The 142,969-nt window shown below is 43.7% G+C and overlaps 5 protein-coding genes and 2 non-coding genes across 15 annotated transcripts; 6 read left to right on the top strand and 1 right to left on the bottom strand.

The window, feature by feature from the left end:
- The first annotated feature begins 31,279 nt into the window (after positions 1 to 31,279).
- On the top strand, positions 31,280 to 56,762 carry LOC147246819 (fibronectin type III domain-containing protein 5b-like). 2 transcript variants are annotated; one of them, XR_015109720.1, is made up of 6 exons: positions 31,280 to 31,737; positions 47,157 to 47,272; positions 48,463 to 48,661; positions 54,997 to 55,086; positions 55,182 to 55,372; positions 55,787 to 56,762. XR_015109720.1 is itself a non-coding variant. In XM_086182240.1 (6 exons), exons 1-6 carry the CDS (start codon positions 31,680 to 31,682, stop codon positions 55,838 to 55,840), a joined length of 651 nt encoding a protein of 216 aa, XP_086038366.1. In that variant the 5' UTR covers positions 31,280 to 31,679; the 3' UTR covers positions 55,841 to 56,762. The 2 variants fall into 2 exon arrangements, 1 of the variants encoding a protein (XP_086038366.1); XM_086182240.1 differs by having other exon boundaries at positions 55,182 to 55,315.
- A 5,519-nt stretch (positions 56,763 to 62,281) lies between these two features.
- Positions 62,282 to 67,269, bottom strand: LOC147246818 (uncharacterized). 6 transcript variants are annotated; one of them, XM_086182470.1, is made up of 9 exons: positions 67,155 to 67,224; positions 66,543 to 66,821; positions 65,803 to 66,057; positions 65,273 to 65,412; positions 64,848 to 65,067; positions 64,631 to 64,658; positions 64,378 to 64,404; positions 63,568 to 63,688; positions 62,282 to 63,430 (listed from the first exon to the last, which is right to left on the bottom strand). In XM_086182470.1, the coding sequence occupies exons 5-9, from the start codon at positions 64,977 to 64,979 to the stop codon at positions 63,358 to 63,360; spliced, it is 381 nt and encodes a 126-aa protein (XP_086038596.1). In that variant the 5' UTR covers positions 64,980 to 65,067; positions 65,273 to 65,412; positions 65,803 to 66,057; positions 66,543 to 66,821; positions 67,155 to 67,224; the 3' UTR covers positions 62,282 to 63,357. The 6 variants fall into 6 exon arrangements, with proteins under 6 accessions (XP_086038596.1, XP_086038597.1, XP_086038598.1 ...); XM_086182471.1 differs by lacking the exon at positions 65,803 to 66,057 and having other exon boundaries at positions 66,710 to 66,821; XM_086182473.1 differs by lacking the exon at positions 63,568 to 63,688 and having other exon boundaries at positions 62,285 to 63,430; positions 64,946 to 65,067; positions 65,803 to 66,189.
- Positions 67,270 to 67,333: 64 nt separating this feature from the next.
- On the top strand, positions 67,334 to 69,427 carry cln8 (CLN8 transmembrane ER and ERGIC protein). Of its 2 annotated transcripts, none has more exons than XM_086182445.1 (3): positions 67,334 to 67,440; positions 67,832 to 68,471; positions 69,015 to 69,427. In XM_086182445.1, the coding sequence occupies exons 1-3, from the start codon at positions 67,337 to 67,339 to the stop codon at positions 69,333 to 69,335; spliced, it is 1,065 nt and encodes a 354-aa protein (XP_086038571.1). In that variant the 5' UTR covers positions 67,334 to 67,336; the 3' UTR covers positions 69,336 to 69,427. The 2 variants fall into 2 exon arrangements, with proteins under 2 accessions (XP_086038571.1, XP_086038572.1); XM_086182446.1 differs by having other exon boundaries at positions 67,392 to 67,500.
- A 2,950-nt stretch (positions 69,428 to 72,377) lies between these two features.
- arhgef10 (Rho guanine nucleotide exchange factor (GEF) 10) lies at positions 72,378 to 120,097 on the top strand. 2 transcript variants are annotated; one of them, XM_086181824.1, is made up of 30 exons: positions 72,378 to 72,529; positions 80,268 to 80,360; positions 85,889 to 86,260; positions 87,568 to 87,912; positions 88,983 to 89,019; positions 89,261 to 89,340; positions 89,613 to 89,669; positions 90,144 to 90,331; positions 91,781 to 91,897; positions 92,565 to 92,676; positions 93,632 to 93,744; positions 93,840 to 93,917; positions 93,997 to 94,176; positions 94,719 to 94,835; positions 94,985 to 95,077; positions 95,515 to 95,685; positions 96,362 to 96,507; positions 96,785 to 96,966; positions 100,876 to 100,991; positions 102,322 to 102,449; positions 103,732 to 103,832; positions 103,977 to 104,098; positions 104,519 to 104,605; positions 105,360 to 105,586; positions 105,986 to 106,143; positions 109,137 to 109,279; positions 110,683 to 110,857; positions 116,642 to 116,764; positions 117,442 to 117,956; positions 118,030 to 120,097. In XM_086181824.1, the coding sequence occupies exons 2-29, from the start codon at positions 80,324 to 80,326 to the stop codon at positions 117,939 to 117,941; spliced, it is 4,305 nt and encodes a 1,434-aa protein (XP_086037950.1). In that variant the 5' UTR covers positions 72,378 to 72,529; positions 80,268 to 80,323; the 3' UTR covers positions 117,942 to 117,956; positions 118,030 to 120,097. The 2 variants fall into 2 exon arrangements, with proteins under 2 accessions (XP_086037950.1, XP_086037951.1); XM_086181825.1 differs by lacking the exon at positions 91,781 to 91,897.
- On the top strand, positions 80,468 to 80,541 carry trnai-aau (transfer RNA isoleucine (anticodon AAU)). The gene has a single exon. It is a non-coding gene; the product is annotated as a tRNA-Ile (tRNA).
- trnai-aau (transfer RNA isoleucine (anticodon AAU)) lies at positions 82,721 to 82,794 on the top strand. The gene has a single exon. It is a non-coding gene; the product is annotated as a tRNA-Ile (tRNA).
- Positions 120,098 to 120,198: 101 nt separating the features above from the next.
- kbtbd11 (kelch repeat and BTB (POZ) domain containing 11) lies at positions 120,199 to 124,772 on the top strand. The gene is made up of 2 exons (XM_086181826.1): positions 120,199 to 120,634; positions 121,150 to 124,772. The coding sequence occupies exon 2, from the start codon at positions 121,235 to 121,237 to the stop codon at positions 123,122 to 123,124; it is 1,890 nt and encodes a 629-aa protein (XP_086037952.1). The 5' UTR covers positions 120,199 to 120,634; positions 121,150 to 121,234; the 3' UTR covers positions 123,125 to 124,772.
- The last annotated feature ends 18,197 nt before the right edge of the window (positions 124,773 to 142,969 follow it).

The following is a 142,969-nucleotide window of genomic DNA, read 5'->3' as shown; positions in this document are numbered from 1 at the left end:
AGCCTGCATGTCCAGCAGTGGGAGATATTGGCCCCCACAAACTCATAGAATACCTGCAGCAGAGATGGAACTTCCAAAGCCTCCTCAAGAGGATACTGTCACTTGACCATCATTACAGGTCTGATGCAGTAGGACCTTCGGGCTCAGTGGGGCAATATAAAACCTTAATTTGCAACAGGACGGATAAGATGTTCCCATACGAGGGTCTGTGCCCTCTGAGCCAGCTAAAACAACATTGTAAAGGTTAGGTTAGGAAGGCTAACAGCTCCTTTGGGAGGAGCGTGTAGCCTCGCTGCTAACGTGTCCCAGATGTTAGTTGTTTGAATCTGTCAGGTTGTGCAGCACATTTGATGTATCGAAGCAGAGCGTCGAGGAGATGAAGCAGCTGGTGATGGAAGATTATTGGGGATTACTGGGAAAAGTCCTACAATACTGAGACTGTGTGTGTGTGTGTGTGTGTGTGTGTGTGTGTGTGTGTGTAATCATGTTGTTGCTCTTTGCAGGTTGAAGGGAAGATGGTAGGAGTGGGATTTGAGCTTCCTTGCGGAATCTCTGAGCTCTTCGGTTCAAATAGGAGTCGAGGCGTTTCTGACATGAAAGCCCACCTCTTTAATAATACATGACACACATTGCTGCTTTAATAGAGATCCGTAATGGTATTAATGTGGGAAAACTTATAAAGATATAAGCATAGGAATAGAGGAGTAGGAGGAGATGAGAGCCCCTGTGGAGAAATCCTGACATATAAACAGCACAATGTCACGCCAGAGATTAGCTTAATTGAACAAATCAGGTCGGCAGGCGTGCTGCCGACTACGATAACAGACCTTGAAGATTTCTTTCTGCAAGGGAATCAATCCCAACCAAACTTTACAGAAGAGATCTGAACATTATAAGAGGAAATGTTGTCTTTTATTTCTTTCTCTCTTTTTTTTCACAAAAAAGAGGAAAACTAACCACAGAGGGTATAGCATAGCAATATTTGACGGATAATAAAGTAAAATCTGACATTAGGCAATAGAAGCAAACTGTTTGATCCTTTGCCAATCAAAAATTGTGCTAATTCATTGGTTATTTGTAAGAGGACTTTATTTGATTTCAAATGAAGTACATCATGGCTGGAGAGCAAACACGGGACCCATTCAAGTGTTTATCAGTGCTGGAGCTTGAAGGAATGTGAGGCAGCTAAATGATTCTATTAGGGCAGATGATAATGCCGTGTTAATGGCTGAATCGTGCTAACGGACTAATGTCTGCTGGGAGCAGACAGTTGGCTGCGTCTCCACGGTGATGAGAGGGAGAGTTGAGGTATCCATGGGAGATAGTGGGCGTAATGGGATCCCCAGGGAGAGCTGTGGAGGAGGTGAAGGAGTCTTGAGTGTGAGAGATTCTGAGACCCACCAGAGAAAAAGAAACATACATGTGGAGTATTCTCATCAATGCTGAACAGGCGAAAGGGGTGTGGGGGGGTGGGGGGCAAACTATCGCACCACCACCATATTTGCTTGGTCCAGTGATGGGAGAAACAGCTTGGCGTACATTTTCCGATTCATTTGTTGTTCTGCAGACACGGCATTCTGCTGCACTGAGCAGGGCTGATCTGGACATTTGCTGGTTGTCTCACAATTCCTCCGGAACAACAACTTCATTGATAAACTGCTGCTAGCAAAGACAAGGTCAGTGACACTCTGATGAATTAGCACTAAAGTGAGTGAGTCTGACCAACAGTAGAATTGCAAACAGTTGCTAAAAGAAGCAGGGTTGCATGACGATTTGTTGCAAGAGTCCTTAACATAAAACTGATTCTCTTAAAACGCTTGATGATTATCGCAGCTTTAAATGAACGTGGACAACTTTGCCGTGTGCTCCCCACCTCCATCGTGTTGGCTGTCTAACTCCCCATTTTCCTCCCCAGTCTTCAATTCTCCACCTAACCTTATCTCCTCTCTAACTCACAACAGTGCCGTCCCTCCCCGTAGCACACACACTCACCAGAGACTCCGCCGCTGCTCCCTTGTAATCTCTGTGTGCTTCTATTGTGTCCGGTCTCTAATTGGCTGCTGTTCATGTGAAGCTGCTGGCGCTGCACGGAGCCCAGACAGGTCAGCTAAGTCGGGGTTCATTAGTGTAGCGCAGGAGTCACCACCATATTCCCCCAGAGATCTGTAGCTTCTTCTTCATCTGCAGTTCTCTTCATCTCTCCATGCAGGAGCAGCTACTCACAGGACACGTGAGCAGAGTATGACACGCCCATCAGTGTTGGAGGCAGGAGTAGATTACTTTTAGGTAGTCGAGCATAATGAGTTTCTCATAAGAGTTAGGTAATATTAACTCAGTTACTGTCTCATCTCGTAGGTTACCATCAGAATTTAACTACTTTTGTCATCAGATACAGTTTTGTTTTGGAATGGAATAAACTGCCGTACAGTAAAGGCCGACTGGAGCAATTATCTCTGTCTCAGAGGCTTTATAATCCAGCTGAAATCTCTACTGGCTCTTAGGATTTTTGAATTGTACAATATTGAATGTTTTTTGGCAGTTTTGTCTTTTTAATATATGACATTTTGGATGTAACTTGCCCAACGCTGACATTCATTCATTCATGATACTGTAACTCATCTACTGTAAAAGGAAAAACATGCCTGATGGGATGCTGAAAAATGCAGGATGCCTGTCGTAGGCTAGTTAAAGTTACTGTTGTGTTTGGAGTCTGACCTTTGACCCACATGTGATCTCTCAACTACACACAAACACACACACACACACACACACACACACACACACACACTCAGCAATGTCCTATTCTTAGTTCTCTCATTTTCAGAGCCGGAGGTAGAGGGAGGCCCAGAAGCTCCCTGCTCCATCTCTCTGATGGGCTGGGAGTGATGGATGAGCCGAGACCCTCCTGAGGCAGACAAAATGCTGCTTTCATTAGACAACATAAGTCCTGAGTCCCTCTCCCTGCATGGAGACGCATTACCTGCACCCAAACAACAGCACAGCTCAGCTTTGTTCTCTTCTGCTCTAGTAAACACTGAAGCTCTGGTCAATTTCCAGGAAGGAGGTGCTCACTGCTCTCTACTGTGAGTGAAGGAACTGGATCTATTGCAAATTATTGATCCATGGGAAGGGGGAGGATGTTCCTCTGGGATTATGATCAATAGCAATTGAAAGGAGAGGAGGTGTTTACATACAGAGCAAACATCACCACCTGTAAAAGTGTGGTGGATAAAGGGCTCAGCTCTCCGTGGCTGAGATTCTCTGCAGGGATTAGCATTCACAAGTGATGTAACCCACTTGGAGCTGTTCACATGGAGCTCAGACTGGGAATTTTTGTTCCGTCCTCAGTCCCCAGAGCTGTGTTTGTAGCTTGGTTTTAGAGATGCAAGGTTCCTCCCTCTCTGTCTCTGCACAGTTGGGGTTTTGCTTTACTGCAGCGTAACACTCTGAATTAAATTTGAAGGAGATGATAGGAGGAGAGGAAACGTAGAAATATATTCTCTCAATGTGTCTGGTTTAACATCTTTGAAATTCCCTGGTTTGCCCTCTCTGGTTGTCTCAAGTGTTTTTTTTCTCTGGAGCCACATTAACGCAGCAGAGCGGTTTTCCAGCTCAAATGATATATTTGAAAAATAAACTTAATCTATGTCTTCTCTCTCTCGGTTTATTTTTGTTTGTTTTTCGAGTTATACAACTTCATTGCAAGCGGGCTAGTAATTTCATGGCCCCTGTGGCCTCTCCATTTAGACTTACGCCCTCAAAAATCTAAAGCCGCGCGGCCACCGTGACCTTGATGACCTCCTGCTCAGCCACAGCTGACTTTGCCCTTTTCCTCCACTGCCTGTTCACTATTAATAGAAAACAGTCTTTCGTTGACAAAAATAATCAGGCTTTTAATGTTTGTTTTTTTCTCTTCTAAATGCAGCACCTGCCAACTAGGAAAGGTGGTTTAACTGATCTTGACGTGCCTGTGCTGCAGAGATGTGAACGTGCCTTATTGTGAAGCAAAGTCACCAAAACTTAGAAGGCTTTGATCAGGTACAGTTTTACCATCCCGGTGACCATGAAAAGATTATCTACGGAAATCCTGAGGCACCTGGACGGTCTGAAGAGAACTGTGATTAAATCATCCACCAGGCAGAGATCGAAGCATTTTATCATCCAAATTGATTTAAAAAACAAAAAACAAATAATTAACGAATCCACGAGGAAATTCTTCCGTCGGTCAAACAAACGGGACGTTCACGTAAGACAAACTAGCGTCCATCTCATCTTCTACAAGGTCAGCTGAGAAACACGCGGTCGCCTGATCATCTGCTCGGGGTTCACGTGTGGGACGAATTTCTGGACGCTCATAAATCCACCTCAACCACCCGACATGATGTTCTTCAGTGTCTCTGTGTAGACCTGGTTTGAAACAAAGTAAACGATGGCTCAGTTGATCTGCCTCCTGTCTGTCAGCAGCAGCAGCAGCTGATATGAATTCACTCTGCACTCATAAAAAGGACCTCTTACTGTTATCAGATCCTCCAGGCAAACTGAAAGACCTTTTCCATCTTTCAGTCTCAGGCAGCTGCAAGCTGTCAGGGGCGACACGACCGATTTGTTGTCTTATTAGTGGGTGGAATAACGTGACCAGATCAGAGAAAAGCAGAATAAGGTTGAAATTATTTAAGCAAACATTTTGCGCAATTCTAATCCTGGTTCTCCAAACGTGGGTCGGCTGGATGGACCCAGGATCCTCCTCATCTGGAGAGAATCAGCGGAATCTCCTCAGACTGAGCTCATGAGGCTGATTTTCACCAAACTTGGTGGACATGTGCAGTTAGGTTTGGTTTAGTTCAACATCTCAAAGAACTGCATTTATATTTTCACTCTGGTTTTGTTTGAGGTTGTCTTGGTGGAGGTATGTGCTCTCCAAGTGCCCTAGAGTCATTATTAGCTCTGCCAAGGTGGTAATGTTTTAGTGGTGCTTGTCTGTTTCTCACTCTACACAACACCCTCACACTCTCTCGTGCACAGAGGTGCGAGGGACCGCTCATCTACAGTAGATTATGGCTCTTTTATTGCTTTCATGGCTTGGATTCTTTTATGTGATGTCTTTTTTACTGCTATAATTGTATTGATCCACATTGAAACATTGTAATGTGAGCTCTTTTGTGATTGTTACAGTTTTACCTTGAGTTTTTTCTTATTTTCCCCATACATAGAATATGAACGTATATGGAGCTTGAACATAACTTCTAGTAGATCATCCGCATTGAATTGCATGCGAAAGAAAAGCTTTGGATACATGAAATGTCGCGTGGTTACTCGTGTCACCTCAGAGGTCATGAGGGACGCGCGCACATGTCGAGGGCAACGTCTTAAAATATGGTGGTCGTTAAAGAAGCGATGAAGCTATTTATGAGTCGAACCCATCTCCGGGGACGCCATTTCAATCAGACCCATTTAATCAGCAACATATTCCCGAGCAGGAACTCTGTGTGTCAGCGAAGGGCTGTGGCTAAAGACCGGATCATAGTCAGGACACCTCAGTAACACGTGACCAGCAGGCGTGAGTGTCTCTGCATCCACAGTCATAAACAACGCCTCGTAAACTTGTAAGAAACACGCACTGCCATGATGAAAGTGTAGTAAAAAAGAGAGCTCTTTCAGTTGCTACAATGGAGAGCAACGCATGGCTGCCGTTTGATAGGATGAGTAACACTTTACAATATCGTGTGCTCATGTTGTATAACAGTTTTATGAATACATGTCACCACTGTGCACGCACGCGCCTGTAGAGGAGGTGCACCTAGCTCTTAATTGCTTGAGAAAAGATAGAAAGGGAGAAAAGAACATGCTTGTTTTCATAAAATGCTGGAGATCAATAAACACCTGCACCCGCAGCACTTGGGGCAGCAACCCTTGTTCTCCTGCTGTCTTGCCTCTGTTCAGCCAAATCGGAAACATTTCACCAAGTTGCAAACAAGCTAGCATAGCACGTGGCTTGACTGGTTGATTTGAGTGAAAGTGAGTACATGCAAGGGTCAAAAGGTCCTAATTTAGGAGTGATCTAAACTTTCAGTTTTCCCGATGTTGCACGGTTCCCTAGCTCGTGTTTGTTAGAGGTGAGCAGCTGGTGGAGAGTTTGACTGATGAAAGACGAATGACAAAATGGATGGAGAGATGGAGGAAAAGAGGGGACTGGGGAGATGGGGGTGGGTGGGGTTCAAACGCTAGTCTAATGAGCCATCTGTAGTGGCAGCGCTGTAGATGCCAATTTGACCTGCTCACTTTCAAAAACTGTCAGCCACCATGTGCCTCCTTAAAAGGGAATTTCCATTTTTATCAACCTGGATCCTATTTTCTGAAACTGTTTTTCTAAAACTGTTATTTCTGATATCGCTCCAGTATGGAGGAGGGGCAGATCTGCCTGAAGCCCCAGAACAGGGTATAATATAATCCAAGGGGCAACTGGCCACTGTCAAATTTTGCCCACTAACAGGCTGAGACCGTTATTATTGAAGTCCGACAGCATAACGGAGAGGAGAAATGAACATAAGCTGAATAAGTTCCTTTTATTCCTCAAGCTGCTTCTCATAACTTTTCTGGCGTCAAAATGTCAGATTGGATTAAAGTTAAGTTTTCTTTTAATGCCTTTGAGGGGATTCAGGTTGCAGGTCATAGCAGGTAACATTAGAATCTTTCTGATATCACTGTTTCTATATATAAACACAGATAAAACTGTGACAAAATTACTTCCTGTCGCATGAAGAGGAAAGTACCATGCCGGTGTGGCAGGTCCACTGCTGAGTGGCACTTTTCTGAAATTGGATGTTTTTAACGGCAGATCGACCCCGTCTGGATTGACGATGCATCGTTGTCATTTCAGAGCTCGTTTCCACTCCCTCACGCAAGACGGCTACAAACACTACATCCATCAAGAGAGCCAAAACAACCCACAGCCAAACAAATCATCCCTCCATTAAGGTCTTAATAATCACTCTCTGGAGCATTGAACCGTCGAGCTGACAGAATACGATACAGGCGGACAGACAATTGGTTCTCAACGCACCTGTGGGGAGTTGTTCCTCGTCAATCATGGAAATGTGAGCACACCTTCAGGGACTCACTGCCTCGGTCGCTGAGTCCGTGAGGATAGAGGCGGCGTTTTCTTTACATGATTAGAATTGGAAACAAGTGGAGGAATTATTTGATCTCTAATATGTGAGATGTTCTATTCTCTTTTTGTTTAAAAAAACAAATGCAAATCCTCCACCACAGGTGTATTTTTGAAACAAAAGCATGTCACGATGTGTGGTGTTGGGGAAGAATATTGCAGGTTATTTTGTTGTTTGTTGATATTGAGGAAGGGAAGATGTGAAGGAATGAGGTCATGGAGAGAAGAATCAGCTCGAGATAATCAGCGGGAACAAAGCAGTTTTATTAAATAGCATCAGCTTGTCCTTTAATGAGGACTGTGTGGTACGTTTTGTTGGGCAGAGTCTGTGTATGACCTTATATCGAATGAGAATATCAGAGTTGTGCTACGTGGAAAATGTGTTATATTCTGATGAGTGACGTCAGTGTATATGAAAATAAGTACCGCCTGAGGTACCACTGGGAACTTAAATGTACTTTATTGCCATCAGAAACGCCTAAATAGGTATTTCCTAACCAGGAGACTAATAAATATCTTAGCTCATCTCATCTCATCTTATCAGTGTTGCTACAGTCAAGAAAACAAGGTCGGAATGGAACTAGGGATGAGTGAACTTATGGAAGCCGTGGAGTTCCTAGTGAAGTAACTGTGTGCTTGGTTGAGAAGGTCAAAGGTCATGAGAGGTGTAAAACCGGGCTAGATATTCCTCTGCATTTCCATGCTGGGAAGTTGAATGTTCCGCATGAGTTAGAGGACTTGTTGCTCGCAGCAGTACAACGTGTTTTTCTAAAATTCCCCGTCATCACGTCCTTGTTCTGCGGTGCTGATATTCAACACCAGCGGTAGCCAGTAAGTGTTCCATGTCTCCTGCTTCATACCAGAAAATTACCAGAAAATTACAGGAAACTGTTTTGATAAAGAAAGAAAGAAGTGCAGAGAATGTTACTCGAATGCCGTCATGCATTGCTTCAACACTGAAGTTGTTTTGTAATGGAACGGTGAATCGCACCACTGATGCGTCAACTCCACTTCCACGGAAACGTAATTATCAGCCATCCACCATGTGCATGTGCACAGAGGCAGAAGTAAGTCAGCGGGAGGCGCAGTGAATAGAAGCAAACCAACGCTGAGGAAGCAGACGTCGGCCTCTCTGCTGATGCAGAGCTAAACACTTAATGGAATTATTGTGCCCTCCAAGAGCAGCCAACATTATCAATGCTTAGCATGAACAACCCAGTGCTATTTTCCATCCAAAGGCTGAATACCCCAAAGCTTAGGAAATGGGGGGGATTACACACAATGTGGCACAAAGAGATCGGAAGTCTTTTCTACTTTCATCTCAAGCCAGAGGAAAGAGCGGGTGAGCTGGAGGCTAAGGAGTCAATTTGTCAATTGGACCACTGAATGGACGCCTCATCGATCGAGGAATTATGATGATTGCAGGGTTTGCTGCTGTGTGGTAATGCAATAGGCAAAGCTGTCACAGCCTGTGCCATTATCAGGCCCCGTGATTTAGAGCCTGCCTGGTTAACGACGGCCTTCCCTTCGCTTCTAACGGCCGGGAGTTAGGCTAACATGCCTCTGTCATGTGAGAATAAACACAGGTGTGAGAGAAAACGACAGGGAATGTACTCTGCCCTGCGAGCGGTGACTATTTACAGCAGCCTGCCGGTCACTGTGGATGTTTTTATTCATCTCCAGCGCCATAGAGGAGCCTCTCTGCCTCTGGCAACATATCATCAGGGTTAGCAGCTCCAGGATAAGATTAAGATGAATTTCAGAGCATCCAAACCTCTCACACTTCCACAAAAGCTTCATGATGAAACCCACATCCATTTAAAAAAAAAAAAAAAAAACAGCCACCTGACAAATTAATCAACTCAACCATCCAGCAAGCACAAGCATTCCCCAATGAAAGATGAGGGAGGGAGCCGTGTGGAGGGCTCTCAAAAAAATGACAAATTTCCCACATTGATATTCATGGTTTTGGTCCCGTCCGTTAATTAAGAGTTCTCATGTGGAGAGCTTCTTCCTGTTCCACCAGAAATGAGCACTGAATCACCACGGTCCACAACACAATTAATGCCCAGACATTAATAACTGTGGCAAGAAGCAGAAATTAAATGGAACACAGGGAGGATTTATTTTCTCATTCCAACTTATACTGTGACTCTTATTTAAACTCCTTTTTATAATTGTATTGCGTTCCCTTTCACACATTCGCGCACGGAGGATTTTCAGATCTCCTTCTAAAAATGCGGGAGACAACAGGCATAACAAAAGATTTCACCTGATTTTTTTTTAATTTTTTTTTTTACATTTGATAAATGCATGTATTCGACAATTCAGTCAAAACGCAGGACCGCACACTTGGTGTTCACCCAAACGAGACCAGAGATCTGGGATCTCACAGAAATGTCAGGTTCAGTTCTGTGCCCCTGGATAAAAACGTGTATGATTCCCTTGCGTTTCCTCGGCTGTGGCTGGTTGATTTCACCTCCGGGAGCAAGGATCTTTATCTGAGGCTGCAACACGCTAACACTCGTGCTTGGTGCACTGAAATGAAGACCTCGCCTCAATGGTGTTTTGATACTTCAGCTGAATCACCTGAATGACCCCTGGCGTAATAAGTGTTTATTAGCGCCAGTGGCCACCGAGCTCCCAGAGAACATGCAAGGAGGTTATTATTATTTTTGGGAGCCGTCAGCTTCTCATCTCGGGGTACAATTAGACTTCCTGTGCTGATGTTGGCAGCGATTAGAGGAGGGGTGAGAGTGGAGACTCCGGAGGGTAATGGGTGCTGAATTACAGCCAATGATGAAGACTTGACAACATCAGCTAACAGAAGGTCTGGGACACGGGCCAGCTTGATCCGATCAGGTACACACACATTTGGCTTTTCCATCAACACGGAGGGAGTGCAGGTGACATCTTTATGGGCTAATCTCTTAGATCCTCCAAAATAGAGAATGGTTGTTCACTCCTGCATCTCGCCGGCACGCTTTTACAATGTAGTTCGCAAGGCAGCTGAAGCCAAATATCAACATTGTACGGTTTTGCGATCGGAGATTCATGTCATATTAAATCGGTCTATTTTTCATAGATAGAGACAGGGAGGGGGAATTAACAGTTCCAGTGCTGTAATGGTACACACATCATGGGGCGTAATTGTTTGGCTGCATCGAACACTCGGATTCTTGTGTATTTTTAGAAGATTTACAACGTGTTCCGCCCAATTGTCACCCTCCACACACATCTGTGAGGGGTTTAAATTAATACATCGTCGCTCATAATCCCTTTCCACACCTCGCAAAAAAAAAAAAAAAAAACGTGTCGTGAGGATAAACAGCAATTCAACTTGAAGCTCATTTTCAAAATCCTCCCTTTGAGCCCAGGCGAGATCCTTCTTCTGCATTTGTGTCTTTTAAGCTCGCCGGCAGCAACTCAGCTACTGTGGTAAGAAGGGAAATGATCCGGATGCTTCATGTGGCGTGTGAAGAGAGGGAAGATGGAATTTCTCCGACAACATGAACGTTTCAACTCCATTAAAAGTATTTTATGGGATTTATATAGTGAGTGTGTGCTCTTTACATTAGACCACACTGCCTGCTCCTGTAGAGATGCAGGTGTCTCTGGGACACACACACACACACACACACACACACACACACACACACACACACACACACACACACACACACACAGTGGATTAAAGGTAGGAAAGGATACTAAAACCCTCCAGACATGAATGCAGATTATGCTGCCCTTGACTGTGCCTTTGTGACCACCATTAAATGAAACTTTCCATCAATCAAACACAAAGTATAGTCGGTGAACAGATGCTCACTCCGACACCGCTATAATTTACTGAAGCAACATGGTTAAAGGCACACTCCATTACTGGGTCGTAATACACACAACACTTTATTGTAACACACACATTATTTATCCACAGACGCGCTTCATTTCATCTCATTTGTCCACTGGTTCATAAAATTGCTCCAATGATGACAGGAAGGAAAGAATCCGATGAGGCGCCATCTGATGCATCTTTAATACATATAACGGGCAAACACACACTATAAGAGTGATACATTATAAGAGGGGTGACATTCTGATGTTTTCATTCATGTCGTCACAACATGAAACAGTCAAGAGGACAAATTCAACACCCACTGTTTAGAAATTATCGTTCAGTGGTGAACCTATCTCAAAAACCAAATACTTGTGGACTTTGTTGTGGTCTTCACTATTATTTCTCATTTTTACAAAATGACAAAACAATATTTCTCTAAGTTACATACAAAAAGACAGCGACTGAATCACAGCTGTCAGGCTCATATCTAATTAGGGATGTCACTTTTTAAAATTTTTTGATTTGCCTGACAGCCGCTATACTCCAACTAACCGGTTATTTGGAGTCACATGGCATTCCACAGCTACCAATCTGGTGGAGGCTTGCTGGAGAGAGCGAGCGGACGCCGTTTTTATGGTGTTATCACAGACAGAGCGCACAAATGTAGCTGCATTTCCCTTGAAACATGCCAGCACCTCTGCGTGCTCCTTCCATCAGCAGCAGCATTTTCCTTGTGGCTGTGTCCTTATTGGCGTTGTGTCAAAGCAGCACAACCTTCCACTGGACAGCAATTAAATCAAGCTGGCCAGAGCCCGATGAAATCATTAAAGCAACTCCTGTCTAGTCACTAATATGTCATTTAAAGGCTTTGGGTGTCAGCGCAGGTGAGTGTGCAGAGGTGCAGGCCTCGAAACACGTGGAAGGCTTGAAGTGACCTCAGAGCAGCGTGGCACCTGTTATATATTCAGGTAGCAAACCAGCTCTGTGGATGCCACCAATCCTTATTACCTGTACATCCATCCATCCATCCACTGGTCAATAAGCAGCCACCCACCAGGCCTCCATTTGGGCTGGTGGTCCTTTGACATCATGAGGAGAGGCTCGTCCATCAATGACAGATACCTCACTGAACCCCCGGCCACTCTGGGTTCCTCCACCACCGAAAGGCGTGGATGTTAGGGAGTTGAGGCTGGTGGAAACACCTTATGGCTGCCTGGGCGCAAAGATGCCTTAAATTCAGCAAAGGTTGCGATCCGTTTGATGACAATAAATACTTTCTTTTCTTCCTGTCCAAAGATTGATCCGTTATGTTTCCATTTATTAAAAGGACCTGTAACTTTAAATTGTAACTAGAAAAGGAGAATGCTCGCCGGTTAGGAACGTAAAAGTTAAATATTCCATATTCCCTTTTAGTCCTGTTTATGTGTCCAGAAAGTGCAGAGGGTTTCAGTGTTACAGGTGCCTCACCAGGGGCCTTGTGCGTTCCATTTCATGGAACAAAATGTCAAAGACTCTCCAAGCCACGGTGAACTTCTTTCTTTATTTTAGGCATTTGACCGAACATTCATTCAAAACTATCAATGACTTTTGGACGAGGAAACCGGATGTTCAACAGCGCTGCCTCATTTCCAGTCTTTATTCTCAACTTTGAGAGCTCAGACTCTTGACACGCCTGCTTCAGAGAATCTCTGCCTCTCTGAGTCTGCTTCTGTACGGCTGACCACCCCGAAGAGAGCAGCGACTCCAACCTTTAGATCCTAAAAAAAACTGCAAAGCTGAAAACATTAGCAGGATTTTTTTTGTGTGCGGATTCATCAGAATGTCCGAGCTTTGCCCCCATACGAGAATTCATGTGATCCATCATTGTTTTTAGAAAATTGATTAATGTGGCTTTACGTTTAAATATTGTAGAAAGAAATCTATTTTTTCAGGAATACGCATGAGCTGCGCTGTACCTTACGGAGCTCATTTGTTCATCTCACACGCTTGTCAGTCAAACCAGCCTCATTTCCAAGTTCTTTCTCATTCCCAAGACACACTTCCACGTGCCATCTCCACCGAAACACACACACACACACACACACACACACACACTGCAATTCAGCCTTTTCCATCCCATAAAACATTTTAAGTGTGTGAAAGTCTCATTTGCACAGCAGACAGATATAGTCTGTGCCGCCCCCTCCGTGTAATCCCTCCAGTGAATGTAAAAGCTCTAATCCTGCCATTGTGCTGCCTGAACTGCACGGGGAATTGTCCACGCTGTCACATGTTCAGCCCTGTTCCTTGTCTTACACTCGCTCAGGGTGAAAGCATGTCATGTCAGTTGTGACAATATATATTTCCACAAAATGCAGTAAAAGCTGGTGCTGTTTGTCGCTTCAGTGGAGCTGAGCAAATACAAGCGCCTGATTGATCTTTATCAGATGCATTAGGTGATTCGATTTCTTCGAGAGGGAACTGGGTTTAAAGGGGGAATCATATTTTCGTAGATCAGCGCATCCCCCAGGAAATACCACAGCATCCTGCAGATATTCGTCTCCCTCCGGAGAGATGTGTGATCCATTCACATGATAGATGAGTGCACGAGAATGATAAACAGCCTGGACTGATGTGCTGAGATGTTGGTTATAAAGCGAGGATGTCTAGAGAGCTTGACCAAGGCTAGCAGACAATCATATTTCTTAATATCGGATCTCTCCCAACTGAAAAACACTTAGGGAGGAAAGTTTTTCCCCCTGAATAGTCTGTCATGAACTGGCAGTGTCAGTCTAATGATACATTCTTTATGGATTCTTCAGTTTCATACACTAAGCTGTAATGCGATTTTAAACCTTGCAGGGAATGAATCACAGATAATATGAGCTCACTTTGCATCGGCACTGATGTTTTGACAAAGGCGATGTCAGAATACTGCTGTTGTATGCGCATCATGCATTAAAATGTAAGATTGTGGTTGCTTTTGATTTCCGGAAGCTGCCTTCATATCTGCCAAGTGGGAGTTTTAGGGTTTTTTTGACAGGCTCACTAAAAGCTGCTTTCACAGATGCTCCTAGTTTTACAACACAGAGTTTTTCAAAAGCTTTTATTAATGCCAAACAATTTCAGCGAGCAGAACGTTTTCCTCCGGCCTGAAGGGAATTCAGATGAACAGAAATCTTCAAGGGACAGTTTTGGAGATTTTGGAAAGGAATGGGCTCTCTTTCCTGCTGAGTTTGTGACGTCAATCTCATGTTTGTGTGATGAACACGATACTACAGCCGGCACACGCGTGGCTGGAATGTCTGAAAACCTGGTTACATTAAAGTTGCGCCATCATCAAGACCCGAGGGGTACAGTTTGTTCGTGCCAAAACCGGTTCTTGTGGCAGATTCCTCATGCTTGAATCATCTTGCAACTTATAAAACTCAAATACATAAATAAGTAAACAATAAATAAAAGATAAGTTATTGCTTTGTATATTGAAAACAAATCAACACAAGAACATGCCAGAAAGGTGTGGACTGCAGTCTCAGCTCATTAAACTAATAAAAACTCAGTATACGTACATTGAATACTGTCCACTCAAAAATCCTCCACACTGGGGTTCATACTTGAGGTTTATATTTGTTAATCAATTCATTTTTGAATACACTTTTTGAAATCCATTATGTCTATTACACTTATTCATCTCTGTTTTGAAGCCCCTCCCACTAATTTACCGAAACACATCTTCGGCTGACGTTTGTTCTGGATTCTTCTCACTTCATTCCCTCCTTCTCTGATGGGTCACAGCCTCTGAATGCAGTGTGGAGACATGTTGTGATATACTTTGTACGTTAGTAACGCCGTTTTAAAATCCAAGACTTCTCTACATTTCTGAGCCAGTAAATGCATTGATAGTATTGAAGAGAATCAGATTTCCCACAAGTTCTCCGAGGTCACCCTGCAACCCTGACAACCCTCCGGGTTGTCGTATTTACTGTATGAGAGAAGACGGTGCGTCATCTACATACAGCTGAATATGGATCTCACATGACTGCCAAGGTGGGATATGTTCTCTCCCATGTGAAGCATGTTCTGCACAATTGTGTATTTTGTATGAGTTCTTCGTCGTTCTCAATGTGGGTCCTGCTTGGGGCTACCAGATGGAGAAAGTCCTGTACCAGCCTGTCTGCTAATGAGTGCAGCGACGCCAGAAGACATCAGCATATGCTCCCAAAACAACTACTTTTTTTTGGGACATGTTACTCATGACTGGCAAACGCTGGATTTGTTCACTTGACAAAAAAATATCTGCAGGTTAATTTGGCACAACTGTCAGATTTAGAAGATGAACGTTCAGGATTGCAGCAAAGCAAAAAAAAAAACAACAAAAAAAAACAACCCAAAAAACTCACCATGACTCTGTGAGACATCGTCTAATATTCGGTCGCAAAACCTTTCTCTCATCACATTACAATCTGTTCTCATCTCCTCGTTCTATCTGAGATCTGCCCTCTTACCTCATGGAAGCGAGTGGAAGCAGGGTTCTCCCTCCCGGTGCGAGATTAGACCCAGCTTGGCATGTCACTCCTGCTCATAAATCATTCGTTTTATCATTTCTTCAGCCTCGATAAAAACTCTTTTTTTTTTTTTTTTTAAAGGAAATGCGTTCATTTCACTGGGGTGCTTACTTTATGAGAAGAACCATAGATATTAAGAGTGTTTAAAAGGGGGCCTCGTAACCACTGCAGATTACAGTATCAGGAACTCACACACACACACAAACACAAACACACACTGTGTGTAGGAATTAGAATGTACTATAGAAAGTACAAGCTATATTTAGAGCATGAGGTGGGGCAGGATGATGGGGGATGGGGGTGTACATGAATGATTAATATGCTCGATAATAACATCGAAAGTGTTCTGTAAGTAACGTTCCTCAAGGCCACTTCTACCTCGTTTAGATGGAGTCAGCTAATTACTGTTTCTGAGTAACTCGCCATTTAATTCTATTAACTTTATGAGGACATTGCTGGATTGAAAATAATGAACAACGCCGCACTGATGTAAAACCCTCCTGCGATCCAGGAGTCTCGTACAGAACCCAAAACCTGAGGTGCAAGAACCTCCAAGTATGAAAGAACCGATCATGTACCATGACATCTTAATTGCAGGTGTATAAAACCAAAATCTTGTGAAAGAGAGAAACAATTCACCACTTAAACGTGTGTCAGGCGGCTGAGAGTGGTCCCGTCTCCCCGGCTGCTTCACCGTCCTCTGAGTGTGCTCAACACGGGCTGAAGCATGGCCTGGTCCAAACTGGACTCAACCAGAGGGGCTGGTGCTATCAGAAGCAGATTGGGCCCATGTGGTGGTGCTGGTGGCAGCGGAGGCGGTAGGGGTGGTCTCTCTGATGACAGCTGTCCTGGTAGCAGGTGATGGAGCAGCTGAGTGATGGACATCAGGGCGTTTCAGGAGGCAAGAGGAGCACCTGTTTCCTTGCTGTTTTTTTGTCATGATGACAACACAAAGGTACTTGAGCGTCATCAGAACTGCTGTGCGTCTGATTTCGAAGCCGTTCGGATGCATGTGTGAAGCTGAGCCTCTTCAGATCAAATAACCTCAAAAACCGAATGCATCTTTGATATCGCTGTCACAAGAGAAGACGACATCAAAAAGGAAAGTCCTCTGTGTTGACAGGCATGTTCATTAAACTGTGTTTGAAAGACAAGAAGGAAAAACATGCGAGCTGCAGTTGAAAACACTATCAGGGTGGGTTGGGACCTTGCATGGAAGCCTCCATCTTGTGTGTGTGTGTGTGTGTGTGTGTGTGTGTGTGTGTGTGTGTGTGTGTGTGTGTGTGAATGAAACAACATTTTAAACTGCGGTGAGTCCCATGAGTCCAACCCAAAGTCATGGATGTGTATAAAACCACAAGAAAAATGACCACACCGCATTTCATGGTAGCGGTGTGATGTCTGTCTATCTATTTGACTTCAGAAAACTTCAGTTCATCATTATTTGTCTGCGCTCAAAGGTCTGTTTGCGTAAAGTTACAAAAAAAAAACCCACAGTAAAACAGAAAACATCTGTTAAACATGGTGTCATGAACGAGACTTGAACTGTACCTGAACTCATCGCAGCCCGACCTGCCCCCCTGATTCAGAGTTCCTCGTTTTTAAACAACCGGAACCAGAGAATTTTTGTTCCCACCATTAAAAAAAAAAAAAGCATCCCAATTACTTGACATTGGCATCGGTAATTTTAACACTTCTCTAATGCATGCAGTCGATCATTTTTGGTTTTAAATCAGCCGTCCTCTTTCCCGGTCCAAGAGAGAGCAACGAGAGCTTTTTGGATGCCGCCTCCACTTGGTTCAATCGCAGTCGCGGTGCTCGCACAGCCAGCAGCGCTCTCTTCACCTCGGCGCTCTTACGAGCCAGGAAAAGGAGGTCAGGCAGGGCTAACCTCATTTGACGGCCAAATTCCACTTTGTGATTGTGTTCCTCATCATTCAAGCAGCAGTCAGGGTGCAGTACAATATATTTCAGCTGTGGCGTTGACAGGTTGAGAGCCCTGCACATTTCAGCGTTGCTTTTTATTCATCGAGAGTGTGTTAAAACCAAAGAAGGATTGATTGCCTGCCTGACTGATGTCATATTCCAGCATATTAGAAGGAGATTCTGATGGTTAGAACAGCTCTTGTTATCCATCACCTGCTAATGAGTGCTTTATTGAGCTCAGGCACATTGAATAAGAAGTACTTCATCTCTGATCAACCAGATCAAACTGACATTTCTTAACTTCTTCAGCACTCATTTATATTTCTGAAGGGCATTCCTTCATCCAGCGGAGAAGTCATGCAGAGATCTTTATTTATGGTTCCAACAGGGTGTAAAGTATATTGGTGCTGTAGGTCAAAAGATTAAAGGCCCGTTGCCAAATTCCAATCAGTGAAAAACATTTTAGGTGAACTGCATTCGATCATTCTGATGTCAGGTTTTCATTTTATGTCTGAGAAAGAAATGAGGGCATTTTCTTCTTTCTCCTCTGAGAGGCTTCATGTGACGAGGAGCAGCTGCTGCTGGACTCAAATAAAGCAGCATGCGTCACACCGCTCGGCCTGTGAATAATTGTGTGTGTGTGTGTGTGTGTGTGTGTGTGTGTGTGTGTGTGTGTGTGTCACAGGTTGTGCTAAAGATGGCTGCTCACCAGCCCTTTGCAGCAACTCTTGTCCTTCTGCCTTGTGTTTTTATTCCATTTTTAGTTGGACAAACTCAGACGTTAAAAGGACAGTTGGGTCATTTTCACGTGGGGTTGTTTGAGGCACTGACACCCGGCCTGCTCTAGGTTGTGGTCAGCTCATCCTCTGTGCGGACAGCTCGTGCCATGCAGAGGCAAAGCAGAGGAAGTTGCTGCTGTGGCGTGAGTAGCAGAACAAACACGTCTTTTAGCCACTAACAAGTTCACCCATCTAAAGGATGTAGATGCCCCTTTACCTCCCTGCAACACTCTCTAAGATTTCAGACATGTTCTTTGGGGACTATAGTCTCCTGCCTATCGCACCTTCCTCTGCTTCCTGCTGCTGCTCCAGACAGAGGAGGACCATTACCTACAGCAGGTGAGACACTGGCCAGGTATCAGCGCCTCGTACGACCACATCAAAATAAACGAGCTACCTCCTTAAGCTGTGTGAGAGCGTATGGTGTCCCAGTTCTCTGCTTTTATTCTCAAGGTTCCTTCACAAGACCAGAATTACCCAGAATCCTTGTGATGTCTCATCCAACGAACCAACTGTGAGGCAGATGGATCACCAGCCAGAAGGAGAGCAGCATTGTGAACTTCGGAAGAGATGATTCAAGAGTGATTTATTTTTGAGAAGAACCATGACCTCGTGCTCAATGTAAATGCTTTATCTGGAAGAATTACAGTCAAATGAGATTACAATGAACACACGTCATTACATTTCCCCCTTACAGAACAACATGATGCATTTGATCACTGGAGATGCAGAAAGCACCATCCCTTGTATCGAGCGTGCTGCACACAGAAGCGAGGTATTCCAGCCTGTCACCATTCTGCTCTGATTACTTGGGTCCCTTGAGGGCTCGCGCCCCTGAAGTCCTCATCTCGTCCACGTCGCTGAAGTGTGCACTTGGAGGAGGATCTAAAGAACTATTGAGAGATTTAGAACAGAAATAAACACACAAAAATCTGCCGTAGCATACGCACACACACTTCTCATGTATGTGGATAATGACATTTTAAAACTTAAGTGGGAGTGGCAGCACATTTTGCTGCCTCTATAATTAATCTCCAGCCGTTAACTGGGTCGGCACATCCGTGGTTCCCGGAGGATGAACCATAATGACGTTAATGATCCCCTGACTTTACTTTGTTGTACATCTGTAGCTTTGATGAAAAGTTTCAGGTGCTTCATTCCTAGCACCCACCCACCACGTTGGTAGAGCCAGGAAACTACAGGCTACTCAGCAAATGTTAACATAACAACTCAGGCATGTTGGCTGTTGCATTATTAGCATGTTAGCCTGCCTTTCAGTTGTGGTAGTAATTTATTTCGGTTCTAAAGTGCCTTCCTTTTTTTTTTAACATCACATATTCATACACAGTAACGAGTATCGCAAAAGGTGAATGAATCAAAACAATCAGAATTTTCTTAACATTCATGAATCACATTATAATATAGACGATATAGACGGTAATATATATATATATATATATATATATATATATATATATATACTGAAACTTTTTTCAATTTGCAGATTTTACAGTTCTTTTTTTTATTTCACTGACACACTATTCCAACTGCAATAGAGATAAATTGACTTCTTACGTTTGTCCTTGAAATGCTTTTTTTTACAAACACATATTCCCCCAAGACCATGACGGACTATGCGGTCTTACGTCCATAACCACAGCAGATTAAAGAGTCACTCAATTGAAAAGAAGTTAAATGAAAAGTTCATTTGTTGGTTAACAACCGCAGACTCGTGTTTCAGCATTTGATTTTTACAAATATCGATGAAAAAGGTGACAAATAAAGACCAGTGGGACAAAAAGATCAAGATGAACTCGCGCGTGCACATCTGGCATGATTGTGTTACACTTTTCAGCTGGGAGTTACATCACCTCTTTCAGACGCCAACTGAAAAAAAAAAAATCTGAAATCTGTCTAAGCTGGTTTGGACCGATAAATCTGGTTCTGACTCCTCAGCATTGCCTTCGTTCCCCTTCTGTCCATCCGCTCTGTGTCATCCTTTCCTCATCCACACGTCTGTAATTGTGCAGCCGTCCCCTTGATGTGTCAGTGTTTTAAGTGCAGAGACACTGATCAAGCTTGAAAAGGTGTATATCTCACACATATGGAGAGGCGGTGCATCCACTGACCCTCACTGCTCGGGTTCATCTCGTGCATCTCTCTCGAACCCATCTTTCCTTTCATCCCTCGCTCCGTGGCTGCCGTCATCAGTATTCGTCACCTCAAGAACAATTTCCATGCTCTCATTTTTCACTGTCGCCCACCGTCTGTGTGCATCCATCACTGTCTCTGGCCCCTTCATCTGTCTCACAACCTCCTTTTGGGCAAATCAGAAAGTGTGAGTTTGCTCCATCACCACGGAAACTCCATCACTTCTTTGTTTTCCGACTCTGGAAAGAAAATGATGTAGATGTTAATACTGCAGTTCTGACTCTCACATTCTACACACACCCTACAGTTCTAAATATAAAGGGAATTTACAGGGTGCCAGTGTGTGTTTGCGTGCATAGCAGGAGGCTTGAACGGAGCTCTGAGGCTTTATATCAGCATGCTGCAGGCAGGTCTTTGTCAGCCCCATGCTGAATAATGTCTAATAGGAATAACCTGGGAAACACAGAGACAATGAGGGAGACAGAAGGATTGAGAGGGATAAACAGAGGGACAGATATACACAACCGAAGAGGGATTTTGTTTATCGGGCAGCAGGAGAGTGTATTTCTGACCGTCCTCAACTAAATGTGTGATGTATTCTGGAAAAATAACCCAATCAAAGCTCACCAAAATGTGCAGTTGCTAGGTGTCAAATACAGAGAATTATGTTTCCACTGCTGCAGCGAGGAAGCTGTGATTGACTGAGCTGAAACCAACAGTCACGTGACAAAAACGGACACGTTCTTTACTTAGTCCTTCATTCTTTCCTTTTTTTTTTTTCTTACTGATGTTTACTTCTTGTCTAACAGAATTCACTCGACTCACTGATTTGTTTTCTGAATGTACGGTTGTTTTTTGTTGTTTTCCTCTGAATTCGTCTTTGGTTCGAAAGGATTTTCATCAGCTACTTGAAATATTATCAAGAATTCAGTATTTGCAGGACAACCAAACTGTACTGTGGTTGTTGCTGTTATTTTGTCCACCACCTACATTTGGTAAAACACACACACACACACACACACACACACACACACACACACACACACACACACACACACACACACACAGGCACACAGTTGGAGGATTTCTAAATGAAATGCATGTTCCAACACTCCAACACTCTGCTGTCATCTGTATGTGCAGCTTGCATTACTACAACTGGTGCTACTGTGTGATTGTGACCAGTTCTGAGTGTCAAGTGTGTAGGTGTGTGAAAGTCACCTGTTATATCAGAGTCTGGACTGAGGGGGCCAACGGTGGGAAAGAGGCCAAGGTTCAGCTCACACTTTGAAGTGAACATCGTTGCTTTACTCTCTGCCGCTTCCCAGAAGGGTGGACTTCCTTGAATACCTAAATATATGACACGCATACACACTCACTCACTCACACACACACACACACACACACACACACACACACACGCTACACTACAAATACGTCAGTTAATTTAAATGGAAGCAACAGGAAGGAGGAGAGAGGAGCAGATGAAGCCATCCTAGACGTGTCATCTAGCATTTTCAATGTGAAACAGCGAGCCGCAGCTCAGCTGTTCATTTGATTTCACACAAACTCAAAGCCCCGGTGTTGAAGTCATTGTTAGAATCTTATTTCAAACAGGGTGAGAACACGTTGGATCTGATGCGTCCTTGGTGAGACAGCTGTGAAAGGAGAAACACCACTACCGCTGCTGCCATGTGAGTGTGGACAAACACAAAACACTCCAAGCGGCTCAACACACGCGAACATGCAGAATGTGTCTCTCTAGTTCTGGGAATCCATAGCACCTCGCCTGGAAGAAAATCTCCTCCTTGGATGTGGACAGTGGTGCTTAGTGGTCCATTTAATTGAGAGTGGCACTGAGTGACAGATGGGGCGGCTGCTGCGAGGCGAGAGTGAGGTGGATGTGCGGGGATCCTGCTCTGCCTAGATGCACTCAATTTACTGACCTGCCACAGCCGCAACACACAGAGAGAAGGAGCTGAGGAAGAGATTGCAAACAAATAGTTGGAGGCTGCTCTGCCAGCTTGTGAAGGGAACATTTGTTACATGCAAAAATGTGAAGAACTAGTGCTCAGATAGTGTGTGTGTGTGTGTGTGTGTGTGTGTGTGTGTGTGTGTGTGTGTGTGAACATGTGTGTATGTATCTGAGACTGTTTTTTAGCAAGAAGACAACAGCAGCATGCAGGCAGGATGAAATCACTGCATGGTGATTTGAATATTGTGTTTTTGTGTGTGTGTGTGTGTGTGTGTGTGTGTGTGTGTGTGTGTGTGTGTGTGTGTTTTGGGGGTGAACAATAATGTCTGACATGAGAAAGAGGAACTGAAGTGAAAAGGCCAGCAGACTGGAAAGGGCAAGACAGCTGTAGCAGAACAACGATCAGACACAGAGAGCAGGACACACACACACACACACACACACACACACACACACACACACACACACACACACACATACAAAGGGCAGTGTGGCTTTGACTGATTTTGGCTAGCACATCAGCTCAGCAGGAACACAGGTGTGACTTGGAGAGAGGAACTATAGAGCAGAGCAGCGGATGCGCTGGCAAATGAGCGTAGCGGCGCGTCAGTAATTGCACGCCTGAAGCAAACGAGGCCGCCCACACAAGCGCAGCGGGATGGCTTACAGTGCAACATGGGGAGTGAGCTTCTACTCTTCTGCTGTTATAATGTCTTTTAATTCCTCCAGCTCACTTTTCCTTTTTGCTAATCTTCACTTTCTAGACCTGGTTTTGACAGTTTATTGTCATAATTGGGGGCGTAATTCCCCTCAGGAATGATAACTCACCAAGATAATCACTCCCATCTTCAAAGGTGGATTTGGCCAGTCTTTAGATTGACAGTTCTTGAGCATGTGCATGTTCAAAGTCATCACTTGGCATCATATTTCTTATGAAATATTTCTGAGCCTTAAACTAAGTTGTGGCAGCAAAGTTATATCTTGTAGTCATAAATTAGTTCAATACAGAGACCAATTTACATACAATAACCAAATTGTGACAAGTTTTATCTCATGGATGTGAATTGAGTCAATTGAGGGAGCGAGTTGTTTGAAATCAAATTTGGGACGTCTTATTTTCTGGCCTTTAAATAACTAAACTGAGTGAACATGTAATATCTTGTGGCATCAGACAATTTTTTTTCATATCTATGCCCCGTAACTTTTTTTTTAACCATAGTCCAGGCTGCAACAAGGTCGAAAAAAAAATGGAGCCAAGGTCAAAACTCTAATAAGAAGTGAACAGAAAAAAAAAAAGGCTGGAATGCTCCTTTAGCCTCGTAGAAGTTTTGTCGTGTGGGGAAGACACACTTTCCCCGTGCAAATCAATTTGTTTTTCATAACTTTTTGACACGACGGTGCAGACGGTTCATGCCAGATCCGTGTGCATGCGCATCAAGGTCGCCTTGCAACTTTAGAAGACGTGTGTTCTAATTGCCCAGAAAGAGGTTGGAGTGACAAAACATATTTGCGTGTGTGTGTGTGTGCGTGTGTGTGTGTGTGTGTGTGTGTGTGTGTGTGTGGGAGGAGGACATCAGTAAATGTGACAGTCCCATCAGCGCCAAAGTGGTTGGCATAACTTCTATCCTGTCACAAACTGCTGAGACGCTTGTCAAATGTGCACTTTCATTGTGTCTTCTATTTGTTTTTTGTGAACACACACACACACACACACACACACACACACACACACACACACACACATGCCAACAAACAACACCTCCGCTGGCAGCCTTGTCCGCCCAGTTCCTGATGCCATCATCACTACTCCTCCTGCTTCATGAATATTCATCACACCAGAGGATGGTGATGTCTGGTTTTGTTATTCAAGACTCACAGTAGTTTTTTTTCCCAGAGTATCAGCGCTGGGTCTTCAGTGGCACTGCGTGAGTGACAGAAACCAATTTCTGCCGTTTCATCTCAGATGATGCAGCAAGCTTTCAAATTAGACCAGGAAGTGTGAGGGCTTTACTTGCTGGACGACAAACTGGACAGTTTTCCTTTTGTTGTTTTTTCCCAGCTCTGCCGATGATCCTTGTTGGAATCTATCACAGTCCACCTTCAAGACGCTGCTGCCGTAGAAACATCAATGAAACTTGAATAAAAGTGGTACAGGTTTCAGAAAGAAATCTTGTAAGAGCGAGGAAAGGTTCAGACCACATTTGCAGCACATAATGGCTTTCTTTTCCGCTTCTTCAATCGGGTCATTTCCTCCACTTCACAAGGTAAACACTCTCTTCCCCATTAAAGAAAAGATTGCAATCTTGATTGATCAGAGCTGCACCACCGCTGTCCCCGTGAGGCCTGCTGCATATTCTCATATTAAAAAAAAAAAACCAAAACAGCAATGCAATTGTGGCAGTTAAATTGACTCCTCCATGAAGTGAGGAAATGTGACTATTCCACCAAATCCAATCATTCAGCTCAGACGAACCTGAGAGAAGGCGCCTGTGACACTCGTTTCAACTCACACAGCCTCCACTATAGTTTTATGGTCCTCTTAACAGAAACGCTCACACCGGTGAGGTTAGTTAAAGGCAGAAGTGCTGACCGCAGTGCTGGATGTAACGGCTGTCTCATTCCTGGGTTGATTCATGGCCGTCGTTATTTGGGTGGACGGCCTGATTGCCTGCATGAACAGAGTGAAGAGCCCTGACCTGAAGACCTACTCTAAATCTGACTGTCTCCTAATGGCGAGGCAGCAAGATCGTATGAGAAAGCCATTTTAAAAAGATTACCAAACAAAAAGGGGAGCGTCGGGTGTTTATTAATAGATGAAACTGTGCCAGAAGTAAAAATGTGTTGAAGGAAGGGATGAAGAGAGGAAATTTTGAAAGAAGAGATGAGTTTGTGGTCAATGAGTGAGAGAGGAGGGGGAGAGCAAATGTCATTAATGAGCCTTTAATTTACAGATTCAGACAAACGGGCCAAGACAAGAGGGAAGGTGGAGGAAGAGATGGCGGCAGGGGTAGAGGATGGAGGACGCAGATGACTTTAATTGCTTCTTTTATCTGTCCCGGCTGGATATCTCTGAAGGAGAGCTGACATTCAGCAGCTGGTGAAGAAAGTCTCACACAAACAATGCACTCAAACGGTGCAGTGGTCACACCGCAGAAGCAAATATGACCCAGACATCAAGTTATTGCAACAAATACACATTTACATTTCACACCTGTGTTTTTGGAGGTGGCACGGTGCTGCTGTGGTCAGCACTGTCACCTCACAGCAAGACGGTTGTGGGTTCAAGTCCCAGCTGGAGCACGGGGTCTTTCTGTGTGAGTCTCCATGTTCTCCCTGTTCCTGCTGGGTTCTCTCTGGTACTCCAGCTTCCCCCCATAGTCCAAAGACATCAAGAGGGGACCAGGTTAATCCAGACTCTAAATTGACCGTAGGTGTGGCTGGGAGAGCCAATGGTTGTCTGTCTGTATGTGTTGGCCCTCTGATGGACTGGTGACCCGTCCAGGGTGAACCCCGCCTCTCACCTGAAGGAGCTGCACCTAATTAAAATACAGAATGCCATCTGAAAAATTGTCGTCAAAATATGCTGAAATTTGAGAAACTGACCCAGTTTTCTGGATCCACAATACACTCAGGATGATTCCTGGAAGCTGAAACGTTCTTCTTTCCGCCCTTTCAAGCATGTCCAATAAATATTACAGCTAATAATAACTATGACCTGCCACTGGCCAAAAACAATCTTCAGAATCCAGGATCTCCAATTAGACCCAGATCGCCTCCCAAAGGTCACCACTTGCTCCTTGTAATATTGCCGTCAAATTGAATCAGGCTGGCACACACGGGTGAGCACACCATGTCCTTGGCAGAGGTAAAAATGGATATGTCAGGCTCTGATCACTCTGGCCTTTGACTGCCGCTGTGTCAGGCCTCTTGCTGTCAAACAGCACACATGCAGTTTTAACAGTCAGTTACCTCTCAGAGTTGTCAGTCATTTCAGGGAACTGAAGAACTAAAGACAAAGAATAAAGCAGGGGTCTAATTTCCAGCTTTCTAACTTCACATGATTGCATGTTTTCGAATTTGTCCCATCCAATTTTTCCTCTTTTTTGGTGAAAGCAAAATGAGCGGCTCTTATACACTGTACATCGCCCTGCATGTCGCTCTCACTGCGCGCACGCCGTGTTTGTCACCCCGTTCCTGACGAGTCGGCCGTTCTCAGATAAGGTTGCTAAGCTAAGACTGAGCAGTTGGTCAGGGGAGGGCTTGAACAACGTAATGAAAGCAATGAACCGAGACATACAGTCAAAGAATGAGGGTTTGCCCTCACAGCCACTTGACCAGAATGCAAGAAAAAAACAGCACTGGAATGTCATAACTGCTGCCGCTGATTACGTCAAATCTATCGTTCGTGTTTCCCTTCATAAGATCAAGAGAATTACAACGGGAGGCTGAGACAAGCCCACGGCACGCCACACCCCCTGCTTTCCTCTACACTGAAACTCATTGTATGTCAGCGTCATCTTCCACAAGAAGCCTTGAGTCAGTGAGCTGCTGCCGTTTCAGGTTTCCTCCATTATCAGACATGTCTTCGCTCAAAGTTAAAAATGATTTACACTGAACTGTAATGGGATTAAGAACAGGAAGTCAGTCATCCAACGCGCAAACAGCCGCTCCTCCTCCTGTGTCAGATGTGTGCGCCAATCAAAAATGTTCAAACTGGGATGAAAGAGGGGAGAAAAATGTTCCCTCCAGTTAATCTCAGCTTCCACAGCTGAGGATGTGTTGTATCTCCTCTCCCTGGGCCCAGTCCCAATCCTATCAAGCTGAAACAGGAACAAAGACCACTGTCCCTGCTTCATAGGCACCCCTCCAACCCCCCCCCCCCCCCCCCCAACCCCAGCATCTCCACTCCAATCCCATCTCTGAAAAATCCTTCTTGGTCTGGCTCCTCACCTCTGAGTGACTTCTCAGACCTCGTAATCCAAACTCACAAAAGAAAAACTCCCAGTAAGCTCCGATGTGGCATCGGGAAATATTGGCATGTGTCAAATATTCATGCCATATTCGTACTTGCTATTTCATAAAATTGCTAAATAGCATTTCGAGGTCATCACTGTTCTCCTTTTTTTTTTAATAATCCCTCTCGTCTCGTGGTGCTTACTTGGTCAGATTGTCCTTCTTTGTGACTAAAACTGATAATGGCTGAGCTTCATGCCTCAGAAATTCCAAATTGAATGAATAACAAAATGTGTCAGACCACCATGGATTAATGCAGCCAGGCTGTATGGATTTGGTATTTTGTATTTGCTTATGACCAAGGACAGTCCTCTGGCTCACTTACACAGAGTAGGAATGTTTGATTAAAATCCTTTATTTCACAGGCCTTTCACTTTCTGTAATTAACAACGGGCAGTTTTAAATAAATTAACAGGCCTGTGAAATTAGACTTTTAAACAAACTCCCTGCTGTGCATCAGTGCTGTGTTTTGTCTGGTCTATTTTCTGTTTTGTATGAAATCCTCTATTTTGGAGTTTACTGTCTCTGCACGACTATCCGACTCCAGCAGGTCTGTCAGCTCAAATATACGAAGAGCAAATGCTTAACACCAGAATTCCTGACCGTCAGAGGTTTACTTAACCTGATCTGCAGGTGCTCTCCAGAGCAGAATGAGACACTGCCACAAAGGAATTAAGTGTTTGTGTGGTAGTTAATGAGATGCACTTCTGCTTAAAACTGATTTTTACGGACAAAACTGAGGAGGAAACAAAACGACCCAGGCTAGCTGTTAGCTAGAAAGCTCATTGGCTTGGTTGCTGAATTGCCCTCAATCGTTGCAAGCCAAACAGTTAAAACTGAATTGAAATAAATCACTTTTTTTTTTCCTCTGCATTTTAAATTGTTATGTGGACGTGACATACTCGGGCGACTTGGACTCATGTCCTCGTGATGCTTCATACATTCCCCCTGGTTTTGATCACTGGTGTGATCGTTACTATTAAATGAATTGTGAATGCTGATATTAAAAAGAATTGTTCGTTAATGTACTGCTTTATCCGGATCCCCAACGTTCATCAATCATCCAATCAGCATGGAAACGTTACACATCAGTCACATCAGTCCACTCCTTTCCCCTCAGCGCACAGCTGACCTGTCAGGGTGACCCAGGCCTGAGCCGGCAGTGAATCTCTCAGTCAGAGTGTCCTTAACTCGGCGTTAGCAGGAGGGACGCTTCAAAGAGCTGCATAAGCTGAGCGTAACCTCTATAACTTCAGACTAATGTTCCACCTCATGGTTCCCCGGCTACCCCGTTTGAAAAATGATTGCAGGGTCCATACCGATCCTTTTCCTTTGCCAAAGTCAAAACTACACACACACGCACGCACGCACACACACATGCTGATAAATACAGCCACCCTCCACTGGGTTTCAGCGCATAGGTACACAGATGAACTAGAATGTCCATAAAGATGTCCGATTTATTGCTGATTTTCTGCTTGATGCGCGTGTAATGTTGACGACTGTAAGGTATCAGTGAGACCAATTTCCAGAGACAAATTACTCGCTTTGGCTGAGTCCTTTATGTGTTTGCTGAGTGCTGAATTTAAAGAGCATTAACATTCTATCGCCCCGGAGATTCCTGAAAGTTTCCCCTCATGTTGACAATTCAGCAGGCTGTTGTTGTGCTGCCTGGGCTTAAAATGAATTAAATGCATTTGCTGTGTTTGCTCCTCTGTTGATTAACAACTTTTAATGATGATTATGACGGTATGGTTTTTGTTTATGCTTCTTAGGGGTGTGGATCTCATTCTTGGAAATCAGTTCGTCCCTGCGTCCCTCAAGGCATTACTGGAATATCACGTTGGTTTGAGATGAGAGGGACCTTTGGCCTTTGAAATCACTTCACTTCATCCTGATGTCCCATTGGACGTTTGTGCCACATTTGGAGACATTCCACTGAGATGTTACTGAGATGTCGAGTTTACAAGACAGAGAAAGATACCATGAATGTATGAGGTGATACTGATCTTGACTTTTCTCAAATAAAATCTTCTCAGTGGACAGTCCCAGTGGACCTTTGTGCCAAATTTGACAACATTCTGCCTGGGAGTTCCAGAAATATTGCATTAATAAAAAAAAAAAGGGGGGGGGGAGATATCACATACGCGATAACAATCATGACGTTTTTAAAGCTAAAATAATTTAGGTCATCCTTGAATCCCAGTGGAAGTTTGTGCCAAATTCCAAGACATTCACTCCCTGCATTCCTGAGATTTTGCATTTGTGTGTGATGACAGTGACCTGGAATGTCACGTGTTCTGAAGATGTCCTGTTCATGTGATAATGACTTTGACCACCAAATTCCTCTCAGTTCATCCGTGAATCCCAGCGGAGTTTTGCGCCAAAATTGAAGAAATTCTCTGATGGCATTCCCTGAGGTGTTGCGTTAATGGGAAGGGTTGGGACGGACAACCCGAAAATATCATGACACACACTTATAAATCGCTGAAATAATGTCGATGTGTTTGATCACCGCGTCACCGCGTAAGCAAATCCATGATTGGCTGCAACAAAATTTGAATCAGTAGTTTGTTGTTATCATGCATGAAGGACTCACAACACGGGATGGAACTAATTGTTTCTGCTTGGCTTTTAAAATTTGTTTCCCACATTCCTTTTTTTTTAAATCTCTTATCACTTTGGCTCTTGTCAGATGTAAATCTATACTTCCTCTCTCTTTTATTGTTCTCTGAAGAACTCAGCCTTGGGTTTGAAATGAGCTTAACAAATAAAGCAGCCTTGCCTATGGTGGTGGTGATAGAGTTCTTTAATACAGTACATCCTAGTCTGTGTTCTGATAAAATGCTCTCACTCCACTCTCACTCTCTCTCACACACACACACACACACACACACACACACACACACACACACACACACACACACAAACACACACGCACACACACTCAGATGGAGGGAGAGAGCAGTGGTCTAACAGGAGAATGAAGCCTACAAAAAAAAAAAACCAAACCAAGCACAATAACCCCCCACCAGCATCAACAGTGCTCCTCTGAAGCACGTCACAGGCAGCGGGCTATGAATCGATGTGCACAGCGGCGTGAGGAATACACTTCTTGGGGACACTGCTGGGGGACACTGTCAGTGTCCTGACTTGGGAATGACCCCCCCCCCCACATACACACACACACACACACACACACTCCACTCCACAACAACCCCCAAACACGCTGGAAAGCTGCCACTGCGAGTCCACAGCGTGCTGCATGGAAAGAAGCTGAAGTTCAGGTACAGTATGCAGACTAATTTCTACCCGCCGTGGTGCTTGTGGAGCAATGAGAGCTGGTGGAATTGGCCTGGAGGGGTCAGCTCGCTGAAGTCAAGAGGCACGTGTTGGATTTAAGTGGGGGAGAAAAAAAAGCAGTTCAAAGCAGCGCCACAGAGACTCTCTCTGCACAGGCGACTGTTTGCGTGGGCCACTGTATGCATATTTAATCGGTGAGTGGGCAGCAATATACTGGCTCATCAAGTGGGCTACAGAGCAGCAGGCATCTTCCATCAGAGGACGGCTTTGGTTACAAGTTTGCTCACTGTTGTTCCTCCTGAAATTACAAGCTGCTCAGGCCTTTAAAAGTGGTGTTTTTGTGGATGGACAGGATGGAACGCTTGTCATGAATACAGACCAATAAAACAGGATTAAAGGCCTTGGGAAGTTTATTTTATTATTTTCATTTGAAGTGATTTATACAGAGTGAAGTGGCAGTTGTTCTGAGTCTTGCAGCCTCCCTCCCTTCTTCCAGGGCTCAGTGGCAGGCAGGGACAGCACAGGCGCTCATATACAAAGACAGCACGTTTCACTCTGTCTGCAGCAAAGCGAGCGGTGCTCATCAGCACCTCCAGCCTCCAGCAGCAGCACCACGTCCAGCATCAGTACCACATCCAGCAGCAGCAGCAGCCGCAGCAGAAGCAGCAGCGGATCGGGCAGGGTTTTGGAACCCCGCTGGACGTCGCATCAAGCGGAGGAGCGCTCGATAACAATGCTGCGGCTGCTCTGACAGGTCCTGCATGGTGTTCTGGCCGTGCCTCAGAGACAGCTGAGGCTGTTGAATGAGCTGGAAAGCGGCTGCCGGACCATCCAGCACCCCCCACCCCCCACCCCCCAGTCCAGACGATACGCATGAACTGTCATGAATGCCGAGCAGCACACCGCGGCGCAGCAGCTCGGCGGTTAACGCAGTAAAAACCCGGCCGGAGTAGATGGGAGCGCACGTCGTCCGAGCGGTAGAAAGATGGAGAGATTTTTCCTGCTCGTCCTCAGCTCTCTCGGTGTCTCCCGAGTCACAGCGGGTAAGTTTATGATTGTGTGCGATGTATTAGATGTTAGGGATGTTGTTTTTTGGGTTTGTTTTTTCTTTTTGCTGCATCCCCGCCAGCCAGAGTGGCATATTTGACGGTGTGATTCAACGATGCACGGAGGGATTGCAGCGGCATGTGGCTGAAATGTGCTGCTTCACAAATACCGTGCAGCATGTCTGTTGAATGTGTGGACAGACTGTCCGTGTTGGTGTCTAATGAATTACAAAGGAATTCGTTGCCTTGAAACAATCCCCAGTTTGACTCCTGGATGACAAAGGGATGTTAACGGCTTCAGTCACTTATCACCTGGATTATTTGAGATTAGGAGGCTAAATTGGCTCCTATTATTGCCTGTCACATTTGATGTGAGCCAAACTGACCTTTTTGGATCTCATTTCAGCAGGTAGGCCTGTTATAAACACAGAGGAGGAGAGGGCATCAGGCTGTCAGCTCTGAAATCTAAAGGAGTGTTGATGTGAGTTTGGACTGTTTGTCATTGTAAAAATATATAAAACCTATGAGATGATGTTGATGGGAGCCTAGACTCTACGTGGCCGTATTAAAGAAGCTCCACTAGACTCTCATGATTGGATGCAGTATCTTGTAGATCCATGGAAACGCCACTGATGCATGCTGTGTGTTTGAGTGCTGATACACAGTATGTGTGCATCTATATGGCATGCTTTTAGAGCTCCTGCACACAAACACACAAACACACACACACACACACACACACACACACACACACACACACACACACTTGCGCTTTCTTCAACCGAGTGACACAAATCGCTCCTGACACAGTCCTACCTTGGAAATGTACTCTGGTTTGCTCCGCAGTATCCCACTCCTCTACCCTTCCACTGAGCTGATCTTCTCTTTTACACACACTCAAACACACACACACACACACACACACACACACACACACACACACACACCAAGCCTCATGCTGTTTACTGTAAACACATTTAACGTGCACACTCTTAGCCTCACGAACATAAGCAGTGTTTACTGTTAAAAGCCAATACAGAGTTTTCAACACATCTCCATGACGACACTGTTCCGGCCCCTACTATGATTTTACCAGGTCTGTAATATGACGAAGCACTTAAGCTGAAAAATATCTTAAAGATACCTAAGGCTGACCTCAATTTTTTCATTTTTTTTAATAGATTTTTCACCCATTTTTGTTCAACAATGAACATTTTTCACATTTAACACGTGTTAAGATTTAAAAAAAAAAACTACTCAATAGCTCTTATTACACTCTCTTCAGTCTCATGGAGTTCCACAACAGCTTTCCATAAGTCACACCCCTCCCCCCCCAAAAAAAACACAAAAATAGAAGAAAATATCAAAAATAAAGTGATGTTTATGTCATTATTTGATATGTTGCAAATGACACGTTTCAGAGAGCCATGTGCTGTTTGCTGAAGATCCTCCCTAGAAACAATGGCTGCAACGTCTTCATCCAACATCCAAAACCCTGACTGCTCCATGCAGACATAAACACTGAAAGCATTTAGCAGCCAAAGGGTGAGCTGTTTGTTTGCTGTGAGGTCCTACGTGAGCAGCACCATGCTCACATCCTCACACGGTGCGGCAACTCAGGGTTCAGCGCAAAGTTGGCTGTGTCAGCAATCAACAGGAGTGGGCTAAGTTCCTATAGATTCTGATGTATAACACTTGTGGCACACTAAAATAATCTTCAAGCAATCATGATAATAATTCACGTTTACGTAGAGCTTTTTTTTTTTTTTTTTGGCGTGTTACAAAACATGTACTTTAACCCTGCCTGTGCAGGGCTGCCGTGAACAAGCTGGGAACGGGAAGGTTACAGTTCCATTAGTGAGCACGCAGCACGACGTGACTTCTACCTGACGATGTGCTTGACAGTTTGTTAACTGACCTTTTTGGACAGCGTTGCTGTTGTTTTGATGCTGCAGCTGTTGTCCCTTTGTATTTGACATTTCCACTCTTTTCTTGGAGTTTGTTATGAAAAAAAAAATATCCGCGAGTTTCTTTGTTCTTTAAATTTGGTCTTTTCTTCGCAAACTTCAAAATGGGGAAAGAAATCCTCCACCTCTCTCTTTTCTCCTCCTCATCCCTGCCCCTCATACGTCGTGCTACACCCTTCAGCTTTTTAGGTATTTTTTTAATTTTATGCTTGCAGGTGACAATGGCAGACCTTTTCTCAATTCATGCCCTTTGAAAGTGGTGAATCATTTTCCCTGCCATTGTTTTCAGGACCGAAATGCATCTCTGTGGATGTATACTGGGGGTTTATGACTGGTGGCAAATGTGAAAAATGTCCACATAGCTGCTTATAATGGCGTTATGGTGTTCTAAACCATTAATCAAGTGTGTTTAAGGCTCATAAATGCTGCGCAGCAGGAACTCAGGTGAAGGTGAGTGTTTAGCCTGTTCTTTTTTAACCCAAATTCGAAAGACACCTGCATCAGGAAATCCAGGCCAAACTGCTGTTAAGTCAGGGAGGTGCACTGGTCGGAGTGAGTGGAAGTGCGCCACAGCACCATAAAATTCACACTATGGTGACGTCTTTACAGCTTCTGTTTTTATAGTGACTCATAAACAGTTGGTTGAACCTGGAAAAGGAAAGGTAATGTTTCCATTTAAAATGTAAATTGACTCTCTTACACATTCATCCAAATGAGTCCATAAATCCTCACAGGCAATTTTCCCTCGTTCCCTAACAGTTCTGAATTTGCAGAGGGGGAGGAAAAAAACAGGAAAATCAATTAATCAATCAACAAATTGAACACTGGTTCAGGCTGTGGAAAGGCTCCAGGCTTTTCCTTTTGTATGAGAGATGCTTATAGTAAAGAAAGCTGAGTCTTTCAGGAGCTTAGGGGCTATTTTTTTATGCTGTACATAAAAAAAAAAATTGGCAACCAGCTGCTAGGTGATAAATTCTCAGTGAGTACAGTATATTACGTGTCAAGTGCTAAGCGATCCACCATTCATAGAGCAGATTTATGGGCCTCAGCTGTGACAGCCAAAGTTTGTAAAAGCTACCCATCTTCCCTCCCCGCAAATTACCATTAAACAAGTAGCAGACTTGTCAATATGTCGGCGAGGACACTCAATCAGAGAAATGTAGAAATGGAGGCGAGTTAATAGGGTTTCACACACGTGTCCGATATGTGTTGCATGATCCAAGCATCAGACTGCATTACATACCAAAAAAAACACAAAAAAAACAAAACCCAACTGGCCCGGCGTTATTCTCTCCTGACAGCAGCAGGTGATGACCCGTCACTGCACACGGACAGTGAAGACTGCAGCTCGTGTCCACGGACCAGCTTCTTTGAAAGAGCAAACAAATGTGTTGTGTCGTACATTCAGGTCGCTAAATGTAACTCGAGTGCTGAATCCTTATTGTTTCCTGGTTGTGTTCTCTTTCACATGGGCGGCATGGCTCAGGGGTAAGGGTCGCTGGTTCGATCCCCGACCCCGGTGACCATGTCAAAGTGTCCTTGAGCAAGATACTGAACCCATAATTGCTCCTGAGGAGAAGGTTGGCGCCTTGCATGGCAGCCTCCACCATCACTGTATGTGAGTGTGTGTGTGAATGGGTGAATGAGACGACACTGTAAAGCACTTTGAGTGCCGCTAAGGTAGAAAAGCGCTATATAAAATTGAGTCCATTTACCATTTTAACGGAGGAGAGGTGTTTGCCTGTGTGTGTGTGTGTGTGTGTGTGTGTGTGTGCGCGCGCGTGCGTGCGAGTGTGTCTCGTGGGTACAGAATCGTGTGTACTTGTGATTATCTGTTCATTAGTTTCCTCTATTCAACTGTGAGAACACAATTAGCTGTAATTATTAGTTGTTTGTATTAATCTAGTTTGTGAGAGGTTACTGTACGTTTTCATTTTACACTCACTGCACTGCACTTGCTTCCCTTAAAGATGTTGCAGCGCATCTGAGGTTGTTGGGGGGGCGTGTTGTAATTCAGTGTAACGGCACTGGAACAATGCTCTGAGACGCTGGGCCCTATTTAAGCTGTCCAAAATGCCTCTGGGGCGTGTCCAATCCATTCACATTAGTTAAACCATGAATAATCTGAGTGCAAAGTCCAGCACGTGGCACAAAGGGGTTGTCATTAGTCTCTAAATGAATCACAGGTTTGTAACAATTACCAATCACAGTCATCTCTCATTCTCTTTAAGAGAAGCTTGGCGTATGGAGCTGGTCTATCCAGCTAGTTTCAGGACGACTTCTACTTTCCCACTGCTGATGAAACAACTTGTGCTAAAACACTGAAAGCGCAAAATAATTAACTCCTTTCCCCGTGGAGAATTTCCTCTGATGAAGGTCTTTCCGTCCTGTCAAGTTCATGCGTTGTGCTGGTGAAGTGTCCCTTGTTATTTGCTGCATTAAGAAAGGGTAACGACCGCTGAAAGCGGCCTCTCTAATCTATAACAACATCAATGCAAAATAAAATAAAGAAAATCGCTTGAAAGCTCCTGAAACGTTGATCCTGTCAGAAATAGAGACTGAAGTGATCTCCCGGTGCTTCGTGTGGAAATGAGCACGGCAGGAGGCTTCCCGATGAAGACGTTCGGGATGGTATCCGTTCTCCTCGGAATGGTTCAGCTGTGTGAGGATTTCATTGGTTGGTGCTGCAAACCATTTGTTGCTCTGTGCGCCGCTTTGTGCCGTGCATGCTTACGACAGAGTGGGCTGTTTTACCGTATTCTACCATATAGAATTATTTGCCGCTGAGCATTTGCGGCACAAAGACAATTAGGCTGATTTGTATAAAACTTGGTGAGAATGTGCAGCGCAGGCCAAGACACAACCTATTAAATTTAGTGCCAGATCCTTTTAACGTAGCACACAATGGCACCGTCCTTGGCAGAGGTCCGCACTCGCCGAGGCTCCTTCTAGTTATTGTATTTTTATAGCATCATAACAATGCTCCTCACAACATATAAATCAAATTTACTCTGTCTTTTTTTCCCTCCATGGGAAAACATTATTGTGTTACAATAAGAGGTGGATCTGCTAGTCCTGCTCCAAAAAAAAAAAAAAGAAGAAGAAGAAGCTTATTCAGCAGATAAACAACCTCTCGGTTTCCTAGAGGCTCTGACTCAGATGGGTTTTTCTGACACCTGGTAAACCCTTCTGTCGCGGCGCAGGTGTAAATAACAGTGAATGATGACTGGGTTCTGTTTCGCTGCTCCAGGTTCAGGGTTCTGGTTTGTGCAGGCTGCTGGCTCACTGGCACGCTGTCAAGGCTAACTGGGACACAGTGACTGAGCCATTCTTAAAGTTCTTAGTAACAGCATTTCTCTTCCTCTCTGAGGTTAAAACGTATTGTCTTTACAAGTATTTCACTCTAGATTTATACTCATCTCTTTGAGCAGGGCTAACATGGATTTTCCAGTTTACATTTTATGTATAAAATGTGGTTTGTGCGATATTCTGTTTCAGAAACTAACCACAGTGTAGCACACAGATGAATCTGTGTGTCAGTACGGCCCAGAGGATCATGCCTCATCCTTCTCACACCCCGTCACATTTTAATTATCAGCCGACAAGCTGATTTAAAAGGAACTAAGATGAGAGACCATTGTGTCCTTTCAAAGTCCTCTTACACCTCCAGTCCTCCGCTGGAGAGCGTTTGTATCTGCATAGCTGCTCTCTCAGCACCTCATCACCCACTTCATCCTTTCAAAAAGCCTCTTGAAGTTCTTTGAGAGCCCACCATGAAAAGAGCGATGGCCTTCTGTTTGGTGGCGACACCATGAAGATTTTAACCTTCAGAGATTATTGTGTTGACTTGTGATTAATGGACGCAGCTTTGCTTTTACCAGATTTGTGCAGGGATGGCAGTTCAGCTCCTCTTTGATCAAAATGAAATAGGACAGGCATCAGAGGACAGAGTGGTACAATCATCTGGACACCGGGCCTGTGGGAGAAGGAGACGGCGTCGCTTTGAGACTGACGCAGTCCACCGTCTGTCCTGTGTCACGTCTGAATGTGTGTAAGCAGAGGAGGCTCTTTTGAGAGTTCTTTGATTTTTCTCAAATGTCCTTGTTAGTTTTCATTATATCCATCCATTGTCTTCCGCTTATTCCTATTAAGGGTCGCGGGGGGGGGGGGGTGGGAGTCTATCCCAGCGGCTACGGGTGAGAGGTGGGGTTCACCCTGGACAGGTCACCAGGCCATCACAGGGCCGACACATAGAGACAGACAACCATTCACACTCACATTCATACCTACGGTCAATTTAGAGTATCAATCAGCCTCGTCCCCAATTGCATGTCTTTGGACTGTGGGAGGAAGCTGGAGTACCAGAGAGAACCCACGCAGGCACGGGGAGAACATGGAGACTCCACACTGAAAGACCCCATGCCCAAGCCTGGACTCGAACCCGGATCCTGATCAGGATCAGAATCAGAATCAACTTTTATTGTCGCTGTACTGGGGGGTAGCCTACAGTGAAAATGGTTAAAAAAGAGTGCTCTCCCAGAGCCACCGTGCACCACAAATTACAGGTACATGAAAAGATACAATGAATAACAAAAACAATGTAAAGAACAGTAAAATAGAACAATAGAAATGTACAAGATGTAAATAAAAAAATGTGAAAGGTGCAAAAAGGAAATTTCAAAGTGCAGAGAACAAATTAAGGTGCAGTACGGGATGAGGTAGTTTGATGTTGTTGATTGGGGGGGGGGGGGGGGCAAGAGAGTTGTGTGTGTGCATTTAACTGTGTTTGTAGGTGTTGGCAGTCCTGATGGCCCAGGGGAAAAATCTGTTTGGGAGTCTGCTGGTGCGGGACTTAATTGACCTGAAGCGCCTGCCCGAGGGCATCAGGTCAAACAGGGGGTGGGCGGGGTGGGTGGGGTCAGCTTTGATGGCCTTGGTTCTCCTGAGGCAGTTAGAGGCCTGAGTTATGACCTCAGACAAGAGGACAGAACGTTTGTTGATGACGCTAGTCTGCCCATCCACTACCATCCATTGTGCTAAGCTAACTAGCACTCAGCCAGTCTGTTGCCAGCACAGAAGAGGGAAGGGTGTCAATCCTCTTGTCCCCCTCTGGGGAGGATGAATCTTGAGGTGCAGTTGTTTTACAGACTTCCTTGACTTCTCTACTGTGCCCACCTCGAATCTGTTACCTGTGGTGTTACCACAATAACAATGATAATTATTTGAGACTAGCTCTAGTTTTCATTGATGAAGGCTTTCGCTTTGGTCAGCCTGTTGCGTCCCTTCAGGTTATTTTGAGCAGCTGATTCTGATTTAGCTATCATTTTTGGACAAAAAAAGCATTAGATTATATAACTGTTTGATGTTTCAGTCTACAGATATTTTTAATCCAGTTTAAGTCAGCTGAATTCACACCAGTTTGAGCTGCTATTTGTGGAGAACCAGTGCAGTGGATGTCGAGATTTGTTCGGGGCAGTTAAACCCTGCATACCTGCACCTCCTCTATCTTTCCACGCACTGTGCTTCTTTTTCCAAAAGGTTTTTTTTTTGTCCTGACACAGATAATTCAGGTCTTTTCTTTTACAGCTGCTGTTTCAAATTGTCAGCCTTGCTTACATATATCATGGTGTAAATGTAGGGGTGTTACCTCGTCACCTGTCAATCAGTTTCGCTTGATCAACCACTCTTGAGTCAGGGGCCAGTAGTCAGTCATGGGGTTTCCACCGGGGAATAGACAGACATAGAGATGAAGGGAGGGATGGTAGAGTAAATGACTGTACGCAAGAGTCAGAGCAAGTTGAACCCGGAGCGACAGAGAATCCCTCTGACAGAAGGAGGAGAGTGAGGAACCGAGGGATGGAAACAATCAGAGAGAGAGACCAGAATTCATATTCTCTCCCTCAGCCTGCCTGTGACACCGATCCTTCCAGGCAGCTCCTGTAGGTGCTACTTTACCAGCTGTGCTCAGCAGGCCCGAAAAAAAGGCTCCTCAGGGAGCGACGCTACAGTTCGTGTGGGAACTGAAAGGCAGGGAAAAGTGTATGATTATGTGCTAATATCATATTCATAACATTATGTCAGGCTGCAAGCTCCTTAAGCGTTATCAGCCCCATCTCATATTAGTGCCGTCTCCAAGCCTTTTGGGGGGGGGGGGGGTCGTTTCTCCTGATTCACGCGCAGATTTCATTAGCAGCGAGCTCGTCAAATAATCAGCCTCACGCTACTGTTTGAAGTCGCTGGCTTGCATTCTCTTTGCACGGTGCTGCATTGATTTTCATACCCTGCCTTTTGACATTTAATTAGAGAGAATTGTGTGTGTGTGTGTGTGTGTGTGTGTGTGTGTGTGTGTGTGTGTGTCCATCTGATGAAAACAGGGAGAGAGATGCAGTTTTGCAACCCTGCTCCCTCCACTTCAGTAATGTTGTGGCCAGTGGGGTTGGAAAATTCATTTTTTCCTATGAGTAAATAACTCATTTCTCTACAAAGGGACAAAAAGACCCTTAGGTGTGATTACTTGACAGAGGTAGAATGGACTACAGAGAATGAAAAGGCTCACACACACACACACACACACACACACACACACACACACACACACACACACACACACACACACACACACACACACACAAACAAGCCCTCTGTGACTGCTAAAGGAAGATATCCTTAATAAAATCATAATTAAAATCTATAAGCAACCTTTATAAGCTGTACCTCTGCCAGTTTTATAAACCAGCTGATCACCAGTGAATGTAATCAGTAGTAGAATGAGTCACAGCGACTGTTCGTCTCCTGTTTCACCCACCATCTCTCTCTCTCTCTCTCTCTCTCTCTCTCTCTCTCTCTCCCTGCTCTCTCTGTTTCCCATTGAAGTGCCATTTAGAAGCGGGGGGAGCTTTACACACCGGGCGATGGAGGAGCTGCCAAAAAAGCCTCGGTGTAGAAGCTGAAACAAAATACAGTGAGGAGACAAATAGATGAAGAAACAGGTAGAGGGAGTGTGTGAGGGGGAGGTTTTAGCGCTAAGTGTCCATTACAGTGAGGAGAAATAGGCAGTGAAAGCAAAAGTGAATAGAAGAGCACAGATTTTTGGTGGCTGTCAAGGAGGTGGTGGATACAGATCCAAAAGTTTAGTCATAGAGGACCTACGTTTGAATATGAGCTAGAGAAACTGTTGGCAGTCTGATGAAAAAGAAAAATATGAGTAATCTATTTTACAAACATGGCGAGGCGCTACAGTGTGTTTGACACACAGCACCACTAAATTATTCACTAGATGCTTTACGTTTTAATTGAAACCCATTAACACCCCATGTTTGTGTCCGCTCCGCACGCTCACACTGCGATCCTCCTAACTTTAGTGCTTGAGTGTGTGGCGGTGTGCATCCACAAGGACGAGCCCACGTGCCAAGGTCTCCTCTGACACATGCAAAGGCAAACTCTAGATCAGCATAAAATCCTGATGGCTCTATCATGGCACATTAGGTATGAATGAGGGGAGCCGGCCTCCCTGCCTGCTCAGTAACCCCCGAGAGTCCAGCACAACCGTTGCCCACGCGGCTCCGACACTCAGTAATATGTCAACCATGGAAACAAGCAGCAAGAATACAGAATTTGCCCTGCACTGTTATTAGCTTCCGCGCAAGACACCACCACATTAATCAACATGCTAATTTAGAGCTGTTAATTCCCCCGGGGTTCCCGCTTTGTAGCCGTTACAGCAGAAGCACTAAGTTCTTTTTTGCCTCTTTTTCAAAATGTCCCCTCAAAGGCTTTGATATTTACCTTCACCGGCAGGTTATTACACCTTCCCTATGAACCATTTACTCACTAGCTGAAGCGGTCTTGTCGCTAACTGAATTAGCTGCAGAACAGTGATCCACAGCATGATTCAAAGGAGCAAACATGAGGAAACAACCTCCGGAGACCCGTGCCTGCTTCTGAATCGCTGGATGACATGAAATATGGCTAACAGGCAGTTTTCATGTTAGTATGCAAACCTACAGTCGAACTCAAGAGCATCCTCGGGAATCTGCACCAGCCCAGGGGCATGATTGTGAAAAATGCATTTCCAAGGATTGCAGAGCTGTAATAAGATGGTACAAATCAGTAATATCGTCTCACAGGGGAGGGTGGAAAGCATTGCTTGCTTTCATGTTCTTTCTGCCTCACAACCCCTGCTGTCCTCCCGAGTGTTACACTGGAGCTCTTTCTGCTGGATAGGTTGCACTTGTACATTCAAAAATGGCCGCATGTCAAACAGTGACAGCTAAGATGTTTACAAGTAACACAAGCAAACCTGAGGAAAAAAATGCACTGCATTATTACCACATTATCTCTGATTGTTTTCTTGTATTGCAAGCAGTAATTTCTTGGTTTTTAGAGCTTCTTAATGCAGTTTTTGAGTATGCATAATGTTTTTTGCATGAAGGAGCAGATTAATGTGTGCACTGCTGTGCAAATATCACCCCATTTGTCCTCCGTTATGTTGCTGTGCATCACGTGAATTTTGTCGTAAGGCTTAAGGCTTACTTCCTGTAACCACTAGAGAGTGCTATGACTTAAATTCAGCTTAAAGATATCTTCAGGCAACATGACATTTGGAAAATGTCTGACAATGAGGAGAAGTTGGCCGCATCCCCATGGTAACACTGTTTAATGAATTACCTTCACAGTAAACCATCAAGTTCCTTCCAGGCATCATTTCCTGCTGCCACCTGTCGTTATGCCCAAAACGCCCCAAAATGTAATGATTCCTCTGTGGCACAAACTAAAAGCCTCCACCAAGTTTGATGAAAATAAGCCTGAAAGTTTTTATGTAATCCTGCAGACAAACACCACTGAAAAATTACCTCCAGCGACCGTAGGGATCGTGTACAGACTGCAAAGGGTCCAGAGGGGAGTTAGGTGAGAGGGGCGTTTGCAGGCCTGGAGGAGGTGTAGGAGTGAACGCTCCTGTCTGTCTGAGGTCAACGGAAGGATGAGGAGGATGTTCAATCAATACTCAGAGACTTTGGTGGTTCAGTGTACTTGAGTGTGTGTTCACAACTTCCTCTCCTCGACTGTCAACGGTTCCTGTAAGTTCCAAATTAGCGTCACTGTTCACACCGCTCACCATGGGATGAACAATTAACTGTCTCTCTGTTCACCATGGGGCTAAGCACACACAGACACACACACACACACACACACACATGCAGGACATGCAACATGACTCAGAGTCACACCTTCTTTCACAGGGAGGCAGATTGTGCCTCTGCAATGAGATTATGAAGACATCTGTCTGGTGTTTCATTAGAGCCGGTTCTCGTGTCATGTGGGTATTTAGGGCCTGCGGTCACTGCCATCGCTCACTGTCCCTCAGCGTAACACAGTGAGACAGAACAGAGGAGGACAAAAGACAAAACGTGACCAGAGGCGCCGGGGGGGGGGGGGGGGGGTTGGCGTACATCTAACCTGATCCATTCAAGGGAGATCAGGATCTGTTTATTGGGAGCGATGAAAATCTCAGACTTATTCCGACGTGTACAAATGAAATACTGATTACAGCATCAATGAGATTTTTCAAAAAAAATTTAAAAGGCTCAAAAAGTAAACTCACATCCAGACTAGAAAATTAAAAGCTTCATTAAAACCGAATCTGCTTTCTGACAAATTACCAGGTGTAAGACCCACGCTTCAGAAGCGGCGCCTTATACATCAGCGCTATCTGGAGATAATCGAGGAGACAGGAGCCCAGTATCTGTTGGAGAGGAAGCTTTCTGCTCAGCTCACCACAGGCACGTTCCAGGTCCAAATCACCTCTCCCTCCATTCCTGCTCTTTCTTCTCTGCCGGCAGGGTCAGCAAGTAATAAGGTGTTAAAATGGGTGTGTTCGTTCAGCGTGGGCCTGGCTAGATGACACAGGATTTTGCGTATCATCAAGTCAGAGGCATTTACCCAAGAGCTTGAAATAACCACTTTGTTAAATGTAAAGATTACCCAACCTACTTATATCACTTCAAAATCAATGCGCTCTAAGTTTATTAATCCTGCGTTCACTAGTTACTGTATGTTGTTTTTAGCTTTTGCAAAGGCGTCCTGTGACAACGTCCCTTGAGACGTGTTCATTGCTTGGTGTTGATTGAGCAGAAAGTTGATCCTCCTGGACCCCCCCACCGCCCGTTGGGAGCTACAGTAAATAACTGCAGCTGCCCTTTACTGTTTAATCGGTTAGAGTCGCAGATTGAAGAACTTTTTCTTTTTTTTACCGTGTAAACAAAGACATGCTGTGCGTCTGAGTCACAGAGATGACGGCCTACTCCGAGGAGCGTCAGTGTCTGAAAAGCTAACTTCGATCAAGAAGAGGGGACGAGATAAGGAGTTTGATTTGTAGCATCTCAAGTCCCAGCAGGCCTCTTCACCCAAGACACCTGTCCTTCAGGCTTCCAGAGAAACCACGAACAAATACCAGACGGTAAATAAAAGGGAAGCCACTGACCGCATCAGTCGGCCCTAATGAAGAGGCAGCAGGTCTCCTTCTTGTTTTCATTTCAGCAGATGCTGTGTAAACTTGGAGAGTGGATTTACAGTATGTGTGTACAAGTACTACATCAGAGGGTCCGTTAATTACCTTTTGCGTGATTTACAGCCGTCCACGGTTAACATGTTCAATAACTCATTGACGCCGTTTAACAGGCTGAAGGAGATTTATACCTTAATAAAGACAGCTGAGTAGCATCACCGACACCGACCACTTGTCCTCGTCCCTATTCGTCTCTCTCAGACCTGAATTACTGGCATCCATCGTTCCCAACAGGCCACAGCGATGCACACATCTGTCTGCGGCAACATGATGATACAGCCCGCTGATGGTTGGGTATCGTTTCACCTCTATGAGATGTGATGCCATGATGAGAGCCTGACTGATGCTGGATTATTGTAACGTTTCAGCGTTGCCATGGGGCTCTACCACCAAACCCCTGCCCCGTTAGTCCAGCCACAGTTTTTCTTGCTTATGAAAACACGTCATCTTTAGCAATAAAACACTTTTAATTTATAACAATCATAAACGATAACTCATGTTTCACTGCTGCCAAGAACAGCGCCTACCACTGCCAAAAATTCAGAGGAAGCCTAACTTATCCTCTGTAAAATCAGGCTTGTGTAAATGAACTGACATCAAATCTGAACTGATGGTGTGAATATAAATTGTCGTCCGTCTCGTCTGTGTAGCCCTTTTTCCACTGGCCGAAAAATCTGCAAACTAACAACCAGCAAGAAACGGTTTAATTGGCGTTCACTCCTGGGTCAGATTACCCTGCATGACATGTGGGTATTTATTGGTGCTGATGTGAACACAAAACCCAGATGAAGGCTTTAATGTGCACCCTGTATCCAGCACAATGTTGTGATGTGCACTCCAGTTTCTCATTCAGCCGATGTTGCGTGAACACACTGCGTGTGTGCGGGTTTGTGCAGCATACGTCAGGCCAGCTGGGACCTGGTGGGCCCGGGAACAGATGAACGTGAGGGATTTACTGACAACTAAATAATGTATCATCATTTCTTAGAGTCATCATGCTCAAACCAGTTAGCTTAATTGAATATATGCTACCTTTTATTTCTGTGTGGGTCAGTTAAGTAGATATATTGCGATTAGAAGATGTAATTTCGTTCACTAAGAGCTTTTATTGTTGTATATCTTGAAGTTCCAGAATGGAGCCCAGACCTCACTGATGGATGATTGACTGATAAGTAAGAGACAGGCCCTCTAATCTAAAATCAATGCTTCTTTATTGAGAATGGTGGTGAGTGCAGCAGCGAGGGGCCACTTCAATGAACACATTCAGAAACGTAAAGGTGCTCTGCTGCAGTTTCCTCGTGAACAAAGTGTCTGTTTACTCGTGTTGCTACAAACCAAAACACCCTGTAAGCATCCTTGAGGCATCACAAACATGATGAATGGATTCCCCTCCTCAAAAATCATTTGCAGTGGATGTGTACAGAGAATCCTGCACTAGAACAAACAAAATACCCCAAATCACCACAAGAAGGGTACCTTTCTCCGTCTAATAAATATGAATTAAGATAAGATAAGATAAACCTTTATTTGTGCCACAGTGGGGAAATTGGCACTGTTACAGCAGCAGAAAAAGAGAAGTAGCAGCATGAAGAGGTGTGTGTGTGTGTGTGTATATGTATATATGTTTTCTTGTCTAATTCAAATACGTCTTATTTTTGATCAAATTAAATAAAATGTCGATGTAGGTTCAAATAAACGTAAGTAATGATCATCATTTTCCACATAACCTCTTTCCATACAAATGACAAATAGAAAGTGTAGTTTGTGTGCATTTACTCATTTTTTAAAAAGGTAAACCAGCTTTTGTAAGCACAGAAACTTGTTTTGCAATATTGAAAGACTTGGTTTTTTTTTTAACCTAATGCAGTACTTATTACAACTTATACAACTACAAATTTAGCTGATAAAAAATACAACTACCGGGAAGTGCTCTTTAAAATGCAAGCATCTCTTCAAGCATCAACAAACCCCAACCTTTATTATACATAATCTTTGTATCAATCGATTTTACTGAGGAAAAGATTATTTTTTCATTGAACTGAGCTTCTTTAGAAAAGCAGCGTGTCAACTTTTTCAGGCAGCGCCACAAACATCTGACAGTTCACAGTGCTATTAAAATTTAATTGCACCTCTAGGCATTTAATGGATCCAAATGAAAACAAAGATTACGTTTGAAATCAATTTTTTTTTTTAGCTCCATGGTGCACATTACTTCATCTCTATTACAAAACAGTAAACCAAGACATTTTATCACACCTGTACAGCCGTGACTGGAGCTGAGTTCAAAAATGTTTAGTGCTGATGCTGATCCCATGAAGTGAGTCAAAAGAGGCCAAATTGGCTATAAATGATAATCTTATCTTCACACATACTCAAAGAGCGTGTGTGTGTGTGTGTGTGTGTGTGTGTGTGTGTGTGTGTGTGTGCGCGTGTTCGCACACACTGACTAGAACACTACATGCAGTAGTTAATGAGGCTTATTCTGCAGCAGCTGAAGCCACCAAAGTACACATTCCCACACTCACAGACACACACACACACACACACACACACACACACAGAATATCTCACGCTTAATTTCATAATGAACCAGATCATTATTTTCAAATCTTGTAGCCTGTGACCCTAATTTCACTGAGGGTGTATTTCGAACACAAAGCATGACATGGAGCTGAAACACACACTTCATTTGCATATTTGTGCTTTACACTCTCCTCTCACTGAAGAATGTTTGTGCTTCTTCTGTCATTGATTCCAGCTTAGATAATAGATTCAGCTGAGACTCCTCCACACCACTGAGTTTGCCTACCTGCCAACCTGACGGCCGTTCCAGTAGAGATATAATGGAGCTGAAAAAGATTGTGTCTCTCTGCCTCTGTTTGCAGATAGCTTGTCACCTCCCGTCAATGTGACGATCAAAGCGGTGAAAGCAAACTCTGCTGTGGTGACATGGGACATCCCCGAGGGAGACCCCGTCATTGGCTTTGCCATCACACAGCAGGTGATGGACACACGCAATCACACACGCTACGCAACATGTATGTAACCGTATAAACAGGGGTGCTGTTTGCTGCCACGTCTCTTTATTATGTTGTTTTCTTTGCTGATGCATTATGGGAGTTATCGTGGGATCTTATTGGACCGCCTGTCTGCTCTCTAACAACAGAGGACAGCCTCATATTAACCCGTTCACACATTAATCACATTACTTCACTCGTCACCACTTTACAGATACACACATGCCCGCTCATGTGCGGCAGCTGACAGTGACATGATTGAGGAGGACAGTCGTTGGCGTCTTACATCAGCGGTGAGGCGTGAGTGGAGGAAATTAAAATGATGAAGAACTGGGATTTTTGAAGCGACAAATAACACACTTGACATTTTATTCATCGACTCAGTTAAGTAACTAAAGCGTAAAAAATTCTTACATTGCGATTGCTTTTGCAGCGTTTTATTAATTACAATATTTTGAGAAATAATAATCACCTTGTTAATTTCTTTTCCGTAATATAAAAATGAGGCATCTGACTGACTTGTAAATACAAATCTACAGGAGACGGTTAGCTTAGCTTGTGCTTTAAAGCTATGCTAGTCACTTCTTTCTGCTTTCGAAGCCAGTCTGATCCTTTTCTGTCGCAGCATTCAGATACAAAGGACTGCAAAGTGTTATGCAATGCCACAAAAATACATTATTATAAGATATGCATATAAATACATTTACATATGCATGTAAATACATTTAGTCTTCATACTAAGCTAAGTTAGCCTCGTGTTGGGCTTGAAATTTAAGGTCAAGTTCCATCATTCGTAAATGCTTCAAAGAGGCTCTATTATATTTCCTTCCTACCTCAGTGGCTCTCAAGTGCTCTTCAAGTTCACCTCATTCACCCATACACACACACACACACACACACACACACACACACACACACACACACACACACACACACAAACACACACACTCAAGGTGGAGGCCAATGGAAATCTTTTTTCCTCGTGATATTGAATCCATTTCAATTTCTCCAGTATTCTGTTTTATGATTGAAGCACATTTTGTCATCAGAATGAAATGAGTCAACAGAGCTCAACAGTTCCAAGAGCAGAACCAGTTCAATGTTGGGACATTGCTTTTGCATATTCACTAATATCTCACAACAGGCAATATATTATTTCTCTGTCACTCAACAGAAGAAAGACGTGCGTATGCTACGATTCATCCAGGAAGTAAACACCACCACGCGCTCCTGTGCATTATGGGACTTGGAGGAGGAGACAGACTACATTGTGCATGTCCAGTCCATCAGCATGTCTGGGACGAGCCCGCTGAGCGAACCTCTCCGCTTCCGAACGCCGAAGGAGGCCGAGACTCAGGCCTCTAAGAGTAAAGGTAGAGTGACACAAACGCAAACGTCAGCGATGTCATCACCTCACACATTACGCATGACGGAAAAAAAAGTCATCCTTAAGACAGAGTGAAGAGAGTCCTTTTGATGATATCTTGACTCCAATAAAAATCAATAGACACACAAAGCGTGAAATGAAATTTTACAACAGAGTGCTCCTACAGTTCACCCCGACTGACCAGCACTCAGGAATCACACAGCCCAGGGTGGGGGGGGGCTTCAGTGTGTATTGACATGCCTCTGCAGGCCTCACCCTATGTGCACCCAGCACAAACACACATAATCCAAACAAGGAGATGCATTTATCAGATGCAGAGAGCAGGTAGTCGATGCACATTTGGCTGAAGTCCTGCTTCCATCGTCCCTCGCGTAAAAGTAGAGCTTCTGTCACATTGGGCAGTGGGCTGGCAGAGACATGTAGAATATAAATACAGACACACGAAGGCATGCTCTTTTCACCACTGAGGCCTAATTAGGAGGAAGCGTTGCCTTTTGCTGTATTTTTTAAATTTTTTTTAGGGAATCTACTGGAATCAATAACTGCAGAGGCTTCAGATAAACAACAGATTCTTGTCCTCCAGGTTTTATGTAGTTCTGGTTTTCCTGAAATGACGTCTCTCCTGCAGTTTTCACATGAACATGCAGAGATTTATAGAGAGTGAGGATTTTTGAGGAGGTGTGACAATCAGCCTCAAACACTCACATATTCTCCCATATGTAGACGGATCCATCTAGGCAGCCTCCCACCAGGTGATACCTCTATGAATGTTTGTCTGGCTCGTCCTGCCTCGTTTCACTTCTCTACTCTCATAAAAATTTAAGATTTCCACAGAGCAACAAAGATTTGCCTTTTTCTTACCGCTGGGAGATAAGTTGATATCGTTACAGTAGCACATTTGTATTTAAGGTTTAAGAAAATGTTAAGTTATTAAAAGTTGGAGGAAAAGCCACCACTCTCCTGGTGGATCATGGTAACACCTTGAGACATGGAGAAGGTGGAGAAAAGCTGTCATTCAATCAACACCTTTCCTGTGAGCCCTAAAACAGTAGCTAAAAGCAGACAGAATCCATCCAGCCATCCGTTTTCTACCTCTTATCCTGTTAAGGGTCGCAGGGGTGGAGCCTAGCCCAGCAGGCTTCAGGTGAGAGGCAGGGTTCCCCCTGGACAGGTCACCAGTCCATGGCAGGGCCAACACAGAGAGACAGACAACCATTGGCTCTCCCAGCCACACCTACGGTCAATTTAGAGTCTGGATTAACCTGGTCCCCTCTTGATGTCTTTGGACTGTGGAGGAAGCTGGAGTACCAGAGAGAACCCAGCAGGAACAGGGAGAACATGGAGACTCACACAGAAAGACCCCGTGCTCCAGCCGGGACTCGAACCCGGAACCTTCTTGCTGTGAGGCAACAGTGCTGACCACTGCACCACTGAGCTGCCCGCGGGCAGAATCCTTTTCTCATATAATATCCCAGTAGAAAGACACTGCGAATGAACTCATGTTTTACATCAGCAAAGATATAGCGCCCATAATTTCTCCGTCTTGTTTGATATAAGAATATTTGTTTTTTTTCTAGAGTGTGTCCCCACACACGTTTCTCACTGTTCGCTCGTACTCACCTTCACATCTTCAACAAACGTCCCTCCCCATCTTGTTTGCACTGCCTGCTCAAGGATGAAGCTTTAATTAGCGTAGCTACGATGAAACAATGAAACCTTCGGATGACAGACGAGCAGATGTTCTTGAAGTCAACATTGTGCAATTCAGTGGAAAAGAAACTGCAGTTAAGAAGTCATTTAAGTTTATTTTCTGTGAGTTAGAGAGTGATTTGTTTAAATCCACAGGGATATGTTGGACTTTTATACTGAAGCGCTTCATTTTGCAAATTTCCTTCCCAGGTAGACAAATAACTGAAGCCGCACAGGTAATCCCTTTTCATTGTCTCCTCTCCTCTATTCCGGGATGTTTTAGGAGATTAAATGATTTTTTTCAATGTGACATTGTAAAGTCATCATGCAGCAAACTTCCCATCAACGGAAACTGTCACGATGGGGGTTTGTGGGATGATTGAGACCCAAATGCAGACAGTAGGGATGGTGCAAAAAGAGGCTTATTAGGAGCGCTGGAGGCTTGAGACGGGGAGAGCTGGAGGCTTGAGACTGGCAACTTGAGACGATGACAGCAAAAAACGTTAGTGAACTGTGACAACTATAATACTGACAACAAGGACGACGACTACCATAACAGCAAAAAAAAAAATGACCCACAAGTAACTGAGGAGACACACAGGTTAAATACAAGAGGGGAAACAAGACACAGGTGGTGCAATCACCCAGGTGAGACACATGAGGTAATCACAGGAGGGAGGTCAGGAAGACAGGACATGACTACAAAATTAAACAGGAAACATGAGACCGGATCGTGACAGGAAACAACACAAATAGTTAAAAAGGAGGTGATTTCATCTGGATGACGCTGTCACTTGTGCTAATCAATTCTGAGGCTGCCTTCCACTGAAGGAACACAACAGCCCAAAAGTCTGCTTCGCCTTTCAAGCGCTCACAAGTCGGTGTCTCGACCTCCCAGAGATTTTTTTTTTCCTTATTACATCTTTGTGACCCCAGACTGTTTTTTTGGGGGGGGGAGGGGTTTAGCCGTCAGTCGCCGTTAGCTTTGAGCTAAATACACATGGCTGGCTCTTTCTGGATTTTTGAGTCACTAAGAGGGAGGTAATCTAAGAGTAACACAAACACATAACTGTGACACAGAGACAACTTATTCCAGAGCGCTTAAAAGGCAAAATTCCTTTCTTTTGTTTTTTGGATGAATTATTCACTTCAAGGTCAAAACGTGTGAACAGTGGTTTCTATTGGGTACGTCTAAAGTGCCGTTGGAAAAAATGAGCCAAAAAGAGAAAAATGCTGCAGACAATTGCACATCGCCAAGTGTGGGAGAGAGTGTCAGTGCAGCTGTCATTCCTTTGTCTAGATATGACAGGAGAATGTCCTGAAGAAAAGAGAGATTTTCACCATCGGCACTCAGCTGCTCAGCCCTTCTGTTCTGCCATATCCTGTTGATCTCAGTGGCAAGAGCAAAAGATGAGCCAGAAATGCTCCATTATTCTCTCTTTTCATGATGGGTTTGAGTCTAAGGAAGATCAAACCAGGCGAATGTGATGGAGAAAAAAACACCACTACAATCTTTGTATCTGAGAGTGAGAGGAGTGATGAAAAAGTCAGAAAGGTTGCAACCTAATAGGAACATAAGATACCCTGAAAATGAAATACGGCTGCTGCTGACCCACGTATATTACTGTAACCAGACTCAGAGCAAAATGAATGGAGGTTCATTCAGGCTCCAAAGATATGAAGCAAACCCACAGGAAAACTCTCAAGAACTAGGTTGGAACAAAGTTTTCCCTTAACTTCTATCACCTCAAAGTTTTATATGTATGTCAACACATGGCTGTGCCGCAAAATACTTCGATACCTCCCCAGACAGCATCCCTCAGCTCGACTACATCAAAAGGATGAGCAAAGCTACCTCTAGATTGTCTTTAACAGCGTCTGGCCACTGAAGTATAAGCACACACATGAAAGACAAAGTCCTATGTGTGGCTATGGGGACTTAAAAGAAGCCTTCCGCTTTTGGGAAGTATCCGCTTTTGTTCTGAGAGTGAGATTAGAAGATGAGTCTCATGTCTGTGGGTGACGTATGAAGCTGAGTCAGGATGTTAGCCTAGGACCTAAAACTTCAAAACGAGGGATGCACCCTTTGTACAGTAAACCTCACGGATGATACCACTGTTCACATTTTTTCTAAAAAAGGCAGAAAGCCGATGGCCACACATTTTTCTTGTTCATGTCGGCATATTTTTTTCTTTTTATTAATTTCCTTAATGCCACAGATACAGAATCCCTCGCCAGTAACTCACCTTTGAATAATGATCTGCCTGTAATTAACAAGTAACTTGAAATCATACAAGCAATCGCTCTTAATGCACCCCCTGAGTCCTGGCCTCATACGTCCCCTTGAAGAGCCTCATTTTGTGTGGAACCTAAAAATCAGGCTATTTAAAAAAGAACATGAGGCAAGCAAACCTGAGCCTCTTCAGGAGACAAGGTGACGCGCATCAGAGGTGTTGCGCCTGACCAGTTCGGCCCTGTACAGTCGACTGGCACCAGTTTCATCCCCTTGGGCTGTTGTGCTTTGATTAGTTAATACTGGGCAACAGAGGCCAATCGATCAGCAGAATTGCTTTTTTTCTAAAAGCTGCTGGAGCGTGGGGTTCCTGCCGCGCTCAGCCCTCCAAATGTCATCCGCTGCTTCCAATGAAAGGATAGGAGTTCTCTCAACACTGCAATGAACTTTACATCCTGTGGTATTCAGCAGCGCGAGAAAAAGTCACACGTCTTGCTTTGTACACTAGAAAGCTGTGCAACCGACGAGAAAATGGCTTTACGCTGACGTGTGTCCAAAGATGCTCCTGACTGCTGCAGATTTTTTTTATTGCATCATCTCTCCATCACACTTTATGAAGGATCTTAAATGGTCCAGATGCAGATTTAATTATTCACCCCATGTTCTGCCTCTTTATGATCAGCGTGCCCTCCCTGCTAGTAGTTCGCTTCTAGTTTAAGATGTTTCGGGGACGGAGCGCAGGTAGAGAGGCGTAAAAGCTCTCAGGGCGCCGAACATTAAGACGGCAGTGAAAGAAGAAGGAGATTGTTAAACAACTGCTTGAAATAAGCACAAAAAGTGCATCAAATGGATAAGAGTGAGCTGTCAGGGTCACTCAGGTCTTCTGTTGCGCATAAACATAGAAAGAAAAGACAGTGGTGATGTTGGCTGGAATGTTTTGACATGAAGTGTTGACTCTCTGATCTCGAGTTGTTGAATCATGCTCAGGATGTGTATGAACCTTTCGTGATGGAGCAACGCTGCAATTCTCAGCTCAAGAGAGCTCCTCTGATAAAATACTTGCTGATTTTTGTTGCCTCCGAGCTTAACAGCCTCGGCTTGAAGTGTCAGTCATTAGTAGTAAAACTGGAAGCTACAGCAAAACATGTTGTGTGTTAAGTTTGCCTCCAATTAATTCCTACTTGTTTGAGGGAGTCCGCAGGAACGCTTCCTCCTTGTCAGTGATGGGGTTAACAAACTGTGACGATGCAAAACCCTGGTGAGTGCAAACTGTAGACCAGGGAGGGTTCATCTGGAGCAGAGGAAAAATATATAGCCGCAAGCAGCAATTTGCAGGATCAGACCCTGTTTGCGCTGTGTGAACAAGCTCAATCAGCTAAGAAGTCAATGTTTTCTGCATCTGTGATGCCCCCTACTGGTTAAAATGCTTTCACAGACCGACGCTTCCATTAAGTGTGTTTATCTCAGTCCTGCGATGCTGGGGTGCAATTTGGTGTTGATAAAGAAACAAAAATCACACCACTATACATTTTATACTAATTAGCATAACGCTATAACTAGATAGCAGGTTTCCTCATCTTGAAGTCAACAGCCTTTTGGAGAAATGTCAAGTGGAGTCAAGTCAGTTTTATTTATGTAGCGCCAAATCACTACAAAAGTTCTCTCATGACCCTTTCCAAGTAGAGCAGTTCCAGCACCACACTCCTTCAATGAATCTACACCCAGCAGTTCTCCATCAGCAAGCACATCAGGCAACAGCGGCGATGAAAACCTTCCTTTGAGCAGGCAGGAATGTCAAGCAGATCCAGGATCAGTGGGGACGGATGTCTGCTTTGACTGGTTGGGGGGAAAGAGAGCAGGAGAGCAGGGCAGAGACAAAGACAGGTAATGGAGAGAGACAGATATGCAGAAGGAAAGAGAGGGACAGAGATAAAGAGGGAGAGAAGGAGGAGAGAATGAAATGCCTGAACAAAGTTTGTGGTGCAACTTGTTCAGATTATTTAAAGACAGTTGAGCGTTTACAATATATGAGTAAACACCAAACTCGTGAATTTTAAACTGAGAGGAGTGAAGCTTGTGATGATGATGATGGTGATGATGATGAGGGCGTGTCCAAGGTAATATTCATTTGTGGCCTTGTTAGCTTTTTGCTGCTAGCAATTGTATTTGCCCTTCCAAAAATCATAAACCTTTTTTTTTTAATTTGAGGAGATTATCTGACGAAAAGATTTTAGTCTCTGCCATAATTCTAAACCCGTTATGAAAACCACATTGGTTTTTCGTTGGAGGGAACCCACGAGGATGCTAACATCTGTGTGGGCCTAAAAAAATATGTAACGCTTTGTACGGACTTCTGTGGATCAAGAGATAATCAGGCGTTGCCTTTTTTACTCCCACAGACGAAGTGACGATGGAGGAAGTGGGTCAGACCACCCAGCTGAGGGCAGGGGAGCTCATCATCATCGTCGTGGTGCTTATCATGTGGGCAGGTGAGGATGAAAATGTTGAACGCCGTTAAATAGCGGCCGTGTTCCTGTGTGCTTGGACGAGACCGACCGCGATAATGTTCTCCTCTTCCTCTCAGGTGTGATCGCTCTCTTCTGTCGCCAGTATGACATCATCAAAGACAACGAGCCCAACAACAACAAGGACAAAGCCAAAAACTCCTCAGAGTGCAGCACTCCCGAACACCCAACAGGGGGGCTGTTGCGCAGTAAGGTATAACCCACTCCCCCTCCTCCCCCTGGGTGCCTTCCCCTCAACGGCGCCGGGCAGGTGAATGGTCCCGGCCGCTTCCAGACCTTTTCCACTGACACTTCATGTGCATATAGTCCCATCCGAGCATCAGCTTCAGGCTAAATTCTCTAACACCTATAATAACGCTTCAACATGGCACCATTCTGAGCATCTTCTAGCAGAAACACTCGAGTCAGGACTTGTAACCAGCTCTCTCTCGATCAGCGCAGAGGTCCATGCCATATTCATTCCTTATGTTCTGACAAACGTCAGAGACAAACAAACGAGAAAACCTTCCGCTGCCTTGCTATGAACATCAATAAAGTCCAGATGCATCCTCATACTCATTGAAGAAGCTCATTAAATGATTCCTGAGAGCCCCCCTCTCCTTCCTTCCTTCCTTCCTTCCCCACCACCTTCTCATACCTGTCATCTTCTTCTTTGCTTCAACAGTTTCCCAAGAACAACAACAATAGGATGCCATCTGTCAACATCATTGAGGTGTGACTGCCAAGACGTCGTCTCTTTATTCAAAAGACTTTGTGTTCTCACAAATGAGCGGGCCCCTTTCAAGCCATTCTTCTGCTTGTCAGGATGAGGCCGGGACTCTGATTCCCCCGGTGGTGCCTCCTCTCCGTTGGCATGGGGCCTGGCGGTGAAGCCAAGCTGCAGGACTCTGGGGGCAGAGAACGACGTGGCTGGCGCTGTTCTAAAAGCGGGGTCCTCAGTGGAGAGATGGCAGTGGGGGCTCGGTGGCTCCCCTGTGCTCGATAACTACTGTACCGTGGGGCAGTCAGAGACTTGGGGCCAAATGTCCAGGAAGTCACCACCAGACTGCAGAGCAGCCCCCCAGGACCAAAGCTGATAAACAGAGACAGAGGCCTTTTCATTCTTCCTCTCCTGTCAAACCCTTCTTTTCACTGTCCGTCAGTGTGTTATCAACGACCACAAACCTGGACTCTCATCTCTTGCTTGCACTGAGGTACATCCACCTTTTTGCGCCCCACCCCCCACCCCGTGCTGTACTTTAACCTCATCTTCTAGATGCTGTTTTCCTTGTTACATCTTCTTGTGAGTTCTGCACCTTCTTCAACAATTATCACCATAACAGTTTTGTTGTTCTGGTATGTTGTTTTTTTTTAACTACCCCTCAGGCAGAAACTTTTTGCTGCTCTATGGGAAATGTTTTCACTATAGCAAGTTTGCCCTGCCCCCCTCAGGAAATCCAGACTCTACCTGGCTAATTAAGGACCCATTTGTTAGATCAGCTGTAATGAAGCCAGAGCAGCTGTAGAGGATCAAAACAACGACCACCAGAGCTGAAGTTTGGTGTCTCTTTTCCTTTTGGAGAGCATCATCTGACATCACCACATTTTTACATTCCACATCCAGAATGAGCCCTTTAGTATTCCTTGTGTCTTTCTCTTTGGATGTGAATTTAACAGATTTTTTTTTGGGGGGGGGGGGGGGACGGGACTGAACTGGAGTGCATCATCTAATTAATAAACTTTAAAATGAGCTGGACTTGTCCACCATGAGGTAGAGACAACAATGGAAGAGATCCCTCAAATCAGCAATAACAGCCCTCAGTGACGCTCGGAAGCAAGGACTGGGTTCACTCTCTGTAGCCTCTTTATTCAAAACCCAAACTCCCAGCATGCAATGTTTGGACAAACAAACAAGCTGCACATTGTGATAAAGCAAGCGATGGGCATCATTTGCAGATGATCTTTCTGCGCTGTTGTAAAAACTTTGGTTTCTGACAGACAAGCATTGAAAACTTTTTACAGCCCAAAGCTTCAACCCTGCGACTCCCTTATGACATCCTGAACCAGTGTCACAAGACAGAAGGGCTTCTATCAAGAGTTTTTCTTCATTCATTTGTCCATTTGTCCATGTTGCAGAAGATAAACCTATGATAAGAGAACCATTGTTGCCACACAGCTCTGTGCATTGTATATTGAATGGGAAATTTTACTCTGCAGCCTCTCAGGGGGCCAGACCGGTGAGTAGGCTGCGGTGTTAAAGGGGACGTATTATGCTCATTTCCAGATCTATATTTTTATTCTGAAACTCCACCAGAGTAGCTTTGTATGAGTCACAGTTTTACAAAAAAGTCCCTCAGTTCATCTTCCGTCTGAAACTAGATGTTTTAGCTCCCGGCTGTTTAAGAACCCCATCCTAAAAGCCCACCATCTTCCGACTGGAGAAGTTCCAGAAGTCTGCCGAGGGGCATTGATGCTGTTCTTCATGGATGTGCTGCGCCTGGCAAGTAGATCCACCTGTGAATACACACTACAACATGACACACGAGTTACGAGGATAAGTGTCTGTTGAGGTTAAGACACGAAGAAGTGCGTTTGGGTTAAAATACACACTTCTGTTTGTTAGTTTTGATTTGAGGTTAGTGCTGCCCCCTAGTGGTCAAGTAAATGTTACTTATTGAGAGGAGCAGATACCTTTTTGAACTGCGCTTAGCCACATACATGTGGGGTATGTAAACCTGCAGATAAAAGCCAGTTGAACTTTTTCTCATTGAGCGTTAACTACCTGACTTTCTGCTGCCGTGTTGTTCCTGGCACATCACGTTCAAGGTCACAAACTCGCTGGAAACCTGAGTAAACAAAGAGTTTGGAAAAAAACAGCATGGATGGGGATGATGGTGTTTTGGTGGCTACTATTTTTAATTTTTGGCTCAGATCTGTTAGTCAAATTCAACATTAACTGAACGATGTTGTACTCCTTTTCCCACTGCACACACAAGTAATTAAACTAAAAAAACAAACAAATCCTGTCCCTATTGCTAGTAGATAAACCTGTCTTAAACCTGTCTTGGGTTTCTTATTCTGCTCCCCCCCCCCCCCCCCCCCCCCCCATTCTACGTTACGAACATAGTCCCAACACAAGTAAATAGTGAAAGTTGTCAAAACAGCAGTGTATTGGGCTTGTATACAATCTCTGGTAGCTAAAAAAGCAGCATGAAGGGGCATTTGACCAGGGAGGGAACGCTGATGTTAGCAGATTCTTTCACCAGAGGACACAAGTTTTAGTCTGACAAGTTTTGATTGGTTGTTTGGTGGCAGAACCCCCCCAAAAAAAACAAAAAAACAAAAAACAAAAAAAACCAACAACTCCCAGCAGCAAAGGCAACATTGAGTCAGTCACAGAGACTGGAGGATGTAAACTCTCACTGGTAACAGCCTCCAGCAGGTGGGACTGGATTTTTGCATGCAGAGCATTACAAGAAAGATTTTTAAACTGTGGATGCTGTTCTGTGTGTTGGTATCAGGATTGTGTGTGTGTGTGTGTGTGTGTGTGTGTGTGTGTGTGTGTGTGTGTGTGTGCGTGCGTGCGTGCGTTTTACTATCAGCCTTATCACAGAGGCTAATGAGAACTGTATTGTAGCTCATCATGTATTCACGCCCACAAGCGACCAGCCGGAAGCAGTGGAGCTGAAACGCCAGTTGTCCACATGTTTGATCTTGAGATTGTACAAGAGGCTGCACGGATCAATGGACTGCAGCTCTACGATGACATTAGATTTCACTTATATTACATTGTGAAAAAAATAAATAAATAAAAGCAAAACCAATATGTGTCGGTCTGTGTAGCTGCTGCCACCAATATGTCAAGGTATGGCGAGAGAAAATGCGGGGAATACACACAAAACGTCATGTTGTGTTGAGATAAATTCAGAAAATGATCAACCGTTCTGCCTTCTCAGAAACATCACCACTTTTTAATGGCGTCATTAACGGGCAGTTCATGCACTTGTAAAATCAGAACTTTAATGGCTGTTTATTACGGTTTTGAATTTCTCTATAATGCGGCACCATTTTTAACAGTGCCACTTAAAACAGTTTTTTCTTTTCTTTCTGCAGCCTTGCTACTATTTGAATGCCCCCACATTCCATATTTAAACAAGAGCAAACTTGGAGGGCATTTACCTCCGCCAAGACCAACTCAGCCAAACTCTAAATTAAAATTTGGCAGGTTTTGAATAATATGCATCATGATTTGATTGGTTCTTCCTCTTCCTTCAAAGTTTGGTGAAAACCTGTATCAAAAACGTTTAGAATTGTCCTAAGCAAACATAACTGAAGTGACTAATTCCTCGAGGTTTTTCGTTTGTAGTTGTCACGGTTGTGAGAAAACTAAGAGACAAAAGTATCAGGTTGTGTGTTGCGAAGTGGGCGTGTCATGATGTAAAGTAGGTTTTATCGAGTGTTAAGAGTAATCTGAAGCCTGAGCTTGTTTATTGTTATTACCTGACCATTTACCTGAAGTTGTGAATTTATATTTATGGCAGAAAGTGACTAAAAGCATAATAGGTCCCCTTTAGGAAAGCTGTGTATGTGAGAGCTGATTCAAACTCAATAGTACTGCCTTAAAAATAACTGTATATTTGATTTGATTGCAGGTACAGTCCTGTATCTCACATTTATGCTGTATTCTTTCACCAAATATTCAAAAGTGTGTGCACAGTGAAAGAAAGCGTTAGTGAACGATGACATGCAGTGGCAGGATGTGGGTGGCTGAGTCACGAAGCTCAAACATTTCATGTGTAAATACATTTTATAATTCATTCTTGTTTGGTGATGTCAATTAAGAAAGCCTGTAATGAAATATAACAGTTAAATATGGAGAATATTTAAGGTGATTTCTTTCTCTCTCTCTCTCTCTCTCTCTCTCTCTTTTTTTTTTTGGTTTATACCCCACTGTTCAAGTCCTGCTATTTATGAGCTTTTCATAGCACTTATCTGATGTTATGTATTTCTTATTACATTATGTCATTGTGCTGTTTATGCGCAAAAAAGAAAAGACTCTTTTTGAGAAGAAAATTTAGGAATTGAGGTAATGATCCAAACCTAACGTTATGAGCCATTCAGTTGCTGGATATCTGTGTTGACAGGCAGAGAAACATCAGCTCCTCCAACTCATTCTGCAATACTCTGGATAATTTCTTGTGTGCACAGAAAAAGACAAACACAACCAGGAGCCTTCTGACGCTCTCACGCTCAGACCTTAAAAGGTGTGTTGAAAATAGACTGTATAATAGATGTGGACATGGTCTTTGAATTGTGAAGTCGTGTTTTGGTTGTGGTTTGTGATGGAAGGGGGGGGGGGGGCGGTTGAAAAGAGCAGTGAGGGTCACATCTGAGCGGCGTGGGTAGAGCGATGACTACGGCAGGCTTTTATCACTCCATCTACTTCTACTCTTAAGAGTAAAAAAGCTCAGTTTGCTCTACAACAAACACTGATTCATGTCAGAGGCAACAGGGAGGTTTGTTCAAAGCTGTTGCTGGGGCAGACTAGCCTGAAAGCAACCTAACCCTCTTCATTACCCAGAGTGATCAGCACTCCAGCCAAAATCTCTGCAGCTGAAGGTTGAATCCATTTTTCCCCAGTAACACTGCACCAGCGCCGGGCTCGCCAATCGATCGGCATTCATCCTCACAGTAACACATAATGATGATCGTCTCCCCGGATGATTTTTTTGAACAAGGGCCACGTTTGAAATTTGCCAGCAATATGTTTCACAACAGCAGTCACCCTTGGTGTTTTTACGTTCTTTCTTCATCCTCAGCTGCTCCAGTGCGCTTCAGCTAACACATAAGGTTTACTTTTACAGCAGCAACAAGGATTTTTTCTCACAGGCGTTTCTAAATTGAGATTATTAGCTCCAGATAACGGTAAAACCTTCTACGCTGTGTTGCAAGGTTCAATGTTGTATGACTTACGACTGCTTTAAAAGCAAGGACTACCGGATTGTAAGACAAGCCATATTTGAACCATTGTAGCAGGTAGCCACCTGAAGAGCTACAGCATTCCAGTTCTTCTAGACTTTCAAAAATGTTATCAAATCCAATGGATCAAATCCTGATAACCCTTCTGCAGGGGTGAGTCACATCAAGAACAACTCATCCACCCTTTACAGCTGCAACAGTGACAGCAGCGTAGGCTAACTGCAGAGTTAGCTAAGCCCAGTTAGCCCCCTGCTGGCTCAGAGGTGAATAAAAAAATCAGTTTTTCCAGTTCTATTTTCCAAATGTCATCTGACTAAATGGATCAAATTCTGATAGTGAAATAAGTCAATTCAAGGGAATTTTGTTACACTAAATACAATTTTCCAACCATTTACTACCTGAAAAGTAACAACGTAGTAGGCTAACTGCAGAGCCAGCTACATACAGTTGGCCTTTTGCTAACTTGTGTATGGATGAACAATTTCATTGTGCCTCCTCGACACTTTCCAAATGTTATCGGATCCAGAGGATCAAATACTACTAGTGAAATAAATAGTTCTGAGCAGATTACGTCACATTTAAAACAATGTATTTAGCATTTTCAAAGCTACAATAGTAACACCAGATTAGGCTAACTGCAGAGGTGGCTACATCCACTTAGCCCTCTGCTAACTTGTATTAATAATTTAGTGGCATGGCTCTTCTGGACATTCCAAATGCTGTCAGACCAAATGGCTGGAATCCAGACGGTGATATCACTTTTTTTTGCAGCTGTTGGGTCCCGCTGTTTCTCAACCAGAACAGAAACCACCCAGTAGACTAAGGAGCTTGTTGCCAGAGGATCGAGACGAAAGTTCCACATTACAACTTTATCCAGTGAGGCGGTGTGTTTTAAATGAGCTCTAGCACCCTGACAATACTCTATTTTGTCATTTTTAATTAACAGCAGTAGCCTAAGTAGTTTTTACAAGTTTTTGGAAGTTTAATGGTACAAGGGTCCACAAATGTCATCACCTTGTGTTGTCATACAGTAACATTTGCACAGTCGGCCAAACAACAAGCACCTGCAGGTCCACCTGTTAACCACAGTTGAGAGCCATTTCAATTTCCATTGGAGTCCTGTGGAGACAAACCACTCTTATCAAGACAATGAGGTCATATAACATTTTCTTATGATACTGTTTTTGCCATACAGTGCTTGAAAAATGTTAAAATTACAATATGTTCAAAAACATAGCTGACACTGCAAAACATGGGTGCCACATGGTTTCTCATGTGATCGTATGGCTCCCCCTGATGGTAACAAATGGGTACAGCAGGTCCTTTAACTCCCGGTGCTGGTACGCAACTTCTGGCTTCTTTGGCTCCTCCAAACCTGATTTTACTTTGTGTGAGTTTAAACATACATCCGTAGCTCAAACTGAGACCGGCTGCTTGCACTTGGAGGTGGTCACTACTTCAATATCAAAGTTAACTGGTAGCAGTACTGAGCTTTTCAGCAACGTGTTAGTGAAGACAGCTTACACAGGTATTTTGTATCAAACTGGACTGGACGTTATACACAACACAGATATTAGTTGTAGAAGTTTGGGAGGAATGTGGACTAAGAGGTACTATTTGGGAGAAAACAACTGCTTTCTTAGTGCTAAAATGTTTATATTCATTGTCTGATGTGTACAGCAGCAGTCATTGCATAGTGAGGGCTAGCATGGTTTAATTATTTATGCACAAGGTAACACAACTTCTATTGTGAAGAATCTGGTGTATGCTGACTTGTGTATGCTTAAACAAAATAAAAAAAAAACATTGAATATTTTCCACAAAAGTGTGTGTTTTCTCTTAAAGGAGGGGTAGGCGCCACCCGTTTTGGGCTTTTTAAAAAAAACCATATTCTTTATTTCCCTTTTTTAGCTTTACAAAAAAGACATGATATACAACAATATGGCATAAATCTGTCAAAATGTCTTTTTTCAGTCATTCTCTTATCATGAACCCTCCCTCCTTGCCCTCCCCCTAAAACCTTCAAGTGAACCAGGATAGGAAGCCATGGCATTGCTCCAGATACGACCTAAACTGACAATAAATTACAGCAAAGAAAGCCTCTATAGCTGGCTAGAAAGGTGCAAAATGAAACTTGGGTATTCTAGTCTTATCTTCTCTCCCGCGTGCCTTAACTGCTGCCGTTTCATCAAACAGGCGGCCTGGCTGTCTCTCTATATCCTGTGGCAGCGCAGAGCACAGGCACACAGAATTCAGCTCCAATTATGGCAGAGGGAGTCACTCTGTTCCGGGTTCCGGGTCACTCAGATGCTGGAGATGGACTTTTAGTTCCCCTGGTTCTTCGTTCTGCCTGTTGATGTGGTTTAAGTCACAAAACAAGACAAACGACGTTAGAATACAATGAAGCTTACATCAGGTGAGAGCAAGGCTTTAAAAATATATATATATATATATATATATATATATATATATATGATTAAAACATACCTTCTGGTTTTAGATCTGCACCAGAAACGCAGGAAACCAAGAATCCCAACCACCACCACCACCACCACCAGTAAGACGACAACTATACCAATAACAATAGGACTGGAGAGGTGGGGGTTCACTGCCATGAGGAGAGAGAGAATTTATTCATCTACAGACAAGGTTTCGTTGACACTTGACAGCCTGAGCATCCCTTCAGTTCACATGACGAGGTTAGATAATAACAATCTTAACAATGGAGAGCACAGTTTAAAGATCAGCGGTGCCAGCTGCACCTCCCAAGCAATGCTCCAGCCACTCTACAACCGCCGGGGGTGACGCACGCGTCACTTGGTTCGATAAAAAGTTGCCAGGTTAGCCCACGTGCAACAGGAAACGTTGTTTAAAAAATATTTTTAATTATTCACATACTAATGAAGAAAGCACTGACATGTCACCCATGTCTGGTTTGAACAACTACAAATAACATGACCATAACCTTAAAAGCTGATGAGTCCAGCACCATTCAAGACGACAGTAACAAGTCTTTGAATTAGTTTCCTTCAGTTCTCGCAAAATCTCAATGGAAATGAGCATAAAAATGGAGTCCAGTAGAGGCATGTTTGATTTAACCTGTACCGCGATGTGAGTGATGCTTGGTTTATTTATGGAAAATAAAAACACGCTGATGTTCAAGCTCACAACCTCAACTACTGGGCTCGTTCTCAGTCCCAGTACAACTCCAGTAAACTCACGCGGACTCTCAAATACGTCTGACACACAAACATGAGCCATGACGTGATTTATGATTTGTGTTGTGTTGCCACCTACCTGGCAGGACGTGGACGCTGCAGTTGGCTGTCAAAAAAAGAAAAAACAAACAAAGGAAGATATTCTTCAGAAGACTGGATGGATAGAGGATGTTTTCACGCTTCAAAATAAATGAAACACTAAAAAGTCAGAATTTCCATCAGACGGTAGGTGGGATCCTGATCCACGCTCCACAGGAGCAGCATGTTCATAACGACCATGGAGTAGAAACACACCTGCCACGCTCAACAGTCTGAGAGGAGATGATACTCACTTCTACAGGTGGCGCTCTTCTCAGCCCCCTGTGGAGATGGAACAGAAAGTTCATTATTATTGTTTGGTTATTAAAAAAAAACAAAAAACTAATTTATAAAGTTGCAAGTTGTTGTTCCTGCTTTTTTGTTGTAGAAACTCTTTAAATCTTCGTCTTGCATTTACATTTTTTGGGGCAGAAACAGATAAAATCACATATTTCAGAGACTCTTACTCACTTCAGTGAATAAATCCCATAGACTTTTGTTAGAAAGAACTTCTTTCATGAGTTGGTCAGAGTGCAGCAATGCTTTCTCACATGCTGACCGTGTAATACCTCTGATGACAGCTTCTTTCGAGTAGAGCCTCATCGTAGCATTTGTGTGTAACCAGAGTGTTGATGCTACAGGAATCCACCAGCTGCTCCTCCCCTCCTTCTTGATTTGCAATTACAAATCGCTGCAATCAAAACACAACATTTTTCACATTTCAGCCAGAAACATGTCTGGGATAGCTTTTAGTTTTTCCATTTTAATTTGGCGAATACTTATGTTGTAGATCACACCTGTGCTTCAGTGGGAAAAACACATTAGGTATGAGACAGGCAGATAACCTGCCATGTCAGAAGGGTTGGAAATCCCTGAGTGGAGGCCGTCTAACTTACGCTTGCATCGGTCCATGAGTAGATACAGTCACCTTGCTCGACGTTGTGGAGCTGGGACTCTTCTGCAATGCTGTACACCGTTAGGGATCCGTTCTGAGTGACGGAGCAGCTCATGGCCTGAACACTGGCAAAGAAGCCCACTGGAGAAGCAACATCAGCATAGAGATAATATGTCACACTCAGAAAGATTTGTGGATAGTTGATTAAAGAAAAGTTTTTCAAATACTTTTGCTATGCTATTGATAATTGGTGGCGTTTCACAAGTAGCGACAGAAATTAAATAAGTCAGCAGGTGAAAATGACAAAACACGAGAGGCAAGTTTAAAGAACTGGCTGTCCAGACCACCTGCACCAGCGCTACATCCAGAGCTTGGACTGCCAATAACTCTCTGAACATCGGTTGGGGATACACTTCTGGAACAGAAGGGGCTGCCACATCTACTGAGTCGAGATAGGAGCAGAATGAAAGGGGGGGGGGGTATATGGACCCAAATGCAAGACACTAGAAACAGGCGTGGCTTGGAAATGACCTTTATTCTGGCCACAGAGGTATGGGGAAGGCTCCAGGGCAACAAACGGGAAAAACCAAAAACACTCTGCACTGAAGGCAGGCAGGAATAAAACGGGGCAACAAACAAACTCTCCCTACTTCGGGATGGCGGGCAAAAATGGGGCAAACAGAAACAGTCCTCGCTGCTGGCGGGTAGACAAAAACAGGGTGAACAAACGAAAACTCTCCTCGCTTCGGGCATGCGGGCAAAAGCAGGGCAAAGGCTGAAACAGTCCTGGGGAAGACAAAGCAGACGTGGTCACTGAGGGCGGAGGCAAGAGGGGAGTCAAAGAAATCAGGCAGGGTCGAGGCCGGGGAGTCTGTCCGAGAGACGTCGCTGGAGAGTTGGGCATGAATGCTTCACAATCTGGCATGGAACACAGGAAGAGGGAGAGTTATATAATGTGGGAACAGGTGCAGGTGATTGGGCTTGATTGGCAGAGGAGGTTGGCTGAGTGAGTGAGAGGTGATACATTCAGGGGGAAACGGAAACCAGAGATGAGAGCTGCAAACCGTGACACAGAGTGAGAAGAACCAGAAAGAGAGCTGCCAGTTGTAGAAAGGTGCTGGCTGAAGACCTCTGCAATTAATAAAGGCTCACTGTGATTGCTTATTTTAATTTGTGTTGTAGGGCGTTTTACGGATTTATCGGTTATACTATTGATTTCCTCAGCCGGAAAAGGGTGGTTTGCCCACTCCGGGTCGGGGGGGAGGTCTTACCTCAGGTGGAGGAGTTTAAGTATCTCGGGGTCTTGTTCACGAGTGAGGGTAAGATGGAGCGGGAGATTGACAGGCGGATTGGGGCGGCATCCGCAGTCTTGCGGGTGCTAAACCAGTCTGTTGTGGTGAAGAGGGAGTTTAGCCAAAAGGCGAGGCTCTCGATTTACCGGTCAATCCACGGTGTTCTCGTGGCGTGTGTGTGCAGGTGTTATGACGTCAGCGTCTCAGAATGCCTCTGGTTCCCCTGTCCCCGTTGACCCGATGAGAAACGTATTACACCTGCATTGCCCCCAGGGAGAAACCTTTCTGAGTCTGAATATCTGTCTGTGGTTTCAGCTCTTTTCTATACTGTGGAGGCTCTTTGATTGAGGGACTCCTTGATAAGTTTTGAAACAGTGTAAGATTTGAAAACACAATGATGCAGTTGGTTTTTTAGCAAAAAAAAAAAAATCTTTTAGCCATTGTAGCATATAGCAAGTTATAATTTTAAATAATGTCCACAAAGCTTGAGCTGGCATTATTTAGAAAACGGTAAATGTAAATGATATTCGACTAATTTAACAATGCAGCTTACATACTCACTTCTTTCAGGGGCGAAAACTTGAGACTCACCTGTGAGAACACACCAGAGTGAACCCATCGTCTTCTAATGGGGCTCAAAGCAGACTGCATCTAATTCGTGTCTTCTAAAAACACAAGGAACTAAATATACCAGCCGCAAGAATCAGACCAAGCAAACATTGGCGTTGACCAATGAAATGTCCGGAAAACAAAGTAGGCGTGACTTCCTGTTTATGAGTCGCATCAGCAAATTGAAGTCGTATGATGCGAAAGCCTTCCTGCTAATTGCAGCTTCTCTCCGGAGGAACGCCGTGTTCTGTTGGAATGTCTCAGTGAGGTAAAAAGTCACCGGAGCGTTTCCGAATTGTTGGCTGTTCCGGGTTCCTGCTACGGTCTGGTTAGTTTCAGTCGGCCCCGTGTTTCGCCGTTGTGTTTTTTTTCGGTGCAATGTTTATGCTACAGCTAGCTAATCAAACCGGACTCAGGATCTCTGAAGGTTTTAAAGTCCGGTTTTATTTGAGCTACGATCTTAATTATGAGCTACGATCTTAATTATGAGCTATTTGTTAAACGTAGCTAACTTATTGAGGCGGTGTTATGGACCCTTAAAGCTTAGAAGCTAACTTTGCTTTGAGAAATGTAGCAGTGTGAATTATCGACCTACACAGGTGGAGGTTTTTGTGTGACGTGTGTCCAGTCCGTGGTGGCTGATTCTACTGTGTTAGCAGGAGACCGACGCATCATGTATGTACCGGGCAACCTGGCTACCCCTCAGCTGGACCTCCATTAGCCCCACCCACCCCTGTTATCATGGATCCAGGGCAGCAGACCAGCCATCTGCCTCCTCCCGATGCCCTCTCCCATCCCAGTGGAGAATACTTCACATGGCATCATCGCCTTCAAATCATTGGCCTGGGCTTTGGCTTCTACACAGCAATATTCCTCCTCTCCCACCTCCTGTCCTCAGCGCTCTCCCGCACCTACAACTCCTTGCTGACTAAAGAGAAGGTTTTCTGGAACCTTGCAGCCACACGTGCGGCGTTTGGCATCCAGAGCTCAGTAGCTGGTCTGCGGGCACTGACTGAGGACTCGGCGCTAACCAGAGACAGAGTGAGGGGACAGGAGGACTGGTCATGGTTTAATGTCCTCACAGCTACTGGTTTCTTTGTGTTCGAGAATGTGGCATTTCATGCCTCCAGTTTGGTATTCAGGTCATTTGACCTCCCTCTGGCAACGCACCATTTCTTCGCCTTGTCAGGATACGCAGGGGCAGTGGTCTGGGACTCTCTGGGCCACTACCTGCCCATGGTGACTCTGCTGCTGGAGATGAGCACACCATTCACCTGCATGTCCTGGATGTTACTGAAGGTGGGCACCATTCAGTTTCTTTGTCTTGAATTGAAGCAGTTGTTTTATGTTCAGATTTCAGTTCCTCTTTGGGCTTCTGTGCTTTGCGAGTGTCAGGAGATCACGTTTTGTGTTTTGTGGGAGCAGAAGTTGCTTCCACGCTTTGGCGGGTACCTAATCCTTTCTGTTACTTCTTGCCTGTCACAAGAAAATGAACGTTTTTATTTGTTCCTCTTCATATGACAGGTTCTTATACTGTATATCAGTAAATCAGTGTTGTCAATGTGTTGGTTTTTTTTTTTGGTGTATTTCCACACATCTTCAGCATCATACAAATGACCGTAGTGTCGTTCGTATAATATAAATATATGTGAGCTTAACTTCTAAAATTTTAGGAAGGTAAAAACTCCTACAAAGTTTTTTTTTTAATGTCCCATCCAGATATCTTGCAGTTCCAGCTGAAATGTAATAATAAAAGAAATGTTATAATGTTAAAATATTGCAATATTGATTCAAATTTGGAACATTCTCTGCAACTGTTTTCTGTTTTCTCCTCCGTGATAGGCTGGCTGGGCCCGCAGCTTGTTCTGGCGGGCCAACCAGTGGGTGATGATCCACATGTTCCACTGTCGTATGGTGCTCACCTACTACATGTGGTGGGTAACTCTGACCCACTGGGACGGGGTCAGCGCCCATGTGGCCCTGCCTCAACGCCTGCTCTTCTTCACTGGTCTGGCTCTGCTCACGTTTATCATCAACCCTGTCTGGACGCACAAGAAGACCATGCAGCTGCTCAACCCTGTGGATTGGAACTTTGGGAACAAGCCTGTGAACGGTTCCACGGGGAGTCAGTCTGAGGTTTCCGCCAAACCTCATGACAGCTGAGGGGTCCAAGGGAGTTCAATACTTATCTGAATGCTTAAAGGTTTTTTTTTTCCTCCTTGCACTTTAGATGGGCTTGTTTAGGGGGGGGGTGAAGGCTGAGTTGTGATAGTTTTCGCTACTGACAAATTAGTGGGGGGGGGGGCAGATGGATGCTTGTATTATGATTAGATACAAGACTGAAAAGGCCTTACTTGTTACTGAAGATAAAAATAGTACTACTTTTATTGAATTTTAATTCTTTTTTTTCTTTTCTTTTCTTTTTTTTTACTTCTACATAATTTAAAATCCATTTAAGCATAGCTGTGTTCCTAATTTGTGTGTGTGTGCGCGTGCAATGTTTGTCTGCTTCAACCGTTACCAGTTTGGGGCTGAAGATATCTGGCACTGCTAATTTGGGTGTCCTAACCTGAGGTTTGGGAACCCCTGAGCCAAAGGTAGCAAGAACGTTTTCATCCGGATTTTCTTTTATTTGTATTTAACTGTACTGATGAAAGGACACAAATTGTACACGTGGATGGATTTTAATAAGTGCGGGGGGTTGTATATGGCTGTGAAATGCAGAGCTGCTGAATCATCTTGAGGACGGGTTGTGAAATGTCAACCTCAGCAGTCATATGATTGGTTATTAATTCACAATATGGAAGCTTTATGTGACAGCAGGTGTTGCAAGAGGCACAAACATATTAATTGAAACCGTGGCAAATTGGCAAGCGGATGGGACTTCTTGGATTTTAATTTACTACGTGAAGTATTCCAAGGCTACAGTATTTTTTTTTTTTTTTTTTACATCCTATCATGCTTGAACAATTGCGGCTTTGTATCCCTCTGCCTTCCGCGGCTGCTACTATTAACGTGGAATTCCATTTACACCAAATCTGTTCCTTTTATGCCCGAGAAAACAAAACCAACATTTAGTTTTGTGTGAGATGTAAGTTGAGTGGGACGGGTGTGAGGTTAGCCTTCATGAACGAGATGCTTTAGCCTAGCGAATGACGCTGTTTAACAGAAGTGGGAAGTGACATTGTTCAAATTAGGAGTCACACTGATGCTTTTTTTGAGTACCCACCTCCTAAGCAGGATAGCTTTTTATCCCCAAATGAAGCTGGATAGCAAAAGCATGAAACATTGGGATCGTGATTAGTTTGGTGTGTTCAGTCAGGTGGTTTTCATAAGTAGATGTTGCATTAAAACTTCAGTAAGTTTGTTTTCACACAGAGGCCTTATTCTTCTGGAAATGAAGGCCGGGTTTGGTGGCTGTCATGCATCTGGTGTTAGTTTTCTTATTTCTCACAAGTGTGGGGTTTAACAGTGTTTCTACTGTTTGGATGTTTCTGTTTGACAGTAATTAACTTTGATCAAGCTATTGTAACTCTTTGAGCCTGCCCTGTGAGCCCGAGGCGAACTGTGAGTCAGCCTGCTACAGTGGTGGTTAACATGACTTCCGCTTTCCTCTCAGACTAAAGTAGCACCTGTACTCCTGCATCACGAAACAGACGTGGAGACGAAGTTCACGATTGGTTTCGTAGTTTTGTTTACATTTTTGCAACCAAATGTAAAAGAAATGCATTAACTCTGACAGGTTGCATCCTCAATTTACTAACTTGTACTATAATTAATATCAGTGTCTTCCTGTTTTATATTTTATTCATTTTTAGCATAGAAATAATAGGATGTGTGTTAGATTTATCATTAGTTTCTTATGACAAAATAATAGGCGTGATGCTTGTGTTGGTTAAAGCTGTTTATTTTTTCGGATTTGTGTTGCATAAATAAAATGTTTGTTCTCATATTGTTTGTTTATTTGTTCATGGTTATGTATGGTTAAGAGATATATCTGTCAGGAAGGAATTTTTCTGTTTTTCCCTTCTTTCTAAGAGTCATGGACTGATAAATTACTCAAGACAGACCGTAGTTACAAATTTGGTGTACTCTGAAGTTGTCAAAATCCCCGCTGCACAGCTTTCACCAGTAGGGGGCAGAGCAGTAATATTTATCTGTACAGGAAAGCTTCCACAGTTTTACTTCCTCCAAATATACAGTAAATCTGTGACATACTTTTTATTTCCAAACATGATTATTTTATAAAATGTGTGTTCCTATTGATTAGACTACACATTTAAGTTATTTATGATTTGATATACCTGAGCTACTGTATATTGTTAAATCGGGAGTCGTCCTGTCAAAGTTTTCCAGCTTGTGTATTGGAGCTTTGCTGAATTAAACAACGAGTGTGCGCAGTTTGACTCTAAAGGTTTGATTTCACATCAAGTGATGAAAGTGTGCGTTCCCTGAAAATAAGATTTTATAAGGCATCCACTATTCAGCAAACATTTCTAATATGGAAGCTATAAAGCTTCCAGTGCACTTACAGTGAGAATAGGCTTCATAATGAGACAGGAGTCATCTAGTGTCCAGCAGTTACAATAGTGGCATGATAAATATTTGCAAAGTCGTATATTCTTTGCTCTGCTCCTCAGAACTTTCTCCAAACTGTGGTGGAGTTGATAAATCGTTTTTCAGCCTTTATCACAGCTACTTGGGGGAGATACATATTTTCCTTGTTGTCTTAAACGTCCCTGCTTTTGCTTAAACACAAATCAGTAGAAACAATCAGTTTCAAGCATCTATATGTTGACTTGATTCACTTTAGTTTAGGATGTGTTGTTGTTTCACAATGTTAAAGAGGCAGCAGCTTAGCTTAGTTTAGACAGACGTCCTATACAACTGTTTTATCTGTACGTAACGATGTTTATTTATCCAATAAACAGAAGCAATAAGTGTATGGAATTTGTAAAATGGTAAATGTGGCCGTTTGTTTACTAGCAACATGCTGTAACATCACATCTGGACAGCTGCGTCGAAGGCAGCCACCTCACACGTCACGTGGTCAGACCGGAGCTCCTCATTCCGATCCTCCCAGAGAAGAAGACGTTTGATGCTTGACTGACGTAAGGGCTCAGCCAATGAGAGCAGCGCAAAGCCCTGCCCTCAGCCAATCAGATGCTGGCAGAAGGTAAAAAGGGTTTTTCCATGGATGGAGTCAGCCCGCACCGAGAGGAATGAAGTAAAATTAACCGACAGCGGGCAAAAGTTGGATGTTTTGATGTGTCTTAAGTTGTTATGAACTCAGTAATGAATTCTTTTTAACACCTGCACAACATTTATGTGGCACGTCTAACAAGAGTCGTAAAATGGTGAGTTGAAGCACTTTTTTCCCACTGTTTCTTACAGAGTTTTAAATGCCCCAAACTGTTTTGCTAAGTGTGGGTTTTAGTGAGTTAATTGGTGACATTAGCTTACCTTTCTGGTCGTTCCATACATTTCTCTGGTTCTGTTGTCACTTGAGTGTGTGTTTTTGTTTTTAAAACAGTGGTTTTGGAGAGGGCTATAACGTGGCGTCTCAGAGAACTGCCAAGTTCCCAACACTGTCCACCAAAGTTAGCAAAAAAAAAGATTAGCAAGTTTGCTAATTATTTTTTTCTACGCAGTGACGTCAATTAATGAACTCAGATAAGAAGGTGAGTCGGGAATCCCGATTCTGCGTCATATACTATGAACATTTTCAGCGTCCAGCTGAGTCTTTCCTTCTTTACTTACATTCCCGCAGGTGCCAAATAGACTTTTACCTCAATTAAACTGGTTAAGAAGCACATCAGTTTGTTTTTGTTTGTTTTTTTTTTTAGTGGCGGTGATCCATATCTTCATTCACACGACGCATAAAAATAGAAACAAAGCAACTTTTCATACTCCTAAAATGAGCGTGGAAGTGTGGTAGTCCGAGCTGGGGCAGTCACCCCCAGCTACAAATTCAAGTAGTCATGCATAGCATTCCTCAGTGAGAGGGCAGCTTAGCGCCAGTCAACTGGAACATCAGTCTAAACAGGTAGCAGAATCACGATTTAATTACTTCAATCATTTTCATTTGTAGTTGCCATCCCGCACTACCAAAGGCAAGTACATTCAGGAATCTGTAAAATTAATCTAAGCCTTTCAAAGAAGTTTGAAATACCACTTTTAATGATGTTCTCCTTCTCTGCTTTGTATAGTGCCATGCATGCCCAGTTCATTTAGCCAGAACAGGCTTTTAGTGCTGACACATACACACACACACACACACACACACACACACACACACACACACGTCCACAAAACTGGTCATTTGTTAAGCAAATCACCACACTTCAGTCCTGTCCTGCCTGTAAAAAAAAAAAAAAACCTAGACGACTGTCAAGGAAGTCCAGTCTTTCCTCAAATTATAATGAGTCATGTAATCAGGCTCCTCTCTGTGTCACAACAATTTTTATCAGCATAGATACAAGAGGAGCAGATATTCAATATTAGTGTTTCACTTCCTCGGAAATTAATAGTAGTCCACTCACTTGTGTGTGCAGTGCTGACTTGGTTTGAGTCTGAAATGTATTATTGTTCCACAGTTAACAGAAATGTTAACGTTGCTTTATTTTAGTTGTATGAATGTTATTTTACTTGTATAAAATGTATATTAATGCAGCCATGTCTTGCATGCTTGTCCGTGTGTGTATGGGCTCCTTCCTATGTGACTACAACCAAACCACCACTGTCAGAGCTGATGATTGACTGCCAACATCAGCGTTCCGAAGATTTGGCATGTTGAGTTGGTCTGTCCAGGGACAGTATTATCATAAGCTTGAAAACATTGATGACCAAAAAGGCAATTTCTCGTTTTGTGGCAAGATCTCACAAATCAAAAACTAATTGCTTTGAGGCATTTGAGGCAAACGCCTGGTGTTTACCATGACAAAGCTCGAGGCTGCGTGGGAACACTGTAGCCGAGCCCAGGAGCATACCATTCAGTTCTAGAAAAGCAGTTATGGACTCACTGTCCACTGAGAAACCCACAAAGAATCCAGAGAGATTGTTTTGTAAGAGCTTTGGAAGGAAAACCATATATCTGCGGGATGATTTGTGACATTGCTCACATGCCAAAAACTTTTGTGAAGCGACTGGGAACATTTGTCAGTTGTAGTTAGTGCAAAATAGATATTCCTTTTCTGACCATAGTCAAGTTAGTGTGAGACTCATGATATGTTACAGAATACAGACAGAGGAAAGCAGGAAAATGGTTTGCATGTTTATCCAATGCTGTGTGCATTGAACCCTGCAGAGCTCGTCCTCAGCGAAGGATGGATGAAGTCCAGGGTCTCTTGCAATCTTGGTTTTAGAAACTGCTTCAACTCTTTGATGCTGCCAGGATCCTAATGATCAAGAATTTAGCTGTCCCCTGAAGACATGCACTGTGACTGCGTTGCTCCATTCATATTAAAATGCCTTCACTGTTTATATCCAACTGGTTAACAAAAGCTCCATAGAGCAGACGCTTCCACTGCTCACCACTCACTAAATAATGTGCATCTGGTGACATGTTGGGCTCTCAAAGCTTTTGGTGTGGCTCGCTGGGTGGGCGGGGACCAGTTAGGAGTGACAGGCAGCGCTGCAGCTGCCTGTGTTTTCAAATGGACACCACATGTTAAAAAAAAAAAAAAAAAAAAGACACGCTTGTCCTTTATACTCTTTAATTTTGTTCAATGACTCTCATACTGATTATCAGGCATGCCAGTGTTTTATTGCTTATTCCTTCCCGAGTTACAAGTCACTGTTACAAGTAAAACTAACGGCTGTAAAGTCAAGATGTCATATTGTACTTGTGGGAATATTAGTAGTAATATAGTGTATAATTTTAGTTTTTGGCTTCTGAGCATCATACTTTGTTTGATTGATAACCCAGTGGAGCAATGAGTCTCTAAGATAGTTTAGCTTTTACCAGATTGATTTTTTTTAGGCTGTTTTTTTTTTTTAATACTATAATGATTTTCAGCCCCTGGTATCAATATTGTAATGCAATATAATGTGATGAAGTTCTGTCATGAGCCCTGTATGTTCTGGCGGCCGTATTTCAGTGTTTTACTCTTAAGTGAATGATGCAAAAATCTTATTCAGTACATCCTTTTTTTTCAGTATGATGTTGTTCAATAACAGGGGTTTACACAATTAATCAAAATTTAATAAAATTGCAATATGTGTTGTAACATTTCTGTCCAATATTGTGGCTTTGCAGAGATGTCCTGTCTGCAACATTGTATCCTATAAAACGTTTTCCTTTTTTTTTTCATACAAATCCGCTCAAAAAAATCTCACCTTTATTGTTGTTTTTCAGTAAGGATGAGAATAACAATGCAAAAAAAAAAAATCTCATTCCCTTAAACAAATACTATTTACTTGTATAAACTATTGGTGCCATATATCATATCGCAGTAATAATTGTCAAAATAATCACAGTTAGATTTTTTTTTTTTCAAAATCTTGCAGCTCAAGTGTTTTTGTAATTTTGCAGATATCATCCTAATATATTGAATTATCGCTGTTTCGCTCAGTTGGTTTGAGTTCATTGTTGGAGCACTAACAAATGATTCACTATTGTTTTATCAGAGCCAGTTTTGCCAGTTATTTCCTCAGTCAATTGTTTCTCTGAACTGAAAACAGGAGAGTTATGCATCATTGCTTCGACAATTAACTGAATATTTACAGTGTATATATTGTGCAAATACACTTACTTCTCGAGCATATGAACAATTCTTACCACTGTCCTGTCTTTCCCGAACCTTCCTTTCCTAGAATTACTTAAGCTTCTTTTTCACTGGCCAAAAAAAAACAAAAACTCTACCAATATCTGGCTTTTGTCAATAGTGTAAAAGGGGCTAATCAGCATTCAATTCTGGGTCAAATGACCCTGCATTAGACTCTGTATTTATTTGCTCCAGTCGGGTGAAATGGGAATTTGGGGCCTAATTCTGGTGTAAAGTGTTCTGTGACATTGTTCCGTTGCTGCTGTGTTTAAATAACACACTCCAGTAAAAGGTATAAATTGGTAACCGCAGACACAGTGTCCCAGCGTTCCATGCTGTGTGCTACGATACTCTTTTGTTTAAGTTAAAACAGAAAAGAAACACGGGTGTACTCGCAATGAGATCTGGGCGAATCAGCCTTTTCTATTTTAAAGAACCTGCATGTACATTTAGCCTGTCCTGTTTTTGTTTGATGCCTGATTATTGTAATCCTGGCAAAAGAAAAAGATTGGGGCACACTCAGAGTTCCACACCAAAGACTGCAAGTCGCTCCCTCCCTCCACCCTAGGCTTTTGTTTATGGCTCTCACCCCATCATGTGTGGAATGCCACTTGTCAGTAAGTGTACTCCTGGAAACGTTACACAAGAATGAAAGTATCATCAAATGATCTCTGTTTGGAATTAATGACAGATCAGGGGTTATGTGCTGATCAAAGACAATTGACAAATTTAATTCTTGATTAGAATCTGTTCGGAAATACTCTGAAATGTGGTCAAAATGGTTGTACTTTCGCCAGAAAAGAGAAAAAGTAACGATTTGGTTGACATATAATGTTTAAGTTTGGAAATTGTGGGATATTTGCTTTAAGAGTGGAGCGTTAATACAAAGCAGTCCAGCACCATTGATTTAAAAAAAAAAAAAGTTACTAAAAACTGAATACATAAATGAACCATAAAAAGTAACTGACGGTGTTGATGTTCTGCATTCATCCTCCACATTATGAATCAGGCAGACATGTTGTTTTTGATCCTTGTCATTGTCTCTTCAGTAACATACCATAGGTTGTCAGGAACATACAGGTGAACAAATTTTCTATATCACAGCAACAGGCCCAAATGACTGTTTTCCTGACTGCCAAAGAAACTTCTTCTTCCTGACGTGTAATAACTTGCTCAGCTGAAGCTGTCATCAACCAAAGGGCTGATTTTTACCTCCCTGTTTTCCTCTCGGTCTTCAGTCACTGCTCTAACGTTAGACTGCAGACAATGAGAAGATTAACCAAGTTATTGTAGCTAAGTCAGGAGAGATGTTTGCTGTACTCCTCTTGCTCCTCACGTGCCTGCTGTTGTTCCACAGAGCAAACTTGCTGTTGACAGTGTTGCAGCACTGACATTGAAGTTCCTCTGTGGAGTTGGTCATCTCTGCGTGGTCATCCAGGTGGACAGCACATTTAAAGTCACACTGTACCATGCAGATTGTGCAGGATGTGATTTGTGGAAAGGTGTGTTTAGTTTTCCTCAAGAAGCAAGTCGAACATAAACCGGAGTAATTACAGGACTGAATAGTTATGGTGGAATCGGCAGACTGGTTTTTGTTTTTTTTGGTTTTTTTTAAGCTCAAGCGTGAAATTCTGTCTCGGTTTCTTTATTTAGCACTTCTGGCACTGAACAAAACCCACCTGCTCAGAACCGCTGCTAATTTGTAGCCACTGTTATGTTTTGTTTAAATGTTTTTACTGTTGTTTTAGTGATAACTGTGTCTATTAAAACCATTACATTTATCTTATGGGTGTTTCACAACTACACTCTGTCCAGTCTGAGTCACATCGGTGGATTTGTTTTCTTTTTTTCATTTAGACCAAATTTTTTGGGGGGGGGGGGTGAATTTGTGGAGGGGTGCATAGAATGAAATGTCGTCACAGAAGTCTTTCTAATTTGTCAAAAAGGTAGCACTGGAAACTGTCAACTCTTCCACCCTGGTGTCAAGGAAACATCTGGGACAGTCCACTCCCTATGAAGGTCAAAGAAGTGCAAGCACAATGCAAAGAAAGGAGTTTACCTTAATTGCGCTCAGATACAGACAAGCAAAAAGTGTTTCGGCTGTCTGTCCAAGCTCTCGCTGACCTGTTACCTGTCATTTGGTGGACATCTGAACAAATGCCGTGCACAGATAGCCCGCGATCCTCTGCCTTTCAGTTCACTTCCTCAACTGTGTTGGATTGCGCTCTCACTACAGCAATCAAAGACTGAGGCTGCTCTTCGTAATGTTGGCAGAGTTGAGCGTTTTGGCTTATTGTATACTGGAGATGCACAAGGAAAGAAAAGGAAAATGATTGAAACAAAATAGACATTAAAAACTTTACTGGACAGTGTAACGTCACCCTCCACCTGAAAATTTGATGTACCCTCCCCTCCCTTCCTTTTCCTTCTGTCCTAGACCTTGAACCCTGCAGATGAGTCACGCTTTGGAGATTTAGGGCTGGGTTGTCTGTTCTCGCACTAAAATTTGCCAACCATTTCACAGTTAATACTCTTGTACACTGGACTGGGCAGTATGTACAGTGTGTGTACAACAGAAGGCCTCATCCCCAGCAAATGTAACATCATAGCTCCTTCTGTCCCCCTCTTTAGTCCCTCTCCATTGTCCGGACTGTTTTTCCTCAGGCTATGCATTCTCTACCTGCCAGTGTTAGCACTAGCATTATCTGTCAGCTGCACTGTATTCAGCAGACACTGGGCCTGTGTGTTCACATCCACTGGTCTGGCCTTGAGCCCTGTGAATAGCGTGGACTGAGAGGCAGAGGATTTCTCATTACTTGTAGACAAAACAAGCTTTGTGGCTCACAATGACTTATCTTGGTTGCTGCATCACTGCAGTGTAGGTTTTTGAGACAGAAGCGGACGGTTGTCAACTTCTGTTGTGGTTTGTTTTGAAGATTTCATGAATAGAATTTACAGCATACGTCCCACACAACAATGGTTGCTTTATGGTGTAACATGATGTCACAGCGCTGCTCTTGAGTGTACTAGGAAGCTGCAGAAGTGTACTTCTTTTTCTAGACGAGGCCTTTGACAGAAACTGTCACCTCTGGATACGAATTGTACATCAGCAAACAAAGACTGTGCTGGTGAGGAATGCAGTGTCTCATGCCTATGCAGGTCCAAAGGTCTCTCCTGCCGCAGCATGCTAATGACATTTTTCTGTGCCAAAATGTTGGGTGACGCGAAAAATGTCACTTTGACCCTTGTCCCCCAACTGTTCATAGATTGTTAAAGACGTGATAATCAGCTTGACTTTTGCTTTACATTTACATACGTTTTAGTTGCCCGTGCACTGGCTTTGTTTATGATTAAGTGGTTCTGCTATTTCTATTTGAAATCAGTGGAAAAAGTAGCCTGTAGTCGTAGAATGGTCTAATCTTGACGATTATGTACACTTACTTGGTTGTAAATTTGCTTTCTTTGATGAGACCCCAGGCTGCACGGTGGTGCAGTGGTTAGTACTTTGGCCTCACAGCAAGAAGGTTCCGGGTTCAAGGAAGCGGGATCTTTCTGTGTGGAGTTTGCATGTTCTCCCTGTTCCTGCCTGGGTTCTCTCTGCTACTCCGGCTTCCTCCCACTGTCCAAAGACATGCAATTTGGGTACTAGGCTGATTGGATTCTCTAAGTTGACCGTAGGTATGAATGTGAGTGTGAATGGTTGTTCGTCTCTGTATGTTGGCCCTGTGATGGACTGGCGACCTGTCCAGGGTGAACCCCCCCCCTCGCCCGTAGACGCTGGGATAGGCTCCAGCCCCCCTGCGACCCTTACTAGTAAGGAATAAGCGGAAGACGACGATGGATAAGACCCCAGCTGAGTAAAGTGAAGAGGGGGGGGGTATGTTTACACTTCAATTAGAGCTTGAATCGCCAAAATAAACAAGTGTAACAATGTGAACATGAACCTAATTTGAATATCTTTGTTTGTTTTGTTTACTACTCAGGCTATTTTCCCGTCCACTGTAATGCTTCTCAACTTGTTTATGCTCATGACACGACCACGATAAGCTTGTGAGATTCCTGTTTTCACAACATCTGAAGAGCTTCTTTTGTTTTCATTCATCCTTTTGTTCATTTGAATAAAACCTGGTTTGAATCTGATGTTAACGCCAAAGGATTTGACTGAGACGACATCCCCTGCTGACAGAGAGCTTCTGGGATTGAGTAATATAAAATAATATTTAGTAATGTTTTAATTATGATTTATGGAAACATTCTTAAGTCTGAAATAAATTTGGAAATGTGTGGATCAACCAGTCTGATCCATGTCCTTTTTTTTTTTTTCTTTTAGGAATGTGTGTCAGCATAGTCGATCTCCTGTGTGCTGCCGTCTGAAGAGCACTGAGCATGGACATGGAAGACTTTCCTCCCCCGCCTCCTGAAAGTAAAGTCAACAAAGCTCCCTCTCACATGACCTCTGACCTTTACTGGAACTTTTATTTCCACCCTTAAACAAGTAGATGATTATTGAAGCCTAGCTAGGTGTTGGTAGGCCGGTTAGCTCAGTTGGTTAGAGCGTGGTGCTAATAACGCCAAGGTCGCGGGTTCGATCCCCGTACGGGCCAATCTTTTGACCAGAAGCTCAAAGTGACGCCATTACAGTCGTGATGGTTTAATTCTGTCATAAATTGTTCCTTCTTCCCAACCGATGACAATGAAACCTTGTACCTCCATGTATGTTATCATGATCACACTTGTTTGAGGTAGTTGTTACAGTCTTGCAGTAAGACATAAAAGACATAGGTCAGTGTTTCACAGCAAAAATTGATTCTCAATGACTTTAAAATTTAAAAAAGGTTTTAATCTTATTTAATTCTGGAGATGTGTGCAACACACGGATTTGCCCATCCCCAATTTCTGCATGCAGAGAGCACAGATATTATGCAGCGTTTTAGGGGAGCTAAGAGTTGGAAAAAAAGGAGGCTACTTGCTCTGGTCACAGTGTTGCCAGGGTAACACCCTTTGACTCCGTATGTGTCTCGGCTTGAGAGGAACAAGCAAATTTACGATTCAGTCTGTTCTATGGAATGTCACAAATTGCTGCGTTATAAGTGCGTTATATGTTTTTGACTCGCCAGGATGTGAAATCACCCACATGTTGCATGTGGGAGGTGTTTGGTTCCAACCGTGAACTCCTGACAACTTCTTGTTGACAGTGGCATTCGTGTCCCACATACAGTGTCTTTGTGTTGTCTGTTTATAGAGAGAGACGATAGCGCTTAATCACCTGGAACAGTACCTTCTCCAGGTCATCTGGTGGTGGGATAACTTCCTATTGGGCTGGCAAAAATAGGCAGTAACAATAAACAACTTGGATTCTTTCTCTCCATTGCTGTGGAGTGTGTGGGCTGAAGAACGAAGGAGTAAGGAGTGTAAAATGTGCTGTGCTGCTGTGAATACTAGACAATGTCCCTCAGTATTAGCTTGAATTCTGTTGCAGTAGTACACACACACACACACACACACACAAACACACACAAACATAGCCTTCATGGGTAGATACTGGCCTGAGAAATGCTTAATCTCCAGCTGGCCAGTCTCTTGCCTTGTTGCCAGGGCGATGCTGGAGCGGATTGTAACCCGGTGACTCATTTGAGCAGACCATTATGTAGCAGATCAGAGATGGCCCCACGGAACAGAATCCATATTGTGATTATGAATTAACAATGGGCACCTCAGCTCTGCGACGTGTCGGTGTCAGTGTGCAGGCATTTCTGTGCATGCCAGGGTGGGGAAATTTGATTGATTTAATTCATAAATCTTTAATGCAAAACACATAATGTTTGATTATACAGGCACTTTTTTCCACATACATGAAACATTGCCAAAAAAACAAAACAAAACTAGGCTGAGTCTCTTCACCAAGAGCTGGCTCCTGCAGCTCCTGCATCTACACATGACCTCTGACCTTTACCTCAACGTTTATGTTTCCGCTTAAAGAAGTGCTTCAGAGGAGTCAGAAAGGTGTTTGGTTAAAAAATGGAAATGAAACGATGATTGATTCCGTGGGCCGGTTAGCTCAATTGGTTAGAGTGTGGTGCTAATAACAGCAAGGTCATGGTCTGAATCTCTGTACAGGCCAGAAAACTATTACAACATTTAGGGAAGAAAATGCATAAATGGTGGTATTTGTTGCTTATGGATCTCACATTTCTCTGAGATTAATAGAAGTAACTCAAGAACATGCTAATTATCTCCAGTAAGGCCTGTCGCAGCATCTCTTGGTGAAGTTTCAGAGATGGTTTCTTTCAGGCAGCTTATTTCACTCACACATGGTATGTGACCTTCGTGTAATTTTTATTCATGTGCTTGAAGACATGTTTCAAAATAGCCAGAAAGGCATTGCTTCTCAGGCCAAAATTATTAAAAATAGTCCATTTAGATAGCTCATTGACCTGTTAGCTCAGTTGGTTAGCTAATAACACCAAGGTCGCGGGTTCGATCCCTGTGTGGGCCACAGTTTTGACTTGACATATAGGGAACAAAACAAAGCCAACTTTGCATTATCAGTAGCTTATTGGCCTCCCTATTCCCCATCATATGTGGAATCAATAGAGCAGGTTTCGTCTCTTCTGCATTGCCAGATTTCTGTGTCTCAGTTTCAATGACGGCTCCACTTACAATGTTTCTAAACTCACACTTGACCTATGACCTCTACTTTAAACTTAAGAGACATTTAAAAGCAGTGGTTTCCACTCAACCTTCACTGCATAATTTGTATAGATAGACCAGCTATTTCATCATGGCCGGTTAGCTCAGTTGGTTAGAGCGTGGTGCTAATAACGCCAAGGTCGCGGGTTCGATCCCCGTACGGGCCATGGTTTTGAGTGGACCAAACTCTTGATTTGAGTTCTGATGTCTCAGGCATTGTAGAATATCTGCTCAGCAGCAAGTGGTCACACATTTGTCATGAACGCAAGGATATTGGGTTATGAAAAGAAAAGGTCGTTGTTGAAATGTGGCTGCAAAGGTTGAGAAAATTCTCATTTGTGTTTGTGTGAATGCACTGTAACGTTAAGGTCAGCATCTAGCACAGTGTCTATCACAAAGCTGCAGGCATGCAAACCCACATGGCCGGCTGTCAATGGTCTCATCCACGCCTACTAGCACATGTGCTATTGAATGGCCGATTGCCACATCATCTGGCTAAATCCAATGAGATCAAGTCCTACTTCATTTCATGATGGATTTCACATGGAAACCACAGAGTGGATGAGATTATTATTCACCAGTCCTGGAGTAAAACAGACTCTTTGCTAGCTGCACGTTCCCCACCATTATTACTAAGTAGATGGAAAAAGATAGATAGCATCTCTGTTTCCAAGTTTGATCTTTGCACCTCTCTTCCCGTGCGCCTTTAGTCACTGGTGCAGATAGACACGGGGTCACGGCGCTGACCTGCAGCATTAGTCACAGGCCGTACTTTAACACACTGACTACTGGGTTGAACAACTACCTGTCACAGCATGAGGGAATTGTCCCGGTGATTTAGAGCTTCATACATACTGCGAGGGACTTCAAAGTTAGCAGGTTTTCTAAACAGAGTTTCTTTGAGTAAAGATTTACCTGGTCACTATCAGTGGGCGGCTCAGGCCTGCAGGCTCAGCAAGTTGTAACACTGAATGTGGTTCATAACTGCATCAATCAGGTTGAGTCTGGAAGACTGTGCATTTGAAATCAGGCATGGAAGATTCTCTAGTAATTAGTGTCAAAAGTAAAAGGTGTGTTCATGGTGTTAAAGGAGAGTTTTAGGTAAGACTGTCAGAAAGGAGGAGGCTGGATATCAAAAATGCAGAGACCTGGGAGTTTTAGATCATGAACTGTCCCCCAACTGCAAAAAAAAGTGCACAGAAAGTGCACTTATTTTAAACCACAACAAAAAAAAAAAAACACTAAATGTCAACAGGTAACTAAGTAAATGAAACTTTGCCTAAGACAAGATGCATAAATATTTCCCTCTCCCTGGTTCAGTAAAATAGTGTAAACTTAATTTTATTAACAATATTATATGGTTGTAGAGCTTTTTTCCCAAAATAATAACAAGCAACTACAGGTAGAAGAAATTACTTTTCCTTTAGCTCTCCTGACTAACATTTTGGGGTAACATCTCTTGTGGTCGTAGTAGGTGAAGGTGGTCAGGTGGTTTATGTCGACCTCCTTAAAGATGGTTAGCTGCACAACCTTGCCTTTGGCCAAAAATTTGATTCCTATCTATTAGACTTGTAAAATGAGAGACTATCAAGACATGCTGCCCTCTAACACAGTCCGACAAATATGGTCTCAGTGAGGTGGATTGGCTCCAGATCTGGGAAGATATTCAAACCCAGGACACAACTCTTCAATTTTCTCTGAAATCAGAAGTGAAAACCAGCTTCTGTTTGGTTACCAAAAGCGACCTGTCTGCAGGCTGTCTGTCATGATGGCAACCATTGTAGACCCACTGGTCCATATTGAACTGGTCCAGGTCTGTCTTCAGGCTCACAATAGTGCTTGTTTGCTGGTGGGTCATTTCACCTCACTTCACATTTTCATATCACTTCATTTAGAGTTCTGGGACTCGTGACTTCCAGGGGAAGATCCAGATCGTTGAGAGGGAAATGAACACCCCGTTCAAACTTGGAATTCTATGTTTTCTTTTGGAACTCATTCAGGATATGAGAGTAAGATTGTAAACTAATACAATCAAGCTGTGAATACAGATGAAGGTGCTCCTAAAGAATCTGCGGTATGCTCGCTAGCAAAACTGATAAAGTGTCATTTCAGGATTGGGGAGTGGACATCCCGAATGATGGCTGCAGGAATCTCAATGTTTGGGGGATAGGGAAAGGGTTAAATTGAGGGAGTTCCCTCCCTTCTATCTCTGTGGTTTTGGCTCAGTTAATTCTTCTGTGAGGCTGTTATAGATGAACGTTTTCCACAACACTGAACCCAGGTTACATTTTTTAACTGTTTGCTCTACTTAAGTCTTTTCTCTCTCTCGCTCTCTCTCTCTCTCTCAATGAAGCCTAAAACACCGTCATCGCCAGTTTTTACACATGCAGCGTTTAGGGCCAAGACATGAAGCCAGCTGGTGAAAACTGAGCCTCTTAATCCAGTTCTACTCTCTTACCCTGGTTTGAGATTCACTAATTTCACTCAGTTCACTGGATCAGAAGTCATGCAGAAACTGAAGCTGTTATACTCACTGGAGGGAGTAGCAGCTCTCTTTCCTACTGGCCTAATTGCAGTGTGGAAATGGAAAGACATTTGCTGTTCCCTTCCTGTCTGCTGCCAAGTGAGAGCTCCATGTGAGCCTTTGAACATTAACTATATCTTGCTGCTCTGCCCCAGTTTGTTTTTTCACTGCAAAGTTGCAGCGCCGATGTGCCATTTTAGTGGCGAACCTGGATATAAAACATTTTTTGTTGAAAAAAGATACTGCTCTGGTAGACCCCACCCTTGATTATAAGTCTGGATTTAGCTCACTTCTTGAACTTTAACAGGACTAGAGCTGCCACCCATGGTGTAGAAAAAAAAAAACTCTGAAAGTTGATTTTGGGTTTAATAATATGATTGTTGACTTAAAGCCCCCCTATTTATATGAAAAATGTTCCAAATCCACAAATGTATACTCTGTGGTAATCCAGAGGATTTTGTTCGTAACTGAGAAAACTTCCCAGATGGTTTTGAAACATGGGTGATGGGGAAGGAAGATATGGATTTTTATTGTTTTTAAACAGATTTGGCTGAAAACATCAGTATTATCAGTATACATCCAACTTTGTATGATGGTCACAGAGCAAAACTGGACTGATATGAAACTTGGTATGCTGATGTTATCACACATTCTTAATTAACTGACATTTCTCTAAGATTTCACAGCACGGAACACTTGTACCCAGTATTCCTGACATGTCCTATCTCTGCTTCCAGTCTTGGCCGACAGCGTTCCTTTTGTTGATGAAGATGAGGGGGAGGCCTTCGACTTTGATGACAGCGGTGACGACATCCCTGAGGCCGACCGTCCACCCCCTGCTCCTCCGTCTCCCCTAGTCCCCAGCAGCAAGGACCAGGACATCCCTGTGTCCAGTCAACCTGAGGGTCATTCCTCTGACCCGGCCCCCGCAGCACCTTCCACCATATCAGCACCATTGTCAGCAAACACAAACACGAACAGATCCTCGCCAGCAGGTGAAGCAACAACAGAAGGAGACCGAACATCTGCTGCAGAGAGGACTGATGACAAGGAGACAGATTTACTTCCACCCCCACCCCCTCCTCTCGAGGGGGATTCTGGAAGAACAGGTTTGTTGTTCAAAGGTGTTAACACCTTATTTTTGGCTCAAGAGAGTAAGAGCGTTCAAGCTAAATCTCCAAATCCTCCTGCACAACAGTCTGTGGATAATAGTTGATCTCAAATCATGGCTTACATATGTGTGTTATTTTGTGGCAGTGATCTGAAATGCTCCTCATTCCCCTGCATGCTGTGTGTTAATTACCCTTCACGGCTGTAGATAAGTCCTTCACCTCAGGCTAAAGTCAGGCAGGAAAGTGGAGTAGTCTTTCTCTCCGTCTGATGACACCTTGTATCTCCGGCTGCCTGGTGCAGGAGGTTGTCTGGTCTTTATCACTGACAGCTGTGACAGCAGGAGGATTCCAGGCTGCACTCCGCTTACTCCTTCTTATCCTCTCATTACTGTATGTAGCGCTGTATTGAAGGAATGCTCGTGATATTTCAGCTTATTGAAGCATTCGCAGTTGAAACACACACACACACATTCCACATTTCTACCATCTCGGGGTCGATTCATGACACGTTCCTTAGTTCTCGCTCCTCAGAGTAAAATAACAACATGTTTATTCCTTCAGGAAAATGAATTGGTGTATAATTAATCAAATTGATCAAAGACGACCCTAGATGGTACAATACAGAGTGCAGCTCAAAGTGCAGTAAGTGAACAATACTCTTGGGAATGAGAACAAATTAAGTGTACAAATCAAAACTGGCATCACTTTTTGCACATTTCTGTTCTTACTTGGACAAAAATACTGGCAGCTTTCAGAATTTTTTTTTTTGTTGTTTTTTTTTATTCAGCACATAAAAGAGCAGTTTTTGAAGTAGGACTTGGAGTGAACAACTATGTACACATGCTGTCGAAGGGTTGACCTCTTGTCCCGGCTGATTATCAGATCCAATCTAAATCATTTCTTATGAATTTTGGAAACGGTTACATTTCTTTTATCTGGCTGTAGATAAAATTAATTTTGAAGGTGCTGCTTTGGCTCTGCTGCAATCACTTCTCTGTTTTTTGCCGACATTCTGTGGTCTCGAGCAAAAGTACCTAAGATGAGTTCTGTTATGATCAAACGAATGCTTCAAAAAAATCAGGGAGGGTGTTATTCTGAGTTTTGACGCCTAGATTTTCATTTGTAACTGCAGTTCCATGTAGTTCCAAATATTGGTTGACCCCGAATGGTTTTTATATCAAATGTGTGTCTATGATTGCTAATGTTGTGTAATTGGTAAATCAATAGTCAAATGATCATGCAGTTACAACACACTGCTCATGTACTTTCATGTGTGAATATCATTGTGCTCTGTGACTTGCTAGGGAGTGACGACCAGGATGTGTCCAACAATGGCCCGCACTCTCCAGAGACCACTCCTAGGACCTCCTCCCAGGGCAAAGTCAACCCCTACTCTGTGATTGACATCACTCCCCTGCAGCTGCAGCAGCTGGAGCCGCAGCATGGACCCGCCGCTTCCTCTTCGTCATCAGGGGAGCCCAAGGAGCGAGAGGGAGGGGCCCAGGATATCCACCCAAGTTCTGGAGGCATCACCTCAGGCTACTCGATACCGGTGCCCTGCGGCTATGCAACCCCATCTGGTGTACCCCTCATCACGCCAGCCTACACAACACCTGTCATCATTCGACACCTTTCCATGGAGGAGGACGGTAAAGTCGAACTTGCAGCAGTGTTGAGTCACAACAAAACAAAACAAAAACACTTCTTAGATTTGATTGCCATAATAAAGTTTTCATATTAGGATCAATAGCTGTTTTTTTTTAAAACCTTCCTCCCAAGTGGCCAAGGATCTGGATGTGCTGGCTGTCATTCCCGCCCTCTTTCCCCCTCATTTCCTGTCATTTCTCTGTCAGGGCACTTTCACATGTCTTCATAAATGGTTTTTCTCTTCTGTCTCCTTTTGTCTTTCCCTTTTTTTTCCTTAAGCCTTGCCACGAGGAAGCCGGCACTAAAATTAGCCTTCCCTAAAGATCTGTGTTTGGCTGTGAAGATTTTCTGGTTTCCCTCAAATCTTGTTGTAGTTCAGTCCAAGTCTGTGGCCGAGTCTGATTACACTGCAATTATCTTTCCAAGGTCACACCATGTTGAAATACTCAGATATTTTAGTCAAAACATTTTTTTGATGATGTACAAAATTCTGAATACTCTTGCCATGTTTCTGTGTTTAGGCCATGTTTTGCTCATCTCGGACATTTTGCAGGTGCTCACTTTCACCATGACGTGTTCGAAGGAAAACGAAGAGTTTACCTTATCAGTATTTTAAACTAGGTACATGTCTCAGGAAAAATGTATAGAAGGCTACTGGAAACTAGAAAGGCATTCTGTTTTACCTTCCATTGCGGAGGTAAATTTCTTTGAAGGTGATAATGAAGGAGATATGGAAACATCAGTGACATCTAGTGGCCAAGTAAAATATTACAGTAGTCTCCAAGTTCCAGGATTTGAGTTGTTGTGTTATTCTGGAGTTATTTGACATTTAAACTTTTTGTTGTCGTTGTTGTTGTTAAAGTAAACCATTCGCATTGAACTGGCATGTTTGAATATATGTTCATATACAAATGTGTTGTTCCTCTGTGCCTTTCAGAATAGCCGACAACAGTATTCTGGTGCAACGCACATGACCACTTGATAAATTGGGTCATGACAACTTTATTGAGACACAGCAAATGTTTAGAAACCACAATTCTATAATGTTTCTGCACTTTTTTTCTCTCCTCAGTCACAGTGGTTGGAACTAGCAACACTTCTGCTGACAGGTAAGGGACAGAACAACTCCAGTTTACTCTTTATTTCATTTATATTTAATACTTGTATTATAATGTACCGGGGGGCGGCATGGCCCCAACCCTTAACGGATAAGCAGTATAGAAAATGGATGGATTGATTACAATGTACCTCCTACTCCTCACTTACAGTACAAGTGGTTACTATTCTCAAATCTGATAGAATATACGGACATTCAGACAAATTAACTTGTTTGTTTCCATGTGTTTTTAGTGAAGAAAATCAACCTATTAGAGAAGAGGATGCTTTAGCCAAGTGGGCATCTGATCCTGCCAACACTGCATGGATGGAAAGTGAGTAATTATGGGTGATGATAACAAGGATGGGTGTTTGTTTTCCAGGCATAGGACACCATACACCCTCTGCCTACCTTCTGGGTGTGATGATTTCTTTTCCCTCTCCTCACATGAGAGAGTTCCCAGACATCCTTCCTTCCTCATTCTTTTGAGGAAGCAAACCCTTGTGTGCAGCCTTTCTTTCCCCTCTCACATTACATCCTGTTTGTTGTGTGAACAACTTGGCAATGTGATTTAAGAATGCGCGAAACATTTCTTTTGTGGTTCAGATCCAGACGAGGTGATTTATGATGATGTGCCCAGAGAGAACTCAGACTCCAACACAGGTCAGTTTTCTCTTTTTTCCTTCTTTCTTTTATTTCAAACGATCATGGTTCTAGTTCCTCACCCTAACTAGTCTGCTCAGCTCGTTGTTGCTTTTACTTTCCTTTTTTTTATTCCTAAAAGTGGAATCCTGATGTACTGGATGTTTTTTACTTCATAATTCAGTGTAATAGTAATGCAACGTACCCTTGGTGAAGTTGCCAAAATAAGTATAAAACCTGAAGATATAATTCTGTTACACCACAATGTATAAAACTCACACCCTTTTGCTCTGTTCCCTTTCTGCGTAAACTGAACATTAATTTACAAAGTTGGTGAAGTAGATTGCTGTATATTCAGGTTTATTTTGCACATCTGCGTTAATCCTGAGAAATGTGGATGGACTAAACCTACGAAGTGCACCTTCTTCTGCACTGTTTAAAAAGAGAGTAATGGAGCTCTATTTTACTCTAAATGCGTGCGATCCATTCACGCAGAGCCAGATGAGATGATCTATGATGACGTGGAGCTGGACGAGGAGGCCGGCTGCAACAGTTCCCTCGACAACGGCTGGAGCTCTAGCGAGTTTGAAAGTTACGATGAGGCCAGCGACGGGGAAGGTCGCCCTGAGAACGGGCTGCCCAACGCCTTCATGAGAGGGAAGCCTCCCCAGAGGAAAACGCATGTGGGTACTACATTCACTGTTGTCCTGCCTGTCAAATCCTCTGCCAATATTTCTATTGGTTTGTTACAATGACGGATGAAACAAGAGCTAAAGTGGTTTTAGTGTGTTATGTAGGAGGTTTTAGATGGTTGTAGATGTGTTTTCTGTCCAGATCTCCTTTGACACCTTGAAAATCATGAAATGTTTGTATGTGTGTTTTTTTTTTTTTTTAATCATCTGCTCATTTGCTTCCACAGACTTGAGAGTGAAGTTAGACTAGGCTTTCTGAACATGAAGTGACACAGAAATGTCACAAGGAAATGTTTCGAGCTTTACACTCCACATGGGTTCCTTTCCACAGCTGAACAGTCCCAACCGCTGAGGGGCAGTGCATTATAAACAACAGTGAAAAATAAGAAATTAAATGTTTACAAAATGGTAACACAAGAGGAGGAGCTTCTATCCTGGTTACTTAGCATTTCAAAGCTGTCAGTTTTCTTAGTTTAGCCATGTTGGTGTAGTTAGAAAATGACGTATTGCATGGACAAGCAAAAACGGCCGTGTGACACCCCCATCTTAGGGGCACGTCTGATGGTGCAACATCACTTTTCTGTGTGGACGCCTTTACCCTTCCTGGAGAAATCTGGCATTAATCAAGCTTTTTGCAGCTTGCTCTGTAATGGCCTGGTTTTCAAGAATTCAGCTCCACTTCAGTTTACAGTTATCCATCCATCCATCCATTGTCTTCCGCTTGTTCCTATTAAGGGTCGCGGGGGGGGGGGGGTGGTGGAGCCTATCCCAGTGGCTACGGGTGAGAGGCGGGGTTCACCCTGGACAGGTCGCCAGTCCATCGCAGGGCCAACACACTCACAGCACACCTACAGTCAATTTAGAGTATCAATCAGCCTCGTCCCCTCTTGATGTCTTTGGACTGTGGGAGGAAGCTGGAGTACCAGAGAGAACCCACGCAGGAACAGGGAGAACATGGAGACTCACACAGAAAGATCCCATGTCCGAGCCGGGACTCAAACCCGAGACCTTCTTGCCGTGAGGCGACAGTGCTGACCACTGCAGCACCGTGGAAATTAATTATTGTCAATTAAATGCTTGTGGGTTTTTTTTGTTGTTGTTGTTTTTGGGTTTTATTTGGAAGAAAAACTTTCCATCAATTTTGTGGAGTTGTAATGCCAACATTGAATATGTAGAGAAAAGACATGTTTAAACTCTAAAACTCTCATCAAAGTTGAAAATAAAAATGCCATATTTTAAGTGACAGACTTTTGAGAAGACTTCTGTTGCATTTGTTCAAACTTAACTAGCAACCAGAAAGGGGGAAAAAAAAAAAAAGGAATTTCACAGTTCAAAAAGAACCGTTTGGTGAAGGGTAGGGTACCCATAAAGAATGAAGTGGGTTTCCTGTAGGTCTCACTCCAAATGATAACCAATAATGCTTGCTTTGCTTTTGTTTAGCTCTCTCAAGATCTGACACGCTTGAAAGAACACTATGAGAAAAAGATGAAAGATCTAATGGCAAATACAGTGGGAACGGTAGAGCTGCAGCAGCTAAAACAGAAACACGAGCAGAAGGTAAACTGCCTGCCTGTGCTAGACAAAGTAGTCCCCATCTTCTATTTGTCAGTCCAGCTAACTTCACCCTGGACGTCTCTTACTGACTTGGTACCATCATCCTGCACTAATGTGAATGTTTTTGTCGTGGTGGACCTGGTGATGGGTTTGCATACAATTCATTTGCCTCCCTGTCTGTTGCACTGGCTGATTTATGTTTATGAGTTGGAGATTGTTGCGTTATGGACATGTTCCCGAATAACATTTGTTTATTCTGCAGTAAACTGAGACACCAGCAATAGAGCTCTCATCAATTAAGATGTTCTGAAAGTTGCTGAAAATTAATTTTAGCGTTGGAAGGAAAAAAAAACTTCATCTTCAAAGGTACACATTTGGAATGTACCAGAAGAGGCATAGTGGAAGTACTATGTTTCACATAGCTGATGTCCCAGTTACTGACACATTGTCTGCTCATCTCTGCTCTCTCGTTTGACATGACCTGTCGTTTATCTTCCAAAAACCTAACACCGCTCCTGCCTTATGTAGCAAAGCTTAGATGCATTTTAGTCTTAGGCTTAGACTAGGTTGAATTAACTTAACCTTGGAGGGAGAGTCTCCAGCATGGCAAGAAGGAGAAAATTTTATTTTGCGTGTAATCGATTGTGCGTTTTTTTTTTTCCCTTCAAAGATGCAAAAGTTGGTGAAAGCTGCTAAAGAAGGGACCAAAGACGGGCTTGAGAAAACCAAAGCTGCAGTGAAGAAGGGACGCTCTTTCATCAAAACAAAGTCTTTCTGTAATGGTGTGTATACTTGGTGAACTTCTTCATGATAATAATCATTAACCAGTGCACTGAAATGATATCACTAGGTAGAGCTGTTGCTGCACCTCTGGTCAAGCCACAACACTGCTGGCAATTCTAGCGATTTTCTGGATGAATGTTAATAATTTTCCAGAGGGGAGATTTGACAGGACTAACCCGCGAGGAAATTTCCCTCCTCTGTTTAACTAAGAGTGAGAAAGGCTGAGCGGAATATTCCGTGCAGCAGCTGACAGAGACACGATTGAGCTTCACGGTGGAGAGCTTTTGCTTGGAATTTTCAATCTGAGGGATTGTGATGCATAAATAGAGCTGACATTGCAACACTTCTTATTCTTTACAGTACGTTCCCGGTGAGTTCACAGTTGTAGATGAGGATTTTAGCAGTTCGGGGCAGCTAATGACCTACATTTCAGTCCCTGTTTCACACCCATTGTCTTAGAGCAGGAACAAAAATATATAACTGAGGACAGCTTCATGGGGAGTTTAGCTGTTGAAATACAATAGAAGTGTGAGCACAAGCAGATGGAGCATTGAAACGCTTTACCTCATCTGTGTTCACAGCTCACATCACCTCAGACTTAAAGCCCGAAATGTTGCTGTGTTGTTGCACTGTTGTAGTTTTGTTTGTGCTACTTAAAAAACATGAACTTCCAGCCATCTTCCTCCCTATGTGAGGCCCGTCAAACCGAGTCTTGTGGCATATCGCATACTCCTGAAACAACTGGAGTTATATTTAGCGCTGCGATGGCATCGATGCAGGTTGCTGATGCTGGCTGCTATTTAATTAATGGAGTATCATGATAAATTTTGCTTCAGCCAGCGTACATAGAATAAAACTACTGGTTACTCTAATGGTACATTAAGAAGAACTCTTTTTAATTATGTTTTTTGCTAACTGGTATTCTTTTCATTTCCTTTCTCTTTCATGTTTTAGAGAGGAAGTCAACATGTTTTGAGGATGAGGAGTCTGAACTCTTCATCGAGGTGGACTGTTTCAATGTTGAACCAGTCCTGGGTCCAGCTCCAGAGGGACTTTCACAGCAACAAGTAATGAATGTCTCCTTTTGCTTTTATTTGAATTCCCTTCACTTTGCTCTCAAAGAACACTAACATTGACTTAAGATCATTTTTTTCCTCTGCAGCTGGTGAGAAGATGTATATTGGGGTCTATACTGGAGAGTGAGAAGAATTACCTTGATGCAATGAAGAGGATTTTAGAGGTATGCAAGTATGGGTGCAGTGATTCCCCAATTTCCTATAAAGGGTTTGTTGTTACATTCACAATTTCTGCTTCATCAGCAATATGAGAAGCCACTGTCCCAGATTGAGCCAAGGCTACTGAGTGACAGGAAACTGAAAATGACCTTCTACCGGGTGCGTGAGATCCTGCAGTGCCACTTCCTGTTCCAGATTGCCCTGGCGAGCCGCGTGGCTGAGTGGGATAGCCTGGAGATGATCGGTGATGTCTTTGTAGCATCGGTGAGCTTTTTTTTTGTCAAGTTATGTTCAAGATGAGTTGTTACCTGCGGCACCTCAAAAAATGTTGGTGCATCTGTCCATCAGTCATTGCATTTCTTAGGAATACATGCAGCACAGACACTTGCAGTCATGTCTACAGAGAGCCAACACTCTGCTCTCTCCTGATGCACTGTTCATGCTACTCTTTTTGGCTGCCTAGCAACTCATACCCAAGGATCTTCAAAACAAAAGACATCATCTCCCACTGTTTGCACACCACTTCACATCCTTGTTTTTGTGAGAAAATCAAAGTTGGAGCCTTTGGCATGATATCAGAGCAGCAGGGAGACCCATGTTAGACCCGTATGAAGTCTGCTCGCTGCCCTCTGTGACCTCACTGCTCTGTTGCCAGTATCAAACACTTCCAAGCTGAGAGCTTATTTGAAGAGCCTGAAATTCCATTGGTCACACGATAGTCTGATGTTTGACTAAACCCTTCAAGTGCATGATGCATATGTTACTACAACCGCTTAATGTGTTTGTACATCTGTGTTTTGCTGCAGTTCTCTAAGTCGATGGTATTGGATGCTTACAGTGAGTATGTGAACAACTTCAGCACAGCAATGTCAGTGGTGAGGAAGACCTGCGCTTCTAAACCTGGCTTCCTGGAGTTCCTCAAGGTTAGAGACACAAATGAACAAATTCATAGTCTTAATTTGACCTTGAAAAAAAATAATAATAAGGAAGTATGGGTTACGGTATTGTCTTTACACAAATGCAAAATTCAGATATTCGCATGTACACACTCTACCTGTTTTTCTGTCACCAGAATCGTCAGGAGACCAGCTGTGACAGGATGACTCTCTACGGCCTGATGATGAAACCTATCCAGAGATTCCCACAGTTTATTCTGCTCCTCCAGGTATGACATGTCGTGAGATTTAAAGCTGCTTTGCTGTTAACGGCCATTTGTAACATAGTCGTCTGTACATTCACCAGCAGAGGGAGCACAAGACACATAAATGAAAGCATGAAGTTTTAGAGGCAGCCAAGAGAAGTGCACTGAGGGAAATGGTTTCCTCAGATCTTTTTTTAATCCTGTTCTCATTTGCCCTAACATATTTACATTTCTCTTACCGCTCAGACAGTGTATGGCAAACTGGGTTACTCTGCATTATATTGTAGATTGTGTGTAGCGACTGTAAAATGACCAGCATGTGTTGTAAATCAGTTATATGACTAAACCCTCGTCACTCACGAAGAAGTGTAAACTGCAGCAATGAATAATAAAAAAGTGCACACTCTGGATCACGAATAAGTGAGTGACTAATGTGTGATTTCCACGTTCATCCTTACCAGGACATGCTGAAAAACACACCAGTGGGTCATGCAGACCGCCTGCCCCTGCAGATGGCCTTAACCGAACTGGAGACGCTTGCTGAGAAACTCAACGAAAAGAAGAGAGAAGCCGACCAGCGATGCGAGATCCGTCACATTGCGAAGGCCATGAACGAACGCTACCTCAACAAGGTCTGTTCACTGTGCACACTCGCAACTTATTCACGGGTGAATATGGACTTCCATCTTCTCATATATTTCCATGATATTGTCAAAGTCTGTGATTATCTGCTGAAGAGGTCGTGGTTAACCAAGGAGGGTTCAGTTTAGGTCAATTGCAAGTTGTTTGGTATTTCTCACACACCTACTGAGAAAGTGGTGAAGTTGCTCTTGCACTTGACTTTCGTAGGGAATGTGGAAATGTTTGGCTGATGTTCAACTCATGAAGCATTCATATACTGTGCCATTTTACCCGTCCAAATGTGGGTGGCCTCCAGGCGTTTCAGCTTCCCATTTTCTACCAACCATTCTCTTGGCTAGCGTATTTTTAGCATTTGGGCTCAGCACAACATTTGCACACAAGTCCAGCTCCTGTAAGGTATAATTATTTGTCCTTCTACAGGCACCCACACCAGCATCTGTGTATTTTCTGTATAGCTGACATGGAACATTGGAATCACGGTGCTCATAGCCTTCAACTGCTCACAGTTGCTGTGTTGATAGCTGTATATTCGATTTTGTATTCAAGGAGGATGAAACAGTGTGGGCTGGAATGCAGTGGCAATGTAGACTATGCTGTTTATTGGTCCTTGTTGTCAATTAAACAGACATATTTATCAGAGATCTGACCTGCATCCCTGTCCCGTAGCTTCTGAGTAACGGCAGCCGCTACCTGATCCGCTCAGACGACATGGTGGAGACGGTCTACAACGAGCGAGGTGAAGTCATCAAAACAAAAGAGAGACGTCTCTTCCTGCTCAACGATGTTCTCATGTGTGCCACGCCCAATATCCGGTAAGAATGACCACAAACCAGTCCTTTTTTGGTCTCCTTTAATTTGCACCTTTTCCTGTCCCACATACACTTGTACAAAATTCACGATGTTAGAGTTTTAGTTAAAATACCTCAGTCTTGAGGAATGATGATGCTAAATATGCTTTCTAAACAAGTTGTATTCACATCTTCTATCTATCATACACAGCAGTAATCGATCGTTCCTGCTGGCAGTGATATGAAGTTGTCTTTTTTCCTACCTTGACACATAACCTTCATCTCCTTATGCTCTATCCAGATGTCAGGATGGCAGCGGGAGCGGTAGTGGTAATGCTCCGGTTGACCAGAGGTTCCTCCTAAAGTGGAGCGTACCTCTGAGTTTTGTGGAAGTGCTGGAGTTTGGATCCAGTGAGGATATGGCTGACACCCGGTACCCTGCACCTCATTCTGGGGAGAAAGTGGTCATCAATGCAAAGCCAAGTAAGATCCATAGTGTCACATTTGAGTACTTTGACTTATCAGTCTCCATCTGTTCCTCTTTCAAGAACTGGGAATGAAAGATAACATAGTTAGTCAGACAACACAGTGGAAGTGAGCATTGATCCTTGCGCAGGGCAGGCAAGGAAGAGCTGCCAGTTCTCAGGAGTGTACCGTTCCACTTAAATCACTTTTATTTGTGGCACCAAAAAAATATTGGATTTGATTTGATTTAGCACATGTGGATATGCCATGTCACTAAACTAAAAGAATAAGTTGTCTCGTACAAAATATGTATATACAGTATGTATAAAAAAAGCATATACTTGTCTCTTTTTGGAAATTGACTGACATTTCCAAATTGGTATCAGTGCATAAACAGTCCACCCAGCCATTTAGTGCATATTTCTTTCCTTCTGCAATCCCCTGGTCGGCTGGCTGTTTAGTCCGATGATTTCAGTCTTTCCACTCGGTTCTCTGCTGTCACCGACAGCTGCTCAGCCACTTAAAAGGCTCAAATCAGACAAACCAGAAGCATAAAGTGCGATTATTGTGGCTGCAGCACTGCAGGCTTTGTTTTAGGATCTAGAGTTTTATGTGTGTCCAGGTCATGGTAGAGCCTTGATAGTATTTATTGTCTGTCAAAGTTTTTATGTACTCAAGGTCAATGGCTCACTCTCTCAGTTGCCAATGGTAGTAGGCTGGAATGACTCCCCTGACATTGCACTCTAGCACTCCTGCACTCTGTCCTTCTTTCTCTAACAGAGTGTTCTGTCTATCTCATAACGGTGTTAACAGTGTTGCTGGCCATTTCTCATGTACACAAGCGAAACTCTTAATAAGATGAGACGAGGCGATGCTCGTGCTTTTGTAGTAGTGCCTCTACTGTGTTAGGTTTTTAAGTGAGTAACAAAATCTAAAAATGAGCCATTCGCATACTCTACACTCCAGGGCTGGGCAATGCATCAACATTTTATTGATATCAAAATATAGCCTTTTGTGTGTGTCCAATAAAGTGAATCATGTCGCAATTTAAGTGTTAGTCATGCTAGTCACAGTTAGATATTTTTCCCTGCAGCCCTAAATCAAAATTACAATTTTAGCAGCTTTGTGCCGGGCATTTAAGTGAAAATCAATCCAAATTAAAGATTGAGAACCTCTCTCACTAACTCTTACTCATCAGGGTTCATTTTTATAGTCCAGAGCTTGTCAGAGAACTGTTAAGACAGTGCAAAAAAGTTTATGAAATAGTTTATAAATGAATCGCAATTGAGGTAAAGTTTGAAATAACAGTGATATTGAATCAAAGTTATGCCATGTCGCCCTGCTACACCCCATCACACTGCTGAAAATATCAGAAGGAGAACATCCACATCTCTCCCGTGTAGCTGCATTTCTTCTTTCAGCTTTTTTATTCGCTCACGCAATTGGAACTGTAGCTAAGCCCCATTTACGGAGCTCAACATCGCACCCATCTCCTGCCAGGCCACCTGTCTGCCTCTGAAACCTCACCGAGCTATATGAACCATCTGGTCATTCGATGGATACATCTAACGGAAGGCAAAGACAGACCTCGTAACATCTGGTCTGGTTAGAGGGCGCTTGATGGGCTGACACTGGCACGATCACAGCCTCCTCTTAATGCACGTGCGCTCTCCATCAAGCCTGGAGGAAGCCTGTATGCGTCTGACTGTATTTTTATTCCTCACAAATAGCAGTTGATGCATGGAGGTTGATTTCTGAGCATGTGATGTTGCTCACAGCAATGTATTGCATAGAATTTAGATGAAGGGTGCACTGTAGTTGTCTACCTTCACTCAGTTTCCTATTCATTTATTCACTCTGACCAACTTCAGCTGTGTGTGTGTGTGTGTGTGTGTGTGTGTGTGTGTGTGTGTGTGTGTGTGTGTGTGTGTCTGTCTGTGTGTGTGTGTGTCCTTGGGGATTGGTATGTGGAACTTTTAACAAGTGGAAACAATTGTTTTTTTCAGTCCGCTGTGTTCAGCCAAAAGCTGCTTGGTGACCAGTCTGCTAGACAGCAGCGAAATAGACTCCAGAATATGATGTCACCTCTTTGCATGTCTATACCCACTTAAACTCCTCTATTCTCAATGCTGCACAGCGATCAGACCACCCCGCTGTTAGTTATGTTTTCCTGCTGTGTCTTTACTGTCAGTATGTAATTTGTCAGCATGTTGTTAGTTTTTATGGAAGTGTGTAATTGCTGGGATGACTGTCCCCTTCTCTGAAGATGCTCCCAGGCCTGTTTTGTTAGGAAATCCTTTAGTGTTTGGCACTCGCACAAAGAGCCATTCATGAGTTGAGCTGAGTCTGTGGGAATGGTCAATGCTGTCCTGCCCTCCTTTTCATAAGCTTTGCTATTAAATATTGATGCTATACAGGTTCATCGAGATCTGGATTTATTGATTTATATGACATTTCTGCTTTTGCAAATGTATTTCTGTAATAGCCTAGAAGCCTGGCTTAGCAACATATTATTGTCATGCAGGGATATTGCAAAACTGTCAACCGTCTGACACTCAACTATATTAGCTATTATTCTGTACTTAAGCATATATTCCGCCTATATAGGATATGGATTTAATCATATATATTCCGTTTATTCAGCCTCTCTGACATGAATCGCTGAAGCAGGTGAGCCATGAGAAGTGCTCACGGCTCTTTTTATGCAGTACATTTGGTTTAGATGAACACAAACATGCTAACACTTCAGTTCCACTGCACAGTTCTCATTTAACCTTGGTTTCGGCACTTAATCATAACCTACTAATGCATTATTTGATGGTGACAGCTTGACCCGGTATCATGAAGGAGAGGTAATAAAAGGTCATCGACAGAGGAATAAGCAAATAAATCCAAAACCCATACGCACTTATGGTGTGCTCATGGATGTGTTATGAATGTCTCCTAACACTGTTATGTATCCAAACTCAGAGGGGGATGTTTTTGAGTTACTCTGTCAGAGACCACCTACTGTACAACTGTCCATGAACAGCAATAAAATGCCCCCAATGCTCAGTCAGGAGAGGTTGTATTGCCATGGAGCCAAAGCACCAGGCAGAGCCTGTGGCTATTGTAGGAGAAGTAAAAAGCAAACAAAATACAAAGGACATTGGTGCCAGAGTCTGTTGCAATTTAACTCCTTGTTCCCTGGTATTCTCTCTCAATGTGCTCTGGTAGATTCTGTGCCCTGGAAAAAAAGATGTTTGCAGTTAGATGTTAATTGGAAAATCCCCTATCAGTGCTGTGCTCATTAATTTAATCAAATGACCTCAAAGCTCGTCAGTTGGAAATTTTGGCCAACTGACAGGCATTCTCCCTGTGCTGAGTACAAGCCACTGCTCATTATTATCCTCATGGTTTTATGTATTAGGGAGACTGACAGAGCTTAGATTGGCTCTGTCAGTTTGTTCTGTTCAGCAGAGTTCTGTTCAAACACAAAGCAACTCGTTGTTTCCCTTAGAAACTGAACGACAGCACGGTAGCGGTGCACGTCACACATCCTCGCCTCATTGCATTTGATATGTTGAGCACAAGTGCAAGATGCAGATGATAAAATGCACGGAGCAGCAGTTGTGTGGCCTCCGTGAACCAGGGTAAAGTTTGCGGAGTCTGTCACTGCTCCCTTTGGGACACCAACTGATTGCCCTTTATTGATCTCCTGCCTCACTCATCAGAGTTGACTCACAGTTTCCCATTTCTCTCCTGGCAACATCAGCTTTTTAACTGTCAGCTGTTTTTACTACCTGACAGTTTAGCAAGTCTTCACGCTTTTGGCCACACGTGAGGTCGTCCCGATGCAATTTAGGATTCAACACATGTCAAATTTGTTTTTTTTGTTGTTGTTTTCCCCCTTGATAGCATTTTTGCTCGTGTGTGTGTTTTGGTTAGACAAGCTGTACATGGGTCCAGGTCAACTGTACCAAGATCTGCAGAACCTCATCCACGACCTGAGCCTGGTGAACCAGATCTCTGGCATGATCAGCAGCCTCAAAGGCAACTACCAGGTACTGTAGGAAGCAAGCGACAGTTCATCCCCCCCAAAAAAGAGAATTCACTCATTATCTCTTCACCTTCATGGAGATGGTGGGTCAGGTGAAGTTTTTAGTCCACGAAGAACGACTATCCTTTTAAAGCATTAGATGATCTGTTATTGTTTCACAGTCTTTTCAATATCACTCTTAATTTTTGGAAGCGAAACAAAAAAATGCCACAGTCAAATGTTTGTCTACTACACCGCAGGATATAACAATCATTCCCCAGAATGCTTCCATGAAGGCAAAGCTGTCTTGAAGGCGTAATGTTTAGTTTGTGGAATGTGCCAACATGAGCAATTTGTCCCTGGGAGACTTGAGTTCTCTTAAGTCTTGATTTGCACCCTTCAAGCCTTACATATCATGTAGCAACACACACACACACACACACACACACACACACACACACACACACGACTGTTTTGCTGTTGGGATTTAGCTTGCAGAGCACAGCGAGAGTGTGTGAGGCTGTTTTTGTGCTGTGCTGGTAGGTCAGTCAGAGATAGAGAGAGCGAGAGCATAAGGGAGGTAGAGTAACAAGCTCTCAGAGAGACGTCTGTCCTAGAAAAGAGAGAAAGAGGCACTGTGGAGCATTTCCGTCAACACCAAATTTAATAACCTCGCGAAGATCAACATGTCATCGTGAAGCTCGTAATAACTCAAGTTAGCTAGTTGTTTATTTAAAAAACTCCTTTTTTATAAATTGCCTATCTATGCTTTCTCTTGCAAAAATAATGTCAGTATTTGCCTTTTTCCTGATTTGACTCATATGCTAAACATGTTTTAAGGAGTGGTTTTTTTTTTTTTTAGCAGTAATGCTAGTCGTTAGTGTGTATAATTCCCGTACACAGTATATTTATAGGCTGTTGTTTTGTTATTTGTTCAGGGTTTAATCATTTTCATCATTTATACAAAGCATCTAGATGCGCAAAGGTATTGGAAGTTGTTTTATATGTAAGACAGAGACAGCCCTTGGTCATGAACTAACCATAACTAGTTCCGGGTCATACTGTTATTGCTGGGCTTGAGGATCACATTCCATCATGACTGCTCTTTTGTGTCCTCTTCACTCAGTGTAGATGACACTTTGCACACTCTGAATGGTGTTTTACTTCATGTCTGAGAGCATGTGGTAATGATTTACTGATTCTGAAATTTTCTGCAGTTTCACTCTTATCTTTGAGGATTATTCACCCTCGAACACCCCTCTTTTTCTTGGTGTTTATTTTATGGCCCCTTTTCTCTCTGTCTTTCCTTCTGCCTTTCTTCTCTCCATTCTTCCAACTATCCTTGTGTTTTGTAGAATGTGAACCCAACAGTGGCCCAGGACTGGGTATCAGGTCTCCAGAGGCTGATTCTGAAGAAGGAGGAGGAGATCAGGGCAGCTGACCGCTGTCGGATCCAACTTCAGCTGCCCGGCAAACAAGACAAGTCTGTTTTTTGCACCCACACCTCTTAAGCTTGATTTGGTCTTTCAGACCAGAGTTCCTGACATAATGGTGTCCACTTTCAGTTCTTACCACCCCCACCGCCGCTTTGTTTATCCAAGGTTCTTCTTTATCCCCTTTTAACCTGCTTCTTCTTTCCATTTCTCCACCTCTGTGTACGCCTATAGCTTTAGGAGAGAGCATTAGAGCACATTTGTCCATCAGCCCTAATCTGAGGAATAGATGACAAGAGATCAAATGTGCATCAGTTTTTGCAGCCGGAAGCACACGATCCTGCAGCTATTTATGCTCATGCACGTTCACTATTGTAGCCTGCGTGTTGTCCCCCAAGGGTGCACCTTAAATTCAGTTTTTCTCATTCTCTCTCTCTCTCTCTCTCTTTTTTTTGCTTGTCTTCCTCTCGCTCATCACTTAGCTGGTGAGATTATCCGCGGGTATGTTTGGAAACACAGCTGCGCCTTGCTCATTTCCCTCCTGATCCCTCAATCTCAGAACACAACATTTCTCTCCAACATCCACACACAAACTGCTGCTGCAGGAGAAGTATTAGACTTATGCCGCATCGCTGGGGTTTATACAGGACAGAGATCTTTTCATTTCACAAAATATCTGGTGTAGAGTTGCGTGTAAGCAAGAATATCAACATTAACATGACTGCTTGGAGAAATACGAATTATTTTTTTCTTGGAACTACAAGTGACGTCACACCCGTGTTGACCGCTCTCCAGTAAAAGACGTGGGAAGAGTAAAAAAGACACAGAGTTGACTTCTCAGTTGTTTGCAACCAGTTGAAATTTCCAAATGAGACCTCGGAAACTCCGACATCCGAGTTCAACTGGAGCGCACCATGATTCAGTCCCTGTGGCTGCCAAACGCTGACTCATCATTCAATAAATTAATCATTCTGCACATCTCTTAAGCTACCTCTGGTGTTTGTTTCATAACCGCTAATAACGCTACCATTCTGTCATGTGATATTTTTAAAACTGGAGGTGAAGATTAGCTTTAACTCTTTAACCAGTGTCGTTTATGACACTGGTAGAATTGCATATTCTGTGCACCGTTATTGTGTAGTTATTTCAAGAAGTAAAGTGTGTTTCTGATCTGTGACCTCTAACTACCAGTCCAATGAAAAAACATGCCAAATACAAAGTACTTTTTAAAAGAAGGTTTTTGTAATGTGGAAGCTCCATAATTTATGACAGAATTTCTCTTGAATTGCAGTGACGATTAATCATATATTTTTTGTTGTTGTTTGTTGGCAGGGCGGGTAAACCCACGTACTTCAGTGCCGTGTTCAACACCCTCAACCCAGCCATCAAACAGTCATGGATCAGTAACTTGCAAATGGCCAAGCTGGCTCTGGGTACAGTCCACTGCCTGTCTTTAAACTGTCTCATTGTGTCAGCTCCATAAATGTTATCTGTTTTAATTGTGCGTCCTTTATTGCATGCACTACATAATTTTTTTATTGTTTAATCAAGCTCATTGTGTTTATGCCTTATGATAGAGGAGGACAACCTGCAGGGCTGGTTCTTTGCAGAGGACGACGGCAATCAGATCAAGAAGCAGAAACACCCTCTGTTACTCAGACAAATGCCTGTGGTCATGTCCAAGCTGCAGGAATTCAAGGTGAAGTTGCTATGTAATACAGGCCAGTTCGCTCAGCTGGTTAGAGCGTGGTGCTAATAACGCCTGGGTTCAATCCCCATACGGGCCACAGGGGTTGATGAAGGTGATCTGATATAGTTGTCTATGTCCTTCTCTGAGTTTGCTGTTATCTTCTTCACCTGCAGTACACATTTAGCATTTAATGAGTTAAAATATCATTTTAAGCCGCTGAGCTGACGAGCCCATCGGTGCTCGTTATCTCAGGAGGCCGGAACCTCACCGAGGTGTTTGAGCCTCTTATCTTCCCACTTATAAAAACTAAACCAACACTGGGAAGGTGTTTTATTTGCTCAAGGTAATCCATCATTGTGACTTAATCCAGGTATCATCTTGACCTCTATCCCTTATCACCCGCTCCTATTTTCCCTGGTTCTGTGGCAGGTGGAGTGCGCTGTTCATAACCCAGAGCCCTTCATCAACACCGAGAGCACCGCAGACACTCCTGTTGTGGGACACGGTTGTGTCTGGGTGAGCCTTTTTCCTCTGCATCCTCCTGTCAACGATTAGTATGTTAAATTGACTAAATCTTAGATGGGCTGGATTACTAAATCACATCTTTGGGTAATGGTCTCTAAGGCCCATGTTGTGTTATTTTCAGTCGTTAACTCAATTCAGTCTCAACCGCTGGTGTGTTAGTGAATCTCATTTTCACAGTGAACCGTTTTCACCTTAATTTCTTAGCTGAGCAGTGCCGCTCCATCATCCATTAAAACTCTCAGGAGACAGTTTTCAAAGTGATTGAGTTCTTGAGGTTTTTTTTTCTAAAATAAACAGCAAGTGTCAGAACCATGGAGTGCTTTCAGTGCAGTGTTTGGACTATTAGGGGGGGGAACTTTAATCTTAAGAATATAAACATCACGGAAGCTGATTATTTTCCTTGTGAGGTAATTTGTGAAACTGCATAGACTGTTAATTAGTGACGTTACTTTAAAAGAAGAAAACTTTACATTCTTTCGTGTGTTCTGTTTTTTTAATTAATTGAATGTATTTGAAGATAAATATTGTTCCTCAGAGTTGTAGATATAAATTAGGCTGTTTTTACTGGGTGCTCCTTTAAACCTAACACAAATACTTCAGAAAGCTTGTATTTACAGTATTAATTTTGTGTAACACAAGGTGTAAGATAAACTGTACTTAATCTTTTTTTACTTTCTTGTCTGGGCATCTCAGCAGTCATTAATCTGAACTATTTCAATCGCTAAGATTCATTAACTTTGTTCAGGTTGCAAGTTGTACCAACCAGATGGGCCAGATCGCCATTGTGGCCATGCAGAGCTGCAGCCCGAAGGTCACAGAGTGTTTCAACGTGGAGTCGCGTATCCTCTGCATGGCCTACGTTCCGGCAGAACAGCTTCAAGAGAACGGAGAGAACACCCTCGAAAACAACCACGTCACCCCAGCCAAGGCCGGCGATACGCCCACTGTGTGTCTGGGCATGGAGGAGGGCAGGTACTGATGGTTACACGCAGTGATCCCACACAAGTGTCTACAGAGCATGAATATCTTAAAATGTGACTGTGCAGTATGTTAGTCTTAAATGGGAAGCCTTTAATTATGCATCTCTAAATTTTGGGGTAAACGTGAACCGCAGTAGACCAAACTCAAAGGAGGGATGTGTTGATTCCATCACAGTGTCCATCTGTACGGCTGGTGGTGGCTGCAAAAGGGCACGATGTTCCCTTACTGGTTGTGACCTTTATTGGAACCACTGCTACTGCACTATAATTCATAGTGTGTCACTTTTATTCTGACAATGTACATGAAACACCACCTACTGAAGACAAATCAATTTCCCACATAGGACTGCATATCATATTAGTCATAGTGTGTATCTTCTTTCCTGTTCAGCGTCGTTGTGTATAAAAGCAGTCAGCGGTCCAAGAAAGTCCGCCTGCAGCATTTCTTCACCCCAGATAAATCCACCGTCACCAGCCTGGTCTATAAGAAACACTGCTTGTATGCCGGCCTGGTCAGTGGCTCCGTGGCCATCTATTCCAGATCACAAGGTATGTGTGTCAGGGGCACGTCGATGTGTCTCTGCTATATTCTCATAATTCGGCCTTTGTTCTGTTTGTTGATCCTCATGCACAGCTGTAAGTAGGGTAATTATGAGGTTAAATCCCCATTATACCCCAAAACAGAAATCTATTCATTGAGTTGATTAGATTCTGTTTGAAAACTGTGAAACCAAACAGTCTTTACTGAGATTTATTTTATTTAGTCTGTGGTAGCCTGTCCATGAATAAGAGCGCTCTTGCTGACTTGGTGACGTTTCCGTTCAATTTAGCTACTTTTACAGACATGTAAGCAACTAGCAGCGAGTTCTTTCCAACAAGTTGATGATATACGTCACATATTTTTAAAATGGTTATATTATCTATCAGAGAAAAGATTTGGTATTGAATGAAAAGGGTTACTCTGGATAGCATTTTTTTTTTTTTTAGCCCGTTGCTCCAAACGTTATTTCTGTGACTGACGGGTTTGCCGTTAAAGTCAGAGGCTCCACTGTGTAGCTCCAGGTCAGGGGGCTCCTGAGCTCTGTGTTAAGGTTCTCTTTCCATTTGCTTGGTTGTCTGGGAGAAACCAATCTGTTAGAAGTGACCTATTTAATTTCTCCCCTCCTAGACGAACACAGAGAACAAGGAAAGGGTCTAGGCTGCTTCCTACAGTCTTTCTCTGTGTTTTGTTTGATTTCTTTCATAACGGCACAAACGGAGGGTGTCTGAGCTGCTCTCTGCCTCTCTATTTTTCTCTCCCTTTGTCTTCTTTTTTGCGGTTTCATGTAAATTGGGTAAAGATAAGCACATATTTCCAACCACGAACAAACACAATTGCAATTCTTGGCTCTCAAACAATAGAAGGATTATCTTCTGATTCCGCAATTGCTAAAAGCTTGTTTTAGTCTCACACATTCATTCCTTTGCGTGTCTTCTTCTAGTTCAAATGTGATGTCCTTGCTCAGTTTGTAGCTTTGCTGTTCACTCTATTAGACTTCTATGTATGAGAATGATAGAAACAGAAAATGGGTGATTGCTCGGGGACAGAAGCGCAGAGGTAAAACTATTTTTGTACCTCCTTGCGTCTTGCAGTAATTTGCCTGGAAGAAATGTGCGGTCCATCTGCAGCTGATCTGGAATGTTTTTAGCCTGTTCATTAAAGCTTGTTTTGATGAAACATCTTTTCACCTCGTCATCATCCACCCTCTAATTACTAGACAGTGACACACTGAGTGCCAGTGTCGGCCTTTGGTGTAACACAATGTCCCAACACCACTAGCGTGTCAAATGAACTCCCGGACGGAAACCCTGGCCCTGGATACTCTCTAATCTGATGCTTTAAATGCTCCGTCATTGAGCGTGTTGTTAAAATGATGACTCACCCTGAATAATGATGGGGAAGCCACATCCCTCGTTGTAATGCTACTCAGGTACATCGGCACAATAACCAGATTTTGCTGTACTCCATTAGATTTTTTTTTAAAGCAGACCTAGGCTTGACGTTGCAAGAAGAAAGCAGGCAGAAACAAGCAGCTTATATTCTCTGATGTGGAACCGTCAGCGGATCAAAGGAATAATGACGAGACATTAAAACCCATGGAGCAGACGGTGCTGTTGCTTTGTCTCTAAAGCCTTCAGTCCTCAGTTATCCTGCTTGGAAATGTTCTCCGCCATAGATGCAGTGTGTGTGAAGCCAGTCATCCTCATGCTGCCATGCTTGCATTTTTCCCTTTGTGACTGACTGTGTGTGAAAGATGATAAAAGAGGGGGGGGGGGGACGATTCGGCAGAGGTCAGGCGTCATCGGCACACAAGTCTGAGCAGTGCTTCACTCTGCAGTCCTGTATTACTCCTAAGAAAAATTTATTTATACGACAACTGCTCACTGGTTTGGCTTATAAGCTTCTGTTAGTTACACACACACACACACACACACACACACACACACACACACACACACACACACACACACACACACACAGACGATGAGATGTTGATTCCAGCTGACATTGAAATGAAGGAATGCTACCGTTCAGATGTGAGATGTGGGCCGACTCACTCCAGCAGGGAAGACTTATATAAGACTGCAAGTTGGCACTCCTGTTTTTTTTTTTTTTTCGTTCCTCCACTGCTTCTTTCCTTTTTCCTGCTCTTTCTTTTCATGCACATGAACCCACACAGTGTGATTGTTACAATAATACACACACAGGGTATTGCGGGAATGCTAATCTCAGCTGGCTTCTTTATTGGGAGATTACCCCTACTTCCTCAGATATCACTGTACACCTCTGAAGGAACATGCCGCCCTGCGTGGCATCTCCCTCCTCAGAAGGTGCTTTTGTGCCTTCTCTTAAACACACCCTGCTGGTGAGGCCTCACTCACTTCCTGGCTTAGATTAGCCACGAGAATGTTGCATCTGGAGGAAATGATCTTTGAATTGGACACTGGGCCCCTGTAGTTAAAAAAAAAAAAAAATGTGAGCAATGTACTCTTTAGTCACACAGTCTTTATCCCAACAAATATAACAAAGGCCAGAGTGGTTTGAATGTAAAGAAACCAATATGAATGTTGCAGAGAGGAAATGTATCGAGTGTGTTTTCATCGCTGCAGAGCTGGCACTGTCGGTGCCCGGGCACATGTAGAACAGAGTGTGTAGGAGGTGTGAGTGGGACCGAGCTCAGCTCTGACTAATGCCTTGCAGCACATCTATATTCATAGTGAAGGCTGTGAAAGCCATCAATGGCCACTCCACCATTATTAGCAGATGTACAAATGCAAATGACCTTTACAGACGACATTTATAAAGAAAGAATGACGACATGACGTGCTGTAAAAACCATTGTTCTTAGGATAATACTAAAGTGCTAGTGTTACAATAGAAGTACAGTATTGTTAGTACAGAGGCTGTAATGCCTGTGTTGCTCGTTGTAGAGATGTTGTGCGGCTCAGTATGGCTCGGTATGTTAGATACATATTAACTCTTCTTATTTCTGTTGAAACAGATGGTTTGTGGAGCTGTGATAAACCCAAAGTGCTCAAGCTTGGAGTCCTTCCAATCAAAGCCATGGTTGGTGTTGAGGAGCACCTCTGGGCTTCATCAGGTGGACAAGTCTTCATCATCAGCACCCACACACACTGTGTGGAGGTATGTGACCCAGCTCGGATACTGGTGTGCTACAATCACACACTGAGTCAGGGCCGCTTCAGCTGTTCATTCTGAACATTTCGTCTTATCACTGCATCTGTCTGTAAATCACACTGGAAACACGTTCCAGTGAAATGTGATGATGATGCAGTTAATCAGCCTTCTATCTGTTTGTCAAGTCTGTGAGGAAATGTGATTTGTCTAAAGAGCCGGAGAGACGAGGAAAAGAATTACAGCTAGAGTATATTGTGACGATTGATCCATTATACGTGTGGCTTGGTAGACAGAGGGATCGCACGGAAACCAGACGAGTCGAGCCTGATGCGGACTGTGTATAAATGATTCCCTACCGAGCAATGAGCCCTCACTTCCATCCCGTGGGTTTCCTCTTTCCACATCCTGCAATACGGATGACATTCCATGTGTGTTCTGGTCTAGTTTAGGGAATGGAAGCACCTGCTATGGGGCCAGGAATAGCAACATTCCTCTGACATGCACTCACTCATAATCTCTTTAGCCTCGTTAAGCTCATTATGTTGGCCCACCTGCCGATCTTGCTCTCTTTCAGTCGCTGAGGTCTTAGTCCAGACCTGGTACTGTAAATCAGACAGAGGAAACAAGGGTGCAAAGTATACAAATGAAGGAGATAACCAAATAGTCAAAGCAGATCTATTATAAATGACAAGAGTTTGAATGAAAACATATAAATGCAGGGCACAATTATGTAATTCATGCTGGTTTATGGCCATATTTTACCAGTGCTCTCTACTGGGACACTTGTGAATGGACTCTCTTTAGGCAAATATAACTCCACCTACACGTGAAGTGGGGTGAGATTATGTAATTTATGGTGGTGAAAAAAATCACAGCTAGCTCACAATTACACTTACATGTGACACTACTACTAAAGAACAGAAAATCTGGATAGAACAAAGTTGATGAAACGTATTAAAGAGAGATGCTCTTTTCCTTGTGCTTCCTGTTTTGGCTCAGTCTAACACATCCGTTATGTCCAGAAATATCGGCATCATTTATATCTTTATTATGTGTTATGTTCACTGTTCACAAGCAGTTAACACAGTCACTCCTCAGCTGTGCGAAACAAGCAGGCTACCGAGGCCCAACATCCAGTCCTGTTTACCTCTGTAACTTAAGAGGATCTTACTTTCATTACACACACACACACACACACACTACAGAAATGAATGTCACCTTTCCACTTCAGTGTCTGTGTGCTCTAACATGCACAAGGAAGTGGTTTTCCTTTATGTTTTGACTGGAATTTCCCCGCATCAGGCAGATTAAATCTGCTATTAATAAAACTTATTTTAACATTAATAATATATCCTACATCATCATGAATTATTGACTAACTAATGCCCTGCCTTGTGTCTCCCATCCAGAGGCAGCTGGAGGCCCACCAGGAGGAGGGTATGGTGGTGTCCCACATGGTGGTAGCCGGGGTGGGCATTTGGATTGCCTTCAGTTCAGGCTCCACATTGCGCCTTTTCCATACCGAGACTCTGGAGCACCTGCAGGACATTAACATTGCCACACCTGTCCACAACACACTTCCTGGTAAGATATTTGATTTTCTAGACTGATAAAGTACCAGACCCCTATGAAATCTAGTGATCGTCAACATAAATGTGTATAAAATGAAATAAACAAGCTGTGTTTGCTGTTTAAATAGGATGCATTAAAGACAATATTTCATCTGCCTAGAAGAATGTTTTCTGTGCTTGTAGAATTCCATCCACTGTTGTTTGCCAGCAGGAGGAAATCCAGACAGAGCAGCAGCATCAGACTGCTGCTACTCTTTCTTTTTTTAATCCCCTTTGCCAATGACATGCAGTGCATCGTTGTAGTATTAAGAAGCTCTTGTCGTGTTGTTAAAGTTTGTTCGTTGTGTTTTAAGTCACAGTGCAGTCTTGTGGCCTTTACACGTCATCATCCACCGCCGCTCTCTAAGACTCCAGCGGCAAGTGTAAAACTGTGGACAAGACATGTTTATCTCTTCATATCTGAACTCGTGCTCGTCTCGTGACATATATCAGCGGCCTGTAGTGCAGGTCCTATAACCCTATGTTTACTAAGTGCTGTCTTATGTGGTGCCTGTCTGTAATTATCGGTGTAGGTGCTCGTCCAAACAGCTCTTGTTATGGCTGGATTGTCACGGCGTTGTCCTCCTTGAATCTAAACTGTGACCAGGAACCTCTCGTTTTCTATTCATGGTGATGCATAAAAAAAAAAAAAAAAAAGAAAGAAAAAACACATACCCTCACCAAGTCATTTGAAGTCATGTGCTTTTGAATTGGCGGTGTTAAAGGAAAATCCAGAATGAGCTATCGAGATACCATGTGCATTAGTAGCTGAGCTGCAAGTGGACGAGTTCTCACAGTTCTCACTGGTTTTTGTATGAACTTTATTCTGGAAAAATGTCCCCAAAGAAACCTGATGACAGTGACTATTGTCAGTCCGTGGATTTCACATCATCTGTGGAATAATAGAGATATTGTTTCTGCATACAGATTGTTTTTAAATTGGTTTTTTTTTTTTTTTTTTTAACATTGTGTGAAGACTCCAAAAGGAAATTCCATTGACCTCTGTTGCAATAGGATGAAGGCCGAACTCTCAAAGACTAAAAGCCAAAGCTTTCTGTACGCCACGATGAAAATGTGAGAGAACTGGGTTTTTTCATTTATTTTGACTTTTAATACACTGAACTTTCAGATAAACAGTATAGGAGTACTGATATCCTCTTTCTACACTCTAGATTGAATGACTGGTAAGTGGAGTCATTTTGACGAGTACAGAGGTTTGTCCCTGCTTTGAAGAACCAGTCCCGTTGCTTACATCATTGCACCATAATGGCCTCGGCCCACCTTTGATCTGTGGTTGTGTAAAGCTTTACAGATGTCAACCTGTCATTACTGCAGAAGAGTGTGAGAGCTGAGACAAATGAGCCGTAGCTCACACACACTATTTCTCACCCACAAGAATTTTAAGAGCATAGAGTCGTTTCACACACATGTGCCTGAAAGTTGGCTGGCACTATGCGTTACTCCTCGTGCCTACGTGTGCCTTGACATGTATTTTGTTACCAAGACGATTCTTGTCATCACAACAGAAGATTTTGTCTCTAGCTTGAGAACAATTTCCGCCAATGTGGGTTTTTAAGTCACTGAGGATGTTCAGGTCAAACCAGATGACGTGTCAGAGTGACAATAGTCCCTGGCTGAAGCCACCAGAGCAGAGATTTGGATCTTGTAATCTGCTGTGTTACATCAGCCTTGACCCAAAAACTCACAGCCTCAAAGGATAGCGACCAGTCCAGAATTATCAGGAGGGGAGAGAGCTGATGTTTTGCTTCAGTCTCCCTGTCTTCCAGGCTGTTGTCCTGTTCCTGTACACGGTTTGGAAAGTAGACCGCTTTGCTTTCTCTTGATACCAGATTGTATTTATGTGCCTTGAGGTTAGGTCTGACGTGTGTGTGTGTGTGTGTGTGTGTGTGTGTGTGTGTGCGTGTGTGTGAGAGACAGCTGTATTTCATCTATGTGTTTACAGTTAATGAGTAGCCTGCAGTGTTTCTGTCTGATATCATCCTCAGCATCATTAACAGAGGAGTCATTAGACCTCGCCTGGTGTGTACTTCACTCTTAAAGAAAATCACTGTGTTTTTGCCACAACTTAGTAAAAACATTCAGAGAAGTATCACAAATATTTGGCTGATCAGAGGATGTGTGGAAGTTACGTACCGTCCCTGAGGCTGGCCTTGTTTAGTCTGGCATTTCTTCCACCTCATGCATTTATCAATCGGAAGAATGTCAGATCTCTGTAATAAAACGGTTATGAATTTCTTTTATTTGTTGGACTTGCTACAAAGACAGGATCCAATGTTGTGGAGGATTTAAAGCAAACCACAGTGAACCACACTATCATGCTAACCTACTGGGTGCCTGCGTGCCGTACGGCTATTTGGGAGCTGCACAGCGTCAAGTTTAACAGAAACAGAAAATAAAGTTGTAGCCTTTTTATCCTTGGTATGTGTAAAAGAATGTTTAAGAGTCCCCAAATTCAATTTTAAGACCCTGCTATAAATGCCTGACATACTCTTGGACAGTATATGATAAAATCTGCACCTGAATTAGATAAGTCTTGATGTTCCAGCTCTTTTAAGCTGTAGGCTTCTTTTATTTAAAAAAAATAAATAAATTAACGTGAGAATAAAATCCTTCCGTTTTTGTGTGTAAGTCAATGCCACTAAGACCCAGGCCGATAAAAAAATCACACGTGTGCTCTTTCAGTTCACGTGTGGTCTGCCACTCATTGGTGTTTTCAGGTACTGGGGCTGGCGAGGTCAAAAACAGGTCAGTAGGCAGCGCATCGCTTCTGTGGTGTAAAGGATTTGGAGCTGACCAAATGTACCCATGTTCACTTCCTCCAGTGGGCGAATCTTTCACCAGCCAGTCAGTGTTTAGAGTTTGAAATGGAAGGCCTCCTTCCCTCTCTGTCGGACAGATGTGGATGATAAAAGCGGTGTTCTCTGGGACCTCACCACCCTTCTTATCTAATAAGATCCATGCAACCGCAGAGGAAGCCGGTCCTGCGACAGGCTGCCACACTTAAAAGCTTTGCTTCTCCAGGCCTCTACAATAACAGCTTTCGTCCTCCGATAACAGCAGCAGCATGCCTTTCTCTCTCCTAGCTTTTAGTTAGCATAAAAATAATAGTTTTTTACATTTCATAGTGGTTGTTTCAGTGCAGGATGAAGTCCACCTGTCCACCATGCTCTCCATGGTGTGTTATTATGTTCTAGAATGCTCCGGGGCGGCGTTTATCAGTGCTGGCTGATGCTGTGGAACAGAATGAGAACAAAATATGTGCTGTTCCTGCACAAATGCAGCTGTAATTGGAACGGCCAACCTGATTGTGTGGACATAAAGGACCGGCTGCATTAGAGGTGATCAATGGGTCCTTCATCTGCAATTCTTTGCTCCATAAACATTGATTTACTGAGTGACACGCTAGAAATAACATCAGCTCATTGAAGAATAACAAGAAATTAAATCAGAAAGGTGATTTAGAGAGCTACAATTAGCTTTAGCCTGTTCTCAAGGAAATCCAGGCTACTATGAAGGGGTATTGGATTACAGCTCCTAATGCCATTTTGGCTTGTCTACGGGAATTGTTGTAAGGATTGGTGTTGGCTCAGCAGAGAGACCGGGGCGCTGTCCTCAGCCTGAATGCTTCTGTGAATGGGTGACTGTTTGAATGCAGGAGGTGTTCTGGGTGTGTTTGTCCTTCTCATGTTCTTGCATGTTGGAGCAATTGTGTTAACTCCCTTCATTCCAGACCAGAGTGTCTTATCAAAGCGGTGAAACACGCCGAGGTGTAATGTGCTGTAATAGCAGTCATTTTCACTGTAACTCATCAGGCTCATTTACAGGTCATACTTAAGGGTCATTTCGTGGTGTTAACTGTTGATTGGGTGATAATTTCCACATTGAGAATTTGAAGTTAGAGAAGCTGGACAGTGAACCTCTGTTGGGATATGAATTAATTTATGTCACCTGAGTGAGATCTGTTCCACCCTGCTAACATGTTTGTATGTGTGAAATGTGAGTTACACTTCCATTCTTGATAAGGACGTCTAAAGGTCCTCAGGCTTCAGCGTGGTGGAGGTGGTGGTGTCTCCAAGGGTGGTGGCAGGCTGCTGCTGCTGCTGAGGGACGGGCCTGCCTTTGTCTGCTGCTCTGTGACCTAAATATGCAGCCGTGCATGACATATTGACAGACAAACATCAGGGGGGGTCAGTAAATAACACCTCCGGTATTGTTGTGCACCTCCCGTCATGGATAACCCACTGGACAGATCCAATCCCAGTCTGGTAGCGCCTCCTAAAAGCTAGAAAAAGCTACTTCCTTGATTTATGTTGACGTTAAACGATGCTTCTTCACGGTCAGTGAAGAGAATATGGCTGGTATGTTCAGCTGATAAATAAAACTGCTGGCCTCATCAGGGTTTTTTTTTTGTTTTTTTCTTCACAGTTTTAGATAGTGATCACAGCTTGAAAACTGGACTAATCCACGGGGACGACGTTGTTTTCAGCCATAAACACTGAAGCCATTTCTTCCAACGCTGAGTTATTTCTAGACGGATTGAATGGCTGATATGGTGTATTATTGTAATGTCGGGGATTTACTCCTCCCTCCTGCTGTTGGTCGCCTGGACTAAGTGCAGATCAAAGTGGTTTTCTGGTGTAGGATCAGGGGCCGAGGCGGGCTCTGTAGACATTCACTTGGGGTTTATTTTAGTTCACCCTCTGGGTGGGGAACTCCAAATATTATGAAAGGAGGAAGTTGAGCAAGGCCCCCAGTCAGATGTCTGTGTGAGTCTGTTCACTCTGGGCCCTCATTAGAAGCACATGTGGGCAGGGCTCGGTGGTTTGGAGGAAGAGGACTCTACCTGCCTGCCTATCTGGCAGAGTTCCTGGAAGTGTGGCGGTATGGTGTGCGTGTGCCCCATGTAAAAGGTCACTCCTTGTGGGGGGGGGGGGTTCAAGCAGCAAGGCTGGCAGTAATTTTTTTCCTAAACCCCAAGAGGATTACTTTGAGGGAGGAAATTCAAGTCAAGCTGTTATAGCAGTAATGACTCATGGCAGCCCTGCCTCCCACATAGCAGGCCTGAAAAAACTGCTTCTACTAAGCCCCAGATTCTTATTACAGCCATAAAGATGATGATCAAAATGTGCGAACAGATACCATTTATTGCATCGGTTTCTCTTGATCAAGCTTGTGTCTGAAAGTGTGTGTGTCAAACTCCACAGGGTGAGTCACCTGACAGACCAGACTTTATTGCCCCTGCTGTTGAAAGGGGCTGTTAACATAACAATCACTGCTTTTACTGTCTGAAGTGGCGATGTTTTTGACCAGGAGGGAAAAGGTCACGTCCTGTAGTTGGTGCCACAGGTTTTCTGAATAGAAGCACCGCTCCTTGCTTAATCACAGCATCACGCTTCAGTCATTCTGTTATATAACACTTTTGTGTTTGTTTGTTTAACTCAAATCAGACTATAATGGAGCATTTCTCTCCGTTCAGACACCTGAAAGGAGCTGCTTTTATCCACTAGGCTCCTCTTTACGTTGCCCTGGAGACAGATAACTGTAAAAAATCATGGCTGCGGAAGTGTTCCAACTGGCTGAAAAGATGCACCTCCCTCCCACCGCACTGTCTTCAAGGGTGGTGAAGTGGCTCATTAACTGTACATTTTCATTTTCCTAGAGACGCAAGTGCGCACGAGCACTGTGCGTCCGTGTGAGGTCTAACAGATGCACAGTGCTAAACTTACCTGTTCCACAGGGAACCAGAGAGTGTCGGTGAGCAGCTTGTTGGTGTGCCATGGTTTGCTGCTGGTAGGAACCAACCTGGGGGTGACCGTGGCGCTCTCGGTCCCCCGACTGCAGGGCATCCCCAAGGTCACAGGTAACACTGACGCACCACCACGATGGCACATCCGGACAGCTTGTGGTCAGTCGAGCTTTGAACATTCAGGGCTGCAGAAGGAATGAAAATGTTGTCGAAATCGCAACATGACCAGCTGCAGGATGCAAATCACAGGAGCTGCAGTTGTTCCATGGAGATTAAATGTGTCACAGCTCCGCGGGAAAGAACCCTTGTGACGCTACAGATGTAACAGAACATTCTTTTTAGCAGCTAAAAGCATTTTTTGTGAATGTCTTTCAGCCCGCATTTGTTGTTACTAATTCTTTTCAGTTAGGATGTATCAACCCGTGAAACAGCCAGTGAAAATTGTGATATAATACTTTTTCTCTAAAAAGCAGCAAATCTTGTCGGGACAACATCTGATGCGCTGATATTGAACGACTGATTTAGTTTGATAGCTGATATTTACCAATAAAAAGAGTTTTATATGATATTCACAACTTGAACATTCCGAAAGGTCATATAAACACTGTGAATATGAAAAAAGAAGTTTTACATATTTCCTTGACATTTTGAAAAATTAAAAATAAAATCATGTATTTACTGCAAAAAGAATGCTGATGATTATGTTCAGTAATCAGATGTTTGTAGCCTCTCAGACATACAGAGACACACAAATGTATAAAGTCCTGCGTTGAATGTCTCGGTGTCCTCAGGTCGGGGTATGGTGTCCCTGCACGCTCACAGCGGACCGGTCAAGTTCCTCACTGTGGCGGCTGCTGTATGTAACCGTGTCTCCAGCCTGCTGAGCCCCGCCCCTCCCAACTCAGTGCAGCCAACAGAGACGGAGGATGTAGAAAACACCCAGCCCCCCTCAGACTCCACCCCCACTCAGGGTCAAGGTGTGTGGTTGGGAGAAGGGGGCTGTACCACCATGGCCCTCCAGGACTCCCTGTCCTCCTCATCCTGTGGCTCCTTAGCTCAATCCCAGGCCTCCTTGGAGCACGGCCCAGAGGATGGCGCCCTTTATGACATGCTCCATGATCCGGCCCACTACCAGAGGGGCCGGCGGGCCAGCAAGGTGGATGTCAGCTCTCTGCTGGTGGTGTCTGGAGGTTTGGGCCACCGCAGGGTCAACAAAAAGACCAAGCAGTCCCGCCACGAGGACACCACCTCCACCATCATGATCTGGCAGATCCCCTTACTCAACATGTGACGCGCCGCCACCTCAGTGAGTTTGTCAGAAAGCACGTTAAACAGCCCAATAATGATACGGCTGACATGTCTCCTTTATTTCTTTCCAGGTTTGAGCTCGGCACGACACTCACAAGAAGATCTGGTGTTCGTTTGACTGAATTTATGGACCCATCAAAGCAACTAAATGTCTTATTTAAAGCAGAAATGCATCACACACACGTCAGTATACCTAAGATGTTTAAAGGATCACCATAACCACTCAGTCATGATGCTCAGCCTTGCAAAAACCAGCTTGATAGGAAATAATGTAAGAACAGACTTTAAAAAAAAACAACCCTGAAATGTCTTTCTAACATGGCTAATACACGACAGGACTCTCCAGCGTTTGCACCACACGGGACTGCAGTATTTAAACCAGTGTTGAGAGCAAGTCACGACTTTGTCCTGTTGCAAAGAAGCGTAAAGGTAAAGACGAGATGGAGCTGTTACACAGATGTCCTATTGGGATGATGTTTTATCCAGAGTTGTAAATATGAAGTATGACAACTCAGGATTACGCGTGTTCAAGGGATCAGAGAGGAGATTCTGGGTTAATTATCCTTTTACCACTGGAGCCCTGAAAGCTTGTCCGTTCTGTTTACAGAGAAAAGGGATAAAAGGTGAAAAATGAATGACTGAATTACTTTGGACAGGCGTGATGATGATGATGATGATGATGATGATGATGATGATGATCCCTGGCTGGCCAGGGGTCGATTAAAGAGATGGTATCACCTGGACAGTTTAATTTAGCCCAATTGCTTCCTTGTTTCTCATGCAAGGATATTTAAAAAAGAACATAAAAAGCTTTATTGTGTTGTCCAACTGTTTATGTACTGGTATGTATCTTAACGAATCCATAAACATTGTTTTATTGAGCAACCTTGTACACGTGATTATATTTGCATCCTAGAGGAGCCGTCGCAGACTAAACGAGAATCAGTTGGAGGCGATAAGTGAAGGACAGACCAGTGTTGTCTTGACTAACCATTGTACTCCTCTCCGCTTGTGTGCAGCCAGCAGTGCATGCTGGGACTAGCAATGTGCCCCAGGGAACGAGCGGGATCTGAGCCTGATGCAGCTCTTCCGGGATTTCTCTGCTCATTTCTCCCACTGCCGAACAGAAAGGGTCAAGACATTTTCTTTACTTTGTGACGCCCACACCCTCTGTTGCACAACCATGTTTCACTACATTGTAACAAAAATAGATGAGCTCAGGTCGGAGTCGTTCCCATGATAGAGTACGGCACCCTGGGCCGATCCGGAATAGTATCAGACCCCCTTTTATGCCCTTCAGCCTTGTGCTGAGAAACCACATGCAGAACATTGGGGTAATCTGTGTGTGTGGCTGGGTGTAGACCCCTCTGCAACTGGAGGTCTTTTGTTTTGCTTCTGACCCCGAGGTTTCCATGGATACGCTGGTTTTGTGTTTATCCATCTGCAAGCCTTTGTTCTCGGAATATCTGGCGTTAAAACCTCCCAGCTGAAAGCCTTCTCATCTCCCGGGGCTGATAGGTGCGTGGTGCCCTTGTGGTGGCTCCCCTGTATCTTTATGTCTGAGGACCAGTTGGTGCCGCGCTCCATCTCCTCAGAGGAGAGGTTGTGGACCTTGGATGTGCCCACATGTTAGTTCTTTTGCCCTGCCGGCTTGTGCTATTTAAAATCTAACTTTCCACCTCAGTTATAGTATTACTGCAAGCACATGTCAACGTGTGAGTGCCGCTTGCAGCCTGTTTGGCTCACTTGTCTTTAGTAGAAGTCGAAGTGGTGGATCATTTACTGAAGGAATGTGTGACTCATGTTTCCAGAACATTTCAGCAGGTTTCAGGAGGGAACAGCTGTTTCATCCCGACAGATAATCTGAGGCAGGAGTGCACAAACAAACAAACGCACAGTGGAACATTTGTTGATTATTCACATGTGCAGCATGAATATAAAAATCATTTTGATGGGGTTCAGAGAGGATCTGATATAATATGACTGCATGGTTCCCTTCTGCGTGTTATTTCCTCTGTTCTTGCTGTTAATATGAGTAGCAAAGGAGGGGCATCTCCCCGATATTCCCGCCCGTCGTGGGGACTCCGGACTGTGATGATGCGTAAAGGAATGTGGCATCTCAGAGATGAACAGATGGAGCCTCGTGCTGTTGAGTGTAGGGTTAATAGAAGAGGGGGCGTGGTTTAGATCAATACTCAACTGTTAAAAAAAATTACACCCCCCCCCCCAAAAAAAAAAAAAAAAAAACGAGCTGGCAGTGTCCGGGAGCCTGTGTAGTAGTGCCGCTGCCAAACCTGGAGCCGTCCAGTGGCTGGAGAGGAGACGCTGGATGAGCGCAGCTGGAGGACATGACTCCACCGCGGCCGTGTGAGGAGGCTCTGAGGGAGGTGCGACCCGAGGTGACAGTTTGATCGTCGCCTCCGTGAGGAGGGGGGTGGGGGGAGACTTCAAGCTCAGCTGCCGAAAATATCTATATTTAAAAAAACAAACAGCTGAGAGCCTCGATGGATCAACGGTGAACGGATGGGATAAACCAGCTGGAATAGGAGGTTCGGTTGAGCACAGCCCGACGAGGTTGGTCGGGATTGCGGCTCCCTTACGTAACGGAGATTTGTGGAGAGATTGGCAGGGAAACTGCCGGTGGCGAGCTGGTAAAACCACAGCGAGGAAACGCAGGTAGGTCAAATTCAACTAATGGTGGAATAAACGCGCCTTGTGATCTGTTGAACTTTACGTCAAAATTAGATTCATTTATCACGGAAGTGTAGCTTTTCTCACCTGTAATGAACACAATAAAACATGTAAGTCGAGGCTCTTTTTTGTTTTGTTTTGTTTTGCAATTACAGCCGCCCTTTTTTTCCCCCTTGTTTTATTAAGAGTAATTCCGTGTCGCGCATGCGCCGTGAATGCCTTTAGATTAACAAATGATGAAGTGGCAGGGTGATTATTACAGTAGGTCACGCAGCCGTAGTGGATTTGCGCTGTGTCTTTGTTAAGGTGCAGATGTTGGACGCAGGAATAAACGCTCGCTGACACATCAACACAGAAGCGTTTGAAGCAGCAGTTTGCAGTTGCAGCTCCCAGCGTCCTCTCAAGCTGTGACCAGAGCAAGGGCGCCCCTCAGAGAGCGAACAAGTCGATGCAGATTCGAGATCAGTTTCCTTTAAATTCCTTTCTTTCTCCCTCCACAGGTGAGGGAGGGGAAAAAAGGAAGAGAATTCGAAGTCCGTCCTCTCAGCATGACCGGTGACCTCTACCACCAGTGAGCGCACCAAGATGAACGAGGGCCACAGGCAAGGAGGAGGCACCGTGACTGTTGAGGCTGATGTCATCCTCCACGCCGTGAACCCGGATCCTGACAAAGACAGGGCCCTGTGTCCAGGTTACGTCCAGGGATTCCTGCAGGGGGACCTGGACTTCAGACCTCCCGCGGTGTTCGAGAAGGAATACCTGCTGGATGGAAGTCTGATGGAAAATAACCACATTGATCACCAGAAAGGTAACGGCTCGTATGTGGCGAGGTCTGATCAGCTTCACCTCTCCAATGATCAGGGTGACGTGGACTCCTCTGTGTCTAATCACATTGCTGGCAGGCAACGAAACTGTGCAAGCAGCGAAATGCACAACGGCGCCAGGGCTAAAGTGTCTTACGGTGCAGATTCCTCCTTGTGCTTGTCTAGCCAAGCCAAACAGGAAACTGATCGGTCGTGCAGGGACAGCAGCCTGGAAGCTGTAAATACTCCGTCTAAAAAGGAGCCTGATTTAGTCATCGAAGTTGGCGGGCAGACGATCAACGCTCACAAGTCCGTGCTGGCCGAGAAAAGTGACTACTTCAAAGCTCGGCTGTCACGAGACATCCTGAAAGTGAAAGGCGTGAGCTACAAAACTTTATCTACTCTCATAGACTACGTTTACACCTCTCAGATGAATGTTTGCAAGGATAACGTTGTAGATGTCATCACAGGAGCGAAAATCCTCCAGATCCCCTGCGCCGTCCAGTCAGCCATGGACCGCATGTCTGAACAAATCACTGCAGAGAACTGCTACGAGATTCTGACCATCGCCAAAAAGCAACGACTTAGCGAACTGAAGGAGACGGCTTACGGTTTCATGAGCGACAACTTCCTCCAGATCCTGAAGGACCCGTCCGTCTACGGGCGTCTGACTGGATCTGAGAGGGATCTGATCCTCAAGAAGAGAATGGAAGGGAGGAAGACGCTGATGGTCGCAGAGATAAACGACGTCTTTGACCGGGTTGGGAGTCGGCCGCCGAGCCGCTGCAGCAGCCGCCCTCAGAGCCCCTTGTCAGTGGGGTCTTTAGAGGAGAACCATATGATTTACTACTTCAATGAGACGGCGAATGACTGGAGAGCTTTGACTGCTATGCCGGAGGACATAAACACTAAAGGATGTGGTATCTGCACCATGTTTAACTACCTGTTTGTGGCAGGGGGGATCAAGGGCTATGGGGACAAGGGCAAGGTGTCAGACAAGGTCTTCTGCTACAACCCCATAACCAACCGCTGGGCCGAGGTCCGACCTCTGACACAGGCCCGTGCCCAGCTGAAGCTCGTCTCTATGGATGGCTACCTGTATGCCATCGGAGGTGAGTGTTTGTTTACAGTAGAGAAATATGACCCTCGTATGGACCGCTGGACCACAGTGGCCCCCTTGCCTAAGGGAGCTTTTGCAGTGGCTCATGAAGCCACAACCTGCAGCGGAGAACTTTACGTCTCAGGGGGTTCCCTCTTCTACCGCCTTCTCAAGTATGACCCTAAGAGGGACGAGTGGCAGGAGTGCCCCTACAACAACAGCAGGAAGAAGTCCACAGACATGGTGGCCCTGAAAAGCTTCATCTACCGCTTTGACGTCAACCGCGAGCAAGGCATCACCGTGTTCAAGTACAACACAATAGTCAAGATGTGGCACGATTGCGCGTCGCAAAGGCTCGGAAGCCCTTTACCTTTTAGGTGTGCGGTTGTGGGCAACTGCATCTACTGTGTCAACAAAAGCCAGACTCTTCAGTTTGTAGTGGAGGAAGAGAACGCCTACTTTGTGGAGGAGCCACTGCGGGCACCCCTGGAAGCCAAAGGCGTTCTATTTCCTTTTGTTCTCACTTTGCCTGAAAAGCCTGAAAAAGTTGCTTCAGGGTGTGAAGCAGAGTAAACAGTGTGTCATCGCACAATACGCCCTGGTGGTCACTCCTCGATGTCAGCTCTCTATCTCAATGTGTCATTGCCTGTTTGCAAAGGAATGTGTGTATCTGCATGGCAATTCAATGTGGGTAAGCCTTAAAAGGACAACCTTTTCTTTCAGTGCTGAATGAATGCAACAATATTTGTATCCAACTGTAGAAGATGACATGATGAAAGTGACAGTAGATTATTTTGCGTATTTCTTGCCTGTGTTGTTTGGTGCACTTTTGTAGGTAGAACAAATATTATCTAGACCTAGCTGACTGGTGACTTTGCTAACAAACAAACAAACAAACAAACAAACAAAAAACCCCACTTTGATGGAAACAACACAAGGAGGCATTTATTGGGTCTATGCAAATGAGACAGATGATGAAGGCTGTGAGGCTTCAAATGTGAGGACGGGGCGGAGAGCCGCATTCTTCTGAACCTGGTTCACTGACAGAACCTCCCTGTAATTTCCGTGGGGGTTCGCTAAATTCACGATTTTTCTCCCGGTAGAATTCATCGGTTGAGTTCTGTCGGCAAACACCGGTCACCTTTTTAGGCTGTCGTGAAGACGTTCCTGCACCTGATGACCTGCCCGATGTTGGCGCTGATCCGCACTTCCTTTGAATGGATCCTGTAAAACAAGGTCAGGTTGTGATGGGGGGGACAAAGGTTCCGTATCTAAGCACATTGATGTTCTCATGCAAAGCATTGGGAGAGCGTGTCATCGTAATTCAGGGCATCGTTTCAGCTGAAGTTAATTCAGCGTCTCAGAGAAGCTAATGGATTTTTTTGGCTTGGTCGGAAAATGAAATATGACGGATCATAGAGTAGTTTTTCAGACGTTGGAAAGTCGGCGGATTTCATTTGAAAAGCACTTAATATTTATTTGAATTTGATATTTTCATACACTGCACATTTATCCAGTTCCTGCATTTAGCATGTTAGCCAAAGACAAATATCTGTCCTCACGGGACGAAGTTCGTACCACCGATTTTTATAAGTATGAATCATTAAAATCCTTCCTGTTCAGTCGGACTGAAAAGGAGAAGCTGCTAAGAGAACCTCTCCAGAGGCGTTTGGGAAAGTTTGCCATCCACGGTCATTGAGAATATCTTTCTTTTCCTGTGGCTGCTCGAAGACCACAGAACCCTGCTCACCTGCTAGCAGGTTACCTCACTGATAGGTCAAAGGTCAAGTTAGACGCTGCAGCGCTTCAGTCATGGTCAGCCCTCATCTCACAGCCCTAATAGAGATATTCTACAAGCACTCGCACACATTAATGTTCTAGATTCTCTTATTTTAGACAGTACAGTGTTTGTTTGCTGCAATAACACAGTGGGAGTTTGTATGGAAGCTGGTGCTGATATATAAGAAGAAAATGCTTTTGATAATGTGTTTCTCGGACAAACTGGATGTGATTTTGATATTTGGTACTGGCCGGCATCTGTATTTTTGTGACATTTGATAGTTTTGGAACGCTGCTGTGATGGACAGTGACGTGCTGCAATGCGAGGCCAAAGCTTCCAGTCAAAGGCATTTGGAGCGGGCTCACTGTTGGATCATATTTACCAGTCAAAAATAAGTGCTTCAAATAAAATATTTTGTGTCTGAAAAAGTCTTTATGGACTTGTTTTTGGCCTCCTCTGTCAAACCCGAAACAACGCTGCCATCTAGCGGATCCTGGGTGTAACACCGCCCAGGATGGGGCTACAACGTACGGGGCATCCTCTCCCCCAGTAGACGTCCAGGAGAAGCTGTTAGGGCAGCACTTGGGAAGAAACTGATCAGTTGGTCAGAGGGATATTGAGCCGTTCGCGCCAAAACACCAACTCGCACCCTTGCGGCCCGTCTGGCTGGCGTTTTCCTGCCCAGCGACGTGCTCGCACACACGGCGAAGGACTCGTCAACTGTCAGCCAACTGCAAAACCCCTCATTTAAATCAATAGCCAAGTATTTAATATGAGAGAAACGTGAGCTGGTGGAGGTCTGTCTTATCAAAAAAAAAAAAAAAATCAAACATTTATTTATTCAGCTTTTAAAAAAAAAATCTAATTACAATCTCTTATTTGTACTTCTCGATTTCCTCAATATGCTAAAGATCATTACATTTGTGATGGCACCGTAAAAGTGACTCCAGTTACCAGGACACAGTCAGTGTTTTTGAATCAATAATGAAAATAATTCTTCAAATCAGTAAATTGCGTTTATTTACAAGCCGAGCAACGACAAACCCCGTCAAACCTTTTCAATAGAACACTGGTGGGTGGTACGTCACTGCATACGAACCGGCCCAGTTCAGAAGCACCAGTTTTTAAATTACAGACGGTTCACATCTGAAATATTTGCTGACAGACTGAAGTTACGGGTCACAGCAGAAGACTGTGGTGCAGTCCAGGGAGCAGCAGCATCCATCTGACTGTGCGTCACCTGCATCCTCACATTCTTATTCGCCACAGCATTCTATGCAACTCATTATTATCATTGTTATTATTTTCAAAGCCAAATGCAACACGCGACACACTTGGATCCGGCAAGAAGACAAAAATTGTGTGACGTCAGTGTCAAGTTTCCCGTTGTCAGGAACTCCGGACGCGTAGATGATGTGGGACTCAGCGTCATCAGCTGATCAGTGGGCGAGAGGAACAGAAAACCACTGCTCATCGTCAAAATAAGTGAATTTGTACATTCTGATGCCACTTCCTCCCTGAGGGGCTGCACACGACCTCCATAGTGTTTCCAAAAAAAAATCTGATAAAGATCTTGATTCAAAACTTCATTCATTCATAGCAAAAAGCAGGGCTGCAGTGATGGATGGTGGTGCATCTGCTGCACGGCACAAATGTGTGTTGTTGCAGAAACGTGACCCTGGATCCACAGACCCCTCTGCTGTCATCAAGATGTATTTATGGAGATTTATTAATGTAATAATGTAGTACAGCTCTGAAACAAACAAACAAACAACGAATCTGCAGCCTAAAAACACCACAAAGTTGAATATTCTCCTCACAAAAGGAGCATCAATCCCGGGAATCTTCCACTGAACACCCAGCTGATCCATTTTTACAATGCAGTTTTGCCTTTCACCACTGGAGGGCAGTGTTAGCATGAAGTATAGATACTTCACGCACTTCCTGACAAACTGGCATGGGTTCCTTCTGTTCTGGTACACCGCAGCTGACATCCGGGTTATTGCTGTTGACTCGTCCAAAGACTGTTTACTAGACAATCAATTCATCTTCAATGTGCACAGATACGTCATAGACAGCCCCCCCCCCCCCCCACACACACACACACTTACATATCAAGTTGGACAAAATATTAATATGCGCTGAATCAATTTGCTATAATGAATGTCTGACATGCTTTTTGCAGAGGGAAATTATAATTTAATTACCACATTAAAATCCTTCAAATGCCATGTACTCCTTCTCCTTCGTTAAGAAAAAAAAACCAGAAATTATAAATATTCATGGTTCTTTTTTTTTTTTTTTTTCATTTCAAAAGTTTAAGACACAGAATATTTCCTACTTTGATTTCCAGAGTTTGTGCATTGCGCGTCGTACTCCCGTGTTTCAGAAACTGGACCAGAATTGGTTTCCAAACTGTCACAAATCAGCATTTTGCGTGAGATTTGGCGCTGAAAAGTCACGCTTGTATAGGCACGGCTCTTTTATTCTGATTTCCAGGTATCACAGTGAAAGAGAGAAAAAACACACAGCTGAACACACACGCACGCACACGCACACACACACACACAAAACCTGAGTCTTTAAAAAAAACAAAAAAACATTTCTTGTGTGAAACTCTGCATATTTCACGCAGTGAAAGTTCAAACACTGAACTGCAGGAACAAGGAGGAAACACTTGTGTCTGGAGGGGTTGTTGATTTAGTTCAAATGACACAACACTTTTGTGTTCCAGCATGCATTCTTTAAGTAATGCAGGAAATCAAAAACCTTGTGGAACTGACATCATCACGCACTTCTTTTTTCTGGGTGTCGACTGAGGCAAATCCGGGATTTCACTTTTAAATGAATGCGCTGCCCCCATCGTGACATTCAAGTACCTGAGTGACTGACGCAGAGGACAACCGTCGTTTATTACGACTTTGCACTCTTGCGCAAAAGCATGTCCTTTTTGGAATTTTTTAATTCAAATGAATAAATCCTAAAAGAGGTAAACTATTTGTGTTCTTGATAGTTTCACTGAAAAAAAACCAAAACCCCATCGGTCTTTAAAAGGTGTTCTCCCGCCTCTCTAAGATAAATACGTCTAAGTCAAAATTATGAGGCTAAATTGAATATTTGTGTTGAATCCTGAATGTGTTGTTTTGTCCCAATATACCCTCGATGCAGGTCGAAAATGAGATTAAAAACCTGCTGATATTTCAAGTCACCGACGTCCAGTTCTTCCACCTGTTGCCACTGACAGCCGCAACCTTCATCTCTTAACCTCAGGCTAACTAGAAGGTAATGGTTAAACTACTAACTAATGGTTAAAATTACTTACCAGTTCCTTAAGACCAACACAGAATACGTCAGGAGCCTGTTTGTGGCGGTTAAAACAAGCTAACGGTACGGCTAACGTGGCTAGTTTGAGAGCCACGTAGCCACAATGTCGATGTTTCAAAATGTCAAATTATGCTTCCTGGGGGAGACACTGATGTTCAGTTGAATGTGCTGACAGAACTACCCCATGGTGGCTTATGTTCTTGTGGAATACAAGTTATGAATTCCTTTCCTTTATTCCGGGGAAGTTTATTTGTGATATGTTAGCATCTGTTTATTTACTGTTGTCTGTGTGCTAGCGTTAGCGTTAGCTAGCCGTGGATTTGGCGGTTGTCTCTGTTCTTTTGGTTTAACTTTTCTGTTCTGTCTGTTCTTTAGTAGCAGCCAACCCTCTAAACCTAAGACCCTTAGCTGATACAACAGCCCGGTGTTGTTGTTGTTGTTGTTGTTGTTTTTAGGTGTTGTCTGTCCTGCATTAAACAGCTGTTATTTCACCTGTTGCTACACATGCCAAAATACTTTTCTAGTGCAGGATTACATCATTTTGGAGGTCACCCAGATGCTTCGGAGCGTTCCCTGGAAAACAAGCTAACACATTATGACTTTGGATCGTGAATCGTTGCCACAATAAAAACTCACACATTTTTGAGACGTACACATTTTCGTCCAGCAAAATAACCTTCGGCGATGAACATCGCGTTTGTTTTTCCTTTAAAAAAAAATTTGAAGCATAAAATGCAGCTGTTGCGCTTTGAATCCTCGGACCTCAGTGTCAGCGCTACTGGCTTTGCGCTTCTGCTTTCTGCAGGATGGTGTTTGCAGTCTCATGGTGCCTCTTCGTTTGAAACACCAAGAAATTCGCGTGTGCCGTATTTACCGGCCGTGTTTTATTTCGTAGACCAAAAATGTTGTCTTGCGCTAGTGTGAGCCCTCATTTCAGGCTTTTAAAATGAGAACCCCCCCCCCCCCCCCAAAAAAAATCCCAGTGACTGTGAGTCGAAGGAGCTGGACCTTCTTCCAGGCGTCAGGATTCGCTCCTTTGCGAGTTGGAAGTCGATTTTCCAAGTTGGTTTTCCTCGTGTCTGATCTAAGTGCGTTCCGTTGCGTTGGCTCAGGAAATCCTGTGTCACACGTGTGCGTTGTAAGTTTACGTCTTGACCATTCAAACAACTAACAGTTTAAACGTGTGTGTGTGGTGAAGCCATGACGCCACACTTTTCTATACAGTTTGACCGCTTCTGTCTACACTGAGCTTCCCTGAGTTTCCCAGTTGGAATCCCAAATTCATATTCAGTTCAATTGTACTTTTCCAAGTCGGAGGTAGTCGGCGGTAGTCCCCCCCCCCCCCCCCCCGAGTTGCGAGTACCATGATGCGTGGTATCGTTCCTGCAAAGACGGGCCATAGCAGGTGTGTCTGATCAAGTACTGTAGATTCCAGTCTTGTTCTTTTCTGTGTCACAGCCATCCGATGAGCCAGCGAGTCCAGTATCAGGGACCTGCTCCACTTGAAAGAACAGAGCTCTAATTAAAGTTATTAGTAACACCTGCCCGCCAATGAATAAAGGCCTTTTTTGACTCTGTGGTTCGGTCATTAAATCTGCACCATCTCAGTGAGCATTCTCTCCTCCTGAGTGTCTCCGCCGTCCCCCTCATGTCTCAGGCGTCCATGGGAGCCGTGAGGATGGACGGACGGCGGTCTGGTGTCCAGCGGTGGATTGGACAAAGCTTACAAAGGCTGGACATCCCGGTGCAGCCAATGAGACTCAGACATGGGCGCGGAGTGCATCCTGGCGGCACTTAAGGGAGGTAAGCAGCCTGCCCCCCCCCCCCCCCCCCACACACACACTTGTCTTTCATTTTCTTACGGAATACTAATTACTGTATATCTGCATAATTGCTTTTAGTCATTTAAATGGGGGAGCTTGTTAAATTGTTTCACCTTCAGTTAAATTTAGCGAACAAGGTCTTTCTGAATGTGAAAAGCTCTGTTTAAACACACACACACACACACACACACACACACACACACACAACAACAACAAAGGCATTCATGGTTTCCAAGTCTGGTATCAGTTGATCTGATATCTTGGAAAAAAAAAAACAAAAGGACAAATGTGAAATAATCAGTTAAGTTTTAAGCTGTCAGAATGTTTCTTTATGCCTTGCTGCCACTTTGTGTTATGGCCAAGAGATGTAAGAAAAAAAAAAGAGATTTTAATTTAATTTCCTGTTGATTATTTGTGATTATGTACTAAAACAGCAAACTTGCACCCCTTTAGAGACGAGCATTGAAATGTAAAAGGCTGGAAATGAGAATCACCAGAGAAAAGTATGGCCTGGGGAAAAGCATCATGTAATGTGCTTTTCCGTATCCACCCCGCACGCCTTTTTTTTTTTTTTTTTTTTTAACCATTTTGAATATACACAGAATTATTTACACCTTCAAGGCAGCTCTGCTGAACATCACATCAGTCAATTAGTAAATCAGAAATTTTCTGTGATTCCATTTTAGCGTGGAGTCCTTGGCTCCCTCCGGTCCCTCCCCCCCCCCCCCCCCCTTCCTTTTAGTCTCCCATCCTGACAGTGACAAATTACTCCTCTGCTTGGAGAGATTGAAAATTAAAAGCATTTAAAGTTGCTCATGCATTTATGCTAATGAGAAATTTAGATATGATTTGCATGCCAAAGAGGCTAGTCGGAGAAGTCATCATTGCCCCCGCCAACCCCAGCCCTTATTTCCTCCAGGCTCTGTTCCCTTCTGTATGAGAGGAGCATGGAACGGATAAACACTCAAAATGTCCCATGTCGAACAGTTGCGTTTCATTACATACCAAAATTTAAAAAAAAAAAAAAAAAGAAGTATTGTTGCTTCCTAGAAGGTCTTTGTATTTATAGTACAACCTTCCACAGGCGCAGCCCTGTAGCCACTCAGCCAAATTGGGTCATTGTGTCTGGCTTTGTCACATCACACGGCAGGAGGAGAAGCCATGAACGTACTGTTACGCCACTGTGCGCTCGCCTGCTGCTCACACTGCCTCCTCGCTGCATTTTTGAAGGGAGACTCTAAAATAAAGGACATACTTTATTAGTATGGGAAAAAAAAACAACAAAAAAAAAACAGGCAAGGCAAAGTTTAAATGATGAACATTGTTCTCTGGGTATGAGCCTCTAATATTAAAATGTTTGCTCAGATGAAAAAGGCTTTGTTTTGTGATAAACATGTGCAAGAACACTTTGGAGCCGGAGGATTAAACTCCGTGCTGATTTGTTTTCTCGGAAAGCTCCATCCACTTCTTCCTCTGAAAAAATATCAAAGCGCAGGCTTCTTTGAATTTGTTTGTTCCAGCTACTAAATGATTGTAACCTTGGAAACAAGATGCATTAATGAAGGTGGAAAATGAAATGGGACTTTAATTTGTTTCAGTGTTCCTAGCTGAGGTGAAATGGATTAGCTTTGATTGAGGTGTGAGATGAAGAAGGGAAGCGCTGACATGACACTTGTATTTGTCATCATGTCATTTCAAGGAGGCTGCTGCAGCAATTACGAATATGGGTACACAGCAATTAAAAGCGGTATTATTCATTAATAATTTTTGTATTAATTTTTCAGCGGACGCCGAAATGATTGCCACTGCACAGGGGTTTTCCAATTATGCTGCTTAATTAGAAATGTCAATATTAAGAAATAATTAAACTCCGGAATACATTAAGGTTGTCAGAAATGTTTAAAAAGTTATGACCATCACTCAGACAATGTTTTCACGAATAAGTTTTGTTACAATTTGGAAATGAAAGATGAGCCTTTGGTGAGTGTGAGTGTGTGTGTGTGTGTGGCAAACTAAACTGGGTAGTTCGTCAGTTACATGATTACCTGGGTTTTTTAATTATAGTGGGGCCCCTGCAGCATCTGTGTAGAGACAGGAGTCCATTTAGACTCTCCATGGAGGCTGCCTCCTTTATTTATTTTACCATGTATCTTTTTTTTTTTTCTTTTTTTTAGAGCAGCACCTGGCCAGCAGGCCTGCAAAAGCTTTTCTCTGCAGTTTGTATTCAAGTCTCAAAAGTTGACAACATGACCCTCTGGCGTGGGATATACCAATACTTTATATGTAAAGAATCACATGTGAGGGAACCGGTCAGAACAGGCTTGGAGTTGGTTCATGTCGTCTTGACCAACAGCTGACCAACTTGTAACTAACCAGCGTGTGTGTGTGTGTGTGTGTGTGTGTGTGTGTGTGTGTGTATATATAATATGCACTATCCAACAAACGCTCTCACAAAATACAACTCCACGACCACTCTCTTAAAGCTACAGTGCAGCTTTTGTCTCCATCTTCTGGCAGTGGCAGTTGTTCCAAACACCCGTCGACATGTTTCCACGGATGGCGGCGCTGGAGCCTTCTGCCTCGCCGTAGTTTTTGCCGGTAAAATGGTGGCTACGTTGTTTTTTTTTTATTTGTGAGCGTTTTTTAACATGGGGGATGTGCATGTATTGCACGAGAGCTGCAAGGTAAACACTGATTGAAGGAGGAATTGACAAGGTTTTCCAAAGTAACGGCGTATCAAATTGATGCAACAAGGGGACGATACATTTCAGTGAGCATAAATAAGGAAGCTGCTCACAACACTCTTTCACTCAAAGCCACAGGTGAGAACAAAAGTTGAATATTCACCTGTCAAATGAATTCAGAGGTGTGCAGTAGATGTATGGATTTGTAGACGTGAAGCCCAGCAGCCTCTGGGGCCCAGATTGCCAGGATGTCTTATTTATTAGGTGAATAAAGCATGATGCAACAGAGCCGGGCAACTTTTTTGAATTTTTTTTTTTTCTCCCCCCGATGGGCTTGTGGAAGCTCTCGCTGATCTGCGCCATGTGCGTTCCTGAAACAAGGTAAAACCCACAAATGTATATTTCATCCATTCCATGGACAGTTAACGTTTTATTGGTTCATCAGATGTGCACAACTGTTGGTTCCGTGGAAAACCCCTTGCAATAATTTGTCACGACGCGCTCTGTATCTCGTTCACTGCCTGCAGAGTTCTATTTGTCTTTTGATATTAAAAGAATCAAAGTGACTCGACTCACTTGTGTTCCTCTGCAGAGACAAATCGATTCTGAGCCACCTGTGATAATCAACTCGCGCCGTCGTCACCTGTTGACGGCAGACTGAAAGACTTGAAAGTGCGCGCGCCTCAAAGTGACGGCAGCTTCTAATGATTGGATGGGTTTTGGCACAGCATGTTGGTCACGTTTCCCTCCAAGTCTTGTGTGACAGCTCTTTAATTGGACTTCTTGGTTCTCTCAGTGCTGGGAAATGTTGCTAGCCAGGATTGGCTGTTACGCTACATTTGCACAATATACTGTAATAAAATCAAGCAAGACAAAGTTGATCTGAAGGAATTCTGTTCATCTATTTATGAATACAGGCAATTTTATGTTCATTTGGACTTTGATATCCCTCTCTGAGACTCACTCAATCATTTCCTCCCCTAATCAAGTTCGGAGTGCTCATGCATGTAAGCAAATAAGTAGCTGAGACTCCTTAGTGTTACAGTTGAAGTGATGCTTTTCCTCCATCAGAGGATAATTACTAGAACCATGTCCAATTACCTTTGTGTGCTGTTTGCAGTTGCACAAGTCAGAAGCAAAAATGATTTTGCAGCAGTTGTGAGAATCTAATCTCATCATCCTCGCTGTTGAATAACACCAGAGTTTGTATCCTTGACCTTGATACTGCTGACATCCTTGTGTCTCCTGCTTGTTTCTCCTGTTTTCCCCTGCTGAACCAGTAAAAAGACCCTCGTGAACTAAAGCCTATAGCAGTCAGATGAGAGAAGTGAGTGTGTGTGTCTCCTGTAGCCGGCGGCTGCAGATTAGCCATGAGAGCCAGAGGAACGCCCCTGCTCTCTGACAAATGAGAAAAGCCACAGTGGCCCTGGCCAAAGTGACAGGCCAAATGGAAGCAATTCTTCCCGAGGCGGGGGAGAGCAGCTGTGACCAGGGCGTGCTATGCCACTCGAAACAGGACCCTCTGTGTGTGTGTGTGTGTGTGTGTGTGTGTGTGTGTGTGTGTGTGTGTGTGTATACATCTATGTGTTGACTATAGAGATTTAACCCAGGAGACAACTGGCATTTCTTTCCTGGCAGTCCCCTTGAAGCAGTGTGTGTCGTTAACCTATGAGAAAATCCTCCAATCACAAATGAATGAGCACCTTTACCTGGGGGGGGGGGGGGGTGGTTGTGCTGTTTGGAAAGGAGCAGGGTACAAACAACCTGCCCCGTATGAAGGGACAGGCATAGAAACTGGGATGAACGTGTTAAAATCATCTTAACGCTATCAAGTACTTTAGTGAGGGTGACTCTGTATTTTGATGCCTTCTTTCATGGCCCAGATCAGAGTTCACCAAAGGTTCAAGCTGAAGGTGACTTTTAGCGAAGGATTTTTATTTTCATTTTTTGCAAACTAAAGTAGAATAATAAACTATAAACGTGTGATTAGTAAATTAAAGTTCTTGATTATTAGTTCTATAAAAATCCATTTTTGAACAACGTCAACATGTTAGGCTGCGGTATAAATAATAGTAAAGTTCTGGAAGTGACCACCCAAGAAACTGTGGTGGTTTTGAGTATATTTACTTCAATCCAGGGCTCCTGTACAAAAGGGGGTGTGGGAGTTATTGAATTTGATTTACCGGTATACATTATAATAGATTATTAGATAAAACTAGATTGGCCAAAATAATTTGGGATCTTTTTTTTTTAATGTGGTAATTGGTGGGCCTTGAAGTAGGAAAGGTTGAGAATCCCTCCTCTAGACGACCCAGCCTTCTTCAGAGCCCTGCGGTTGGCTGAGTAATTAACACTCAGCCCTGATGGATTTAATTCCACCCTGCTGAGATCGACACTGTCTGGTGCCGCTGCTAGCTTGACCTGCTAGCAACAAGACAGTTTCCAGTATCCAGAGCAGCATCAGCACGAGAGAAGAGGAGAAATGAATAGCAGAGAAGCAGTTTAATCATTTCCAAGAAAACCTGAATAAATAAGACCAGTAGATGAAGTATTTGAGTGATTGGGCCTGAAAATGAAGACTACTGTGTACCTGTCTGGTATAGATATGTATCAACAAAATGGATCGCAGGGTTGGAGGCTGTTCCCACCAGTGTGTTCCGCTCCGTCCTGTCTTTCCTCCTCCTCCTATCTAAATCGCTCCATCCTCCCCTCACTCTCTCGGTTATCACCCAGGGCCACGTGGATCGGGCCTCACCTCCACACAGCCATCATAATTACTCCGCGCCGGAAGAATCAATTACAGCTAAGCACCATTGTTTCAAGAATGGAGCTAAACATTAAAGTTTAAAAATTCAGAATTATTCAAAAGTCATGCTCTCAGGGACACATACAGAATATTTACTGTTAACAAATAACTTAATAACTTTGCTCCAAATTATTAATTCATGGCACACATTGGCTCGGCAAGGCTTGTCTTGTAGTTAATTTCTCTGCCTTTATACATCGTTAAATATTCATCACTTCTATATGAGCGCTTGGCAAATCTGTCAGAGCTTTTGTGACTGTGTTGGAAAAATCCGTGCCGCAGTTTAGTACGTTGACATCCTGATTTAAATATCCCAGTTTTAACAAATGTTTTGTTTACCGCGAGAGGAATGGATGCTCGCTGCATCTCGGCGGCTGTGTTGAGTGGCACGATAGACTAGACTACGTGAGAAGGGGCGCCATTCGTGCAGAGCAACTTCAGGTCGGCCTCATTCGACTCAGGTTTGACTTAATGAGGTGATTCTCTGATTGGAGCCCCTCACCATCCAGCAATCATGGGCCGTGTTTCTCATGTGTCTGGATCAGTCGCCTGCTGGGTGCTAACTGTTTGAAGGTGAAATTATCAGCTAACTAATCAGTCATGCTACTTGAACCTGAAGTAGAAAATGATGTCATAAAACAAAGACCTTGAAAGAGTGTCACTGAACATTGCACGCAGCAAAGGTGCAGGGGATGTGAGAGCAGGCTCTCTAATACGGTCGCCGTTTTTAGCTGATTTCTTTATGCGCTCATGAAATCAATAACCATTAGAGGTGGTTGTGGATTTCTTGTTTTGATTGTGATTTGTGGAGACTATTTAGTCAGGCGATATTCAGGTCTTGCTGCAGATGACACTTATTACCTCGGAGTGCTCACATACAAAATTACCAATGGGATTTATCTCCTTATTATGCTCACTTCAAGTTGTTGGGTTTCCTTTAGATTGATGTTATCGCTGACATGTTCTAATAGCCATCGCAGCAAGCAGAAAACAGCCTCCATTATACATACAGTAGGTCATGAAATGCAAATGTGACTCTATAGGCTGTCCTCTGTTACAGGAGGTATGAATGGGATTTAATGGGCCGAGGATGATTGAGAAGAAGGGAAGCGCTTTTTCTTTCAGCCCATTCAGCTTCAGTGAATCAAAAGCAATACAGCAAAACCTGAACTAGTTTAAAAAAAAACAACAACAACAACATCCTGGGGGGCTGTAAATTTGAAGAGGGGGGAAAAAGAAACAATTGCCCTTTCCCTCTGAGGTTGCATGTCATCTCTCTGAAACCCACTACTGGGCAGATTAAGGTCAAGTAGACCATCCCCCCCCCCCCCCCTTTGCTTTTTTTCCTCTCTCCTCTGAAGGCAACAGAGAGAAGGCGAATAAAATGATGACAGGGAGGGATAGAGAGAGAGCGAGGGTAGAAACTGGGATTTTGAAGGTCTTTGAAAGAGGTTTTACACCCATCCCTGGTGGTTTGGCTCTCTCACTCCAAGAACTGTGCTGATAATGGCAGCCTGACAAGGAGGATGAGCCCACCTAACTTAGCCCTGCTGGTTCAGCTCATAGCTTTGACATAAATGGAAAGGAACACAATTGGGGGTTCAGTAGTGGTCTGGCATTGTGGTTGTCAGTGGCTTCTACCTGTAAAGGATACTTTATTCAAAGAGAAGGTGCTGCAGGAAGGCATTTTACTGGGAGAACGTGAACAGTGTCTGACTGTCTGTCTGTTCTCCAAACAGTCGGTCAGCCTTCTAAAATACACTGAAGCCATGTTTTTGGAGCTGAGACTAGTAAGCCAAGGGAAGGTGAGGCCACTCTTGTTGCATCCAGTCTCCTTATATCTTGGAAAGAATATGGTGTCTGGCCCACTTGAAACAGACTTAAATAGACTTTGCTGGGTCTCACTGAAAACTGCTTGTTTTTAGGATGGGCCTGGGTTCGGGATGGGCCTGATCTTTTGTAGATCAGCTGGGTTTAGGTCTCCTGAAAGACCAGTGTGATCCTGATGGATCTCGGAAAACTTTCTTCCTAAAATTCCTTGCCCAACTTTGGCATTGGTAGGCGTAAGGCAAACATGGGACATAACGAAACGTTTGTGAGGTTTACTCTTTCTCATACGTGCATTAATTCCTTCCTTATTTTCGTTTTTATAAAAACAAAATTGAAAAAAAGACCAGTAAGCTAACACTATATTATATCATTAGGTCCTCTCTTCTCATAGATGAGAAATCAGTGAAGCAGAAGTGGCAAGCCTGCCAATTGTAATTACAGAAACAATTGACACACAATTAAATCTTTTGTTTCAGTGGATTGTCCTGTCAATCAGGAGGGAGCTCCTGCAGGTTCACTAATGTGTGAATGAATGGCATAACATTTTGCCTTTCCATGTCAAGGGCACAGTTACTGAGTCTGCCAGCAATTAACGACTGTAATGTGCTGAGTCGAGCACAGCAACAAAATGGGCAGCAATTTCTTCTTCTCCTGATGAAATTATGCTTATCAGGTACCTCGCCTCTGCACAGGTGAAAGGTCAGCCTGAGCAGGCAGGCGGCATTGCTCCACATAATTGAGAGAAGTTTGGATTTAATTGTATAATTAATCTTGTCGAATTAAGTTACACAGAAGTCCGACCACTAAATTAGGCAGTCTAGAATATTTTAAATTGCCTTAATGTGAAATCTGGCTCCAGAATGCACTTTGTTCTCTCCTGATGGTATGAGGTAGGTTTTTAGCCATGATGAACACGGAATGTTGTAATAACCTGTTAGCAGTTCTTATCACGTTGTTCCTTTTTCATAAGATTAATTTCCTCAGAAAGTAATTGCAATTTCAAAAAGAAGGCTCATTTTATTCTAGCTTGTTGTGGACCAGTGGAGTGAAAATATAAAGGCTGAATTTATGATGATGCTCATCAAACTAAACTTTGAAAACATGGCAGTTTATTCCTTTGATTATTGATCTTTTTTTGAAGGTTGACGGCTCATTTCTCTGAGCTGTTTGTATTTTGATTGTCTGGAAAATGAACTAAAGTACCTCTGTTCAATCCTCTAAACAGTTATAGCATCCATAACGTCTGGCACATCCTCTGTGCTACTGCTCTTAATGCTTCAAAATTAACCTCTGGCCAATGCAAAGCTGCCCATATTACTGTGTTCTCCTAATTTGACGTAAATAGCATAGTTGCCTTCATGGTAAATCTGTTTTAAGGGGATCAAAAGTGGACTGTTCGATACCAGTTATTCCATTACGACACATCTCCACATCTAATATCACTTCTCTTCAATAATAAATGTACATCATTTCACTTGAAAAGACCACATGCAATAGGATACTCCAACTGGCCAGTGACCAGAGATACGTACAGCTCACCTATAGGGCAGTTTGAATCTGACTGATTAAAAGTATCATGGTGCTTCTCTTTAATTGCCTACATTGACTGAAATCCAACACTGCAATTTTTTTTTTCCTGCTACACGTTCCAGCCCTCTAACCTTGTCATAAATCCAAAAGCTCCATCTCTAAACAAACGAACGCACCTCACCATATCTCAGCCGTATAATCTTGTTTCAAGTCAAGCCACAGAGTGCATCTCACAGCAGACTTTACAGAGATTAGAAACACTTGAGTGGCGATTGGTTCAGGAGGGAGAAGCCACATGGGAAGGATAAAAACACGAGTGTATCAATGAACTGACAATAATCTGAAATGCTGATGAGGATGATTTTAATGCTTGATGACGTCTCTACCTTTTTCTTTAGATGCCCTTATGTCACCTGTTATAGTTTGCATTAGTTTAGTTTACATTTCCATCCATGAGTCAAATTTCCTGACAGTGTTCCTGTTTACTGCGGTATCCAGAGGAGAATGCATGTCCGATTGTCTGCTGCCGAGAACGCGGGAGGCCCCTGGGGTATTTGCCAGCATAATTCTCTTCTTAACACAACGACCTTAGTCTGCTGTTGTTGTCAGATTTAGTAACAATGGACACATGAGAGGAGCTGGTAGAAAAAAAGAGTCTCCTTTGGCTTGCTGAAATGCCAACTGTGTGTACGAGCTTTCAAAGGCTCCACTTTAATGTGTGTGACGTATGACTGTTTCTGTGTCAACGGCGGCATCTTGGGGAGAGAAACCAGCACAACGCTCCTGTCACCCAGAATACAGATGGCGTATCTGCCCTTGTGCACTTTTCCTGAAGTACGTACTTGCATAGATAGCACTGGTATGTGTGTGTGTGTGTGTGTTAGTGCACTCTCTGCAAGTGGGAATGGTTGAGCATTCTGGAGTGTGCTTATTTTTAGTTTTTCTCTGTTCCCATCTCTCTCTTTTACCAAATTGAGGCACGCATCTTTGCGATAAACCCATTTCTGGTTCCTGGCAGACTGTAAGGCTCTGAAGACTTGGGGGGTTTCGGAGATGTGGTTATGTGCTCGTAGGGATTATTATGGTGTTTTGTTTTTTTCTGTCTAACAGGAGAGTGCATTCCTATCCTTGTAGAGAACATCAGGGTAGCATAATGGTGTCTGGGAAAGTGGTCCAGAATACTCAGATCCTGGCTATGGAGACCCAACATGTTTAACCTTTAACCTTGGTACTCCCATGGTGTTTTGCCAAAAGGCGTTCTTTTTTTCCTTTTCTTTTTTTTGGTTGTTGCAACAATCCCTTGCAGCATACTGTTGTGAAATTGAATCTAGACTTCCCTGCTTTATTTGGCCCGTTGCTTTTTTCCCCAATCTGTCTTTGATTGTTCAGGGAAATCTTGTGAAATGCAAATTGGGCCAAACAGAATGTAATTGCTGCTGTGTGATGATTACAAGGGAGAACTAATGATGTCCCAACACCGGGGTCAGGTAGGGTTTAATTAGAGGAGGCACAATCAGTGTCACTCCACTTTTGCGCTCTCTTGTTCCCGGTGCCTGCGTGGGGCTCTGCCAGCCTGCTCTCCAAGAGAGTTTAAGAAAATGGGCTGCTGATGTGAGGGCAGAAATGAATGCAGCGCTACTCCATTGCGAAGCATTGGCCTGTCTGCAGATAAAGGTGGAGGGTAATGAACAGAGCAGAATAGGAAAGGTCACCATTTGTGCTCCTGAAAACATCAACGCATTGTGAGGAATGTCTTTTGATGTAGGGAAAGCACCTTTCACTGCTCTCATAAATTATTGTTGAGCAGGAATATGCAGTGCAACTGAACAGATTACTGAAACAAGGAGGCCAGATTGGACAGATGAGTGAGACCAGCCAAGGAGAATAACTGTGGCCAACATTCCTGATTATCCAATCAGCGCTCCAAAAACATCAATTCCATCCCGTCAATAGATAATTAAGAGGGATAATTGGCTAGCGGTGCTCTGGGCACATGAGCACCGCTGGTAAAGTTCCATCCTGCACCTCGGTTATCACACACACACACACACACACACACACACACGTGGCCTGTGTTGTTTTAAAACCACTTTTAAGGGTTTCTTGGCAAATAAAGGCCCTTTTTGACCAGGGCACCAACTCACCCTTTCCAAGACTTTTGTTTTCTCTCATTCTCAACCATCTTGCTCAGAGCTGTTCATCCCTTTCGGATCCGCGAGTGTCTGTGAAGTACATGCTTGCAGATTTAACTGGACAGGGCCCGAGATTTAAAACATTGACCTGCCTGGTCTCAACAGCTGTGTGATAATCCATTCCATTGCTCTGACTGTCCTCCCCTCTTTTCCTGCTCTGGTGAATAGCAAGGTCCTTAATGTGTGAGATCAAGAGGAAAATAAGGCTCTCCAAATGGAATCAAATCACACAGAGAGGCTGTACCCGGCTCGCAGCGAAAGGCCTCAGCAGCATTAGGGCCAGAATAAGACAGAGCAATTGGACTGTAATTCCTTTCTCAGCTATTAGCCCTTCACAGCTTGCCGTTTGCTCGCTTCGCGTCTCATCAAACCCCCCCCACCAACACTGACAAACCGCTCTTTGATTAATTCATTAATTCGCAAACAGAAGCGGTATCACACTCTGTTCACTCAAATTGGATGCAGGGTAACAGTCCCTCCCACCTCAGACTGAAAAATACAGAATTACGGAGTAAATAGATCTCTGTCCATTTAGCCCGATAATTTGTTGCATTTTCATGTTTTATTTATGCTCTAAGAAGCAGCCTGTTCTCGTATATCACAAACGCAACAAGGCAAGCTGGGTAAGGGTGTATTGATTTGGTTTGACTGTGCCCCCCTCCACACAGCTCTCGCCCTACAGCCCCTGCTACACCCCATGCAGTTTGTATTCATCTCGAGCTTTTAGCCCTCTAGCCCTTGAGCATTGGCTCTCATTCAATGGTCCCCTTTCTTGGCTAACAGAAGGCCCAATCCCATTCCCATGCATTCAATATTCCCATTATAAGCTCATTAGTCTAGTCATTGTTTTGGGCTCATTAATAGGATATCCATCGCCTTAGACAGACAACAGAGAGTTGTGTGTTTGTGTGTGTGTGTGTGTATGTATTTGTGTGTGATTGTGCTTGGGTGTGCCATGTCGACCTTGAGTTTGCTGACATGCCAGCCCCTCTAGAAACCTGCTGACACACTCCATGTAGATACACGTGCACCCCCACATACACACAGTGAAATCCTCCCTCTTCAACCTCAGTTCTCCGCCCACTCGCTCCCAGAGGCTTGTCCGTCAGTGATGCAGGAGACAGCGGAGTGAACGGACAGGGGGGCTGGGGCTGGATCAGGGTTTTTAGCATGCGGAGCAGGTACTCCTGTGCGTACGTATTGATCCTTGGAGGGCTCCCAGGCCCCCTTTTCCTTTCTTTGCCTGGCAGTGGAGACCATTCATCACTGAGGCCATGACTGGAGAGCACAAACAGCGGTCTCTGTCAGAAAATGGGCTGCGCCATGCCACACCGAACCGGCCTCCCGCATCAGGAGGAATGAAGCCTTGACACACATGGCATGATCTGTTGCGCTCTCTCGCTGGAGTCATCTATAGCGTGCCGGTCAATGCACAGTTATGCCTCTATAAAGCCGAGCTTCCCTTAACTTCTCTATTGGATTGCAGTGTTAGTCAAACATGTTTTTTATTGATTTTCAGGGAATAAAAAAAAAAAAATCTCAAAGAGGATACCAAGTATGCTTTTATGCCTCTTGCTAAAAGTAACTTATCTTGTTGACAGGAAAACAATCGAGTTTTAAATGATGTATCCTCTGTAGGGTCATTTTTTAAATCTGCCTTTAAAGAGGAAATATGAATCTGAGAGTCCAGGTCATGTTTACATCTGCTGATATATGCCCATGTCCACTGAAGCCTCACTTTCTTCCTGTGTCCTGCCACACCTAGGTCATCCCACGCATACTCATATTTGATTGATAGTGACTCTCCATGCCACAGGGAGATGTGCATCCCAGCTAAGCTGCCGAGGCTGGAGCTCCAGCCTTATAAGTCTGGGCTACGACAAGGACGAACACAGAGAAATAACGATGGTGGGGTGGGTGGGTGGGTGGGAGTGGGATAGAGCGCGGCCTCAGCATCAGATGTGTTTTAAATGACTTTGACAGAGGAGTTTTAACCGTCTCTCTGGGCTGGAGCTAATCTGATGTGAGAGGATGCCACACTGAGGCTGATGGGACACAGAGATAGAGGAAGGCAGAGGGAGGCATGGAGGGAGAGGGAAAGGGTAATAGAGGTGCTCACTCAGCTGGTGGGAAATCTGCCCTCTTCATCTTTTCATCTCTCCAGCCTCTCTCCTTCTCACTTTGGCCCTGCCTTCCTCACCCAGTTATATCCATTTACCACCAAGCCCCAGCTCCCCTCTGCTCCCTCTTCTTTCTCTTTCACACTTTGCATCATGCTCCCTCTCGCCTCCCTCCATCTCTCTCCCTGTCGTCCCCCTCGCTCACCGTCTCCCGTGCATCACCGCCCCCCCCCCCCACTGTCTTTCACAGACGATTTAGGAAGTCACAGCCTCTCCCTTCCATTTATGAAATTGCTCATGTTATTTCCTGCCCCCTCCCTCTCTCCTAA

This window comes from Aulostomus chinensis, chromosome 17 (genome assembly GCF_037954235.1).
Source record: "Aulostomus chinensis isolate RoL2024-O1b breed Wild chromosome 17, RoL_Achi_v1.0, whole genome shotgun sequence".
NCBI lineage: Eukaryota > Metazoa > Chordata > Actinopteri > Syngnathiformes > Aulostomidae > Aulostomus > Aulostomus chinensis.
This window is presented reverse-complemented; position numbering and strand designations above follow the sequence as displayed.

Bases quoted from the DNA above. Each gene is read 5' to 3' on its own strand.
- LOC147246818 (XM_086182469.1), bottom strand. From the start codon at position 67,182: ATGGGTTCACTCTGGTGTGTTCTCACAG. The intron at 65,413-67,154 runs GTGAGTCTCAAG...TTGCTTCTCCAG, and splicing joins ACTCTGGTGTGTTCTCACAG to TGGGCTTCTTTGCCAGTGTT. The intron at 65,068-65,272 runs GTAAGTTAGACG...TTTTGATTGCAG, and splicing joins ACTCATGGACCGATGCAAGC to CGATTTGTAATTGCAAATCA.
- arhgef10 (XM_086181824.1), top strand. From the start codon at position 80,324: ATGGACATGGAAGACTTTCCTCCCCCGCCTCCTGAAA. The intron at 95,686-96,361 runs GTCTGTTCACTG...CCTGTCCCGTAG, and splicing joins ACGAACGCTACCTCAACAAG to CTTCTGAGTAACGGCAGCCG. The intron at 106,144-109,136 runs GTATGTGTGTCA...CTGTTGAAACAG, and splicing joins CATCTATTCCAGATCACAAG to ATGGTTTGTGGAGCTGTGAT.
- kbtbd11 (XM_086181826.1), top strand. From the start codon at position 121,235: ATGAACGAGGGCCACAGGCAAGGAGGAGGCACCGTGACTGTTGAGGCT.
- LOC147246819 (XM_086182240.1), top strand. From the start codon at position 31,680: ATGGAGAGATTTTTCCTGCTCGTCCTCAGCTCTCTCGGTGTCTCCCGA. The intron at 47,273-48,462 runs GTGATGGACACA...GTCACTCAACAG, and splicing joins GCTTTGCCATCACACAGCAG to AAGAAAGACGTGCGTATGCT. The intron at 55,316-55,786 runs GTATAACCCACT...TTGCTTCAACAG, and splicing joins GGGGGCTGTTGCGCAGTAAG to TTTCCCAAGAACAACAACAA.
- cln8 (XM_086182445.1), top strand. From the start codon at position 67,337: ATGAGTCGCATCAGCAAATTGAAGTCGTATGATGCGAAAGCCTTCCTG. The intron at 67,441-67,831 runs GTAAAAAGTCAC...CTGTGTTAGCAG, and splicing joins TGTTGGAATGTCTCAGTGAG to GAGACCGACGCATCATGTAT. The intron at 68,472-69,014 runs GTGGGCACCATT...CCTCCGTGATAG, and splicing joins TGTCCTGGATGTTACTGAAG to GCTGGCTGGGCCCGCAGCTT.